At 32.9% G+C, this 144,179-nt stretch overlaps 12 protein-coding genes and 2 long non-coding RNA genes across 16 annotated transcripts in view; 9 read left to right on the plus strand and 5 right to left on the minus strand.

Moving 5' to 3' along the window:
• Nucleotides 1-3,469, plus strand: part of LOC131610826 (uncharacterized protein C57A7.06) — a 5,342-nt gene extending 1,873 nt beyond the window's left edge. Inside the window, exons 4-11 of the mRNA XM_058882876.1 lie at nt 207-428; nt 514-840; nt 1,137-1,493; nt 1,586-1,666; nt 1,785-1,862; nt 1,989-2,375; nt 2,687-2,818; nt 3,047-3,469. Of these exons, the coding sequence (XP_058738859.1) occupies nt 207-428; nt 514-840; nt 1,137-1,493; nt 1,586-1,666; nt 1,785-1,862; nt 1,989-2,375; nt 2,687-2,818; nt 3,047-3,193 (1,731 nt within the window). The 3' untranslated portion in view covers nt 3,194-3,469. The remainder of the gene's footprint in view (nt 1-206; nt 429-513; nt 841-1,136; nt 1,494-1,585; nt 1,667-1,784; nt 1,863-1,988; nt 2,376-2,686; nt 2,819-3,046) is intronic.
• Nucleotides 3,470-9,073: 5,604 nt separating this feature from the next.
• LOC131610827 (caffeoylshikimate esterase-like) lies at nt 9,074-12,593 on the plus strand. The gene is made up of 8 exons (XM_058882877.1): nt 9,074-9,402; nt 9,533-9,623; nt 9,734-9,766; nt 11,101-11,247; nt 11,333-11,463; nt 11,548-11,685; nt 11,883-11,981; nt 12,085-12,593. Exons 1-8 carry the CDS (start codon nt 9,376-9,378, stop codon nt 12,469-12,471), a joined length of 1,053 nt encoding a protein of 350 aa, XP_058738860.1. The 5' UTR covers nt 9,074-9,375; the 3' UTR covers nt 12,472-12,593.
• A 297-nt stretch (nt 12,594-12,890) lies between these two features.
• On the minus strand, nt 12,891-14,048 carry LOC131610828 (pectinesterase inhibitor 6-like). Its single transcript, XM_058882878.1, has one exon. The coding sequence runs from the start codon at nt 13,723-13,725 to the stop codon at nt 13,102-13,104; it is 624 nt and encodes a 207-aa protein (XP_058738861.1). The 5' UTR covers nt 13,726-14,048; the 3' UTR covers nt 12,891-13,101.
• A 6,450-nt stretch (nt 14,049-20,498) lies between these two features.
• LOC131612982 (uncharacterized) lies at nt 20,499-22,986 on the plus strand. The gene is made up of 2 exons (XR_009287523.1): nt 20,499-20,735; nt 21,704-22,986. It is a non-coding gene; the product is annotated as an uncharacterized LOC131612982 (long non-coding RNA).
• A 10,645-nt stretch (nt 22,987-33,631) lies between these two features.
• On the minus strand, nt 33,632-34,924 carry LOC131612983 (uncharacterized). Of its 2 annotated transcripts, XR_009287524.1 has the most exons (5): nt 34,734-34,924; nt 34,462-34,515; nt 34,256-34,367; nt 33,958-34,136; nt 33,632-33,766 (listed from the first exon to the last, which is right to left on the minus strand). It is a non-coding gene; the product is annotated as an uncharacterized LOC131612983 (long non-coding RNA). The 2 variants fall into 2 exon arrangements; XR_009287525.1 differs by lacking the exon at nt 34,462-34,515.
• Nucleotides 34,925-42,108: 7,184 nt separating this feature from the next.
• Nucleotides 42,109-45,813, plus strand: LOC131610831 (NADH dehydrogenase [ubiquinone] iron-sulfur protein 5-B). Its single transcript, XM_058882880.1, has 2 exons — nt 42,109-42,335; nt 45,410-45,813. Exons 1-2 carry the CDS (start codon nt 42,186-42,188, stop codon nt 45,506-45,508), a joined length of 249 nt encoding a protein of 82 aa, XP_058738863.1. The 5' UTR covers nt 42,109-42,185; the 3' UTR covers nt 45,509-45,813.
• Nucleotides 45,814-77,461: 31,648 nt separating this feature from the next.
• Nucleotides 77,462-82,376, plus strand: LOC131610830 (serine/arginine-rich-splicing factor SR34-like). 2 transcript variants are annotated; one of them, XR_009286659.1, is made up of 15 exons: nt 77,462-77,612; nt 77,837-77,932; nt 78,171-78,236; nt 78,325-78,399; nt 78,517-78,631; nt 78,718-78,764; nt 78,868-78,925; nt 79,603-79,652; nt 79,765-79,821; nt 79,911-80,041; nt 80,134-80,235; nt 80,872-80,958; nt 81,048-81,210; nt 81,432-81,465; nt 81,866-81,942. XR_009286659.1 is itself a non-coding variant. In XM_058882879.1 (14 exons), the coding sequence occupies exons 2-14, from the start codon at nt 77,846-77,848 to the stop codon at nt 82,073-82,075; spliced, it is 915 nt and encodes a 304-aa protein (XP_058738862.1). In that variant the 5' UTR covers nt 77,462-77,612; nt 77,837-77,845; the 3' UTR covers nt 82,076-82,376. The 2 variants fall into 2 exon arrangements, 1 of the variants encoding a protein (XP_058738862.1); XM_058882879.1 differs by lacking the exons at nt 80,872-80,958; nt 81,048-81,210 and adding an exon at nt 82,072-82,376 and having other exon boundaries at nt 81,866-81,954.
• A 1,959-nt stretch (nt 82,377-84,335) lies between these two features.
• On the plus strand, nt 84,336-85,469 carry LOC131610832 (phytochrome A-associated F-box protein). Its single transcript, XM_058882881.1, has one exon. The coding sequence runs from the start codon at nt 84,409-84,411 to the stop codon at nt 85,321-85,323; it is 915 nt and encodes a 304-aa protein (XP_058738864.1). The 5' UTR covers nt 84,336-84,408; the 3' UTR covers nt 85,324-85,469.
• An 812-nt stretch (nt 85,470-86,281) lies between these two features.
• LOC131610833 (universal stress protein PHOS34) lies at nt 86,282-87,711 on the minus strand. The gene is made up of 5 exons (XM_058882883.1): nt 87,570-87,711; nt 87,212-87,451; nt 87,019-87,113; nt 86,718-86,839; nt 86,282-86,632 (listed from the first exon to the last, which is right to left on the minus strand). Exons 2-5 carry the CDS (start codon nt 87,390-87,392, stop codon nt 86,545-86,547), a joined length of 486 nt encoding a protein of 161 aa, XP_058738866.1. The 5' UTR covers nt 87,393-87,451; nt 87,570-87,711; the 3' UTR covers nt 86,282-86,544.
• An 11,961-nt stretch (nt 87,712-99,672) lies between these two features.
• On the plus strand, nt 99,673-101,840 carry LOC131612985 (E3 ubiquitin-protein ligase NLA-like). Its single transcript, XM_058884713.1, has 6 exons — nt 99,673-100,046; nt 100,146-100,390; nt 100,482-100,736; nt 100,880-101,017; nt 101,109-101,167; nt 101,256-101,840. Exons 1-6 carry the CDS (start codon nt 99,869-99,871, stop codon nt 101,359-101,361), a joined length of 981 nt encoding a protein of 326 aa, XP_058740696.1. The 5' UTR covers nt 99,673-99,868; the 3' UTR covers nt 101,362-101,840.
• Nucleotides 101,841-108,874: 7,034 nt separating this feature from the next.
• On the plus strand, nt 108,875-111,766 carry LOC131610834 (uncharacterized protein Os08g0359500). The gene is made up of 7 exons (XM_058882884.1): nt 108,875-109,032; nt 109,321-109,507; nt 109,603-109,756; nt 109,857-109,891; nt 110,213-110,371; nt 110,459-110,519; nt 111,470-111,766. Exons 1-7 carry the CDS (start codon nt 109,028-109,030, stop codon nt 111,589-111,591), a joined length of 723 nt encoding a protein of 240 aa, XP_058738867.1. The 5' UTR covers nt 108,875-109,027; the 3' UTR covers nt 111,592-111,766.
• Nucleotides 111,767-115,455: 3,689 nt separating this feature from the next.
• LOC131610835 (WD repeat-containing protein GTS1) lies at nt 115,456-118,649 on the plus strand. The gene is made up of 8 exons (XM_058882885.1): nt 115,456-115,691; nt 115,788-115,995; nt 116,281-116,376; nt 116,482-116,556; nt 117,031-117,141; nt 117,361-117,452; nt 117,775-117,859; nt 118,007-118,649. Exons 1-8 carry the CDS (start codon nt 115,558-115,560, stop codon nt 118,391-118,393), a joined length of 1,188 nt encoding a protein of 395 aa, XP_058738868.1. The 5' UTR covers nt 115,456-115,557; the 3' UTR covers nt 118,394-118,649.
• Nucleotides 118,650-119,073: 424 nt separating this feature from the next.
• Nucleotides 119,074-121,752, minus strand: LOC131610836 (probable U6 snRNA-associated Sm-like protein LSm4). Its single transcript, XM_058882886.1, has 7 exons — nt 121,637-121,752; nt 121,322-121,363; nt 121,118-121,216; nt 120,953-121,030; nt 120,395-120,434; nt 119,734-119,913; nt 119,074-119,333 (listed from the first exon to the last, which is right to left on the minus strand). The coding sequence occupies exons 1-7, from the start codon at nt 121,637-121,639 to the stop codon at nt 119,311-119,313; spliced, it is 465 nt and encodes a 154-aa protein (XP_058738869.1). The 5' UTR covers nt 121,640-121,752; the 3' UTR covers nt 119,074-119,310.
• Nucleotides 121,753-128,627: 6,875 nt separating this feature from the next.
• On the minus strand, nt 128,628-130,497 carry LOC131615158 (magnesium transporter MRS2-F-like). Its single transcript, XM_058886649.1, has 6 exons — nt 130,134-130,497; nt 129,928-130,004; nt 129,573-129,705; nt 129,253-129,394; nt 129,017-129,137; nt 128,628-128,912 (listed from the first exon to the last, which is right to left on the minus strand). The coding sequence occupies exons 1-6, from the start codon at nt 130,495-130,497 to the stop codon at nt 128,628-128,630; spliced, it is 1,122 nt and encodes a 373-aa protein (XP_058742632.1).
• Nucleotides 130,498-144,179: the final 13,682 nt, after the last annotated feature.

The raw sequence follows: 144,179 nt of genomic DNA on the forward strand, positions 1-144,179 counted from the left end.
AAATATATATAAAAATATAGATGTAACTGTCCAAAGCCCATTCCTCCAAAAGTCAACTTGAAAACAGACCTTTAGCAAAGTCCCATGCTCAATTCTTTATGCCAAAAAGTAATTGCTCCAACTGCATGCACTATGTAAGTTTCCTTTTACAAAACTTTATTATTATGACTGAATTTCCATTGTTTTTTGTTTATGATGCTTGATAGGTTTCTGTTGAAGATGAGAAGGAAAGACAAAACCGGAATGCTAAAATGCGGAGCCTTCTTTTTCGTAATGAACTGAAGGCAAAGCATGTTAAGAAGATAAAGTCCAAGACATATCATCGTTTGTTAAAGAAAGATAGACTGAAGGCAGAGTCTTCTCAACCTCAAATGGATCCAGAAGCTGCTAAGGAATATGCCATGAAGCAAGAGCGCCTGAGGGCCGAGGTATACATATACATATATTGTATTATTGAATAAAAGAAGAAAATTGTTCTTATTTACCCTTTTCTCACTTTCCAACTTGTTTTAGGAACGCATGACTTTGAGACACAAACATAAAAGTGCGTGGCTTCAGCGTAACATGCAACGTGGTTTAGATAAGCAGGATGAAGGAACTCGTGCTGCTGTGACTGAACATTTTCAAAGACACGAAGAGCTGACTAGAAAAATGAATACTATGGACAGTAGCAGTAGCAGCAGTGATGATTCCAGTTTTGAAGATGATGATGAAGATGGTGCTGATTCTGATTCGAATAAGGCTAACAAGATTTTGCAAAAAGCTAAACAAAAGACACTAGAAGTGTTGGAGGAAGATGATGAAATTCCCAAGTCGGGATTGCTATCTTTACCTTTTATGGTAATGGTTTATTCTTCCTCTGTTATTTTTATTTTCTTGATAATAGTATTAGTTACCCAACCTCTGATGGCATGTAAATGTTCCTAATGCCCACAAAGACTATGAGTTAAACACTTTTTAAATGATTTGTTATATTGATACGGGAAAGGGGATCTCCAACTATGCGGAAGACATATCATTTACATATTTTGGTTTCTTAAATATTTCTTTGGTATCCAATTTAGAGTTTGAAAATTTATCCTTTAGGGGTTTTCTACAATGAGTTTATGGCCTCCGTCTGACTTATTCTGGTACAGAGGCGTGGATTGGAGAAAAGAAAAGAAGAAACTCTTGAAGAAGTCAACCTTACTGTACAAGAATATGAAGATTCCATGAAGAAGCTGGAGGATTCCGATGGCTCAGAAGATCCAAAAGTAGCATCCACCAGTGGCAGAAGAGTATTTGGAATGGCTAAAAAAGCACAGATAGTTGACACAGGTAATAAAGTGAAATCAGATAAATTTTACGATAACAGTGATAGTGATGATGACTTGGAGGTCAATAGAAGTGGCAACATTGAGAACCAGGAAAGTGATCTTCCGCAGAACGATATCATTGATGATTTAGTCCTGAACCAGAAAGGTTTTGATACTCGCAAAGAATCTGTTTTCAAGGTGATGGAACTTCTATTTTCTTGGTCTTTTTCAGACCTGTTTTGCTTGATGTATATAACACATTTTATGCATTTCTTGAATCTTGATCACAGAACTTTGACGAGATTGTAAAAAATCCTGGGCCAAAAACCACATATGAAGTCTCCATATTTGCCTCAGATAAATGGAATAAGGTATTATATAATGGTTTGTTTTTTAGATCTGTGATCTCTTTCTTTTTCAATGATTTTTTATTGATATTTTTCATATATATGTGGCGATTTGTTGGTCTAATGTGCTGATAATGAGCAGGCAAAAAATAAAAATGATAAAGACACAAGCATCAAGAAGTCTTCAAAGTTGAAAGAACCTGTTAGGCCTAATGTAAAGGTATGAATTCTTTGTATTTATCAAGAATATAAACTGCATTGTTGGTGAAATCTTTGTATTTGTCAAGAGCATAGATTATTGCATTGTTGGTGTAGCCTGACTATATTCTGTCATTTTATGTTCTAGAACACTGAAAATGATCAATTGGCAGAGGATAGCGATACAGATAATGAAGGACAGATGGTGGATGGAATTTTGACTTCTGCATCTAAACTATCTTATGAACTTCCATCTCAAGAGGAGCTCATTCGACAGGCTTTTGCTGGGGATGATGTAGAAGATTCTTTTGAAAAGGATAAACAGGATGTCCTCAATGAAGAAAATCCTGAGCCAGAAAAGCCTCTAATTCTTCCTGGCTGGGGCCAATGGTCTTATGTACAAGAAAAGAAAGGTTTACCATCCTGGGTGATCAAAAAACAGGAAGATGCCCAGAGAAAAAAGGAAGAAGCTATCAAGAGGAGAAGGGATGCTCAGCTAAAAAATGTGATAATCTCCGAGAAGTTAAGCAAGAAGGTTAGTGGCATTAAATACAAGGTTTTGTGTGCACTATCATTCCAACATTTAAGAATATTTTTAGATGCATCTATTCCAAACTCGATTTCAAATAAGATTATAATATTTGAAAGCCTGAGTCAAAGATTGCAGTGGGAGAGGTTATGGTGTTGGACCATGCCATTTGGCCGGGGAAGAGGAACTGAAACTGCATAATAGTTTATATAATTTTGTGGCTTGAATCTTCTTCCAAACCCCCATTGTCTTGTGTACAGGTTATTTTTCTTCTCTAGTAATTGTGCAAGTTTTGATTCTATTCTTTTGGATGACAGGCTGAGAAACTCCATACAAAAACATTGCCTTATCCGTTCACTTCCAAAGAGGTCTATGATCAGAATATGCGTATGCCCATTGGACCTGAATTTAACCCAGCAACTACTATTGGACTTCTTAATCGGCCCGCAGTAAGTTTTTCATAACAGTTCCTTGGCAAATTGGCTCCTTTTATTGTGTGTTTATCATCATGCTATATAATTAAGAATAATATTTGGACCATCCTTCAAAGTAGTAAAGCCATTAATTGGATACTACTAGTCGGTCTTAGAGGGTTCTTGTACCAAATGGAACTACTTTGCACAAATACAGTATGATTTTTACCTGTATTTTTTTTAAATATATTATTGTATGTGCAGGTGGTGAAGAAGCCAGGTGTTATTATAAAACCTATTGAATTCGAAGAAGTGAATCCTCATGATAAATCAGAGCACGGGTTCGCTGAAAACAAGTTTAAGAAAACCAAAAGCAAATCTAGCAAATCCAGTAAAAAGTCAAAGAATTAAGGAGAAAAAGTTGGTGGGACAGTGAGTTTTGATTCTGATACTGTTCTAGAAGTATTCTCCATTTTCAGTTTATTCTTGAAAGAAAAAAGTGAAAAACAGATTTTAGCATACAGAAGCTTTTATGTCATCCAAGAGAAATAATAGAACGAGGGAGGGTAGCTTTCTGTGTATTAATATATTCACAGGTTAAGTTTTTGATTCATTTATTTTTAACAAAAAAATATTATTTTATTTCCCAGTTTGTTATATTTAAGTTGTTAAGGTAGTGTGAAAGAATCTAGCATCTGCCATAGATTATTTTCATCCTGTAGTTGTGTTTCAGGTTTTGTTATATTTAATATATGAAGTTGTGGGATCTAGTGTTAATCAATTTTACACTAACTTCATTGAGAGCAGTTTTTATGTTATTTATTTCATGTTGTAATTTAGATTTTTGATAGATGGTGTAATAATAGTTTATTGCATTTATTGAATGTTTTGAAATGAAATAAAATTACTAATCAGCTTATATTATTGCGTAATTGTTATTATGTTGGGAGCGAAATATTCATATCACTCCGCAAACACTATTCTCTATGCATTCTTCTTATTACCAAGTCAAATTAATGTTGGATTTTAGTTTTCTTACTAAGACATGATCTTAATTAAATTTAGAAAAAATTGCATGTATTTTCTCAGAGAAATTTAAGTTACCCTATGTCTTTTATGATATAATGTCAAAGTAATCAAAATTAGCATGACCGATTCAATCGACTTGTGCGTTTGGTCTGTATTGCAATTGGATTTTGCACTATAAAATGATATAAATATGTAAGAAAAAAATTAATTGCATTTATTGTTTATATCCAAACCATGGGCAATTCATTCCTTACCACAAATCGCGTCATCACTACACAAGACTATGCAATTATCTAAAACTCACATATTTTGTGCTCATTTTCACATAGATTGCAAATGAAAAACATCTCATTTGGTCCACGCGTTTGGGATCGGAATCTCACACGTAATCATTTTGCCTTTATTGCAAGTTTTGAAAGACCCAGAAACTCTGTCTCCATCACTCTCAAAAAGCTCAAAACACTAGAAGTTAGTTCTTCGTTTTAAGTTCATTTAAAGTCAATTTCTTTGGCCATAAAAAAGGCCTTTAGATAAGTATAAATTTATTATTATTATTATATTTTATTTGTACTTTGAAATAAAATACAAAAATAAATCTTAGTTATCTTGAAGAACTTATAAAGATAAGTTGAAAAAAAAGCTTATGACCAATGTCATTAGTTGTTTTCATAATATCTCTTAAACAAATAGTATCGCAAAATTTATATTAATATGTAAACTTGAATAAGTAAATGCATATAAGCATTGAGTCTCATTGATATTTTAATTTGTTATTCGATTTAAATATTAGTTGAGTTGCTTATTTATAAATGTTCAAAAAAATAGGCTTTTATGTAAGCTAATAGCCCAAATTCTTTGCTACCATGACCTATTAAAGCATATGTTTGCGAGCACTAAATAATTGTCCATTTACGAAACGTTAACCAACATCTATCTCGACAAGAACTGATTTACCATCATCCTTCACTTTATCCGGTTTAACGCCATACTTCACTTCATCTGGTTTAACATTATGCTTCACTTCATCCGGTTTATCATCATTCACTACATTCGATTTTAAATTGTTACTTACAGCAGCTTTGAAAAATATATCCGGGTGCACCATATCTAATAAGAACCATAATCAGGGGTGGCCTTGAGCACGAACTAGCAGGGCGGGAGCCAGTGCCCCATAAAAGAAAATTTTCTATCACAAAAAAACTTGTTAAAAATATTTTTTTTTTTAAAAATACTGGTTAACAAAATTATAGGGGCACAACTTAATAAAAGAATGTAATTTCTCATAAATAAAATAGAGTAGAATAAAATCAATTAATTTCCTAATGCACGCATTATAGAGTAATATTGACTATTTCTATTAGGGTTGCATCTGCTGAAAGAAGTTTTTCTAAATTAAAATTATTAAAATCTTATTTGAGGTCTACTATGTCGCAAGAATGATTAAATACTCTTGCGTTGATTTCAATTGAAAATAAATTTTTTGAAGAACCTTGATTATGAACAAATTATTAAGGATTTTGCAATAAAAAATGCTAAGAGGATGATATTTAAATAATTTTAAAGGTTTGGTCAATTTTTTTTATAGGAAAAAAGACGGGATCAAGAAGAAGAATAATAATTAGTCTCTTTATAGTGGTTTATATTTTGATGTAGTATAAACATTGATACAAAGCTATATTTCTATTCTTTTTGAACAATGTCAAATGAAAATGTGTTTTTTATCAAATTATTTCTTTTATCCTTATGTATTTATTGTTAAAAAATTATAGGGGCACCACTCTTTTGATTTATCCAAGGCACCCAAATTCAAAGGACCGACCCTGACCATAACAAGAATGTTTCTGGACAAAATAGTTCTGAAATATACATCCAAAAATATGGTAGGTGAGTTCAAATATGTATATCCGGATAAAACACACATTTTCAGCTAAAAGACAAGATTAATGCAAACCATGAGGGATGAAATAAATAAATTTTACCTTAAATTGCAGCTTCTTATGCTCCCTTTTGATGTGTTGAAATTCAACAATTTTGATTTAGAATGAAAAAGTTTATTGGAATTTTTTTAAGGGTTTTTGGTTACCGAGCGAGGTTTGAAGTTTGAGGAAGATGATCATGCAAGGTGGTTATATACTCATTTTCCTGCTGGAGATTTTCGGAAACATATCTCTGAAAAGAACTATAGGACCAAAGCAAAGCCTGTGAATACTCCATTGGTGAATCATTTTAAGCTCTCTTTGGAACAATGTCCGAAGAAAGACTCAAAGATTAAAGATATGTCTAAGATTCCACTTGCCAATGCAATTGATTGTTTAATGTATGTTATGATTTGTACTAGATCGGATTTGACACAAGCAGTTAGTCAAGTGTGCGAGTTTATGTTCAAGCTAGGAAAGCAGTTAAGTGGATCCTAAGGCACTTGAAGGACACAATAGATCTTGGTATCATGTTCCGCACGGAGCAAGGTATTCCATCAGTTATGGGATGTGGATCCTAACTATGCAGATGATCTGAATGATAGGACGTATACAATAGGATATGTCTTTAATCTTGTGTGTGTGTGTGTGGGGGGGACCTATATGCTGAAAATCATCATCCATAGTAGCTATGTTTACAACTGAGGCATAATACATGAAAGCAGCTGAAGTTGCCAAGGAAGCATTGTGGCTTACAAGATTAGTGAAAGAGTTGGGTGTTGAGCAAGGTGGAGTTCAGTTGCATTGTGATAGTTATAGTGCTATCTATTTGGCGAACAATCAAGTGTATCATGCTAGGATCAATCATATTGATGTGAGGTTCCATAAGATCAAAGAGTTATTGGCGTCCAGAAAGATATTACTTCAAAAGGTTCACACTTTAAAGAATGCAGTTGATATGTTGACCAAGCCAGTCACTAGTGACAAATTCAAACATTGTTTAGATTTGTTACATGTTTCTCACTATTAAGTAGGAGGTGTACCTCCTTAGTTTCCAAGATGAATCGTTATGCAGGAAGTCTTCATAGAGGTTTGATATTCGCCAAGGTGAAGATTATTGAATATGACTCATATTATATTGATGAAATAATTATGGGTTGTAGAGATAACTATGAGTTGTCGAGAGTATAAGTCATATTGTTGAGATAATTATGAGTTATTGAGATAATTATAGGTTGTTGATAGAATAATTCATATTGTTGTGATGATTATGGGTAGAGAGAGTTTTTTTGTTGAGGGAAACTAGGGATTATGGTAATGTAACACTGTGATCAGTATGCAATTCACATGACATAAATAAAGGGAACTATAACTACTCTATAGTCACAGACGTAGGCAATTTGGTCGAACTGCGTGAGCAAAGCTTTTGTGTGTTTCTTTCTATTCTGATTTGTATTCGCGTTATTGTTCTAACACTTTTAGTTCGTTAGGTGGAGAAAATTATGTTTCAGTTTGTTAGGTGGAGAAGAGTGGTGTTTCGTTTGCTAGGGTGTAAAAAGTGAATGAAAGTTAACTTTCTGTTGAGTAAGTAAAATATTGTTTAGAGTTTACATCTTGTTTTTTTGAAAAATCGAGAGAACATAATCGGTGTAAGAACTACGTTCAATTTAATTAAATAAAATATTAATCAACATTTAATTTTGATTTTAAAAAAAAATCGAGGGATAAGATGATTTATAAAATAAAGACAAACTTTTGATTTTAAATAAAGCATAAATTTGTAGGAGTTGTGAATCGAAGCTGAGCTACATATCCTGTCGATTTTCTACAAAATCGAGAGATAATATTAAACTTTTTTTATTTAAAAATGACGCATTTCAGGTAATTTGACTTCAAATTTTTATTGATTAAGGTAAAAAATTTATCTTAAAATATATTATTTATAGTAGTGTATATATACATGTAATCTTTAACTTCTTTTTGATATTGTAAGGGTTGAGCATGTGTAGTGCTCGCTTTAATCCATATATATATATATATATATATATATATATATATATATATATATATATATATATATATATATATATATATATATATATATATATATATATATATATATATATATATATATATATATATATATATATATATATATATATATATATATATATATATGATAAAAAAAACTCACATGATTTTAGTGTAACTCAATTATTATTTTTTTCATCCTAATATTTAATTAAAAATTAATTACTATGGTTAGTGTAAATTTTTTAAAACCATTCAAGATGTTATTTTATAGATTATTAGAATAAAAGTTAAATTAACATTATTAAAATTTAATAGCCACGTTTAAGTAACCTTATAATGCACACCCAGGGGTGGGAATAGGCTGGGCCGAGTTAGGCTTTGCCAAGTCTGAGTCTGGCCTACTAAAAATTCAAAGCCTGAGCCTGGCCTGTAGCCTATCGTAGGCTTATTTTTTTGGTCTGAGTCTGACCTTTTAGAAGGCCTGATTGGCCTGTTAGCCTACTTAAAAGCCTATTTCATTTGAACATTTGTAAATAAGTCATTCAACTCAAATTTATATAGACTAACAAATTAAAAGATCAGTTAGCTTAAATGTTTGTTTGCATTGAATTATTTGAGTTTCCCTAGTAGTATAAATTTTGTGATACTATTTGTTTGAAAAAACTTATGGAAGTAACTTATGACATTGTTCATAAGATTTTTTTTCATCTTATTTTCATAATTTCTTTAAGATAACTAATATTTATTTTTACATTTTAATTCAAAATACAATATAATATTAATAAAATTATTCAAATTTATTTAAATAGGCCGACCTCATAGACTTAAAAGTCTTTTTATATGGCCTGTGACCTAGCCTTTTTAGCTAAATAGGCTTATAAAAAAGCATAGGCCTTTTTCTATTTATGTAAAAAACCTGGCCTGACCTTGGCCTATGTAGGCTGGGCCGTAGGTCCCTGTTAATCGGCCTAGCCTATTCCTACCCCAATGCACACCGATTAAACTCTTCTAATTAATATAAAATTATTTTTTATTTTATATTTATTCTAATAGAAATGTATCAGCACTTTAGTTAAAAAGTTTATTTTACTATGTTTTTTTCTTTAATTTTATTAAATGGTTAATAAGATAACTGTTTTGAAACTAAGAGATCCATTGCCACGACACGAGGCTAAGTTATACTATGTACTACTAGAATAAATAATTTTTATTACAAGTTATACAAACCAGATGATTAAATTCTACATTGACATTTCATATGATTTTCTTGAATTGAATTCAAATCTATTTTAACTCACAAATTAATACAACACCCTCTCCCTCTCTTCTCTATAAAATAACCTTTGTCTTGGTAAACTTGTCTCTACTACTATCAATATTTTCTTCTGTCACATCGCTCTCTTTTACTCCTTACCTCTCTTCTCCACGTACCTAAACTTTTCTTCTTTTCTCCTTTAATTAATAACTCTCACCATCAACTTTCTTACATTAACTACTTAATTATCTTTTAATTAAGAGCTAGATCAAGTTTCTCTTTCACTTCCAGATCCATCACTTGCTCAAAGCTTACTTTATTTTTAATTATTACTCTATCAGATCGATTAATTTCTTGCTATGGATTTAGAGTTTCAATATCAAGAAGTAAGTACTTTATTTCTCTTACACAAATATATTACAATAATTAATCATAATCTTATGCTAATTAATACTATATATTATTATTATTTTTACTATGGAGATTAATTTTGTATATATATGTGACATGCATTAGGAGTTCTGGAGAAACTCAAGAGGAGTGCAACTATTCACCTGCAAATGGTTGCCATTGTCTTCTCCAAAAGCTCTGGTTTTTCTTTGCCATGGTAATAATAAATTTGTTTTTTATTTTTTGAAGTTCTAAATTTCTCTCTCTATCTTAGAAAAGTGTGATTTTATTATATTTTACTTCTGCTTCATTGAATATCTATGGCAGGTTATGGTATGGAATGCAGTCGTTTCATGAGAGGTAATAAATGTTCTTCCATAATAACTTGTTTATTCATTTTCTCTACATTTTTCTATTCTTTTTTTACTATGTTACTATATTTTATTTGAAGTCGGTTTAAAGATAATGAAGAAAAAAATAATATGATAAAAGTTATTTTAAAACAAAATACTTTCTTATTCTAAATAAAAATAAAAGATATTTGAATAAACAAAAATACATATATTTTGTCAATTTTTATTGATACAATTTTTTTTTATAAAAACTGACAAATATATTAAATTTGAAAAATAAAATTTAATTTATAATAATGGTATTTATTTCTAACTTATTTTAACATAAACATAAATATTATTGTGTGATGATTATGTTTTTTCTATTTAGTTACTTGTCACTTTCTAGCAGGTAGTTGAGCCTCCATTGAAAAACAATAAAACACAAAAATTAATTTGATAAAAGTTAACCACCTTTTAGAAGAAAAAATGTTTAACATAAGATACACTAGTTAGGTAACCAATTTGGTGTCTACTAATTAGGTCACCAATTTTGCAATAATACCCTTATTTTTATCATTAATTATTTTACAAGTTATCTTTTTTCCTATTTTACAAAAATGTCCTCCCTCCCTATAATTAAACCGTTCCCACTAAGAGTTGTTGATTAGCACAACCAACAAAACAAAAATATTATTGTTAATAGATGTGTCAACTTCAAACAATAATGCACTATTGACTTGAATTTTCAAATGGTGTGAATTGGAGAAATAGATAAGGACCAAGAATGTAGAGTGTCAGTGTGGCTCTGATGTTGTTGCACTTAGGTTAATCAATTATCAGAAACAACCTGGGAAATTGATATCTACAAGGAATTGGTAGGTAAAATAGTAGTGTACAATTTTGATGAAATAATTAATACTCCTCCCATGCCATATTGCAATGGAAGGGAACATTAAAGGACCATCCTAGTGTTAGTACTTGTGGTGGGGGCATGCCATGTCCTCACATTTTCTTCACCAGAATTCTAGGCTTGGATTAATATCATGCTTGTGATTTTAACCCCTAGGTTGGGTAGATTTGGTTTATTTCTCTCCGGATTGACGTTCGAATTTTGTTAAATGCTAACAATGTTTGTATAAGTTGTATTAGACCAGATAAACTCTGGTTTTAAATGACACCTCACACAAAGTCGGTGTAATTGGTCTCCTTAGACTACTCGGTCATAATTTTGTTTCTCAATAGATTAATTCCTACCAAAGTAATTATCCGTTTATAAAAAAAAGTTAATATAAATAATATAACAATTTTTTTACTTTTGTATGAAAAAATTAAATTTAAGTCTTGTCCTGATCTGCGCAGAATGTGGAGTGAGGCTAGCTTGTGCTAGATATGCTGTGTATGGTATTGATTATGAAGGACATGGACGTTCTGAAGGGGTTCGATGTTACATTAAGAACTTCAATAACCTTGTTAATGACTGCTATGATTTTTTCAAGTCAGTTTCTGGTATGAACTCGAAACATTCAGTTATTTACATTTTAGTTTCTGTCTTTCATTTTCATTTTCATTTGCATTTGCATTTGAGTTTCAGTGCTCCATGAGTATAAGGGAAAGACTAGGTTCTTGTATGGAGAGTCCATGGGTGGAGCAGTTAGCCTTCTCTTGCATCAGAAGGACCCTTCTTTCTGGGATGGCGCAGTTCTTGTTGCGCCCATGTGTAAGGTAGTTTCAACGATTATAATTGATTGACAGTGTAAAAATATGAAATGAAGCTTATCTTATGCAAATGTTGAAACAATAAACTAGATATCAGAGAAGGTGAAGCCACACCAAGTGGTCATCAACATATTGACTAAAGTAGAAGATATCATACCAAAGTGGAAGATTGTTCCAACAAAAGATGTCATCAATTTAGCCTTCAAAGATCCAGCTAAACGAGAAAGGGTGAGATTTTTTCTTGAAATTTAGCGGATATATTGAATTTGTTTGATATGCAGGGCCGTCTTTCAGAGTGTGCAAGGTAGGCTACAGCACACCGGGCTTAAAATTTTCCACAGTTAAATCATAGTTAATCAACACAGAGTCTTCAAAAATTGAAGACACGGTTGCTGATATGCCTCTTTCTTTGGCTGTGATTGCAGATAAGAAAAAACAAGTTGATATATCAGGATAAACCCAGGTTAAAAACCGCATTAGAAATGTTAAGAACCAGCATGAGTCTTGAAGACACATTATACAAGGTTAATCTATTCCCGCATTTATCCTCATTTATTCAACAATAGTACTAGCATTTAAGACCGGTTTGAATTATGACTGATCCAATTTCGGCTGAACTTTGAGCAGGTGACACTGCCTTTTTTTGTAATGCATGGAGAGACAGACACAGTGACAGATCCAGAAGTAAGCAGAGCATTATATGAGAGAGCTAGTAGCAAAGATAAGACCTTTAAATTGTATCCGGGAATGTGGCATGGTTTAACATCCGGCGAGCCTGATGATAACATCGAAAAGGTCTTTGAAGACATTATCACATGGCTAGACAAACATGCTAACAGTAAAAGTGTTGCTCTTGACTCTTCAAATCCAACAATTGAGGCTTATGACTACGACATTGAGAAATCGACACCAGTTGTATCATCAGCAAACACTAGTATGAAGCTTACTCGTCCGCGAAAAAGTTATCTTTGTGGATTGAAAGGAAGTAGTTCGTTACATCACTCGGCAAATTAGACTGTAATAATAAACACACTCTGGTTGGATATGTGACTAAATCTGTGATGTAGCTATGTAATGGTTTACTATGAACATCTTTTCTATTTTATCTAATTTCACTGTGTTATTTAGCTTTTAAACTTTGTTTTTTTTGGCACCTTGCAACAATAAGTCAATAATAGATTGTTAGGCTTGTTTCAGATCTTCATCTATACAGAAATTGTCCTACTGAATCTGTCTAACAAATACCACAAAACTATAATGTGACGAAGAGTTCTCAGGTATTAACTACCCGTCATCAGCTATAAGCTATCAGCTAACTTATCAGTTATCAGTTATTTTTACCAAACAAAGCCTAAAATTATAATGCAATAATCTTCTAATTATATGAAAAATCCAAGCAATCTGAAATTCGATTGAAGGTAAATAAAATCTAGTTCAGTAAAAAACATTTAGGATTGCATGTCATCACAGATACATAGAGCAAACAGCATCAAGTTCCAATCAACATCACTACAACAAAAATCAACATTCATACATATGCCAAACTTGCTTACACATTTTTGGACACATTTTTCATTGCTTATTTCTGCAACCTTAATTTAGACAGAAACATAGTATTTCAGTTATCCATAAATTTAAGAACTTCTATGGATCAATAATAATACTTTCTAAACCTGTAGAAGCAAGTTTGTTAACAAGAGCAAGAGCGTTACTTGTTATACAAGAAACATTCTGAACCTTATTTTGCAGCAATTTAACTTGCTTTTCATTCTTACCTTCGAATCCATCAAGACAAGTATCTTCATCGGTAAGCGCTGAACTAATCCATGTATTAAGATCTCCCATTTGTGTACTAAAAGTCTTTTTGCTTAACCTTCTAAGCACACCAAGTGATTTATGAAGCTCATCAAGTGCATAGCCAAAAGTCTCTATACAATCCAAAAGCGCGACTTTGTTTCTTCCTTTCATGTTCCCGCGAGTCTTTAGCTTCTTAAGATATGCTTGTACATTCTTAACTTCGCCTATTGTAACGGATACGCCCGCACGCGCCCATTTGCTCGGGGTTCTTCCGGCAGTGTTGGAGAATTGTGCTAGTGTGTGGATGCATAGGTTTTTGTACCTTGTGACACTACATGCTTCCTTAACATTATTGTTGTTGTTGTTGATGTTTTCTTTGGGATATACCATTTGGTTTTGGCTAGTATTTGTTGAGAGTGAAAGAAATATTGCAATTATTAATAGTAACATAAGGCGTAATTTTGTGAACATTTTGTAATATGTAGAATGAGTATGAAGAAATTGGAAGAAAATGAAGAGAAATATAGTTTGATGCTAATAGTATTAAGAAGAGAGGGAAGAGTTAGGAATGAATATATAGTAGAATTAGAAAAGTGTGAGAGATTGTGAGGTTAGGTTTTAAGGTAGGCTTTTAAATGGCTACATCATGTAATGTCTAACTTTTTGAAACTTTTTCATTTGGGGAGGGTGTGTTGTGTTGTGTAGGCAAGAGGCTATTGAATGTATTAAAAAAGAGAGAGATGGGGAAAGTGTGTAGTAACATGTGAAAGGAAGATGAGTGAGTTTTCTTACTTCATGATAAGAGTTGCTACTATTTCATAAAATGATTCAATTTAAGTATCGTGGAAGTTTCTTCTTTCTTTGTTGATAAAAGTTACCATTATCAAGCAATGGGGGTTAGTGTGTATCATATGCTAATTTGGAAAGTGGAAGATCCGTTTGCCCATCATGTACTTGTTTTGGAAGCAATTGGTTTTTGTTGAAGGTGTCTTTATATGTTTGGCAGTTTATAAAAAAATAGTCTCTTTGCTAAAGATGATTCGGCTAGGTGAGATTTTAACAATTCAGAAAAAAAATTTGACTAGGTGGGTGTGAGAATGTAAGAAAACTCTAAACACTTATTTTTAAATATCTTGTTTTGTTGTTGGCTATGTATGGTATGGTCTTCTTAACAAGTTTACATTTTTAGGGTTCTTGCTAATAATTGTGTTTCACATGTATAGTTTTGTAAAATAAGATTTTGATATATTGAAAGTTGTATTTGGAAAGGTGAAAATAATAAGAAAAATAAATCTAATAAGTTTTGTTTAATGCACCTCAGGTTAATACTATAAATTATTACATTTAATATTACAATACTCTCGGTGAATGAGTATCAATCATTTTAAGTTTTTAAATAAGTTGATTGAATTGTTTTATTAATAAACTTTTCATTAATACATATGTCGGCAGATACCCAAAAAAAAAATGTAAGTTGTAGATATCAATTCACTATCTAATTTTTCTTTGATAAAATTATGGTCAATCTCAATGTGTTTTGTTTTGTCATACTAAAAATGATTATGTGCGATGTTGGTGATTGATTTATCATCACAAAACAAATTCATAGGTCTTCATATTGTACCTTAAAATCTTCTAACATTTGTTACATTCACAATAATTCACAAATTCTGCTTCTCCACTTGATCGAGCAACTATACTTTATTTGTTACTCCTCCAAGTATTCAGGTTCCCAAACAAAAATGTACAAGAACGTAAAGTAGATCTTCTATCACTCAGTGAACCTGCATAAAACTATGATAATGTGAAGAGAGTTGCTTAAGAGTGACAAATTTAGAAATAAGATATCAATATATAGCCACGTGATCTTTTATCTATTATCAAAGTAATAAGTAAATTATATGTGTCAGTATCTAAGTATAAAAAAAATCAAAGAGTCATCAATATAAGATTTTTTCAGTACTTACCTCAAGTTTTGACGATTTAATTTTTTTCGAGAGCAAATCAAGTTTTTTCTTTTTCTCTGCTACACTAGAGTTTATGCTAGAAGCACTAATTCCTACAAAATAAAAGACATTGAAAGACCAATAATTATTATAGACTCGTGTTCAAGTTCAACCATTGGAGAACCAATAACGCCTATACACTTGGGTCCAGGAGTAAGAACATGGATGTGTGCTCTAAGGAGGATATGACTAGTGGTAAGGAACTTTAATGTTTTCCCCGTGACATTGAGGATAAGTGAAGTATAGCACATTTTCAAGACATGTGACATATTTGGAGACCAAAAAATACGACTAGGAGAATGATAACATACCTTTTTTTTAGGTGCATAATCCAAAAAGATACATACGAAAACACAGGGATCCAACTTGATGCGATATTGTTTATGAACATGAACAAACACAACACAATCAAACACACGAGACTCAAGGTTCTGGAATATGGGAAAAAGAGGGAAACGTAAAAGCAAATGACTAACATTTCATAAGATTTGAGATGGGACTTGATTAATCAGATATGCAATAATAAGAATCATATTTCTACTTTAAGATTTGGAAACATACATTTGAAATAAGAGAGATCGAGCAACTTCAAGTAAATGTCGTTTTTTCTTTCAGCAACACTATTTTGTTGAGGGGTGTAGACACATGTGAATTCATGGATAATGTAATGTTTACTAGTGAAGTTCGAAAAATGCATGATTTGCATATTATTTACCATTGCTAGATCGAATTCTTTTTACACCTTTTTCAAATTGTGTTTGTACCATATTATAAAATTGGAAAATTAATGGTGTTACTTATGATTTAGTATTCATCAAGAATATCCAAGTTACTCGAGTACCAACATCAATAAACAAGATAAACCATTTTGCACAAAATATATTAGAAGTGGAGGTAGACCCCTAAACATCATAATGAACAATATTAAATGGTTCAACACTTCTATAAAACTGGAAGGTGAAGAAACACAATTTTGTTTTTCCAACCAACAAACATCACACTTGAAAGACTCAACAGAATGTTATTAGAACAAGAACATAAATATAGACTTAATTTTAGGGATGGCAAAAAAACCCATACCCGCGGGTACCCACGAATAAAATCTGTCACGGGCACGGGTTGGATAGCTTAACGGGTATTCGCGGGTATTATAAACGGATATTTAATTATATGTTTCCTTACGGGCACAGATACGAATTTGATGGTATCCGTATCCGCGGGTATTCGTATCCGTTAATAATGATTAGAATTACTTAAATATCCTTTTAAAATTAGTATACTTGGATACTTGATAAATTACTTTTCACTAAAACGTAAAAATCCTAGCTGCCACTAAATTAATATTCACTATAAGATGCTTTTGAATTTAATATAGTAAATGCATAACACATACTTTTTTATTAATAAAAAGATAAATTTTCTATTCAATATATTAAAAATTAGTAAATTTCAATTAAAAAAGTATCCATGGGTACCCGTAAATACCCGCAGATATTTAAAATTTCATGGATACCCGCCCGACAGATATCCATATGGGTATGGAGCGGATATGGATATCATTTTTATTAAATGGACGGGTAGCGGGAGACTAGTATCCATATCCATGGGTATCCATTGTCATCCCTACTTAATTCTATAAAATGGATGATGTCCAAGACGCTTTTGTTGAAGTCAAATTTGTGACGCATAAGAGGAAAGCTCAGATTGAAGTCAAGAGCACAATACCTTGGGATCATTTGGCTCCTTAGAAAAATAGTATAACCATTCCTTTTCTTTAACAATTTAGATTGTCTCCCCCGTGGTAAAAATCCTTAAAAAACACAATGAGAAGTATAAAATATTACTTTAATGATCACGGGTATATGCTTATGGATGAAAATCAAATTTTGGAAAGTTTTGGAAGATGAAGTGAAAATTATAACAAATTTTGGACATGGAATCAAATTTCATATGATTAGTAGCACCAAAACAAAAAATCTAAGCATTCTTAGGAATACTACCACAAACAACAAAAGATTGAGAATGCAAACTCTTACAGATAGTTGTTGAAGGTGTACCATAATTTAGAACTTTTTCCTTTTACAAGACAACAAATGTTGAGCAAATAATCGAATAAAATATTATTCGTGCCAAAAATACCTCAAAATTAAGTATGTCGAAATTCATTTTTTAGCACACAAACAAAATGAGGGAGGGCTACACGACTAAACTTAAATTTGGATTGCCGAAAAGAGAGGTGACTACAATGGCTCGTAGTATGGTTCTTTGTGGGGAAAACAGTCTTTGTGTGGGTAAAATTATAATGGATAGTGATAAAGGTTATATAACATCTAAAAATAGAACAAAGAGCGTCAAATAGTAACAATCCAGGAAAGTTTATTGCAAAAAGTAATAGTCATTCACAATAAAAGGAGGGGAAATTATCGACGATACTTAGGGTTTATGCAGAAGTGAGCCCTAAAAATCGGGAGCTTTATGATACCTAGGTGGTTCTCTTAGAGTGTATGGTGTCATGATAGGGTGTGACACCTTATAAAACCATGGCAATTAACCTTTAGCACAAGCCCAGTGTACATGAGTTGTCTCCCAATAAAACTCCTATGACACCAGTTGTCTCTCAAAATCATCAAGTATCACATGTAGTTCTCTGTGTAGGACGGTGGGAGGAGAAGACTCCTGGGGAGGTCTCAGAATAATATGGGAGTAGCCAAAATGGCGTATCACTCGCTCAGGAAGATATGGATACATAAGAGATGACCCTCATATGGGCAGAAGTAAATGCCAGTTGTTACCATACGATCAAGAGAAACTCTAAATGGCTCGACCGCACCATTTCCCCTGTGTAGAACAAATGCGACATCACGGGGTCAATCCTCATCGTAGTCAGGTGCAACTTCAAACCCGGTGATGCGATGGAAGTGAGAGATGATCCATACCTAAAAATGTTTCAGATACAATATTAGTAACAAGTGTAACAAAATAATTATGAGCACATTAGTAACAAGAAATTACCGTAAGAAGCGTGCATCACCCCGTCAACTGCTTTGTCTTCCAAAGATAACCCCCGCCTTCCTTAGAGTACAGGTAGACTAAACAGACCCCCCGGTTGTACTCGTGAATCGCATTCAGATCTATGAAGTACTTGAGGTATACCACATCGACATATGTTTCACTTTTTTCCACAAACATGGATGTTCCAACCAAGAACAAGAGGTAACACCTCAATACGCAATGCCGGTGGTACTCAACTTGCTCATCATCACCATCAGCATCTGTGGCCCCCTTCACATGATCATTATAAAGCTTTTCCAAAAATCTAAACCATGCATGAGCACCTCAAGTGCGAGCTCCCTCCTCCACACCTTACCAGGGTCCACCCTCAATAGGGTGGCCATCAGATCGACCCCTTCCTTTCACCCAATCCTCCCGTGGTCCAGTAATCTCCCCCTGATGGGAAGATGCTGAAGGCATGAGACGTCATCCAAAGTAATGGTCATCTCTCCTATAGGTAGGTGGAAAGATGACGTCTCTAAGTGTCACCTCTCGGCAAAATTCGATTCAATGTTGTGGTTTATGGTCAAGTACGTAAATGAATATGAACCGACAAGACCAAAATAGCAAATAACATCACCAAACCAACGCTCAGGGGTTGTGGCAGCACCAGTATCTTTCTGTCGTGGTTAATAGATTTCAAAAAATCACGCTCTTGAAAAGAGAAAACATAAGCATCAATATGGATTTAATTAGTTGAAACATATGTATAAAACATATGTATATGTATTGCAAAAGAAAATAAATATACCTCTCCATTCCAGACATGCCTAGCAACATACTCTACATAATTATAAAGTAAAGAGGAGTTATATAGTCCTCCAAGATAACTCTCTAATGGGGCATTATGGTCGGCTTCCTTCTAGACTTTAGGGGTTTTAGGGTCAACAAGGGCCTCAAGATCCTTAAGTTCTCCTGCTTCATATGCCTGAGATTCCTAAGAGATTCGGCTATGAGAACCAGACGGTCGGGACTACAAAGTAGATGCAACATCAAACGAGTTATCAATAACATGTGGCCTCGTTGTCCTCGTTGCGGCCCTCACAAGTAGTACCGACGCGGTTTAGGACATGTGCCCGACCCTAATTCGGACTTCATTGGGACACACGTCTGACCCTAATCTGACCTTCGTTTGGGACACATGCTCAACCCATCTCCGTACAAACCTTCGATTGTCTCATCCATAGTAGATACGCCTTTTCTGCTCTAACAGACCCAAAAAACCTCAAAGCATATTGTTCTAACCAACCAAATTCGTTTACACTACTATCTAAAGTTCCTAAAACAACTAATGTATCCTAAAAAAACTAACTACAAATCAAAACATAAAAAGAAATTAAAATTTGAAAAACTTACTAAAATGGAATTGATTGATGAGAAGAGATGTTCAGATGTTATGAGATGATGGAAAGGAGGAGAAAGAGCTCCACTGATGCTTCAATGCAATGGTTCAATGGTTCAACGCAATGGTTGAGAGAGGGAGAGGTGAAAAGTTCTTTGTTTTTTTGGAGCTTTTTAGAAAATGAAGAAGGAGAAAGAGGGAAGGATTCTTGCGCGGGTTGATGAAAAAAAAGCGTCCAGAGATTCATTTCCGGACCACCAACACGTTTTTTGAATAAATGATGTTTACAAAATGTATCTTCTGACGCACTTTTATACGAAGATGCATCTCCAAATTTAATTTTAACGTAAAAAGAACGTCTCTTCAATTTAGTATAAAAAATGATTAAAAATATATATACGTTCGCAAGTGCATCTTAACCTTAGGAATATTATAAACTTTTTACGGTGGTGTGAATACCTAAATAATGGAAAGAACATTTCCTACGTTTTTTTAATCGTGGTGAGCTTCAAAACTCAATTTTCTCACAAAAAGAAAGAGGCATGAATATGAGCCAATTCCACGAGTTTGATTTTAAGAATCAAATGATAGTTTTCAAAATCAGATATGGATGGAAAGCATGGATCAATATCCAATAATATTATTAGACGACACATTTTGACTCTGATGTTGATGGAAACATTTCGTTTCGTGACATAAAACATTTTCCTTGATTCCCTATCAAATAATGTATTTCCATTACTCAACCTGTTAAATATGTTTCATTGCATTTATAGTTAGACTTAATTAATGTCTAATTACCATTTCATGCCAGAAACCAAAAATATACATAGCAAAAAATGAAACGATCACGGCAAGAAGAAGATGAAGAGTGATAGCTTAATTATTTTAACTTGATTACCACAAATATCTCATGTTAGGCTTGGTTACGTGAAGTCTAATGTCATTATTTTTTTTCTTTTGGACAATGGACAATATGACAAGCAGAAGTAAGATAGTTACGTGCCTAACTCAAAACTGAAAACTAGATTCTTCAAATGATTAAGCCATAGGGACATTATGCAAATCCTAGAATGATTTATGTAAGTAGTTTACCTCATGGTTATCTATACGGGTATTTTATATTTTCTTGCAACATTTTCTAGTTGATTGATTGTGGTTTTAACTATTAAGACTTTTACTCAAATCCATATGTTGCATTCATTAGCTATGATTAGTCCATATATCTTACTATTGACTAACGTTGTTTTCATTAGCATAAACAAATTAATGTGTAAGAGTTGATATGGAGGAGGAAACAATTTTTTGGTATGAAAATAAGTTTTCACTTTCTCTTACTTGACATGCCTCACAAAGAATATCTGATTGATATTTCAGATTAGATAAGCCTTTCACGGGTTCAAGTTTGTCGAGCCTTGAGATTAGCATGACCTAATCTTATATGTTATAACCATTACTCTTTGTTCACTTACATAAGAAATTTCACCTCTTGTTTTTTCATGGTTATACTTTCTCCTTCTTCCACTAAAGAGGACAAATAAATCTTTTTTTTATATAATAGACTTGTAGAACCTTTGATTGAAGGCAAAATCACAACCATTGTCGCTTAATTGATTTATACTTAAAGATTATGCATTAGTTCTTCAACTAAGAGAATATTCTTAATTGAGGGAAGAGAGCCATTACCTAATATTTTGAATCATATGATTCTTCCTTTCTTGTTTCGTCCAAAAATAAAGTTGATTCCTTCCTTCATCTTGAGGCTTTGTAAATTGTAATATACATGTTTCTCCTTTCATGTCACGTGGGCATCTAATGTCAAGTATCAAGAATGGTTTTTTTTTAACTTGGTTGCTAAAGATTTCTGCATCATAGAAAAATTTGTTGTTAGGTGTCTTGATCTTCTTGGGTTATATTTTGTTAGTTCTAGAAGGTTTCTTCTTTTTTTCTTCATGTTTTTAACATAGGACAAGTTCTTTTGTTGAAATCTTCTATCAAATAATAAGAACAAAGTATGGAGCAATGTGCTTGTATGTACAATTATTTGCAGATTATTTCAGTGGCAGATGGCCTTGGTGTTTTGATGTTGACAACACCTTATGTCAAGCGGCGTTCGGAGGAGTCCTTGAGGATATCTAATCAAGAAATCATTGATGATGGTGTCTATCAAAGAAGTAATATCAAGTATCATCAAATAAAAGAAGTTAAGTCCCATATGAAGTGATGAGTTAAGCAATGAGACCTTGAAGCTTCAAGGTTATGAAAGAGATGAAGTGTGAAAACTCGTCTAGTCCTATGTTTGAGTGATTAGTGTGTTATAAAAGTATAAGAGTATATCCTAAGATACTAAGGCAAATCTCACACATTAAAATGTTTTTGAAGCTTCTCTTACTTTATTAAATCATCTAAAAATGTTTTATGCACGCATCTAGTTGGTTACTAGCTTGGTTAAACCTTTAGGAGTGTTATTTACACTAGATAATTGATTAACTCACTATAGTTAATTTGTGATCTCTTTTGTAATGCCTTTTAATCGTTTAAGAGAGCTTCTAATCAATTAGTGTTTTTACATGTGATGGGCATAATTTTATAGACAACATGTAATGCAAGATGCCATGACATTATGTTGAAACATCCTATCTCTACGAGCTCAAAACAAGAGGAAAGATGTCCCACACATTGAGGAACATCCTGCCTCAGAAGCTAGCCAACGGAGAAGTGAATCTTGCGCTCAATTTATTTCCTATATTGTTTGGTTGTTTTATGTTCTTTTTGGAATAAGAAAAGAATTCCCAAAAGACCAATTCTCAATATATAAAAAGTCCAACTCAGATGGAGAAAGATTTAATGTATGAAATATAACAAATCAAATTAAAGCAAATTAATGTGTTGCACTATTTGAATTTGATTCAGCCGCAAGTATTGTTCAAAACCTTAACGGGCCATGCAGCTGGATTCTATTTAAGAAGGAGCTCGCCATATAGAAGAATCAGACCTTGAAACTATAAGCAAGACATTTTTTAGTATTCTGAGTCTTTTTGTTTTCATTGTTAAGTTGTGAAACTCTATTCGCTAGTGTCATTCCTATATAGAGGAATATAGTTTGTTTTTAGTTGTAATTGGTTTCATCATTCATACCATATTGTAATTGTTCAAACATTGGGAAAGTGGTTGAGAAAAACTTAGAGGGGTCTCATATTCAGGGGAGTCCTTAATAGAAATTCACGAGTAGTATTAAAAAAATACTTAGAACTCAAAAGTAAATTGTAATTGTACTTTTATTATTAAGAATGAATTTCCTTTCTTGGGTTGACGCCCTTAAGATGTAGATGATATTGCATCTAACTAGGTTACCAATTCCTTGTGTCCTTTTACTTTATCTGCATTTTATTTGTTACTATATTAGTCTTGTCACACACATTGTCTAGCACATTGTGTTTGACATCTTTCCAAAAGAAGAACGTAATTTTAATTGTCATCAGAGCAGGAATCCTATTCTAGTAAGGTGAGCTCAAGGAAATTAATTCTATTCAAAATGGATAAGGGGGGTCTGTAAACCGACCACCTATCTTAGATGGAACAAACTATGATTATTAGAAAGTTCATGCAGTTTCCTTCCTAAAATTTATGGACAATAAAACTTGGAAGGCAGTCATCAATGGATGGACACTCCCAATGATTACTGCACAAGATGGTACTCAATCCCTGAAGCCAAAAGAAGAGTGGTGCAAAGATGAATAATAAGAATCTCATAGAAATTCTCATGCCCTCAACACCATACTCAATGGAGTTGACAAAAATGTCTTTCGTCTCATCAACACGTGCAATGTTTCCAAAGAAGCGTGGGTGACACTTAAAACCGTGCATGAAGGTACCTCAAAAGTTCGTATGTAAAGACTCCAACTTCTCACCACCAAAATTGAGAACATGAGAATGAAAGAAGACGAAACCATTGTTGAATTTTTTGTTCGCCTTCATGACTTAGACAACTGCTCGTTTGCCCTTAGTGAAAATGTCTGAAAAAAGATGGCCATAAAGATTCTCATATCTCTTCCAAAAAAAATTCATATGAAGGCCACAGCTATAAAAGAAACTCAAGACAATTACTCCATCAAGGTGGATGAACTTATTGGTTCACTACTAAATTTTGAAATATTTATCAATGTGTTATCTAGGATTTTTTACAAGCCTCAAAATCCAGCTTAACTCAGAGGAAGATGAGAAAATGTAGGAAGAAGGTTTGGGTGATGTTCAAGAGCATGGTCGACACGCGTGCCAATGGCATTTTGACGTTAAAGAGGAGAAGTGAGGTGTCAAAGTCTAGCCTAGCGAAAATGTTATGGATTTAGTTTTTTTTAGGTAACCAATATAGACATTTCGACCAAGGTAGATGATTTGATTAAATAAATTGAAGGATATAAACATGGTTAAATAACCACTTAGTGGTCTTATCCATATTAAGAGAAAGCCTGGAATCGGTTTTCAAAACAAGAGACAAGCGTTGGAGAACGAGGCGCTCGGTGGAGAAAAGCATGCCCTTAGCAATTATTTGTGGTTGCCTTCCTAAAATTTATGGACAACAAAACTTGGAAGGCAGTCATCAATGGATGGACACCACCAATGATTACTACACAAGATGGTACTCAACCCCTGAAGCCAAAAGAAGAGTGGTGCAAAGATGAAGATTAAGAATCTCATACAAATTCCCATGCCCTCAACACCATATTCAATGGAGTTGACGAAAATTTCTTTCGTCTCATCAACACGTGCAATGTTTCCAAAGAAGCATGGGTGACATTCAAAACCGTGCATGAAGGTACCTCAAAAGTTCGTATGTAAAGACTCTAACTTTTCACCACCAAAATTGAGAACCTGAGAATGAAAGAAGATGAAACCATTGTTGAATTCTTTGTTCGCCTTTATGACTTAGACAACTGCTCATTTGCCTTTAGTGAAAATGTCTGAAAAAAGATGGCCATAAAGATTCTCGTATCTCTTTCAAAAAAAGGTTTGATATGAAGGCCGCAACTATAGAAGAAACTCAGGACAACTACTCCATAAAGGTGGATGAACTTATTGGTTCAATATTAAATTTTGAAATATTTATCAATGTGTTATATAGGATTTTTGACAAGCCTCAAAATCTAGCTTAACTCAGAGGAAGATGAGAAAATGTAGGAAGAAGGTTTGGGTGATGTTCAAGAGCATGGTCGACACGCATGCCAATGGCATTTCGACGTGAAAGGGGAGAAGTGAGGTGTCGGAGTCTAGCCTAGCTAAAATGTTATGGATTTAGTTTCTTTTTTTAGGTATCCAATATAGACATTTTGACCAAGGCGTGTGATTTGATTAAATAAATTGTGTGAAGGCAAGCCTCTACAACACTATGTTTTGATGAAGACAACTATCATAAGTGTACATCAATAAAGAATGAGCAAAAAGATCAAATTAGCTATGGATCAAGATTGCAACCTTCATGGAGAAAAGCTTTGATTAATTAATCGTCATGTCATAATGGTACAAGCTAAATCCTTTTACATTGATATTCCTTAGTTCTCAAAAATCATATAAACTTTCATAAATATGCATGTCCAAACTTATATATGCATGGCATAAATTTCCATATACCAAAAACATGCATTTTCACTCTTTATGTTGAGGTAACCGGTTACCAACATTCATGTAACCGGTTACATTGCTGACAGTAGCTATTTCTGCGCATTTTTGCTTGATGTAACTGGTTACATCATTTAGGTAACTGGTTACATGATTGTGATTTTAAATTTCTGGGCTGTAACGGAACCATGTAACTGGTTACCATAATTCATGTAACTGGTTACCTACTGAACCAGTGCCTTGTTTCACTTTGCTTTATGTTCAAACGTGAATATCTTTTCAAACCTTAAACATTGCATTGTTTGATCACTTTATACTCTTTCTAAAGGGTGTAAATACCTATATAAATACCATAAAATTCTGATTTAAATCTCACCTCTTTCATTATAATTTACCACCTTTTTGTCATATATTTTCATACAAGTGTTTCATACTTGAACTTTCATTGAAACTTTTTCTGCACATTGTTAGAAAAGTTTCTCATTCATACATAAACACTTGAGCACTATTATATCATTGTATATTGCCATGCTTGAAAGAGAAGATCAATCCTAGTGATTGATATATGTTCATCAACATTACTACTCAAATTATACGTAGAATTATTTCTTATTTTTCAGGATTGTTGAAAATAAGATTGTATTGACTTGCTATCCAGGATTGTTGGATGCAAGGGTTATTTGATTAAGGAGAGGATTGTTCTCTTAATCATTTGATTAATCAAGGAGAGGATTGTTCTCTTGATAATTTGTTAGTCAATCACAAGAGGTTTGTTCTTGTGGATTGCATAGGCTATTGTAATTTATTTTTCTGCACTTTACATTATTCATAACATCATCATAACCAGAAAAATAATACCATCATCTCTAAACACCGATAAAATTTTAAAGTACCTAATTCACCCCCCCTCTTAGGCGCACTCTTGAACTTACAAATTGAAGGGTATAAACATTGTTAAATAGCCACTTAGTGGTCTTATCCGTATTAAGAGAAAGCCTGGAAGCGGTTTTCGAAACAAGAGACAAGTGTTAGAGAACGGGGCGCTCAGTGGAGAAAAGCATGCCCTTAGCAATTCTTTGTATTTTTGTATAAATAATAGTTCCAATAAGGGAATCGGGGTGTCAAATTTACTACAAAACTCACTAAAACTCAGAGTACCAAGCGCAGAGAGAAATGAGTTCCAAAAGTGCAATGTATGTTTGACCACCAATTTCCATTTATGTAAAGTTATAATTTCAAGTTTACTTCATGTTTTTTGGTTCTTCATGGTCGAACCCTTTACTCCTTCAGTTACAGTTTTACTTTAATTCACTTTAACTTGCTTTTATTTCCATTATGCCATTTCGATCATTGTCAAAAACGATTTACATTCTTACTATTTTTACATTATTTGGAAACTTCACGCACATTGTATTGAGACTCCCTAGTTGGTATCGCCAGTAACCTTTAACAAGAGACTAGCGTTGTTTAACGATTTTAAAGGTAAACAAATTGGCACACCTGGTGGAACTTTGTGCTAAAATTTTCAAATAAACTATTATAAGTCTCATATATTCTCTGTATGTGTTTTCGTTTTGCATGACACGATACCAATGTTTGTTTATGTATAAACTTGAGAAGTGGGAAACAATTGCCTAAAATGTCACGTTATGGCACAAACACTAACACTTCTAACCCATCACAGAGCAACGCTCAAAATATAGATGTTATACCAATGGGTACGACAACCCAAAATGTGATGGTTTTGTCCGCTGTTAAGACACATGTCGCCACTAGCTCGACAACAACGGTCTCATCTGTGCCAGTGCAATAGTCAGTCCCCACACCACCGCTTAAAGGGTGTGACTTGGAATTCAAACAAGAAATACCAGACAACCGAGTTAAGGCGATGAAAGTGTCTTGGAATCATATGAGAAAGTTTTATTTTTAATAGTTGTAGTTAACACTAATTTTGAACGAATATGTTAAGCTGATGAAAGTGGGTAGAGTATTTGGTTAGAATAAGACAACATGTCGACGAAGGTGGGTGTTGTCCACTATTTTCTAAATTTCAACAAAATGAATTTTTTTTCTCACAATGAATTAGAATCTGAATGAACCCGTTAGAGACACGAATCCCATGGAAATGAAAAATAATCAACCATAACTTCTCACTTTTAAATTATTTTAACATATTTACTTTTAAATTTTCAATTTTTAAATAAGATAAATTTCAAAATATTCTTTAGAATTTTATTCATTCACCAAATATATTGCTAAGAATAAAAGTTTCATCAATGATATACTAAGGAATGATATTCCTAGAAATGATGTTCCATCAAACAAACATACTCTTAGAATTTTGGTAAATATGTGGTATTTCTCTCACCTATGTATTTCTCTTGACTGGGTGTGGATGCCCCTCTCGTGACTCATCACAAGATATATCTTGTCTAATATTAGTGCTTTTAACATATCTTGTCTACATACACCATAAATTTTATTAAGATACGATTTTTAACGGTGCAAGCCCGATGGCAACAAACCTATAATTTTGTTCGATCACTAGTAAAATGTCACACACAATGTTGAGAAAATGTGTGAAACACAGATAATATTGAGAAAATGTCACTAATAAACAAAATAAATAACACAGATAATGGTTAAGCCAATTTGGTGTAGCGCCACCAACATCTTGAGAGCATCATCCCAATAAAAGGCACTATTAAAAAATCCGTTTTTAATTATTGGAAAAGCTTCAAATTCGGTAACTAAAACGTTTTGCGACCGATTTCGAGACCATTAATTTTCGGTTGAAAAAGTGCTAGTCGCTAAGCTTTTGTGATGAATTTATTGACTGAATTTAGTAAAATAAAATTAAAAATTGTGATACCCAAGAATTAAACTTGTGACCTTCGCGTATTTTAATTAGACTTTACCATTACACTACTTAACATCAATTATTATATTTTATATTTAAACATATATACATATATTTTTATATAAATATATTATTTGTTAAACAATAAAAAAGATGAAACTTTTAGTAAAAAATAAAAATTGAAAGAGAATTAAAATCTTTAAAAAATTGGAAAAGAAATAATAAAGAGGATTAAAAATAAAAAAATATTAGTGACCGAATTTTCGTTCTCTAATTTTTATAGATAAATTAAATTGTATATAAAAACAATTTTTCGAGACTGAATAGGCGGTCACAATATTTTGGTCTCTAAATCGGTTGTTGATTTAATTTAGTGACCTTTTAAAATTGGCTCATGAATATCAAATTTTGGTAGCTAATTCGATCACTATAGTGACCAAAATTTTCCGGTCACTAAATCGGCCATTAAAAGTGAATATTTTGTAACCTCTTAAATTTCATAATATTGGGAACAAATTTATGAATTTTCTAATCATTTTCTAAGTAGGCTTGTTTTGTGCCAAGTAATAAAATTTGTAGTAGAAGAGAAAACAAAATGTAGCAGACTAAACATAATAGCTAATGGCTTGAAAACATAGACAACCTGCACACCAATTTACATACACTCAAAAACAATCTAATGCTAAATAATATACCCTCCAGAAATATCCATAAGAAAACATTAGATACAAGTAGATATCTACTTTATCCTTCTGAATGGGTATAGTAATCCAAGACAAGTTCTATGAGCTCCACATTGTCAACCAAATTAGCTGGCAAACTTATGGAATGAAAGCCGTGAACATCAATTATGTGTTTGGAACTCCCTTAATCTCCGAAGCTGCTGCAACCTCAAGTGATTGATTTTCAAAAGATGAATCAAATCTCTTAGCGCAGACAGAGTCAAAACATATCAACATTATTGGAAGAGGAATCAATAATGGTGCATAGTAAAATTTCCCCACCCCAAAGTAACCAAACATAGTTATGTGGTACAATATCTAAGCTGCTATTATATTGTTGTTTATGTGTGGCCACATTCTTCCATAACTTTCATATGCTGGTACATTACGAATTGTGCATATTGAAACCAAAAGATTCAAACATAAGCATGGACATCATAAATCTGGTTTTCATCACATATATGTTAGATCCTCGTTACAAAAGCATGGACAACATAAATCTTAACAAATCTATACAGATAAGACAGTAACCTACTTTATTCTCAACATGCATCAAGTAATAGAAATAACAATAGAAGTAATCAATAAAAGTACCAAAATTTAGGATCCAGATTTAAATTATTAGGTTCCACGCAAATTTCATCATTTTGCATCAATCATTTTATTTTTCCTTTTCCAGACACCGATAAATCTTGCAAATCAACTAACTCCATATATATCTGTAATACGGTGGGAGAACTGACTTTTTGTTTTGTTTTTCGCAAAACATGTTGTGGTTAGCAAGAGTCGCCACCGACTTTTATTTTATCCAATTTTATTAGGAAAGGCACATAAAAGAACAAGAAAGATCTTTAAAAGATTTTGAGTTCGGGGGTAGGTTATACAAATGGAAGGTGTTAGCAACTTTTGTATCCATGGTTATCCATGGGCTCTTAATTTCTTAGCTCACTTTGTTTGACTTGTGTGTGTGTGTGTGTTTGAAAAATATTTTGTAAAAGAGTTAACTTTGTAATGATTCTCGTATGAATGTATACAAAGTGTTTATTTCGAAAATATTTGAAAACGGTGTTTGAAGAAAGCGTGAACTTTGTAATGATTCTTGTATGATTGTATACAAAGTGTTTGCTTAGAAGATGTTTTGAAAGTGTGAGGTGTGAAAATAAATTTGAGAGTGAGCAAGCATTTAGGAGAACCTACCCACTAAGTAATAGTTTTTCCTATTCTATGTCTTTTCTGTTTTAGAGATAGTATTATCCATACCATTAGTTGGTATAAAATTCTATCTGTTGGATGTGAAGGGACAGGCGTAGGGTCGCCGTATGGTCATAGAAGGCAACTTGGAAGGATATCTTAGCGTTCAAAGGGACTATCATCATTTTCGTAGGCAGCTCGAGGGACTAGATCATACTTCTTAGGCAACATCGAAGGATCATCGAGGGACTATGATCTTTATATCGAAGGGACTATGATGATATCAATCGCAAGCGTCTTTGCTAAGATATCCCTATGTTCGAGGGACATGAACATGTAATCGTAAGGCAACAAGGGAGGCTACCCTAAAGGTGAGTGTGTGAGAGGGAGTGTGTTGATTCAGATATTTTATCTTGAGGTTAAGTTAGCTATGTTCAGTTTTATCTTGCCATACAATCCTATTAACATACATCTAACAGTTATAGCGGTTTATACTGTGCGGAAAGTAAATTGCGGAAAAGCAAATCCTAATTAAGTTATTACATCCCATGAGCAGTTACATAATTATGAAAAAACTTGCAGGAAAATAAAGTGCGGAAAATTTAAATGTCCTAATTACTATTACAAACCAGGAGCGGTTGCATAAATTATAAAAAGTTTTGTGGGAAAGTAAATAGCGGATGAATTGAGAAATCGAGAAAATATTTGAAGAAAAGGAGGAAAAAGATTTGATGTTTAGAAAAATATTTTAAGTTAATGTTAATTGAATCCTAAATTAAATTATGAATATCCTAAATCTAATAAATTATTGAAGAAATTATCTAATTATTAAATCAAATCTAATCTAATCTAATTGAATTTTAAATTAAAATGTAGTCTTAATTAAAAAAAATCTAATCAAATCCTAATTATAGTCAATTAAAATAAATGTTAAGACAATTAAATCAAATTAACAATTAAAACTAAATATTTTTGTGATTTTATGATTTTATGGAAATTAAATGAATTAAATAACCTAATTACTAAAATTAAATTAATTAAACAAAAAGGTGAAAGAAAAAATAATTAATAGTCTAAACCATAATCCTAGTCCTAATTAGTTATAGGTTGATTTTAATTATGTGGTTAAATATTAATTGGTTAATTAAATAAGAAAATAGAAGAGACGTTGAAAAAATGCTGGAAAAAAAGCATGGGACACCAGGGTTCGAACCCAGGTTGCCAAAATGATAGGCCAACTCCCCTTGCCAACTAAGTTGCGCGTTTGAATTTTAATGGTATACAAAAAAATATTAAATATAAAAAAACGCATTAAGGGTCAACACAGTCAAAGGAGGGGTCCACGCATTAACTGGCCAATCAGGACGCACGCCTATGCCACACGTTCATCTTCTTCTTCCTTGTACCTGGAAATTTAGCTACGATTTCGCTGCAAATTTGCTACGAGTCTGCTACTTTATTTCGTAGCAAACACCTGCAATTATCAATTTTAAATCTGTAGCTATAAATTAGCTGCGATTTTGCTACCATATTTTTGTAGCGAAACCTACAAATTATAAGCATGCAAAACACGTTCAAAGGTGGCATTTATTTGGACTGAAACGCTATGCATCTATGAAAACGAAAGCTTTCTTCTTTCGTGCCCTAACCATGGCTTCTCATCGTATCTGCACCAAAGCTCCATACCAATGGTATAGCTTCTAAACATCATCATGAACTCAAATATATGGTTAGCTTGCATTGAAACACGATAAAACATGATTTACGAGATTCAAGAACATGAACAAATATGAACAATATGATATAGGTATTCATGCGTTATGAGAGCTTAGTAATGATGCATTCTCACGTTATATTACCTCAGGAAGGGAATAGGATGATTGTTTGATCTTGGAAGTGGCTGGAATGATAAACACGAGTATGCACCTTTCTTTGAGAATTTTTGCAACTTTGAACCCTAGCCTCCTTGTGAATTTTTCCGTCCCCTCATGGTTTGATATTGTTGAGTATTTATAATGGAGTGAATTATGTTAGGTTTTGGACTTTCCTCCTTGTGAATTTTTTCGTCCCCTCATGGTCTGATATTGTTGAGTATTTATAATGGAGTGAATTAGGTTAGGTTTTGGACTTTCCTCAAGTAACTGGTGAGAGAAAAGATTTGATTCAATTATGTGTAAATCTTTCTATTTTTGAATCTAATCTCTCCATAGGCAAGCTTTCATGAATTTGGACTTATTTATGGTGTTATTTGGGCCTTTAGATGATTAAAAATAAAGCCCCATGAATTAATTCATTATTTTTATATTTTACTTAATTTATTTAGTTTTTAAAGGAATTAAATCCTAATAAAATAAATAAATGTTATAAAAAAATAATTAATAGATTTATAGGTCCTTATTTAGGTCATATTCATGTTTGAAGTCCAAAACTTAGGCCCATTAGTCAAAATATCAAAAATTGTCCAAAGTGACTTTCATGCATTTCTTGAATTTTGACCAACTTGTGCAATCCATAACTTCCTCAATTCTTGTCATATGAAGGTGTTCTTGGACTTTTTATAAAGCTTCAGATGTCCTCTAAAAGCTCTCTTTGGTTTCATCTCAAGTAAGTCTTCCATGTTTATGTACACCTCTTTGAGAAAATATGACTTTTGTTGACTTTCAAAATGACTTGTAATGTTTTGGCCTATATCTCCCAAATGAAGCATTTTTGGCCTTGTCTTAGGTGTGACAAAGTTGTAGTGAACTGAATTTCCTTCAAAATTAGCTTTTGTTGGGAAATTTCTGATAAAGTATGTGAAAGTTATGCTTGGTCAAAGTTTAGTTGACTTTTGCTCCAAAAACACTAATTTAGCAACTTGAGTTTTGTTGATCTTTGAGTTTTTTCTTGATGAATCATGATCAACCCTTGATAAAATGAAGAATGTGACCTCAAATCTTTGATGTTGACCAAAAATTTTGAAGTTTGATTGTATGTTAACCATAGTTGACTTTTAAGTCAACATAGTCGACTGTTGATCATTTGAGCAATTGACTGAGCAATCTTGCACTGTGAGGCTTGAAACTTGGCATGGAGATACTTTGAGACATGTGAGATGATATGAATCCCACTTGAGGTCTTAGAAGTTCCATCTTCTTGAGGGGAATCAAAACCCTAATTAGAGACTCGTTGCTTAGGAGGAGGGTGAGTACACTCAAGTCTTGTGTAGTCTTGAGTAACCAGTGATCTCGTGAGCTTGAGGAGATCTCTTGATACAAAATATATTGAATATGGGAGGGAAAATTTGAGGGTGCAACAGTAACCAATAATAGTTATTGTTCTGTTCATCCTGGATAAACATTGGCTTTGGCTTTATCACTTCGATTCACGACTTACAAATTTGGCCACATGAACATTTAACACCACATAATAACAATCATTAAAATGATTTGACCAGCTGAATACCCGCAAGCACAAATATTTTATAGAAATAACTGAAAAGGAATCATAGAGATAAATAGAAAAATATAAATCACTTTACCTTAAACTCACTTAAACCAAAATCAATCTTATAAAATCAATTTAGTCAAAATTAGTTTTGATCAGAGAATGCAACACAAAGTAAGTTATCTGAGCAATGCAAATGTTGTTGGTGGCCTTGTCCATATGGATATGATGTTCCCTTGTTTGCATAGCCATCCTCAACGCGGGTGTTCCAGAAGAATCAACACTAACACCGACGATTCTATGTTATGAACAACATAACCAAAATCAAATTCTATTTTTTCTCCATATCTCTAAAATCCCAAAAACACAATCTATATCCATCCATACCAAAAATTATTTAAAATTAAAACTCCAAATTCCATAGAACAAAAATATTTTTTTCCAGTCACATTTTAAATGTTAATAATGTAGTAAGAGAAAAGGACATACCTCATCTAATGAGCTTATTGTTTGTTCTCCAATTTTCATACATGTGCTAGAGGTTATTGGTCAGCCGTTTTCGCAGCTTGCACATCTCACAAACCGGCTGGAACAACAGGGATTATATGACATGTTATCTCCAAACCATATTGAAGACACTTTGAAGCAATGTTGGGAACTGCACAAACCTGCAAGAATCGGGATTTTAAAAAGGGAAGAAGAAAATCACAACAGAAAGAAACAAAATATGATAAACTTATAATAAAAAACACTAAAAGACTAGACATGGGTATTGTTATCAATTCACCTGCATCAATTTACGGACAATTGTTGGCTGGTATCCTGCGTTGATTAAGAGTGCCATGTAGTTATACTTTTGAAATAAATTGGCTCCATGAGCATATGCAAATTTTCACAAACTGAACCAATGAAAAAACCAAACATTAGAGAATATTACATGGCAAAACCAAAAGAGCATATGTATACCTATGAAATAACATAAACAAAAGGAACCTGAGTGTTCTCGAAAGCTTCAATCAATTCCTCTAGTTCAACAAATAGAAACATCTAAGACATACAACAAAAATACAATTTTAATGAATCCCTAACTAAAACTCAACAAAATATAACTTTATTTTATAGACCTGCATTGAGAGTTATATTGTAAAAACTGGATAGAGTGCTCAATGAAAATAAATTTCACACATCAAAACTTTAAACACGTCAAAATAAGCACTTATGAAATCAAAAAAGTTGAATCACATTAAAATGGAATTTCAACTTACAATTAGTCTTAGTCTCTCCATAGTAGAAAAACATGATGCATCCATGACTCATTTGTTCTTAGGACCGAGTAATATGTTGTAGCCACAAATACCTGTAAATCATATGGATCAGAGTGATAAGAAGGAAAGAGGGAAGAATAATAAAAACAGGAAGAAGGAAAAAGAGGAAAAGTGAGAAGAAGGAAGAAGAAAAGAAATAGGAGTAGTGCGAGACACACACACACAGAGAGAGAGAGAGAGAGAGAGAGAGAGAGAGAGAGAGAGAGAGAGAGAGAGAGAGAGAGAGAGAGAGAGAGAGAGAGAGAGAGAGTGATAGAGAGAGAGAGAGAGAAAGAGAGAGAAAGAGAGAGAGAGAGAGAGAGAGAGAGAGAGAGAGAGAGAGAGAGAGAGAGAGAGAGAGAGAGAGAGAGAGAGAGAGAGAGAGGATAGAAGAAAAATATGATTGAGACAACTGTATTGTTGTGATATATTAGATTTGAAATGAAGATTTAATTGTTCAATGCAAATCCTTAGAAATGGAAGAGGTGTTAGAGGCAAGCATATGAAGTGGAGGGTTGGGGTGTTACCGGGGTAGTTATGTTGTTTCCAGAACATTGTTTGTTCTTATATTATAAATAGAAACCGCAATCTAGCCGAAAAAACCAGCACGGTTTTGATAAAAATATGTTTAATTTAAAAAGCGCAAGATCAATCTTTCTTCATTAAAACTAAATTTGAATCTTGTAAGAAATCAAATTCAATTAAATCTTTATCTGCCATAAATAAGAATTCCAAAATTTTCTTGCGCTATTAAAGAAACTCTTGATTGAATCAAAAAGCAAATAAATCTTGAAACAAAATGCCGAAGCGATAATTAAACAATTAGTGTACACATACTAGAGTCAAGATGAGACAGAATGTTCACACTAAGTCAAAACATCTTGCTTAACAAATTGCCTATAAAAATTTGTGAATCAAATATAATAACAAAACCATTGAATTAATCTAAAATAGATAATTTTATTTCAAATTCATAAATTTAAGCATCACAAATAGTATTAATTAAATAAACTATAAAAAACAATTAACATTTTTCAGTTTTAAATAAATAAAATAATTTTAAATTTTAGATAAATCACATTAAATTAATTTTCTCATATTCTCATAAGTTAAATATGACTCATAAAGTCATGTATTTTAATCACAAAAAACAATACTAACTACATGCACAACCGTTAATTATCTTGCAAAAGAATACATATATCACATGTTTTCATATATTAAATGTGAATATTAAAATCATGCATGTGATGTGATAATGGATGTTATATATGCTAGAAATATTAGGTGAGAATAAGTTTTAACTTTTATTACATTCCTATATTATACAAATTTAAAAAATAACTTTTTTAGAAAATTAATGTATAAATTTTTTGTAGTGTCCCAATATTTATTTGATTTCTTTTTTATTTATTTTTTTATATTTTCTTCTTTTTCTTTATTGCTTCTTACTTAATTTTATATACCAGGGTAAGAGAACGTTAGTATGAAAGAAAAATCCTGTTGAAAGATTGATTAGTTATGTACATTAGAATTTGTTTATAAGCATTAAAATATTTATTAATAATTAAAATATATAAAAATATAGAGAGAGCATTATAATTCATAAATATTTTTGATAAAAATGACTTATATATAATGAGACGTATGTATTTGAGTTTATATTCACTTACAAATATTTATTTAAATATGTTTTTTATCCTTATAAATATTTTAAATTTAATTTTTAGTCTCTATTAAAAAAATAAATATTTTAGTTCTTAAATATTTATTCCATACAGTTTTAAATTTAATTTTTAGTCGCTATTAAAAAAAATAAATATTTTAGTTCTTAAAAAATTTATTCCATACAGTTTTAGTCCTGCTATTTTTTAAAATTTAAAAACTGTTTAATTACTCTTTAATTTTTGAATAATTTTTTAATAATTTTTTCATACATGTTTATAATACCGTAAAATATTTATTTACAAAACTTTAGAATTTTTTAAAAAGAGAAAAATTAAATATAATTTTTTTAAATTTCAAAAAATAGTGATAAAAATAATAAAAATCTCGACTTAAAAATTAAATTTTAAGTTCTCTATGTCATTTATTTTTATAGAGACCAAAAATAAAATTTAGTATTTTTAAAGACCAAATATATATTTAACTTCTTATTTATTCACCATTGACAACACTACCTTGGTTCTCCTTAACACTGCATTGTTTGTGCATCTACCTCCCAACAATAGCAACAATAAAAATTTAATAAAAAAATTACATATAAATTATCATTATTATTAAGTTACGTTGCCTTAACTTCTGAAACAATTCCTACCGATGAAATTGACCTTTTCAAGGTAGTCGCGGAAGAACGAAAGTGAATTATTTGAAAGAGTCGGAGATGAAATGCTTATGTTTTTTGGTGTTTTTTTATTTGCTTTGGGTTTTATGTGGAAGACTTGTAGGGTGGTAAATTAAGATTAAAAAAAATATGATACAGTAATAGCGTAAATTAACTTTAGAGTGTTAATCGATCACAATCATATATAGAATCATTTTAATTAATTTAAATGTGCATATTTTTAAAATCTCAACTAAATTGATTATTTTTAAATAATAATTTGTTCTATATACAATATCTCTTAATAACATTATCAAATAACTTTATATTGTTTATTAAATTATAATATTTTATCAATATATATTTATAATTTTACATCGATTATTAAATTCAAAAAAAAAATCAATGAGTAATTTCAAAAATATGTGACAACAAAATCATAAATCATAACCTCTAATCTAATACATTTATTCCTTATTTATGTTCAAGTCTTGAAATATGTGAATACGTAAGGTTTTGAGGGTGTAAGAATTGAATCATCGAAGAAATTATATTATAAATATGTGTTTTAAAGCTTTTTTTTTAATTTTTACAGTGATTAAAAAAATTATAAAATTAATATTTTTTAAAAAAATTTAAGATTGAAATTAAATTAAAAACTAATTAAAAAACACTATAAAATAATTAATAAAAAATAAATAAGGATTAAAATTTCTGTCAAATTTTATATATGTCAACCATTATGATATCTATAAAAATATGTATTAAATGAGATTAAGAAAAAATGGATGATGCGTCAATATTGTAAATTAATTTTACATTATAAATTAATTTCGTTAATGTGTCTCGTCATGACAGGATGACATATTCCAATCGGATGACAATATAAAACTTTCTTACACTATTAATGCATTTTTCTTAAACTCATGAGATTAATATGTATTAAAATTATCTTTAAAAAATTAAGTATGAAATTTAAAAAAAAATGTAAAATTTAAAGAAAACATATTATTATTATTATAAAATATTTGGATTTATTAAACTTTTTTTTGAAAAAACATATTTTATTTTAAAAGAATTTTTTTTATTTTTTATTTAAAAGAAATAATACAAAACAATCTGCAACAAAATCTGCAGAAAAGTTTCCTGCAAATTTTGTGATGTAGGTTTGTTTTTTATTCAAATTATAATTTTCGCAGCAAAACCCGCAGACTTGCGGAAACGTGTTTGCAAGGAAAATTATTTTTATTTAATGATGTCACAGGAAATTCCACATGTCAACTATGTATTTCTCGTAGTGCCAAAATAATAATTTTATATGTGATCTTGCCTGAGGCGCGACCGACGATAGTCGTGGTCTTGGTGCAATTAGCGGAGAAAGGGGGTGTACCTGCAGGTACTCCGATGCAAAAGCCACAACCGGTTGCTGATACAAAGATTAGGGTTAGAAAATTGTGAATATTCGACCCTCCTTCAGAGAAGGGTATTTATAGTGAGCCCCTAACGCATGGCCGATGGTCTCCATTATGGGCCTGAAAAGTCCATGACCATAATGGATGATTGCCGAGATTTCCACGTGTGTGTGTGTGGGAGTGATCGGCAAGTGCTCACCATCCTGGGTCAACTGCCTCAAAATCTTCGGAGATGTGGACGGAGTTGCCCGTTACAAGGGCGTAATCGTCTCGCTTGTTGAGCAAGATGCGGAAGATAATTGAAGACATGCTCCTCGGGTGAGGAGCACGTGGGAAACATGCTTATTTTTGGTCCTAATGGATTATGCCAATGCATTGGGCCATCCTTAGTGCAGATGTGGATAAGGCCCTGCCCGACGGTGGGCCAGTGATTTACTGTCGCGCACAGATCAAAACGAGTAATTTTAAAAATTGTAGATAGCGACAATGGCTCAAGTCGTATCACAAGGATTCTTGTATAAATTAACCAATCAAAATCGATTTAGGGGGTTGTGGTTTCATGATCGTTTTTAGAACATAGCAAATAAGCGATTAAAATAAGTGATTATTAAAACAACTCAATCTACTATTTTCGGTTTCCAGCTAATCACTAGTTTTTACCTTACCAATTCCCTAAGCGGCTTCAATCTCTATTTGATTTCAATACCAATTGACAAGTGCAACTAGATATCAAACCGATTGAATTCCTATATTTCGAATTAAGCAAACGGATTAATACAATTATGAATTAAGCAAGCACAATATACAACGTGATTTAACGACTAAGCAACGTAAACAACAATTAAAGATTAGAAATACAATCATACGAATTTAATCAATACATTCCATGAAATAAGAGATTAAGTAAATGCAATTACATAAGTTAAAATTGAAAGAGAAACGAAATTGAATTGATAAATTAAAAACCTCAAAGCGTTTGAAATTCGATTACAGTAGACCGACTCTGGATGATTAGTTCTCCATTTGAGCGTACATAAGCAAAAATATATTTTATCTTTAATAGTGAGTAGTGTTACTATAGCTTGGTTCCAATACTTATAAACAAAATAAGGTTTTCACTACTAACTCAAATCGGGTCGAAAACATAAACCATACCTATAAAACGACCCAAAACAGCTTAATTTTTAAAGTCAGAAACTTCAACGAATTAATGGGAATTATACACTCTGAATCAGCTTTTCACTCCAACATGAAAGTTGTAGCTCTATCTCTTATCTTTCCAAATCATCTTAGAACGCGTCAATCTGATTCTCGTAGCTCAAGTTATGATCCGAACAGTGGATAGCTATAAAATAATCGCTAAAGCTGAAAACAACAAACGAAAATAGATTAAAGGCAAACAAAAACTTAATTCTAAAAACATAATAAAACAGTAAAATAAACAAAACAAAATAGGGAATTACCTAAGTACAAACATAAGAGAATGTGTATTCAAATGCACTGATCATATTGCCCCACACTTGAACTTTTGCACTCCGAGCAAACTAGTATCAAAACTCATGAACAACAATAGCATTCAGATACTCACTATAGGCTACAAACACTTCTTCAGTTAAGATTGCATTAATAGGTACTAATCTTGCACACTAAGGATATCGTAAGAACACAAATTCGCAATTGTGCAGTCATAAGTCTCACTCATATACAAACCAATCTGAATCATGTTATTATGCCTAACTTACTCATCCTCCTTTTTATTCTCTTTCATTCTATTTCTAACGCAATCACATTAGGCCCGTTATCTATTCATACACATGGTAAATAAGTCTGTTAGTGACTATGATCCATATCTTGTTAAAATTTCAACATTAACACTTTAGTAACAATAAAACTTAGAAGGTTTCACAATCGTTAGGCTAAGTGACCGGGTGAGGGTCACCTAACTTAGAAGGCAGATTCCTATTCAGATTTCTTATTAAGCACGGGATCATTAACTTATTTACATCAAATTAATTACTTAGTTTGTGATTCTAGATGGTGCTGACTGCTAGATAAACTACTTAAGAGCTATTAAAGGATGCGATATCATACCAAGTATTCAAATCAATTTCCAAACTCGAGAGACTTAAGGTGTTAAAACGATATCAATCTTGTAAAGTTTTCCCAAGTCTCCACAATCTAATCTCAAATTAATTTACATGAAAATTTCAAAAGATGCATTTTTCTAAGTCAAAATGTTTTTCGCTAAAAGAAAACAAAACAAAAACAAAGAAAACAAAACAAAGAAATGATTCCCTCTTTCACACTTAAAACATGTATTGTCCTCAATGAAAGGACATAACTATTAAATAAGAGTGAGAGAAAGGAAAGAACACACCCGAGCAGTCAAGGAGGATAGGTTATCGCATTAGCAGCCATTACTAGTGAAGGCTCTTCTACAATCTCATGGAGCATCCTTGGGTAATGCTCATCAGTCTTAACAATTGGTTTAGTTCCTTTGCCTTTTATTCCAGGATCAAAGAACGATCTCAGATGAGTAAAAGTTTCAAAGTGAAAGGGCTGCCCACATGATGGTGTGGTTGGTGCAGCAGGGATGTTGAGAGCTTCAACTGCATAAACAGTTTCTTCATCGATAATCTTACTTGTAGGAACAATGTCAACCTGCAGGGCATCCTCAATCTCAACAAAAATAGAGGAAGAATCACATGAGTAAGTATCACAGTCAGTTGAAAACAAAGTAGAATAAGTCCCATCAAGCGACTCAGAAACACTCCGATGTGAAAAACATGATGTTCTTCCATGGGATGTTTGATAACATCAAAAATGTTAAATTTAGCAATGATTTCACCAAACTCCATGGACATTGTTCCATCATCAACATCAATTTTTGTTTTTTCCATTTTCATGAATGGTCTGCCTAAAATGATAGGTGATCTGCTTGAATTCGTTTCTCTGGCCAGGTCTAGAATATAAAAATCTGCAGGAAAAAGTAAGTTATTAACTTGGATAAATACATCTTCAAGTTGGATGACTGAAATGAAGGAGTGCTTCAGGGGGTTTATGTGACACAAAGATATCGCTTAAGCTTAAGAGAAAATTTTATCGGACTGCAATAAAACCTACGATGTTGTATGAGATAGATAGAATATTAGGCACTTAAGAATAAACACGAGCATAACGTAAGTGTAGAAGAGATGAAGATGTTGCGTTGAATGTGTGGTAAGACTATAAAGAATACGATTAAAAATAAAAATATTAGAGAAAGTGTTAGAGTATCACCTATAGTAGATAAAATGATGAAAAATAGACTTAGATGGTTTAGACATGTAAAAAGAAGATAAATATATTCAATGGTAATGAAGATATATAGATGAAAGAGAAATCAAACAATTAGACTAAACATATCTAAACAATTTTAATAAAAGTCTCAATTTAGGTGACTCCACTAAGTGGGATAAGACATAGTTATTGTCCTAAAATCACATAGTTAAAAATGTGGAAAATGAGAAAACAATGGGACTAATATTGCAATTAAGAATTAAAAAAAATGACAGTGATGGCATTTTGGTAATTTAGGTTTGTAAGAAGATCAATGACGAGATAGTTTCGAACTTGCAATTCAGAAGCAAAACTCTGCGAGATCGGTGAAAGCGGAAGAAACTTGACGAAGCTCTAGAAATGGCGTCAGGATGGGGAATCACCGGAAACAAAGGTCGTTGCTACGATTTCTGGATCGACTTCAGCGAGTGTATGTCTACCTGCAGAGAACCCAAAGACTGTACTCTCCTCCGTGAAGATTACCTCGAATGCCTCCACCATTCCAAAGAGGTAGTGCTCTTCAATCCGTTCCTTTTTTCATCCTTACTCTTACTTTTTGCAATTTGTTCATCAATTTTGCATCCACTCGATTTCGTTTTTTGAAACCCTAATTTGTAGTTATTCTATTCGCCTCTTTTACAAACCCTATCAATTTCCGTTATTTCACAATTAAATCCGTTATTTATCAATTTCTGTTGTTTGATCTAGATTTGATTAGCACATCCCAGTGGCCGCAATAGAAAATGTAGACAGATGCAGTGTTTAAGAATTAGGACTATTGTGAAAAGGAATCCCTAACCCTAGTTGTAATATTGAATCACTAGACTTTTTTACTTTTAGGAAAATCACGAATGAGTTATGATTGCGTTCCGGCATTTGCTTACTATCTGTTGTGTAATATAATTTTTGGTGCGGGGGAGTGTAGCTAAAAGCCTCACTCGAGTTATGATATATCTGATTTTTAAAAAATTATTATTTTTGCATAAGAAACATATTTGGCTGTGTTCAAAGAAGCACTTATATTCTGTTAGCTGGAAATCAGTTACACTGTAACGCCTTATTGTTATCTGTTTTATGTGCATATTGTCTAGGTGTTTAATTTTGTCTAGTGTGGATTAGCTTCTAGCTTGTGGAAGCTAATCAACTGAGCTAAGAATTTCATTATTAGCTTGCAACATTAAAGCCCTCACAAATTTATGGGTAATAGTTTTGAAAAAGTTGATGAGGGGTTATGCGGGAAGCTATTATTTGAAAGACACATAGTTGTTTTATGATAATTATTACAAGGTTTTGTTTTATGAAAGGGGTATCATGAGACAAATGAATTCAATATGCAAGCGTGATGCTGTTGAAGGGCTAAATATATATACTATATAGAAATATACATAATTTACCAATGCATCGCTGATCTGATCACATCCAGTCACTCTATTCGACCCATGATTGTCATTTGTCACTAACAAACAATGTTGTTAAATAGCTGTTTTTAATGATCCACTATTTTCAACTATCAGCTGTTGACAACACTGTTAACTAATAAAACCATCGTAAGTATAATTTACCCACATATTTGAGGCTATACCAGTCCTCCGTACATTAGCATCTTCTTGTTGCTTCTCTTGGAAAAGTGAAAAAAAGAATAGAGGAAGATGCATGATTGACGTGAAGTTCCCTTTACCTTGATGAGAAAAATTCTAGTGGAGCCCATGTTAGACATGGGAAGTACAATAGTTACATGAGTATAATTAAAAGAGTGGATCCTCTTCTCAAAGTACTTGTTTTCTCTTCTCTTGAAAAGAGTAAAAACATTTTTGAGCCCCATATGTAATTCTTTTTCTCCCTTTGTTTTTTCTTCATAATACGGTGGGACAAAGTTTTATATGCATCTCATTTCTCCCCTCTCAACATCACCCCTCCTATTTTCTATTGAAAGAAACATAGAATAAAGGTGTGTTTGACGACTCTAGCAAATTTTGTCTTTCGCCCTTCAGGGACAAACTTTACCTATGCCCTTTAGGGTTTGTGCTGATTTTTTGGGACTTATTAGTAAACAGATGATGAGGTGGGAAAAGAACAGGCAAGCTTGGAAGAGAGAAGAAAATCTCTATTGAATCATGTTCAAAGATACAGAAAAATAGATACATTGTGGTCAATTTATAAAGCTTATTGGATAAAAACAATCAGAATTAACCAACTAACTTCCAAACCAAGTTACACCCACCAACAAAATTAACATCCTGTAACAGGACTTTTTTAATTCTTACTGGCTTCTTTTCATTCCCATCTAATCTACAGCAACCTTGATTTTGCAGAGAGCACAATTTAGTACTAAACAGAATCAGACTATGGTTTTCAGTGAACATTCAATTACAGCTAGACCTTAAATGTTTGATTTAACAATAGATTTTTTTAAGCTTCTAGAGTTATGTCTTCTCTTGCTTTGACAACAATTTTACTTATATTTCATTTTATAGTCTATGGAGCATCAGGTGTTACTTGTTTCATATTTGGCACACCTGAATGGCTTGATATTATTTATAGATCTCGTATGACTCTCCAATAACATAGAGTCATGACAAAGCTTTAAGGATGTGAAGTCCTGTGGTTGACAATAATATGATGATTAATTTCAGACACTTTATATTGTTTTACAATACTGTTTAATTGTGAGGTTAGAAACTTACATATAGAGGCTTGGACTCCAAATAGCTATTCTATTCTGGTGCATCCAAATATATACTGAAATATAAGTAGTATAAGTAGTACACAATACGTTTTCAAAATAAAATAATAAAAAGATATAAAAATTCAAAAATAACACGGGAGTTTCATAATGCCTGCAAAAAACTCACTAAAGCATCATCTCAAGAATTATTTTTTATGATATAAGTTTATACTAACTCCTTTTTATTTTTTATTTTTTGGTTCCCAGAAGAAAGGGCTTTTGTAATTCATAGTTCGGTCGGAAAGTTAGTAAAATCCAATCAAGAATTGGTCCAGTCAGAATTTGAATTCTTCCAAACAATTCAATCTTATTGAAACTCGTTAGCTACTTGATTTCAATCACTTGATTTATTTATTATTCCTCTTGTTTGGATAAATTTGTCCGATGAGGTATTACTTTAGTGAATTTTTTTGCTGGCATTATGAAACTCAGGTCGAATATGCTATTTCTTAATTGTTATATCTTTCTATTAATTAACTTGTAAAAGTTATGTGTACTTCGTGCTTTTAGGATATAGATACTCCAGTCATCCTTTTCAATCAAACCACACAACACAACATAATGGCTATACTTGACAAAAATATTAATTTGGGAAATTGACAAGAGTGATACAGAAGTTGGTTTTTTTCTTGTTACTTCTATCTGGTTATAGGTCCTTTACCTCCTTTACCTGATTCTGTCAAGCATATATCATTTTGTATGCTAATCTTTTATTCAGATGCTCTACTGTTAGTTATTAAGTGTGAGAAAAAATCATTGTTTTTTATATTACCCAGTGTAATTTCATATTTATCAAATTTTTGTGTCTTTGTTTAATTGCCATATAAACTACTGATGTTGATTTTATTTCATATTTCAGTTCCAACGAAGAAACCGGATTTACAAGGAGGAGCAACGCAAAATAAGAGCTGCTGCCAGGAAAGGTCAGGAAGATGGGGTTGTTAGTGAACATCATTAGCATTCGTAATTAACTGTCAATTTAAGCTTCTCAACAATTATTTCAATAAAACGTTTGTAATTTTGCTTGGATCGATATTGTGTGAGCCCTTGTTTTCATAACTTTGGCGGGTGGGCTTCTTTTCCCTGTGCAATAATTCGGAGTTCAACTTGCGATTGCAAATTAGACACTGAACTTGCTGAGTGAATCTGGTTCTTTTCTTTTGCTAATCTGCTTAAAGGATTGAAATCCACGAAATGGAAAAGAATCAACAGATTGGAATTGCAATATTGCGTATTTATTCGGTAAATTTTGGATTTTTGTGATCTTGAGTTTTCAAATTATTTTCTTATTGGGTCTTGCTACTTTAAAAAATTATCTAGATAGTGAGTGTAATTTGCTTTTACTGTGTAAAGGGTACAGTGAAGTGCTCGGTAGTTTATTCAAAACTAACTTTGAACTAAAATATTGTTAGTTTGGGATGAGAAATAAATGATAAACAACTGATTCACTGTAGTTTTCTTCTCATTGTCATGCATCGAATGTTAGATTTTATTTTTATTACTCCTAATCAGAATTTGAAAATTCAATCACTCAACCTATTAATAGTTGTCTGAAAAGTTGTATACCCTAACGCAAATTATCAGATAACAGCTGAAATTTTGCACACTGTTCTTAAATCTTTTGTTTAAATAGACAAAAGGAGAGAAATGGAATTATGGAAACAATACAAGACACTATCCCAAAACATGGAGCTATCAGCTAGGCATGTCAAGAAGGTGGTTGTATCTTCCTGCTCTTTAAACCTGAATCCAAGTTTAATTAGTAATTAACCTTGAAGTTCATTTCAAACAGGTTCGGGGATCTGGGCCATCTCCAAATTAGAATCAATTTTTTAAAGTTGAAATAATTTATTTTTTCAAATTCATGATTTGTTGTGAACTTTAACAAATATTAACATATATTTTTAAAAAATTAAATAACTTAAAAAAATTCTAAACATATAATTTAAGTATTTTAAATAATAAGATACAACTCAAAATATTAATGTATTAATCAATATATTAATATTTTAAATTATTAAAAATATTTCAACTTATCCATTGGTCGTTCGGTGAGTACTAGTGTCTTCATTATCCATTAAAAAAAACTCATATTCAAATTCGACAAAAGCGGGGTATGAATTTTGTTCGGTGAGTACTAGTGTCTTCATTATCCATTAAAAAAAACTCATATTCAAATTTGGCAAAAGCGGTGTATGAATTTATTAAAAAAAACTCATATTCAAATTTGGCAAAAGCGGGGTATGAATTTTGTTGTCATGCGTATACATTAATTAGACGTTGGATTAAATTTATTTTTATTTTAATAATTTTACTATACATTTATTTTGTTAATCTTAAAATGCAAATTTATTAGAAGAGTGAGTGAAACGAAAACTATAAAACTCAAATAAATCCAAAAAAAAATACTCGATTTAATCTCTTACAAAATTTAATTGACAATAATTAGGAACCTTTAAACTAGTAGGGACCTTTAAACCAGTAGGGATCTTTTACCACTAGGCTAATGTATATATATATATATATATATATATATATATATATATATATATATATATATATATATATATATATATATATATATATATATATATATATATATATATATATTTTTTGGTATTAGGCTAATGTATATTAGTGATAGATAATTCCCATGATTTGTAGTAAAATTAAATAATTTTGAATTTAAAATAAAAAATACGAACTCAAGTCCTTGGCAATCACTTTACAACTAGATCAATCAGTTTCTATTGTTAATATTTCTAACGATGAATACTTAACTTAATATTTCAGAATAAAAATTTATTTATTTACTTATTTTAAATAATACACAAGTTTAAAAATAAAATTGATAAAACATAAATCCTAAATAAAATAAATAAATTAATAAATAAATTAATTAATAATTAAATGAATTACTATTAAATTAATTTATCACAATATTATTTTAATTAATTAAATAATTTTGATAATTAATTGATTATTTAACTTGAATTAATTAAATATTTTAATAATTAATTGAACTAATTTTGAATTATTTAATTATTATTTGTTTTGAATTAATTTTAATAAACAAATATTTATTTGTGTGTTATTTAATTTCAATTTAATATTATTTAGTTTATTTTTATTTGATTAATTATATTTAGGATTTATATTTTATTTATTTCATTTTTAAATTTGTATATTATTTGAAATAGATAAATATTTATTTGGGTGTTATTTCAAATAATACTTTTATTCTATATTATTAAACTAAGTATTCATCATTAAAAATATTTCAACTTATCCATCATTAAAAATATTTATTATGAATTATTAATTTAGGTATTAATCATTAGAAATATTAATAACAATTATTGATGCAACAGTGTATAGATGTTGGGCCAAACCTAAGCTTAGACTACCTATAAGTAATGTCCTCATGCCTTAGGATTGGTGTGTCGGTTTGACTTGGTTATCTGGATTGTTGGATCCTTTGGATCACATGTTTTGTAATGTTTTTTGAATCTATTCAATAAAGTATTTCTTTGATTCAAAAGAAAAATATTAATAACAATTGATTTAGTTGTAGAATGATTATCATTTAACATTAAAAGATTTGGGTTTGAGACTCTTGATAAACATCGGCTTAATAGCAAAGACATAAGATATTGGTTGAAGGTCTTTGGGTTCGATTCCTTCTAAGAACAATTTGATAAAAATATTAAGAGACGAAAATGAAGTCTTCACTCTTATTAAAATAATTATTATTTTAAAAAACATAGATTAAATAAAAATAATAAAATATTATTATTATTATTAAAATAATTAAATATTTAGTTTAATTACTAAATTTTGTTATACAAAAAATACGTTTACAAAATTATAATTTTTAGAGAGATGCGGGGCAGGGCTAAAATACTCATTTCTCGTTGAGAACGAATGTGGATGATTATTTGTTACTCCTGACTGAGGTGGAGACATGGTGGAGTTGGTACAAGGAAGTGGGGGTAGAGTTGATAATACTTAAATCCGCTCTGTCCCGTACGGCCCCATTATCCTGCCTACGTTTGACTCTAAGAGTGTCTCCTATTTTGTTACTCTTTAATTTTGTAGAATATAAATAAAAGTATTTGTATTTAATTATTTTAAACAAAATTAATTTTGTGTAAAAATGAAAGTTTTAACTACTTTTATCATACTTAAATACCCTTAAATTAATATAACATGTATTTTTTCAATAACTATTTCTTTTTAGTTTTTAGTGAAGGATATTTTTTAGAATGTGCACATTTTTTATGAGATTATCGATATAAATTGTAATTGATTAAATTTCTTAACAAGAACAAGGTTAAATTTTTTTGTGATAGTGGTAGTTGAGATCGAAAACTAATTTTACTTTAGTAGTGCATTGATTACTCTTAGGTAGTGTTTGGCATGCTCTAAGATATTTTTGCATCGTCCAAAGCAAAAGATCAAAATTGGTACTCCTTTCTTTTTATATTATAAACAAATTTCACCTTTTTAGATTCATTCAATAGTTAATGTATCTAATATATATACCGATTAAATACCTCTGGAGATCCCTACTCTGAAATTTTTAAAAAATTCAAACGGTTAGTAATAAGCAAGGTCAGAACTGACGCAAATAAAAAATAATTAACAAATAAAATGTACCTCTCCATCCCATATACGCCTAGCTGCATGCTCGTCATACCCTGTCAAAAGGGATGCGTCTACAGAACCCCCAGGGCACCAAATAGGCTCTGGCACCGGCTCATCCTCGTGTCCCTGCGTAGGTGGCACAGCAGATCCTGCATCGCCCATCACTGTCGCAGGCACAGGAGTAAAAGTAGAAGTAGTGCCACGACGACCTCTGCAGGATGGTGTTTACGGTGATTTCCGGTAAACAACCGCTAGTCTTCCAAACTATAATAAATATGATTTGGTTACTCGCAGGATCGACTAGATTGATCCTAGGACACATAGTCAAGAAGATTGTCATCAACGTTCATTCGAACCATATTCATTATTTGTCTTTTTCAATAAGCGTTGTTCGATTAATAGAACAAATAGTCTTGACAATCACTTTGTTACATATAAATGTGACTTCAACGAAAAGATAAGTAACATAACATAGAAAAATTAAAAGGACAATTGAAACGTAAAGAATCTTAAACTGCAGAAATGTAAAAGACTTTGAAAGTAAATAACATGAAAGTAATTCAAAAGTAAATGACATTAAAGTAAAGATGCAGAAATGTAAATGACAAGAAGTAAACGAAATGCAGTAATTCTGGAAGATATTCAAAAATAAAAGATAATACACATGTATTAAAATGGTGGTGTCATACGTACATTTTCTCAGCGAACTCTTTCTCTTAACGCTTGATACTTGAGTAAATATGTGAGTGATTTGTACAAAATGAACACACAGAATCCTAACATTAAGACTCCTATTTATACTAGTTTCGACCTTAACGGTCCTATACTAATCTGCTGCCACGTTTCTCATAAAAACTCCTAGCGATGCCATCTGTTACTTGGACAGTTACGAAACCGTCTTCGAATTTCAAATCTTCCCGCCTGAGTCTGTCTTCGATACGTGGCAGTGTATTAAACAAACACTACTAAAAAACACGCTAAGTAGTAATACTTGAATATATTTACAAATTTGTCTAAGTCCCCGAAGACACATACTTTTCGCTAGCTTTTAGTATTCATTATCTTCATAGTGAACTTAGAAACCTTTACTCTCGAAGCATGACCATCAGTAGTCATTCTTTTATTTTTAAGGGATGGCCATCAGTAACCATCTTTCCTTCGATTTTCTACTCCTTCGAAGGATAAATAATATGAAACGAAATCTTCAGCTAACAAATTGCCCCCAATAAATGCCTGTTTCGAGAGTCAACAGAAATAGGCGTTTCTTGTCATTATAAGATTTCGTTCTTTATTGATCTTTGAGAGTTCCAAGACTGCTGACTAACGTCATAATCATTGATGACCCTGTTTCCGAAACGTCTTGTCATTTTCAAAGATGTCTTCTCATAACTCACATTCCCACGTTTTAACCTTACTTCTTGATCATTACTCCTACATACTAGGAGTGAAGCTAGCTTTATTCGACCGCCGTTGGATTGAATCACCAGCCGCCACGTGTTCTTTGGATTTTACCCAAAAGATTTAAAAAGGGTTTCCGTTAAAACCTTTAAATACTTGGTCTTGCACTTCTACACAACCTTTCATTCCTATTTCTTCATCTTCTTCAAAAAAGACCAAACATCTTCAATCTCTTCAAAATCTCGTTCTCTTAATCGGAAATTTCTCTATGGCTTCATCTTCAAATGTTCTTCAACCTGCTCTAAAGCTCCAATCAACAACACGGTCTGGGGAACAAGAGCACGTTCAAAACCCTAACACCGAAGAAATACGCGTTATTTACGCTTCCCAGGTAATCATTCCCTTTGAACTTTCTGGAAAATCTCTCGCTTTTATGGGTCCATTACCAGGTGAAAATATCCCATCTCTGAATAAATTCTTCCCCGCTTATTACAAGACCAGACCATTAGTTAGCAAAATTAAGATAGATGAAGATGGTTGTTCTCCCTTAGGAAAATCTACTAACATGGAAGAAACTCCCACTGAAACTCCTTTAGCTTTAGCGAAAATTAGGGTAAACTATATGACTAACTCTGTAAAAGTGTTTAGATCAATCCCTTTGGCCAAGGATCCTGATTTGTACTATGCCTGGTTAGAAAAAGTAGAGAAACAGAAAGAATCCTTCTGGAAATCGTTAGGAATATACGATTTGATTCAACTGTCCAAGACAGGTTTAGAATACAACCAACCCATGTTAGTAGCAGCAGTTCACTTTTGGGATGCTTCTCACAACACTTTCCATCTCCCCTGCGGAATGGTTACCCCTACTCTTTTTGATGTGGCTGCGATTACAGGACTTCGACCAACTGGCGAAACCTTCGATCCTAACGAAATGGATAATGATACTATTGGTTTTAATGACTCACAAGTCACTTATACTGCATTCATCCAGAAGCATCATATTACCACCGAAACGGCAGTATCCGATGAAGAACATATTGCTTTTCTAGCGCTATGGCTTTCACGATGTGCCTTCTGTTCAAGATCTATTCAAGTTGCAAAGAGATATCTTTGCATGGCTAATCAGTTGCATGCTGGAAAAAAGCTCAACCTCAGCCAACTACTTTTAGGGTCTCTTTATGAAAACCTCAGCGAAGCTGCATCCCTCACCAAGAATTTTAAATCTGGTAGTTTACTTTATGCTGGCCCTTTCTGGCTATTACAACTGTGGCTTAATGCTACATTCGAAACTCACCTTCCCTTTCGAGGAAATGTCAATGAGGAGGATAGCAAAATCAAGAATCGAACTATAGAAGGGACTAGGTTAGCTTACCTAACTCCAAAAGAAGAAATTGGAAAGCTTCGTGAACACTTCTTGGCGTATTCGATGATGTTTGCCCGGCGTAACCAGTTCGATTCTTCTATGGCTCCCTTTGTACACAGAACAATAGGTCCTGAATGGTTTACTCGAAAATTTCCATCAACATCTCAGGATCAACAAACTGAGTCTATGGAAATTTGGGAAGCCTTTCTGACTCCAAGGTTATTTTCCCATCGCCTTCGACCATCAAAAGGTCAACGCATTCTCATGTGCTACCAACCAAATTTGGTCTCGAGACAGTTTGGGTTGGTTCAAATAAAACCCAAGTGTTTATATGAGAAAAGAAACCATATGTGTTTCCATACCTTGTACTTGACTGAAGAAGAATGTAAAACAAAAATCAACAAATACGTTGGCACCACCAAACTTCCTCCTGTCTCTTTCGAACCTGCTTTTTATTCTACACCAGACTTTCATCAATGGTGGACGGATTATTATAGCTCCCAAATCTTTGATGCTGATAGCCTTGCTCAAGCACTAACTGCAGCTTTTACTGATGTGCAGGAGAATTTTCAAAAAGGTACTTCAACTCATATTAAAGAAATCCAAGCTTTTCAAAAGTTCTTTGAAACTATCTACAGGCCTGATGATCTTAGTCGGACCGTTCGTGAGGCTGCAGCCATTTTGCGCGAAAAGTTTTCCGCCAAACTGGATAAGTTGAAATTGCCCTCGTATGTTCGACCAGAACTACGTTATGAAGTGGCTTTCAAACTTAATCCTCCAAAATTCCCTCCACTACCAAGTGCTGATTTTGGTGTGGCTCTAAGTCCTCCTTTCCCAGACTGGTTCGTGTGTGGGAATGCTCTCAAAATTCTTCAAGAGAGTACCAAAAAACGCGCTGAACGAGTGGTTCCGACTAAGCACACCTTGGATACTTTCAAAGGACATCTTCATATAGATCTTAAACATGTTCGTGTCCTGACCCCAATACCTGAAGGTTTGGATTAAGACAATCTTTTCGACTGACTTTTCTTTTCTTTGCTGATATACTGATTTCAGTTTCAAATACAGCTGTTGCACGAAGGAGGAAGATCAAGGAAGCTTCTGCCCAAAAAGATTCTGGGACATCTCAGAGCAACAAACCAAGTGAAAGTGATTCCATCGTTACTGACAAGAAGCCCACGGTATATACTCATCTCATATTCTTGATTTCGTACAATCTGTGAGTAGTATCCATCTTATTTATCATCTATTTGCTAGAGCTCGAAACCCCCAACAGGTTCGAAGCGGAAAGCTTCCTCGACAGCTGCTTCGGATGGTGAAGATAAATCTCCTCCCCAAACTAGACAAGGACACAAGAAGAGACAAAAAGCTGTTACCCCTTCAAGAAAAGGGAAAAGGATAAGCCCTTCTAAAACTGTTTCTCCTGGTGATAAAGCGTCCTCTGAAGAGTCTCCTTTGAAAGCTGCTAGCAATGCTTTCGTTGTGGAAAGTCATAATTCAAGTCCAGACAATATCCCAACCAAGGTATTTGGGTTCCAACCCACATATTATCTTATGATCTTAACCAAATAATTAAACTGACATTTACCTTGTTATTGCAGGAAGACGCTGGCACTGCCACTTCAGGTTTCAAGGACCATGGCTTTACCATTAATGTTGACAAACTTTACAGTAATTGTCAAACTTTAACTTTCGTTAACTAAACTCTTCAAAAGTTTATTTTTATGACTAACTTTGCTCTGTTTAACATAGGTACCTCTCAAAATCAAACTCATGTTCTTTCGCCAGTCTTTGAAGACGTTAGGCCAATTGCTACCATATTGCCTAATGAACCAGTCGAAGAAAGTCACTCCACTGACGAATCCCCACCTATTCATCAAAACAAAAATTTGGAAGAAGATCACCCATTCTCAGGCAGCGACAATGTGAACCCCCAAACACATGACAGTGAAGATACTGCGTCAGAGCGAGATGCTATGGAGGAAATTTCTCAACCAGAAAAACAAGATCCTCAAGGGACTTCGACTCTTGAGACGAAAACCATTCCTGAGACAACTTCGACGCTTGCCCCTGTGAAGCCTACTCCTTTGGAGCTGGAACAGCTTAAGCAAACTGATCCTCTTAGTTTCTTAAAGGCCATCATGGATGCGAATACTTCTTCGCCTTCGGAGCTTAATGTCTCTCCCGTTGCAACTGTAGAATCTGGTGATAAAGAAGACATTCCTAGCCTCCTCCGACAAATAAAAGAACGATTCTTTGGGGTCAATCTTGTAGACGTCCTCAACCGGGAACCTATTAAGAGTCACAACTTAAATCAACTTCTAAAGAAGGTAGATTTGCTTCAAGTTTCCACAGAAGTTTCAGAGGTAATTGTTCTGTTAGGCTCTCTACTCGAGCAACTCCAAGCCAACATTCTTCAAAGGCAAAATGTCGAAAAAGAGCTATCTGAGACAAAGGCCTCTCATGACTCTTCATGGAACTCTGCTGTAGACGCAACGAAACAAGGTGAGGCCCTCAAGCTCAAACATTCAGAAAATCAGAAAGCCTTTGATGATTATGAGAAGAACATCAACTCCTGGAAACAAGAGATAAAGGCACTCGAGGGCAAGATAAAAGAAGCTGAACGTTGTCAGGCAGCCATACAAAAATCTAACCAACAAGATTTGCTCGAAGTGGTGCAGTCAGGCATTAGATATTTCGAGACTGCACAGAAATTAGTGCCAAAAATCAAAAGTTTGAAGAAACAACGGGCACTAATCGAGCTTCGTATGTCTTCGTGGGAGACTCAATACTTGAAGATCAAAACGGATCTCCCTGAAGATTTTAACTAGATGCTTTCAGTCCTGTTACTTGTTGCACCTTTGTTTTGTAATCGAAACTATTGTAGACTTATAATATTTGTATGCTTGACTCCCATTTATATCGATAATGTTTGCCAGCATTAATTTTAGCGAATCTAAACATTTCTGCCAAAATATATCTTTAGATTCTCTACAGCGCTTTTTATTTAATGCAACGTGTAGAATCCTGAACATCTTTCGCAGCATCCTTGCCTCTAGACTTGACGTTTCCCCTTCTCTAGCCATAATCATTATTAAACAGTGACGTCACTTTCTCCAAAACGTCGGTTTAAGACGTGCGTGCATCCGTTTCATGATTACTTTTCAACTTCCAAGGGCGGGTGTAACACGGTGAACTGACTTTTATTTTAATAAGCAACAATGTTGCGGTGAGCAAGAGTCGCCACCGACTTTTATTTTGTCCAATGTTAGGAAAGGTAAAAAGTACAGAAAAAGACCTTTTAAAAAGAAAACGGGCTCGGGGGGTAGGTTATGAAAAGGGAAGGTGTAAGCACCCTTTTCATCCGTAGTTATCTACGGGCTCTTAGTTTGCTTAGCTCATGTTTGTTTTAGTTCGAAAAGAGTTTTTGAGTAAAAGGACTTTAGCTTAAAAGCGTAGCCTCTATTTTTTAAAGGAGTGTGAAAGTAGTTTTGGATTTGAGCAAGCAATCTAAGAGCACTACCCTAATAGTTGGTCTTTTTCTATGCTTTTTTAAAGTTCCTAGGACTATCTGTACTATATAGAAGTAGGTAGTCCTTGTTTATATTGGACGTGTTCGGGACAATCGAAGGGTCATCGGAGGTCGTTGAAGGCAACAAGCAGAGGTACCTTTAGCAATTTCGAAGGGACAAATCATCTCAATCGAGGGACTAGATCACGCATTCGTAGGCAGCAATTCGAGGGTCATCGAGGGACCATGATCTTTGATGATTTTTATCGAGGGACGTTTGCTAATGGGTACCTCTATATTTCGAGGGACACGACCATTAAATCAAAGGCAACAGAGAGGGGCGTACCCTAGAGGTGAGTGTGTGAACAAGTAAAAAGAGTGTGTTATTTTCAGTTATTTTAATCTTGATGTTAGTGAGCTAACGTTCAGTTATTAGTCTTTCCATACAATCCTATTAGCATACATCTAAGCAGTTAAGTGGTGCGGAAAGTAAAAGCAGAAAGTAAAGTCCTACGCTATTACATGGCTTTGGGAGAGATACATAATAAGGAGATGCGGAAAGTAAAGCCCTAATTAAAAAAAACTATTACATCCCATACACAATTACATAATTAAAAAATATGCGAGGAAATTGAAATAAATGAAGATGTGCAAAAGTGGTCCAGAGTCTCAAGTGTGGTACCTCGCAAAATGCAAAAGTGTTAGTAACAATGCATAAAAATAATAGGTGATAAATGACAAAGATATGAACGATCAAAAGAAACAAAATGTCTAATTAAAGTATTTTTTGTATTTTTATAAGTCAATTATAATAAAAGACAAACAAGAAAACTATTAAAGAAAAATTAGTTAATTTAACAATAGAAAAAATAGATGGAGGTTTTTTAGAAAGAAGAAGAAAAAAAAAAAAGTTGGGCTATAAGAAACTGGCCCACAATCAAATATGTTAAAAATTGAAAGCAAACCCTAAACAAAAGAAGGGATCCGCCCCATTCTTCAGCAACTCTGTTCATCATTTCAAAACAAACTCTCCTCACTTTTCTCAATTCTGTGAATCGAAACCGCAACAACAACACAAACTCCTCCTCTTTTTCACTTAACTCAATATTCTCAATCTCACAAGCAACCACAATGATCTAAACAAAATTACAACTACAAATTTCAAGCAATCATGAAAGTAAATGAAGCTGGAAAACTCACCTGTCGATTGAGGTACCGGTGACGTGATTTGGAGCTGAGCAGCGGCGGTGGCTTTTGTCGGAGAGGGATCGGTGGTTGATCGCGGCTACGAAGATGGTGTGCGTCATGGCTGGATCCGCAAGTCGCAGCGGCTGTTACGGTGGCTTACGGTGATGAATGGAGTTGCCGGATCTAAAGTGTGGTGGCTGCATCATGGTGATTCTTTGGCTTGATTCTCGGTGACATTATTTCCTGTAAAGAAGCCGTGTTAACAGAAGCAAACAGTTTAGATTATTATTCCATAGGTTTTGTTGAATTTCTGTGTACAAAAAGATAGTTGCAGATGATAAAAAAGAGTTAGTTATACATGTTATTTTATGGAAAAGCCGTGAGTTTATTTTGATATGATGGTGAAAATTGACATTGATTTGAGATACAAATATATTGTAGAAATGGAAATTTTGTATAAATGTTGAAAATGATTTATTTATGTTAGTATGAATATGTACAGTGAGAGACAAATTGGAATAGTGTTAGAAGTTGGTTAGTATTTGTGTGTGGATGTCCGTGTATTCCATAAAAGTAAGGCTTTGATAATGAGAAAAATTTGAGTATTAAGAGATATGTGCAACATGGGTAGAAATAGTATATGAATCGAAAATTGGTCCTCATGAACAAAATTGTTAGCGAGAAAATGATTTTTTTTTTTAAAAATAACCATCAGAATAAGATCATCACGTGGTTAAAAACAAAACGTTGAAAAAAATAATAAATTGAGGGCCTCATATGGGAATCATCGGCCAAAAAGATTGTAAAATCATTTTAAGAAAAAGGAGGAGGCCTCAGGTATCATCATTGACCAAATAAGGTTTAAAAAAAACTTTAAAAAAAAGTGAATGGAATTGTGGGAACTGGTTAGAAAACTGTTGTTGTTTAGAAAATTGTTGGTTAGAAAACTGTTGATGAAAATGAGAGGGTGGAGAGCCACTATTTATAGAATAGAATTAGGTTAAAACCACTCCTAAAAAGGAAATGATCCAACCCAAAGGCCCATGGACCTTTCTTGATGACCAAGATTGAGAACCTGGACGTACTTGTGTCCAGGTGCGTCCAGGTGTAAAAAAGATTAAAAAAAAGTTAAAAAACATAGGAATGCACCAAGCGGGAGTTGAACCCGTGGCCTTCTGTTTGCAAGCCTTTCATTCTTACCAATCGTGCTATGTTATTTATTTGAAATAAAAAGCCAATTGAAAGTATATGAAGCATCGGCCAACATTTTCTATTTATTAAAATATAAGCAATTTAAGAGTAAACTACTATACTTTTAAAATAGACTTTAAATCGAATATTTATGAAATTCTGGATGTCAACGTAAATGAATCCAAGATTTAATAAAAATCCAATTTTAAAATAATTTCGAAAATATTTGTCACTAAAAAGTGTGGGCAAATTTTGGGGTATAACAGCTGCCCCTGTTCAATCTTCTTAAACCTGAGGATGTAGATTGGCCTGTATGCTTATTGGAATCTGAAGGTAGAAGATGATTGAACACTTGATTACCACAAAATTTGCACTCGCAGGTGCAAGTTGAAGTGTTTTTTGGAGATGGGCTTAAAGATGTCACCCGGGTGTTTGTCTAAAGCATATGCTTTTCAAACTACATTGATTGTATCTGAAGGAGAGATTCCTCAAAATGATGTAATGTCTTATGGAAGACTACCTGAAGAGGTTCCTGAATACGGTAGATCATTGATTGATGTAAAGAAGATTAGGCTTTGGACAAAGCTCGGGAAGAATTGTCTTAGAGAAGACTGGATAAAAACTTCATGAAAGGGCAAGAGATGTATTAGAAAATATTGGATAAATGTATTAAAGAAGATTACCTAAAAAGGTGGAGATATGTCTTAGAGAAGACTACCTAGCAAGGCTCCTATAAAGGATGAGGAATGTCTTAAAAAAGACTACCTAGAGAGGTTCCTATAAAGGATGATAAACGTCTTAGATAAGACTACCTAGAGAGGTTGGTAAACATCTTAGAAAAGACTACCTAGAGCGGTTGGTGAATGTCTTAGAAAAGACTACCTAGAAAGGTTGATAACCGTCTTAGAAAAGACTACCTAGAAAGGTTGGTGAACGTCTTAGAAAAGACTACCTAGAAAGGTTGATAAATGTCTTAGAAAAGACTACCTAGAAAGGTTGGTGAACGTCTTAGAAAAGACTACCTAGAAAGGTTGATAAATGTCTTAGAAAAGACTACCTAGAAAGGTTGGTAAACGTCTTAGAAAAGACTACCTAGAAAGGTTGATAAACGTCTTAGAAAAGACTACCTAGAAAGGTTGATAAATGTCTTAGAAAAGACTACCTAGAAAGGTTGATAAACGTCTTAGAAAAGACTACCTAGAAAGGTTTGATAAACGTCTTAGAAAAGACTACCTAGAAAGGTTGATAAACGTCTTAGAAAAGACTACCTAGAAAGGTTTGATAAAGGATGAGAAGTTCTTTAATTGTTTCTGAGTTATCTTTGGGGAAAGACTTGGAATGAAGCATTAGAATTGTATTTGTCTTGAATGAGTGTTAGGATTGAATCGTTGATACGATCGTCTTTGCACTGTACTTGGATGATAATGTTCTTTTGATTGTGAAATGACCTGAAAAGGCGAAATTAGTTTTATGCAATGTCATGATGCATGTATTGTGTAATGAGGTTCTCAAAATAAACAAGAATGTTGTATGTTATGCATGTATTGTGTAATGATGCATGGCTTGACTATATAGTCGAAGAATATTGGTAACTTTGTAAGGTAATTGCTGGTTGAGAAAATAAATCTCTGTATACTGCTGGAGATAATGACAGGGTGGTTGAGAATTCCTATCTTTTGTTTGAGGATATCCAGCTGGGGATTTTTATTACCGCTTGGGGATGAAAGTAGCTTGAGTGATTTGATCCTGATGTGCCCTAACTAGGGATAAGAGAGATGGATAACTGACCAAGTTTCCACTGTGAGTGCCAACTTTACTGGGAATAATGAGTTTAAATAAACCCTGTTGGAGAAGAAGATTGTATCGGAGAGCCTGTAGTGTTGGGGAGCCAAGTCTCTGTTGGGAAGAGATTATTTGAAGGTAACTCCTCGAGGATTACTTTGTGGGGATATTGTTGTCAAAACAACTTTGTGGGTAAGATCCCTTGAGATTTCAATTTTCATTGCCCCCATGTCACTTGATGTTGGAAAACATTTTCTTAACCATATGTGGCCCTTTGCATGGGGAAGTCTATTTGCCTCTAGAGTCGGTAACCTGGTATACTTGATTCTTGAGATTACTGGAATTAGAACTTCGAAGAAGATACTGATCCTGCTGCTTAGTAGCTAAATAGCTTTTGCTGAGATTTGTGACTAATGCAACATGCCCCAAGTGGTAAACTTGCCCCTCTGGCTTTTCAGCGTCTTTAAGAGATTCTCTGGATCTTGACTTGATTGACTCAGATGAATGGAATAATACCATGCCATGCCCCTTGTGTATATTGGCCATTAGCTAACTGAGTTAAGCGTAAAAAATATTTTTGCCTTTTGATGCATTTCTGAAGCAACTTTGTCTGTTGGGAGGACTTTCTAGGATTTGTGTTATCATGAGCAACCTGCCCCCGTATCATGAACTTAAGAATAATATCCCTGATTGATCAAGGTTGGAGGTAGTTTCAACTATGCTTGAATGAATGTTCTTGGTTGCTCAGTGCTTCTGAGAGATTCTTCGAATCATGACCTGATTGCCCCAGATATCTGAGCGCTTACTCAACGGAGTATTTCGACTGCTTTTGTGCCCCTGAGGGTGATTATAATTTGAGATGTTCATGCTCGAACTCAATGGATTTCTGAAGACAACTTATCCCTTGAGAGAATTAAACTTTTCATCTGCAGCTCATGATGGAAGCTTTCATGGTGTCAAGTACTTGTTCATATGCAAAGAATGTTTAGTATGAGAAATATAATTCTAATGCAAAGTTCATGTTTGCCTTGAAGGATTTAAAAAAGTTTTTTTTTGAAAGGATGTCAAAACATCGATTTTTGTGAAAAGTGGTGTGATACCAACTCAAACGTTTTAGCAAAACTCCTAGGAGTCGGTTTACCGTATTCTCGTTTACAGTATGCTTTCGAATTAACCCTGCTTCAATTAGGACTTTTGAGGGTTGTAACGTGGCCAGGTTCATGGTTTTAGAAAAAAAGACATATAGGCTCAAAATTTTATTGGTGCCCACCCCCTTCGTGATGTTCTCCAACCTAAGTTCAGTTAACTCGATGCGAGCATTCATCCTTCAAGAGGAGCTTGAGACGATTGAGGAATCAATGAAATGTTTGGACATGTTAATCATTTACCTTTTATTCTTGGTGTTTGATCACACGATCTTGTTCTTTGAATTTATCGTCACACGACCTCGTCCTTTTGCTAAGGATCTTTTTTGTTTCATGTTCCTTAACTTTTGCCTGGATAAATTCTTTTGAATTTTGATGTCCAGCGGGATGCCCTAATTTTTGCCTAAGTCACTTGTTTTCAAGTTGTTGACTTAGCGGGTCTTTTTTCTTCTTCTTTTTTTTTTTGATTCATTTTTTTCCATTTTTTGAACAAGTTGTATGATCCTGGGACGTCTTCGATTTTCGTTGGAAAGATCGTGACTACCTCATTTCTTGGTCGACGAGGGATAACCGTTGTTGTATCGTCATATTTTGACCTTCTATTGCGAGGGATAACCATTTCGTTTTTTTACTGTCCTCATCCTTTTGAAGGATAACCATTGTTGTATCCTTAGATGTGCACTTCTGATGAATTTTGAACGCTCAATCATATTAACTGAACACTACCCTGCCCTTAGGTTAAATGTGAGGGTTTTTTCGTATCGAAAAGAAACTCCTACTTCAAGGCTCAAAGGGGTTGACAAGGGATTAACTTCCTTATATCTCCAGTGTTTGGGGATTTGAAACAATGCCTGTACATCATCAACAGGGTTTTACTCGAAAGCACACCAACTGAGGTTATCGGTATTATGTATTCGTCATTCTCCCTTCGGAGTTGTCATGCTTTATCGCCGAGAGTTTGCCATCACAAGCAAAGAAAAACATGTTAGAGCGAGAGCGAATGAATTTTTTAAAGACAAACATATCCAATGCATCATTATTATAGTTCAAAAACAAACAAGTATGACATATAAGCAGTATTGAATCAAAACAAGAAAGATTACACATGAACATGCATGATGATATAGAGATTGTCAATGTTGAGGAGATTTTCTCTGTATGGACTTATTGCTTCAAAAGATCTATTGAGTCGAAGGAGAACTTCAAATATGGCTTTCAGGTACAAATGATGATAACCTTTGCGTCGACCAGGCTTTGAACCGTGTTTCTGAATGACTGGCAATCATCGATCGAATAGCCAAGTGCCCCAGAGTGGAAAAGAAACCGAGCATTAGTGTCTGAACCTGCTGGACACTTTAAATTACTTCTAGGAAGAAAATTCTGATGAAGTCACACAAGAGTTGTAAGTGTAGAGTTTTAGGGATAATAGGAATAAAGTAGTAAGAAAATGAGAAGTTTGTCCTTTGGAAACTTTGGTTGCAACTTCGTCTGAATTTGGACGTCCTTCTATAAGAATCAAGCTCACCATATCCAGTGGGTCATAGCCTCTGATTCGGGGTACGGTACTGTTGAGCTTAAAGGCATGTGGCTAAAGGAAAATAAATCCTCTTGCCCCTTGTTAGGAATCTGGCCTTTGATGATAGCACCTGGAATTGTGCGCCCTAAATACTTGAGATCTTTGAAAAAGATTAGTCAGGTGATGAGGACGAGTAAGTCCTACAAAAAGTTCAAGTTGTTAGTGTACACACAAACCCTGCAAGGAAACCAAACGGTTAGGGTATAAACAAACCCTGCGAGGAAACCAAATGGTTAGGATATAAACAAATCCTGCGAGGAAACCAAACGGTTAGGGGATAAATATATCCTGCAAGGAAACCAAAGGGTTAGTAGCACATACAAATAACTCACACAAATGTCCTTAGGTTTAGAGGCTCGCATGAAGTTTATAGGTAAATACCCTCCCACTGAAGTTTAGTTGGTTCAACCTGTCCTAAAAGAGTAACTGGGTTTTATGGTGCTCATATCCCTGATCTTTCTCGCGGGCATTATCTCAACATGGCACTCAATCGGCCAGCCAAAAACATCCCTAGAGTCCAATCTCAATGAGTGTAGCATCGAGTATCAACCGGCTTCAGTCAGGAATCCAAAGCCAGCCATCTCACTACTTCCTATAGGCCAAAGTCAAGTTCACTAAGGTTCTAAGGGCGAATTAGTGCTTGTGACACCACGCGGTAGCCAAATGTCTCCTCGATCATATTCAAGGGCCATCAGGACAAACCAAAGCGTCGCACTAACGGTGGCCACCAGTTCAACCATAACGATACATGTCGTACAGCCTCCCTGGTCTCATGCCACATACCTAAGGTACACTAGATCCGGGTGTAGGATCTTTCACACAGTAATATACCCAAGCAATACCCTTAAAAGTAAAGCAAACAAAACAAACAAATATTAATGATCTAAGCTTTAAGGTAACCCCTCTTTTTATTTAATCCCCAGCAGAGTCGCCAGTTCTGTAACACGGTGAACTGACTTTTATTTTAATAAGCAACAATGTTGCGGTGAGCAAGAGTCGCCACCGACTTTTATTTTGTCCAATGTTAGGAAAGGTAAAAAGTACAGAAAAAGACCTTTTAAAAAGAAAACGGGCTCGGGGGGTAGGTTATGAAAAGGGAAGGTGTAAGCACCCTTTTCATCCGTAGTTATCTACGGGCTCTTAGTTTGCTTAGCTCATGTTTGTTTTAGTTCGAAAAGAGTTTTTGAGTAAAAGGACTTTAGCTTAAAAGCGTAGCCTCTATTTTTTAAAGGAGTGTGAAAGTAGTTTTGGATTTGAGCAAGCAATCTAAGAGCACTACCCTAATAGTTGGTCTTTTTCTATGCTTTTTTAAAGTTCCTAGGACTATCTGTACTATATAGAAGTAGGTAGTCCTTGTTTATATTGGACGTGTTCGGGACAATCGAAGGGTCATCGGAGGTCGTTGAAGGCAACAAGCAGAGGTACCTTTAGCAATTTCGAAGGGACAAATCATCTCAATCGAGGGACTAGATCACGCATTCGTAGGCAGCAATTCGAGGGTCATCGAGGGACCATGATCTTTGATGATTTTTATCGAGGGACGTTTGCTAATGGGTACCTCTATATTTCGAGGGACACGACCATTAAATCAAAGGCAACAGAGAGGGGCGTACCCTAGAGGTGAGTGTGTGAACAAGTAAAAAGAGTGTGTTATTTTCAGTTATTTTAATCTTGATGTTAGTGAGCTAACGTTCAGTTATTAGTCTTTCCATACAATCCTATTAGCATACATCTAAGCAGTTAAGTGGTGCGGAAAGTAAAAGCAGAAAGTAAAGTCCTACGCTATTACATGGCTTTGGGAGAGATACATAATAAGGAGATGCGGAAAGTAAAGCCCTAATTAAAAAAAACTATTACATCCCATACACAATTACATAATTAAAAAATATGCGAGGAAATTGAAATAAATGAAGATGTGCAAAAGTGGTCCAGAGTCTCAAGTGTGGTACCTCGCAAAATGCAAAAGTGTTAGTAACAATGCATAAAAATAATAGGTGATAAATGACAAAGATATGAACGATCAAAAGAAACAAAATGTCTAATTAAAGTATTTTTTGTATTTTTATAAGTCAATTATAATAAAAGACAAACAAGAAAACTATTAAAGAAAAATTAGTTAATTTAACAATAGAAAAAATAGATGGAGGTTTTTTAGAAAGAAGAAGAAAAAAAAAAAAGTTGGGCTATAAGAAACTGGCCCACAATCAAATATGTTAAAAATTGAAAGCAAACCCTAAACAAAAGAAGGGATCCGCCCCATTCTTCAGCAACTCTGTTCATCATTTCAAAACAAACTCTCCTCACTTTTCTCAATTCTGTGAATCGAAACCGCAACAACAACACAAACTCCTCCTCTTTTTCACTTAACTCAATATTCTCAATCTCACAAGCAACCACAATGATCTAAACAAAATTACAACTACAAATTTCAAGCAATCATGAAAGTAAATGAAGCTGGAAAACTCACCTGTCGATTGAGGTACCGGTGACGTGATTTGGAGCTGAGCAGCGGCGGTGGCTTTTGTCGGAGAGGGATCGGTGGTTGATCGCGGCTACGAAGATGGTGTGCGTCATGGCTGGATCCGCAAGTCGCAGCGGCTGTTACGGTGGCTTACGGTGATGAATGGAGTTGCCGGATCTAAAGTGTGGTGGCTGCATCATGGTGATTCTTTGGCTTGATTCTCGGTGACATTATTTCCTGTAAAGAAGCCGTGTTAACAGAAGCAAACAGTTTAGATTATTATTCCATAGGTTTTGTTGAATTTCTGTGTACAAAAAGATAGTTGCAGATGATAAAAAAGAGTTAGTTATACATGTTATTTTATGGAAAAGCCGTGAGTTTATTTTGATATGATGGTGAAAATTGACATTGATTTGAGATACAAATATATTGTAGAAATGGAAATTTTGTATAAATGTTGAAAATGATTTATTTATGTTAGTATGAATATGTACAGTGAGAGACAAATTGGAATAGTGTTAGAAGTTGGTTAGTATTTGTGTGTGGATGTCCGTGTATTCCATAAAAGTAAGGCTTTGATAATGAGAAAAATTTGAGTATTAAGAGATATGTGCAACATGGGTAGAAATAGTATATGAATCGAAAATTGGTCCTCATGAACAAAATTGTTAGCGAGAAAATGATTTTTTTTTTAAAAAATAACCATCAGAATAAGATCATCACGTGGTTAAAAACAAAACGTTGAAAAAAATAATAAATTGAGGGCCTCATATGGGAATCATCGGCCAAAAAGATTGTAAAATCATTTTAGGAAAAAGGAGGAGGCCTCAGGTATCATCATTGACCAAATAAGGTTTAAAAAAAACTTTAAAAAAAAGTGAATGGAATTGTGGGAACTGGTTAGAAAACTGTTGTTGTTTAGAAAATTGTTGGTTAGAAAACTGTTGATGAAAATGAGAGGGTGGAGAGCCACTATTTATAGAATAGAATTAGGTTAAAACCACTCCTAAAAAGGAAATGATCCAACCCAAAGGCCCATGGACCTTTCTTGATGACCAAGATTGAGAACCTGGACGTACTTGTGTCCAGGTGCGTCCAGGTGTAAAAAAGATTAAAAAAAAGTTAAAAAACATAGGAATGCACCAAGCGGGAGTTGAACCCGTGGCCTTCTGTTTGCAAGCCTTTCATTCTTACCAATCGTGCTATGTTATTTATTTGAAATAAAAAGCCAATTGAAAGTATATGAAGCATCGGCCAACATTTTCTATTTATTAAAATATAAGCAATTTAAGAGTAAACTACTATACTTTTAAAATAGACTTTAAATCGAATATTTATGAAATTCTGGATGTCAACGTAAATGAATCCAAGATTTAATAAAAATCCAATTTTAAAATAATTTCGAAAATATTTGTCACTAAAAAGTGTGGGCAAATTTTGGGGTATAACAGCGGGAAACGGCGGAAGCCATAACTTCTTTCTTTGGAAAACCAACCGCAGTCCAATCACTCATTAAAAATTAAAAACCACCTTTCAGAATTCCCAGTCTATATAAAGGGTCAAATATTGTCTTCATTTCTTCATTCATGCGTTTTCTCTCCAAACCAAACACAGAAAAAGAAAACACACAACTTCTCTTTCAGAACAACTTTCTTGTCTTGCAATGGCTGAACCTCTCTTCTTTAACGACATCAAAGCCCTCATCAGAGGCGAGTTCAGACTCTCTGAGGATGAACTTACTCGCCATTTCATCAACATCGAAACCCTGTTTGTCAACCAAGAACTGGACTTCTATTTTGAAGAAGTCTTGGAGGGTGCTATTTACCCCAACATGGTGGCAGAATTCTGGATGAATGCGTCTTTACGCATAGATCCTGAAGGTAGGACCACCATTGATTCTGAAATTCGACATGCTCGTCTCAGCATTACTCCCACCACTATTGCCAACCTGATAAAATGCAATAACTCTGGTGAAACTTTTGATGACAACAGTTTCAGCATGACTACTCATCTCATGTTGAGAACTCTTATGGACAATGATCGCTTCAGTGCCAAAGTCATCAGGATCTGGCACCAGATGCTCGTGGGGAACTTCCAACCTCGGCGGATTGACGAAAACAACATCATGGTTGAAGACTTGGAGTTCATCCTCTGTGGTCTTCGAGGGAGGAAAATTAACATTCCTTTAATGATCTTCAAAGGACTTGTTAAAGCTGTCTCTGCCGGTGTTGACCGTCGAGGGAGTGTGACTTGTCTTCCCTACGGGAGACTCCTTAGTTACATTTTTCTTAGGAAAGGCGTAGTGAGAAGGATGCGTGATTCTGGAGCCAGGGATATGTTCGAGGCCGAACCTTCTCCTGTGTTGTCTTTGGACAATTTAGACCAAAGGATTAACTAGCAAGTTTTTACCTTAGGTTTAATCTTTTTATATATATATGCCTTCCTTTCTTTTTGTAACCTCAGATCCTATTCTTTGGATCTTTTTGTAATGAATGTACTTCTATGCTTGAAATGAAAAGAATATTTTGGTGTCTTCTTTGATTTTTCTTTCCATAATTCTTTCTGATTGTGAAGCCATTTTGATCAATGTGAAGTATATAGTTTTTTTGACACATGCCTGACCATTTTGGCTTTTCGTAGTACCCTGAGTATCTACGTCTTTGCAATCCTTACTTCGTACATACTTGGTTTATATCTCTTCAAATATTTCCCGTTTACTCTCAAGATCCTATGATCTTCTGCTAATTCTTCAATTTCGTAAGCATTGTTCGAGAATACTTTCAAGATTCGAAAGGGTCCTTCCCAATGTGGGGACCATTTACCAAGTGCCTGATTCTTTCGATCTATAGGTAAAATAACTTTCCAGACTAAATCATTATTAACAAAAGTTTTACCTTTCACCTTTTTATTATAAGCTCTGGACACTCTTTCCTTTTGCCTTTTTATCATTTCCAGTGCTCGAAGTCTGTCTTCGTCCAAATCTACTAACTCATTCATCATTAACTCCCAGTATACGTTGGGAGGAATGTCTGCTTGTCTTTGTATTCTTACTGATTGCAAACATATCTCAATTGGGAGTACTGCATCATGTCCAAACGTCAACTGGAAAGGAGTTGTATTTGTGGCTTCTTTTGGAGATGTTCGACAAGCCCAGAGCGCTTGATCTAAAGTCTTATGCCAATTCTTAGGTTTCTTTCCCACATGTTTCTTAATAAGGCCAATTATTATTTTGTTTGCTGCTTCAACCTGTCCATTTGCTTGGGCGTAATAAGGTGTAGAAGTAAATAACTTGAAACCTATTTCTCTGGCAAAATCTTGCATTTTTCGTCCAGTAAAGACTGATCCCTGATCAGTTGTTATACTTTCTGGGATTCAAAACCTATATATAATGTGTTTCTGAATAAACTCAATCACAGCCTCTTGATCCACATTTACCAGTGGTATTGCTTCGACCCATTTTGTGAAATAGTCTATTCCTACCAAAATGTACCTTTGACCTTTAGATGACTTGGGGTGAATTTCTCCAATCAAATCTAATGCCCATCCCCTGAAAGGCCATGGTTTTACTATCGTACTTAATTCGTTCGCTGGAGCGTGTTGGATACCTGCATGTTCTTGGCACTCTTGGCACCCTTTCGCAAACTCTATGCAATCCTTTAACATCGAAGGCCAATACATCCCATAACGAAACAATAGTCATTTCATTTTGTGCCCTGCTTGATGTGCACCACATGCCCCACTATGTACGTTCGACAGAGCCAAATATGCTTCTGCTTCACCCAAGCATTTCAACAATACCCCTTCAGGAGTTTTCTTGAATAATTCATTTCCCATCAAAAAATATGACAATGCTCTATACTTGATTCTCCTATCTGTATCCGTCGAAGGGTCTTTTAGGTAGCTAATAATGGGACTCCTCCAATCTGTGTCTGCCAATGAGTCTATATTTAGTACTTCGAATTGTTCTTTGTTGGCATAACCCAATCGTGAGTTCTCTAGATCACTTGGCGAAAGTTTAGTAAACATTGCTCTTCCTCTTACTTCAATCAATTCTTCCAACTTTTCTTTTGATACTTTATATCCTGAAGCTAATTGTGCCAAGTCGTTCGCTTCCTGATTATTCACCCTTGATACATGTTTTAATTCCACATATTCGAATTTCTTGAGTAACCTATTTGCGATGACAAAATACATGATCAAATTCTCTTTGATACACTTGTACTCCTTTGTCAATTGTTTGATGACCAATTCAGAGTCTCCTTTAATTTCGACTCTGGTTGCCCCCAATTCTAACAAAGCCTCAAGTCCAGCAATTAATGCTTCGTATTCAGCTTCATTGTTGGAGCATAATGGACCTTCGATTTTAAACTTGAGCTTTGTTGGAATTCCATCAGGAGAAATTATCAATATTCCAACCCCAGTACCCTCTTTATATGTTGAACCATCGAAGTATAACTTCCAAGGTTTTAAGTCCACATAATGCTGACGACTCTCAACCACTGCATGGTCGACAATGAAGTCTGACACAATCTGACCTTTCATTGCCTTGAGAGGCTGAAATATTAATGAATATTCAGTAAGGGCCAAAGCCCATTTGCCAATTCGACTATGTAGTATTGGCTTTGATAACATATGTTTAATAACATCACAATGAGATGAAACGTAAACATCAACTGGCTTTATATAATACTTAAGTTTGATACAGGAGAAATACAAACAAAGGCAGAGTTTTTCTATATCAGTATATCTAGTCTCTGCATCATTGAGTACTCTACTTAAGTAATAAATGGCTCTCTCGATGCCATTCTCATCCTCCTGGGCAAGCATGCTGCCTATTGTTTTATCTGATGCTGAAATGTATAGGCGCATGTGCTTCTTCCCATTTGGGGGAGATAGAATTGGTGGACAAGTCAAGTATTACTTTATCTGATCGAAAGCTTCTTGATGTTCAGCACGCCATTCGAATTTTCCTTGTTTAAGTCGAAGTAGAGGTGAGAAAGCTTGCGTGCGTCCACTCAAGTTAGAGATAAATCTCCTTAAGAAATTTATTTTGCCCAATAATGATTGTAGTTCTTTCTTCGTGGATGGGGATTTGGTTTCCCTAATGGCTTTCGTCTTGTTCTGGTTAATTTCTATGCCTTTTTTGTGGACTACGAATCCCAAGAAATCACCTGCCTGCACAAAGAAAGCACATTTAAGGGGATTCATCTTCAAGCCATATTTCCTCATTCTTTCGAATGATTGGCTCAGATGATCGAGATGACTCATACCCGAGGTAGATTTTACCACAATGTCATCTATATACACTTGCATGAATGTTTCTATAAAGTCATGAAATATAGAATTCATTGCTCTTTGATAAGTTGCCCCAGCGTTTTTCAAACCAAAAGGCATCACAACCCATTCGTAAGTGCCTATTGCCCCTGGGCAACGAAATGCTGTCTTGGATACATCATCTTCTGCTATAAAAATTTGATTGTATCCCGAATATCCATCCAACATGCTCAAATACTCAAAACCTGCGGCTGAGTCTACTAGCATTTCTGCTATAGGCATGGGATACTCGTCTTTAGGAGTAGCTGCATTAAGGTCACGAAAGTCTATGCATACTCTTAATGAGCCATTCTTTTTAATTACAGGTACTATATTAGCAATCCACTCAACATACCTTGTAGTTTGGATAAATTTGCACCGTAAGAGTCTTTCGACCTCTGCTTTAATCTTCGAGTGAATCTCTGGCGCGAATCTTCTGGGAGTTTGCTTTACGGGCTTCTTCCCTTCTTTAATTGGTAATTTTAGTTCGACTAAATCCCTTCCTAGACCAGGCATCTCATCATAGTCCCAAGCAAAACAATCTCTGTTTTCTTTTAGCATTTTGATGACCGTTGCCTTCAATTCTGGTTCTAGTTTTGCGCTGATATATGTTATCCTTTTTTGACCACTGTCTCCAAGATTTACTTCTTCAAGTGGATCTTGGGCCAACATCTTTATATTCGGCGCCATTGGGTCTTTTTCGAACCCCAAAGGTTCTTCATCGTATATTGCATCTAACCTTTGGTTTGGTTCTTCTCTTATGATCTCTTCGTCTGGAGTCGTGTGTTCAGGGAGTTCGAAACTCGCACGTATCTCCAATTCTGTTATTCCTTCTTTGGTTGAAACTACATCTATCTTTGTATCTGATAGTTCGGCTTCGAGAGCCGCCTTCCTTTTGTTCTCGGCCACATAGGCCGAAATCTTTTCGAAGAACGAAGACTCAGGCATGATTAATGTCATCGTCCCAGCCTGTTGGCCGTACTGTCGGATAATTCTCCAATGGTGTTGTATCTGGTGGACCATCCATGATCTCTCTATCCCATTGGAATCCATTTGGGTGTAAAGTTAAATAGTACAATGCATTCTTATTTGGGGTATACATCTCTTCTGCAGCATGACAAGGGCCTATGTTTGCCAGGTTCCTATCGAAGTTGGTTTTGTTCACCTGGTTGACCTCAGCCATGTAGTAACTCTGATCACCTTCGATATTCTCCACTATACCATCTTCTCTCCAAATTGTCACCCTCTGATGCATTGTTGAGGGCACAGCTGCTACCCCATGAATCCATTCCCTACCAAGCAAAAGGTTATAGTTTGCCTTTGCTGGTATAACCATAAACATGGTTGGCCTGGTAACTGAGCCTACTGTCAAATTGACTTGAACAACTCCCAGTGTTTGTCCTATTTTGCCTTCATAGTTAGATAAAACCATGTTATGTGGCCTTATATCCGTATCGAACATACCAATTCTTTTTAGCATGTATTGAGGCATTAGGTTCACTGCTGCTCCCCCATCAACTAAGACTTTATTAATGCCAACGTTCTCAATCTTAGCCCTGATATAGAGTGGCTTCAAATGATTTCGCATACCCTCATCAGGCCTTTCGAAGAAAGCATTCTGTTCTTCTACTGCACCATTATTCAGCACATAGTAACACACAGGTTTGTGTTTTGTCATTTCTTCGATATCAGCATCTTCACAGTCTTCTACTTCAGTTTCCTGATTAAACTCGTAAGGGAGTACGGAAACAACATTGCAATTCAAGTTTATAGATGACACTCCATCAGAATCAAAATCATTTGTCATTCTATCTTCCTCTTTCCAGGAATTTGAACGCAACTTTTCTTCTTCATCCAAGAGTTTTTCAGCTTCAAATAATCTGCGTTCTACCGGAGGTTTGTTTGACTTTGTCCCCTGGTATGGGACTTGGTTGCTACTAGATTCTCCAGCTTCTCTTGGCCTGTATTCCTTCTGAGCCTTTTTTATTCTCTGATGCCTTCTCCACTGGGACCGAGACATAGGATTTTTCCCTTTATAATTCTCCAATCGATACGCCTCTCGATTTGGTCTTTGAAATTGTTTCCTATATGCCATTGCAGTTCTTCCACCTTGGTCCCAACTTCGCCATTTGTTGGTTCTTGCATCAGCTTGAACCCACCTATCCCTTGGCGCATCTGCAGGGATTCTGAAAGTTACCCTTCGAGTTCTGGGGTATGGGCTATCAGGCCTCTTTGTTGGAGTCCGTATGTCGAAACCGTACAGGTTGGGACGCAACCCCTGAGTTTCTTGACTCATGTAGCAATACACACGTTCGAATGATCGTGCTAGCATTTCGTCATAGACTGCCCCACATCTTGGGCAGAGAGCAACTTCAGTGTTTTCTTTGTGGCATCTGACCAAAAATCCTACCAAGCTTTCCTCCATCTTTGGGTACAGTTGTAGTAGGGTATTTGGCTCTCTTCCTGGGTGTTCCCACCTTTCGCGTCGAACTCTTTCAAAGTTGGCTTCGACCCTTCGGTTCAGCATGATCGAACACCTTGGACACATCCATTGCTTACCACCATTTCTCTCGTGGCAATTCCAGGGATATTCTTTGAGGCTTTCGGTTCTTGGAGGAACTTCGATGCCCCCATTTTGCCTCGTCAGCCATGTCTCTAGTTCGCCAAATTCAGACACCGGTCGTCTGGCGCTGACCATGTTAACCGCTGCTGGAGGAACTTCAGAGATCTGGATTTTCTGGAGTTTCATCCTGAGGTCTTCAGTGGCCTCACGGTTTTCTTCCTTCGATGCTTTAGTTATTTCTGACTTGGAAGATTCTTCAACGACAGTGTTGAAGACTATTTCACCTTTTAGGCTTTCAGTAGCCTGCTTTCCATTGAACATTGCTTTAGTCTCCACAACTTCAACTTCAGAAGCTTCCACCATGTTGATATCTTCTACCTCGCAGAGGCTAGCGTCAGCAATGTTTAGGGGATTGGTATCGACCCTCATATGACTCTTGGCCTTGTCAGCAAACTTCAACCTTCCATCATTGAGAGCATTTTGAATTAGATCCCTGAAAAGAAAACATTGAGAAGTTTTATGGCCTAAAAACCCATGATATTTACAAAAACCTCTTTTCTTCCGTTGTTCCAACGGAGGAATTTTTGAATTTGGAGGTAGTATCATTTGACCATCTTTTACCAATAAATCAAATATTTCATCACACTTGGTAATGTCGAATGTATAAGTTTTCTTAGGGAACCTATCATTCTTATCGTTTTCTACTGGGTTTTTTCCATTGGCAGGATTTAGCAATTTGCAGGCGTAAGGTGGCGCTTCTTTCAATTCAGCTAAGTCTATTTCGACCTCTTCAGGGCTATACGAGTCATTGAAAGACTCATCATCAGCATCCCCGGCTTCGACGTACGCTACTCTCTCTTTCTTATAACTTTTATTCGCCCTAACTTTTTCTGCCTTCAGTCGTTCGACTTGCCGAACCCTGTCTGCTAACTGGGCCATGTCCCTAAGGTATTGGGTATCTAGTTTCTTCCTTATTGAATAATCTAGACCACCTGCGGCCACTTCAACAAGTTCATGCTCTGGGACTGTTGTAAAACACCTTGATTTCAACAGACGGAACCTATTTAAATAATCATCAATTGTTTCTGTGAATTTTCTTTTAACACTGGCCAATTCTTTCAAACTTATCTTAGTTTGACCCATGTAGAATTGCTCATGAAAAAGTCTTTCCAAGTATGCCCATGCATCTATCGAATTTGGTGGCAAAGTAGTAAACCAAATGAAGGCATTTTTTGTCAGCGAGCTAGGGAAATACTTGATCCTTAAATCCTCGTTTCCCGCTAAGTCTCCTGCTTCTGTCAAATATCTAGCAATATGTTCCACCGTTGACTCATTAGTTTCGCCTGAAAATTTTGTAAATTTGGGTACCTTAGTGCCCCTAGGCAATTCTGTCTGCATGATATAATCTGATATAGGGGATGTATAGTTTGGACGCCTAAGTCCAGTACTAAGGCCATTATTGGCCATAACCCTTTCTATCATGGCAGTTAAATTATTTTCTGTAGCCAGATTTTCTCTTCTGACTCTTTGAACAACCTCATCTGGGTGTTCGTTCCTACCCACAATCCTTAATCTGGGTCGCTCCTCCTCCGTTTCTTGTCGAACGGGGACGGTTCTTTGATTTGAAGCTTCTAAGTTAATTATTGGAGTTCCTTCGAACATCTCTGTTCTTCGTGAGGGGCCTACATCCCTAGTGGCTGTCCTAGATGACGGAACTATGTCTTGTACACGTTCTAAAATGGGCCTCTCTTCTTGATTCGAAGGCTGTTTGTCTTTCCTTTTAGGTGGTGTTATTCCCATGAATTCTGCCATTCGATTCATTTGAGATGATATCTTTTGGAAAGTCTCCATGTTTTCTCTATTTGTAGTAGTAACATTTGCCATTAGTGGGCTTAAAACTGAAGTCAATTCTCTGGCCAAAACCCCTACCATATCATGATTGCTTGCATCCATTTCTTGTCGAAATGCTGCTTGGTTATTTGTGGTAAAGTGAGGCATCTGGGTAGAGAAACCAGTGTTATGTGCACTTCGACCCACTGAACTAACATTCGGTGAAAATGTCGCATTGTTAGTTGGGGCATGTATAGATGCTGCCCCTCGTACGCCTATTCCATATGGGTATGGCATCCCATATGAACTATTTGGCCTCCATTCGAAAGCAGAATTCGTGCCTTGACCATGCAAATTATTTGTAGCATTTGTCGAGGCAAACAATACGTCTTCTGCGCTTGTGGATGAGGGTGCGGTTGTCGACACTGAAACTGGAATAGTCCCTGAAGGCCCTGTATTATTTTCAGGCAAAGCCTGGGAATTATCTGCAGGTCTCGATCCATTTGGACCCGTTGCATCTCGTGTTCCTTGAGTAGAAGTCGAATTTGCCGCTCCTGATCCTGAACCTTGTGGGGGATCTTGATCACCCCCTGCACTGGCCGTAACGACCATTTTCTTGTTGTACCTTCGTTTGGGAATCGGTTGTGCACTGTTCTTTAATTTACCGTTCCTAAGGTTCATACAAGATCTTGATATTATCTAGACAAAAATAAAGCACTTGATTAAAACAATCTGCTCGACACTGTCCCACCAGGTGTGCCAATTTGTTTACGGTGATTTCCGGTAAACAACCGCTAGTCTTCCAAACTATAATAAATATGATTTGGTTACTCGCAGGATCGACTAGATTGATCCTAGGACACATAGTCAAGAAGATTGTCATCAACGTTCATTCGAACCATATTCATTATTTGTCTTTTTAAATAAGCGTTGTTCGATTAATAGAACAAATAGTCTTGACAATCACTTTGTTACATATAAATGTGACTTCAACGAAAAGATAAGTAACATAACATAGAAAAATTAAAAGGACAATTGAAACGTAAAGAATCTTAAACTGCAGAAATGTAAAAGACTTTGAAAGTAAATAACATGAAAGTAATTCAAAAGTAAATGACATTAAAGTAAAGATGCAGAAATGTAAATGACAAGAAGTAAACGAAATGCAGTAATTCTGGAAGATATTCAAAAATAAAAGATAATACACATGTATTAAAATGGTGGTGTCATACGTACATTTTCTCAGCGAACTCTTTCTCTTAACGCTTGATACTTGAGTAAATATGTGAGTGATTTGTACAAAATGAACACACAGAATCCTAACATTAAGACTCCTATTTATACTAGTTTCGACCTTAACGGTCCTATACTAATCTGCTGCCACGTTTCTCATAAAAACTCCTAGCGATGCCATCTGTTACTTGGACAGTTACGAAACCGTCTTCGAATTTCAAATCTTCCCGCTTGAGTCTGTCTTCGATACGTGGCAGTGTATTAAACAAACACTACTAAAAAACACGCTAAGTAGTAATACTTGAATATATTTACAAATTTGTCTAAGTCCCCGAAGACACATACTTTTCGCTAGCTTTTAGTATTCATTATCTTCATAGTGAACTTAGAAACCTTTACTCTCGAAGCATGACCATCAGTAGTCATTCTTTTATTTTTAAGGGATGGCCATCAGTAACCATCTTTCCTTCGATTTTCTACTCCTTCGAAGGATAAATAATATGAAACGAAATCTTCAGCTAACAGATGGTGGCATATGTGAAGAACCCTCTGTATTGTCCCGGGGCCTCAGTGAAGTAGTAGTAGACGGGGAAGGCCCCTCAACTAGGACAACTGTAGAATGCCCCGCTGTAGCGGGTGTATGAACTGGAACAGCAGCTAAGACCCCCCTCAACTGGGACAGATGTAGAAGTCCCGGTTGGAGCGGGTGTATCAGGTGAAACAACTGCTCCATCAGTCACCTGAGATATAACACGCGCTCGTTCGCGATGCACAAATGCGTGTTGCGCAGTCCTCCCATGTATATCTCTATCTGGCCCGTGAGCCATAATGTCTGCATAGGTAACCCTACATGAACATTGAAATATTAAAAAATAAGAAATTAAAAAAAAATACTTTTTCCGTAGATGTACTTACAGAAGTATGTTAGTTTAAAAACATTGGGTACTTCCGTAGATGGACCTACGGAAGCATGTTACTTGTCAATACATTGGGTGCTTCCGTAGATGGACATACGGAAAGCCCCAACGTCCATCTCTTCCGTAGGATCTACCGAAGCAACTGAAATTCAGAAATGCAACAATGGCGTCTGAATACAGTTCCAGCCACTACAAACTCAATTTTTGTGGCTTGATCGTCCTTTTAAAACCTCAAACAACCCTAACATTGTCTCTAAACACTATTGCTAAACCTACCAATTCATTTCTACACCTAAATAACACATTCTAATTCAATAAACTACTCTAAAATAACTAAAAATTTCAAAAATTTACCGATTAAAATATCGCTTTGAACTTGATAGATAGTTGAAGTTGATGTTGACAATGTAGCCGAACTTGATATCGATTTTGAGGTAGGGGAAAGAGAGTTTGGGGTTGAGAGAGTCGAGTTTGAAAATGTGAAGAATGAGGAAGAGGAAAGGTCTGGCGCGAGATATAACACCAAAATCTTTCCGTAGATGCACATGCAAAAGACTTCCGTAGGTGCATCTACGGAACAAAACAACGCTTAACAAGAAAAGTGCTTCCGGAGATGCATCTACGAAAGCACGAGGGAAAAATAGACAATTCAGTGGTGCGTGAGAAGGACATGAAATTGGTTGAGAAATTTTTTTATATTTAAATACATTTATATAAAAGCGAGTTGAACAATAGATTTCAATTTTAAAAAACAAATAAATAATAGTATAGTCCTGTTGTGAAAGTTGGAAGGCAAAATATTTATAAATCACTATTTTCTCAAACCAATATATATTATATCAGAAAAATAAATACCCTCTTCTCTCCCCCCAAAATCAAAACCCTAACAACATTCGAAGCTCTCACGGCAACGCCATCGATCCCCATTTCCCCTCCAATCAGAGGTAATTCACCCCTTATCCCTAATCATCTATTCCTTCCATCTTTCTTCAATTTCGATTTTCACCAATCTCCCGTATCCTACTTCGAATTTCATTCCCTACGAACAATTCAATTTCGTCGCTGAATTCGATTCACCGTTCTTGAATTATCCACTAGTGCATAAAAATTATTTATTTTTAATCGCTGCTTCTTGTTACTTAACTTTTTGCTATTGGATTTTCTGTAGAAGAACAGAATGAGCAGACGTTCGAGCAGAACCGTCTATGTTGGGAATCTTCCCGGCGATATCCGTGAAAGAGAAGTTGAAGATTTGTTTATGAAGGTTATTTCTGATTTATTTATTCAATTTGTTTTTTCCCTTTTGATCTGGAATATATCTCACTAGTTAGGGTTTTGAAGTGTTTGGGGATTTGCTGTAATTAATTTTACCTTAATCTTCAACTTGAAAGCCCTCAACTTGCTATGATCTATACCTACATTGGCTTTATTCCACTATATTCATTATTTAAAAGATTGCTTCTTGTTTACCTACTGGTATCTTATAAATTTTGCTTTTGTAGTATGGACACATAACTCACATTGACCTAAAGGTTCCGCCAAGGCCCCCTGGCTATGCATTTGTAGAGGTGAGTTGGGAGATATGTAGGTTATTGAAAATTGAAAATCCCCTTTTCTCTTTCTTTTTAGTTTCTAACAGAGAACTGATTTTTGCAGTTTGATGATGCTCAAGATGCTGAGGATGCAATTCGCGGGCGTGATGGTTATGATTTTGACGGGCACCGATTACGGGTTTGTTATGTTTTACATTTATATGGTTTAATGATATGATAACCTTAATTACTTCTGTCAGAAGAGGGGGCATGATAGACGCAATACCTAATATTGTTTAAACCTGGATCTTTACAGGTGGAGGCTGCTCATGGTGGCCGTGGTACTGGTAATTCATCTTCAAGAGATCGACATAGTAGTCAAAGCAATGGCAGGGGTGGACGTGGAGTATCCAGGCGCTCTGAATATCGGGGTGTGTAGGATTTTTAGAGCATTGATTATGTTTTATTTGAGAATTCTTTTGGTATGCTTCTGAAATTTTGAGGTCCTCTTTTGCAGTTCTAGTCAGTGGATTGCCATCTTCTGCATCCTGGCAGGATCTCAAGGTGAGATGTTGTGTTCATTACAGTTCTATCAGTCTATCTTCATTACCATTCTATCAGATTATTTATTTGGGTGCTTATCAATTAATGGTTTTCTTTAATGTAGGATCACATGCGAAAAGCAGGGGATGTTTGCTTTTCCCAAGTTTTTCATGATGGAAGGGGTACAGGACCTTCAAATGACTTTTTTCCGTCTAGTTTTTCCCTTCGTATTATATATTAGTATTAGTAATTAAGAAGTTTTGAAATTGCTGGTTTATTATTCCCCCTCCCGCCAGCTTGTCTTAGAGCACCCACATCCATCACATTCATTTGAGTTCTTTAAATGAGCCCCACTTTATTTTTAATATTATTTTACACTTACCAATTATTTAAACAACTCAACTACATTATTAAATTCCATACAATCAATTAAAAACTCTAAAATGGGTCCCACCTGATCCCATAATATATCCCACATTTACTTTTAATTCTATATATTTTTAATTCAACTCAGTGGAATAAGATCACGGTCTTGGATTGAACATTATGGCAGAATTTTATCCATGTAGCCAACCCCACTTAGTGAGACAAGGCTTGATTGTTGTATATTTTTTTAATCCAACTGAAATGAAAAGTACTGTTGTTTAATATGGCAACATTGGCAAGTTAGATAATGGTTTTATAAATGAAGTATCCCTAAAACTCAGACATAGTTTTGTTGGTATTGGTGAAAACACAGTATGCACTAACCAATATGTATGCTATTTGTTCCATCTATGTTATGGTAGCCTGTTAGAAAAGTTAGATTTTTTTTGTTATGATTCAAAGAGCTCTTTAATGTAGTGTGATTGATTTTCAGGTACTACTGGAATTGTGGATTACACAAACTACGATGACATGAAATATGCTGTGAGTCACTTCTTCAGTTATATGGTTATATTTATTTCAAAGGAAATAATGAACAGCCTAAGCCTTTTGTGAGCTTTGCATTGTTGTGATTTTATACTTCTTTTTGCTGCAGATCAAAAAGCTTGATGACTCTGAGTTCCGGAATGCATTTTCCAAGTCTTATGTTCGCGTATGACCTGAATTGGATTTTTTAAAGTATTTTTTTCCCAATGCATGTCACTTCTATTGATATTTCTTTCCCTCTTTTTGCTCATACAGGTGAGGGAATATGATTCAAGACGGGACTCTAGAAGTCCTAGTCGTGGCCCATCTCATTCTAGAGGAAGAAGCTACAGCCGTAGCCGCAGCCGTAGCCGCAGTCGCAGTGACAGTCCTGTGCGGAGCCCAAGGTTTGTTCAACACATGTATTGGATTCTAAGATTCCTTCTGTAAAGATTTCTTCTTGTTTTTTTCCTAAATAAAACTTTTGTCTGTCATGCAGCAAATCTCCAAAGGGTAAATCCTCCCAACGATCACCTGCTAAATCTCCCGCCAGATCGGTTTCTCGTTCTCGCTCAAGATCTAGGTCCCGTTCTTTATCAGGGTATGAAATGTTTGAATGTGTACACACATAGCTATTAATATTTGACTGATGGCAAATCTTTTGAAGTATATTTTGATTGTTGTTTGGGTTTGATGCCCAACTTGGGCATTTAGTAATCTATTTGGAGTTTCTTAGTCTCTTAGATATTGTGCTGGGACTAAAAGTGTCCTCCTAAAAGAGGCATGTTAATAGGTTTCATGGAGGGACATTCTCTAATTATGGGTATTGATAATGAATGAAATAGAAGCAATCAGAGTTTCATTCATGAAACATATAATTTCAAGCATATATTGCCTCGGCAAAGTTTTAGCATAAACAATGTAGCTTGTACGGTTTTGTCTTACTGAAGTCAGTTGTCTTTGCCATCTGTTGTTTTGTGTTGATACTCATCCTAGTGAACTTAGTTTTGTTAAACACCCTTCTTTTATAAAAAGTGAAAGTCACAGAGCAATACCTCATTATGCGAATAAGTTTTTTTTTAAAACTCAACTCTTGCTCTCTTCACATCGCCCTCTCGCGTCAATTTTTTTCATTCATGCATTGGTCGCGCTGTATCCGGAGAAACATGCCTCCCTGCCGGAATGTTCTCTTTCAGTTTCCTTTTGTTTTTGTGAAAATTACTTTGTTTTTTCTTAGATATGGAAATTGCGGCATACTGGAAATTGGAAATTAGGGACTTGGTGGGATTTGGTTCAATTGCCTGCAACTCAATTTGTTGTGGAGGTATGATATTTTTTAGATGGGTGCCTTTGGATACCCTCATAGTACATTTGTTCTAATACTTTTAGCATGTAAATGTCCATGGGTGCTAGATTGGGAAACAACGAGATCATGGATTGCCATTTTAGCATGTAAAGGAAATTGGATTTGGAAATCTCCACCAATGAAGCACTAGGGTGCACTGTCTGGATTTTATGGTGCAATGGAAGATTTCTTTTCTCCAGTTCACTGGTGTCTTAGTTGAACCCCATGATGGTTTATTTTTCATTCATTTTTCATCAAATTACTATGCATTTGTTGCCCATAACTTTGCGTTCTTTTGCTTTCTCTGTTGTGTTTTTTTATATTTTATGATATTTGTTTTTTTACCTCTCTTGGGTTTGCAATCTGACATTGGAGAGACATCAAGGCTGTTGGATCAAATTTGATAACGGGACTTGTGGATTTAAATTCTGTTGTTTGTGGAACTTTTGCAGATCACGGTCAAGGTCAAGGTCTCCATTACCTCTGGTGAGTGAATTTTCTCTAACTACCATTGAACATTAATTTTCTTCTTCTCCCTTGTATTGGCTGAATTAGTGTTTTTAAAATCAACTCATGTTGTAACACGGCCAATCATGAGAGGGACTAGGAGTTCAAAACATACTTTTAGCTGTTGTCATTTGCATCGTAAAATGGAAATCTTAGCTTTTATATCATGTCATGCATTGCCACAAGAACACATGGGTGAAGTAGATGGTTCTCATTTTTCCTGTTATCGTTGTAAAACTTTCAAGAAAGCATTTGGTGTTTGGTACTCTAAGGTGGGAAAGTCGATGTATAGTGTGTTGAAATTTAGAAAGCGTATTTGCAGTTTTAAAGTTATGTGTATGGTATTTTGGGCATTCCCACTAATGATTTTATTTATCAGCGTAACAAAAGCCCCATAAAGCGCAGTGCTAGCAGGAGTCCAAGTAGGAGCAAGAGTCCAAGTAGGAGCAGAAGCAAAAGTTTATCCAGGTCACTATCTTGAGATCTTTCATCCTTGATGTCGTAGTTGCATTTGTTTTAATTAATTTTGTTTGATACTACTGGCTTTATGCTCATTCCTATTTTGTTTGGGACTTGATCTGACAGGTAAGCTCTAATTGTTACAATTGAAGAAGTGGATGAGGGCGAGTGTTACAAAGTTTTTTCTAGTTAAATTTGACGTTGGCTGGGTTGAAGTTGTGGAACTTTAAATTCCTATGAACTGTACTCGAGACCTGTGCCTTTTGGCACCTTAGGCTATTGAGGAAATTGATGGAACTTAATTTTATATGGTAGTATAGTAAACTGCTGAATGTCAAACTTACTATTTAGTTCCTTGTTTGGATTTATTTTGTAATTTGTATTGGCTATATTAACATTATTTATAAATGTGTGGCGATACATTTGCCCAATCCTCTGTGTGCCTGATGGATCTAGTGCCTGTGTGGTTGAAGAAAAGTGGAGGGAAGGGAAACCAAATTTTGCTCTCCTTCATAATTGGTGGATTTAGAAGGGAACATACTTCATATAATTTTTTAACTTAAATTTCATTTTATTTGACATATTCTCCAATATAATTTTATACTTATGTTAAAATTCCTCCCTTCACCTTATCAGTCAAACTCAACATATAATTCCTTCTCTTGGATGAACCGATCTAAAAAAGGATTATAACTTGTCAAATAACTTGAACCTATCCTAAAAAGGATTGAAACTTGTCAAATAGCTTTATTTGAAGCTTTTATTATGCTATACTTTTGCAAGTTGAAATTAAAGTGATACTTGTTTGTTAGAGAAAAGAGAAGGATTAATTAAAATGATGTTTTTTTGTTGCAAATGACCCATTTTGGAACAGTGTCATTTTTATTTCAAGAATTACAACAATTACAAGAATTAGAAAGCACGTGAAAAAAAAGGTGTGGGCATCATTGTCATCCCTTTACTTGAGATAAGAAATGTGTGATTATGGTCTGAATTTATCTAACGGTAGGTGCCATACAGAAACAAGTTGATTGTCAAGTCGCAACAACAACTGTGGATCGTGCTATGTCTGTCCTTTTTCTTCTCTTGTGGTTGTGTTTTATTTTATTTTCTATCAACTCTTTTCATTTTAAAGTACTGTTGCTTTCAAGGGATAGACTCTTTCATCATTGAACTCTTCATTTATTACTCATGTTGTGGTTCATTTATTTATTTTGTTGAGCGTTCATTTAACCCTTCCTTTTTCTATGTTGTGAATTTGTGGTATACCACTGGGCAACAAAATAAAATAGGTAAATCGGTTTTATAAATTAATAGTTGCAATCACTTACTACCTCTTTTACACTTCTCATCACAATGAATGCTCAATTTTTCTTTAAAAGTATACTAGTACTTTTTAAATTAATGATATTTTAATTGTATTTTTAATTAACATTATTTATTATTTCATTTCTACATTTTAAAAATATATTCAAATAGTCAATTATTAAACATGTAACATGTTACACTGAAAAGGTTCCTTAAAAAACATTAGTATTCGAGAAGATAAAAGTAGACACCGTTGTTATTTGTAGTGGCAGAGTCATAAATTTTAGGGAGGTTTGGGCAAAAAATTTACACATTATTTTTATTAATTTTACACCCTATTTCTATTAATTTTGCCCTTAATTTTGTCTAAAAAATTTGTCATCGATATTATTTAAAAATTTCACACCATATTTTTACTAATTTTGTCTTAATTTTGTCTAAAAGTTACTAATTTTTTTTACTGGTGTTGTCTAAAAATCGACTATTAAGTGGGGAACATATGAAAGGAGAGGTTGAGCGCTCGGGTGCCTGGGCTCGCTGGGCTGTAGCTCCGTACCTGGTTATTTGTTTGTACTGATATTTAATTTATAAAATTAATTTTTAAAAATAATTAAATATAAAAAATAATGTGATTTTAAATGATTAAATGATAAGTATACATTACAAAAAACTCTCCTCTACAGAAACATTCACCAAAATAATTTTCACCGAAAAGAGAGAAAAAAAATTCTATATAAATTCTAGAATGATTTATAGAATAGATTCATTGAACCTTAAAACAAAAAATTAAAAAATTTATTGAACCAACCATATTTAAACAGACAGTTGAACTATTACATTTACATTAAAGTAGGTGAAATTTGAGTACAGATTCATTCTTAGACAAAATTTTAAATAAAAGCCTAAAAATAAATACTTTAGTAACATTATATATTTTTTTCTTTTACTTCTTTTATCTACGTAAATTCAACGTGTCCGATAGTATGTGAGGAGAACGCAGTTATTGAAAACTGTGTCGGTAATTATTACTAACCATTTTCATTAAAATTAAAATATTAATGTATATATATATACACCAACCCAACACCGCAAACACAACACATTTCCAACACCACTTCTTGTGGTTCAGAAACAACAATCTCAAACTCAAAAAAAATGTTGTCAGAATTAACCGACGACATAATTCTCAACATCCTATGGAAGGTTGAAGAAGACCCTCGTGACTGGGCTCGTCTCTCTTGCGTCTCTTCCAAGCTCAACTCCCTCATCCATGCTTTCTGCTGGAAGAACAAAACCTCTCTCACCATCCCCTCCGAGCTTCTCTCTTCTTCGCAAGGTCACTCTCTTCTCAAACTCTCCTTCTGTTGCCCCGGTCCTCTTCACGCCGGTATCCTCTTCAACAACACCGCCGATTTCCCCGACGAACACCACCACCAACTACAACAACAACAACAACCCACCACCACCTCAGCAACAGCTTCATCCTCTCTTCCTCTTCAACCTACTCAACCGAATGAATGTTCTTCCATTTGGTCACTTTACGATGATCTTTACCATGACACCCTCTATGCAGATTCAGAGTCCCATCAACAACAAGAACTCCACGAAGAAGAGATTCGAGCTGGTGTTGTTGATGTTCCGGTTGAATCCAAGAAAAGAAAGGTTAGTGGTTCATTGAGTTCGCACTTAGCGACGGGAAAATGGACGCTGAGTAGAGAACAAGGGAGTAAACTGCTTGCGAGACAGTACCGTGATGATTGTTTGTATGTTTGTGATTGGCCTGGGTGTGTTCATTTGGAGGAGAAGAGAAAGTATAGGCTATTCAGAGGGGTGTTTATGAATTTCAAGAGGACGCGAGTTTGGAAGACGGTGAATGATTGTAGTAACAGGAAGAAAGTTGATATGCCTTGTGCTTTTTGTTCGTGTAATCATACTTGGGATCTTCACTCTGCTTTTTGTTTGAAGAGAGGGTTTGGGTATCATGAAGATGGGGAGCCTGTTGTTAGGGCTTATGTTTGTGATAATGGTCATGTTTCTGGTGCTTGGACTGATGTTCCTATGTACGCTTGATTGTTGTTTTGTAGTTTTTGTTTTCATGTTCTGTCTTTGTCTTTTGTTTGTTGGATTTGATAATTGTCATTGTTTGGTTCTCTAGTATATGAGAGAAGAAAGATCTCATATGAGACTAGGATTTATTTTCATTTCTATTTTGTATTTCTTCATTTTGTTATTTTATTATTATTATTCTATCAAGTTTGTGTGATTTCAAGAGTTTGTCTTAGGATCCCATTTTGCAAATCCTACTTGTGAAATTATGATGCACATTCTTATATCCTTATGTTTGCACTTCTCAAATATGTTTTTCAAGTGATTATGCTAAATCCACTCATGACTGATTTTTTGTTTGTTTGGATAAGCCAACTCATGAGTCATGACAGATTACTAAGATTTAGCATTTTTGTGGTCTTTTTATCATAAATTCCTTACTGATTTATTCTGCAATCTTTGGAAGATTTTGTAATTAGGAATCAGTGCTTTTAAGTTTCAACTTGGTTTTGGGGAATGTGGTGCCAAAAGAGTTGGTGACCCTAATAGTATTATTAGTATGTGATTTTGCTGATCACCAAACTCAACTTTTGTAACAATCTGTTCAGCTGTTAGTTCCAATCATATTTTTGTATGTAGTCTTTCATAGAGTAACGAAACCGAAGTTTAGGTGGAGATAGGCAACCACGTTCAGGACTGTTTTTGAGCGCGTGTAAGGCAAATTGTCGCACAAATTCAAAATTTAAGGCTGTTTTTGAGCGCGTGTAAGGCAAATTGTCGCACAGATTCAAAATTTGTCACGGTTAAAGAGGGGCTAAAAATAGCCTCATAACATATTTGTCATGGTTAAACCATGGAAAAGTAAGGCTCAATTTATTTTTCGTAGTTAAAACATGATAAACCTATATCAAACATCCAAAAACTTAAAACGGCCTTGACAGGTAAAATGTCACTTAAAACAACTTTTCCAGATAAAAAGCCCTGACAAGTAAAAGAGAAAGTATTGAATATGGTAGAATCACCTTACACACATTATTCATTTAAGCACACATAAGTGACAGAACAATCACATTTACAAACTATTAGTGTTTTGATTATATTAAAAAAGTGAAATAAACCTTAGTCTAGAGTCAACATGACATGGAATAAACAAGCATAATGATTTTTTTAAAGGAATTCATGTTTTCTTTTGATGAAAAGATTAATTCTTATTGCTTTAGTATAATGTAGATGCAGCCAATGAGATCAATGTTTGTGTTTTGGCTTCTTCACAATCATCACAGTGCAATGAGCATGATGAGCACAATAGTCACTTACACTCCCTAAAACCGCCCTGCAAATAATAACAGATTTGAGAAACAAACACTTTGAGATTATTTTGATTCATTTGAGAATACTAGAACTGAATGAATCTGTACCTTTTTATAGCTCCATAACCATGACTACCAACAACCAATGTTGAAGCATGGTGCTTTTCCACAGCATCACAAAGAACATTTCTAGGATCACCTTCCACCGTTTCGACTACTATGTCTTTTACCTGATATTAATTAAACTAGTTATCAGATCATAATCTAAACATATGCATCCGTGGTGAACAACGACTCAGACACCAGACACACCTTCGTATCTTTTCTATAACAATATTAGGAACGCATATAACTATCAAAATCCAAATTCTAAAACAGAAAATGACAAGCCGATTAATTAATTAATTACCGATCTTTTCGTGCAGATTTCTTTAGCTCGTTCGATAACCAACACAGCAGTTCTTTTCAAATCGGCGTCCACAATAGGCAACACCTCAGAAGCTCCTGCAAAAACATTGTCACAAAATCAATATCATCAACAATAAAAAATTAACAACACATTTTCAAAATCAAATATCATCAACAATCATAAATATTTATACCAGGTCCAACAAATCCAACACTAGCACTAACAGAAGGTTTGGCATAAACAAGAACAAGTTTGAAGATTGGATTTGGTATTGGTGCAACCAAATGATCCAAAGTCCATTCAAGAGCGTAGGTACTATAATCGCTGTCGTCGATGCCAACCACCATCACTTGCTTCTCCTGAGTTTGAGCCATTGATCTTCTTTTTCTCTATGCAACTTCTTCAATCTTCAATGTAATGTTATCTTGCTTACCTATGCAAAAACCAGTGGTTTTGTTGAATTTATTCAAATATTCGGAGTATGCATGTATAGATATATATACACCACAATAATAACAATAATGATGAAGCATTTGAATCGGGTTCCTTACTTAGCACGCAGATTTAGGGATTCTGTTCTATCTAATTCTAGAATTTAGTAGCTGGAAAATGAATGGACAGAACTATATAATCGTCACCAAACCTTAACAAAAAGCATCATTAGAGAATCAATGGTAGATATGTATATGTTCGTTTTAGATTTTTTCGTATAAAAATAGTAATGGTAGATACAATTTTATCTATAATTAGGTTTAAATAAAACAAAATTTAGTTGAATTCAAATACAAGTTAAATATAGGTTAAATTCATCCCTTATCTCTCCAAATCCCGCCAATTAGTCTGGTTGTTCTCTTATATCTGTTAGTCAAAGTTAAAAAAAATGACACTTAACATATATTGTGGTGTTTAGGTATTCTAATGTTAGAAATAGGACATATATGATAACTCTTTACCGCATATTCATATTTTAATGTTGGACTGAAAGCTATTATCATATAGATAATGTATAAAATTTAACTTGAATCGAAAATTATTTGACATGTCAACAAGATCCTTAAAGACTAACGTCTTACAAAATTTCATTAAAATCGTTAATTTTTATAATTCTCTTTTACATATTAAGTAATTTTTAATTGATGTGAAATTTTATAAACGTGATTTATATGATAATACATTTTAATTCAATGGTAAAGTTTGTTATACGGACATGGAGGGAGAGAGAGGGAGGGAGGGAGGGAGACAGAGAGCCACAACCACCTCATTGCTTTTTTAAAAGTAATATCCTGATGCAATGCAATGCATTTGCCATAAGAATGAATATTAAAAATCAATGTTTTTTCAAATAGAAGTTGAAAAATATCTTGTATTATTTTTGTTTTTCACTACGCCATGGTCACTATAGTTCTTCACTACACCGCGGTGACATCTCTAAAATAAGGTGCTACCATATTATTTTTGTTTATTGATTAAAAATTAATTGTATATAACAACGGTTGAACATCCAACCGTGGTAAAATCATAAAGCTTTAATGGGTTCGAACGTCAACGTCATCATATATATTATTCATTTAATGTTAAGGCGTATCTTTTCTTTTTTTAATTATTTATTATATTTAAAATTTAAAGGGATATGACTACGGTTGGTACGTTCCACCGTCGTGATATATTTATAATAAATAAATACTTATCAATATGGTTGGTAGATAACCGTTGTGAAATAATTTACCCATATATAAGCGAATTAACTCTCACTTATTGACAGTGGCGTCGTTTCCTTCACAGTGAAACACTAGCATCCATTTTTTTTCTTCTTCTTCGCCATTAGGTGTGAATCTTGTGCTTCATACGTTAAGGTATTCTTCTTCGTACATCTTATTGTTAGATATTTCCCCATTATCTCATTTGTGGCATGTTTTTTTTGTTGATTAATTGTTCTCACTTTTTCAGATTCGTCTTCACTACCTTAACAAAGACCATATTTTGGCTATGATACATATTGTTTGTGGAGCTATGAAAAAAAGTACAAGAAGCATTAAGCTATGATGAAAACTTCATCCACCTTGTACTTCTTCTTCATAGCTTCACAAACAAGATGTTTTTCATTCTCTGTTGACAAATAAGTTTGCGTTTTCACATGTTGATAATTTTCATAGTTATTGCAGGACCCAACAAGAACAACACATATTAGTTAATGAAGAAACAATAACGGCAACAAACTTCATCTAGTTTGAGATACAATGAAAAGAAATATAGGAAGTACGAAGATGTTGTGTAAGCTTCTTCCTCCTTATATTTCTTTTTCATTGCTTCACAAACTAAATGAATTTCAGAATTGATTCCTGTTCCATAATTAGTTTCAATAAAAGAAGCGTCATCGAAATTTATAATATATCTTTTTCATTGCTCACAAATTTATAAAATCTGGTTATGTTGTATGATGTTGTTTGAGTTTATTATATTCTATGTAGATTGTTTGTTTCTATAAAAGGTGCGTCCTAAAATGTATATTTTTTTATGTTGTTGCATGTATTTGTTGTGTTGTTGTATGTTGTTATTATTGACAAATGTTCTGATCAAAACAAGAATAAGACTATTGTATATTCTTGAAATTCCTAAGTCTTAGAGTCTGTTTGTGTTGTATTTTGTTTACACCTCTGATGGTATATCAGATATAAGTTTCAAACAATTTTTTATCTCTTATATAGATTATAGGAAGTATCATGCTTTTTGCTTAAGCATTTGAAGTCTCTTGCTTGTGTGCTTGAGCATTGAAGTTTTTTTCTTGCATGCTTGAGCATTTGGAAGTCTCTTGCTTTGTGTTTGAGCATTTGTAATCAAATTTAGTTACAGTGGAAATCCCTTGTAAGTGCAAGGGGGCTGAATTGTTCTTAATTTATGGGAGGACTAGGACAATTAATCGCGTCTTTCTTTCTATCTTCCTTTAAATCCGAATTATTATTCCGCCGCTATCATCAGACTCTGACTCAGATTCTAAATCCGGTGTTCAGTATATGATAAGAGAATTTAAGAGAAAAAGAAGAAAAGTTTAAAACAATTCAAGCCCCATTCTTGTATTTTTTTTCTCACCTTCAGGTGTGAAGATTGAATGAGTGGAAACACGTTGATACAATAATACTTTCCTTTTCCGCGATTTCAAGGTAGTGGAAAGGATATCAACATATTTGTCATTTTAGGGAACATTTGATTTTTTTGCTTTCAATGTTGTATTATTTTTTAGAATATTCTTTGAATCATAATTTTGTCATTGGCTTAATATATAAGGAGATTTAAAACCCAATCAGAGTTCAGAGTATGTCTTCAAAATTTAGAGAGAGTGAGACTCCAAAGTCTATAAATATTAGAGTCCCGAGGCTTCAAAGAGAATCCATAATGAGTATTAGAACTATGAATGTGATTGTCTAGATGCGAAAACTTAAGAGTCTCTTGTACATAGTTTAGAGACGGTCTTTATCTAGAGCCCAAAGTCGTCTTGATCAAAGTCATTTTTCATCATTGTACGTCTAGAGTTTGGAATCCGCGTTGATTAGAGTCTCCATCTTCAGGTGTTGATTATCTTTAGAATTTAATTTTCTGCAGATCTTGACTTACTTCAGAAGTGATTCTTTAGAATCAACTTTGCTCAGAATCCATTTTGTTTAGATTTTGCATTCAGATCCTGCATACTTAATGAAACGATTAGTGTAGAAAATTTTTCTTTATCTTTTGTTATCATCAAAACTTAAGGATTGTAAAAGTAGAACTAAACTTGTTCTAGCAACATCTTCTGACATAAATTTTAACAAAATAAGGGTTTCTCATCCATTATCACTGAGGAGTGTGTAAAAAAGGTGTGTTTGGAAATGCATCTCTGGATGCTAGAGGAAGACGAGCGGTGGTGAGACCTAACGATGGGAGGAACATTTCCCTTTTATCTGAGATTTTATTGGCACCTTCCTGTTTGACCCGAAATCCCCATAGACCCTATGTATTTACCATTTTAACCTTGTAAAATTTTAAAACTCATTTCACAAAAGCATTAGAGCATTTCAAATATTTTCAAAATCTATGGCGATTATAAGATTTTTCAAACAGACTATAAGACATTTCAAATTTATGAGAAGTAAGTATCAAGTTTTACCACGTGTTTTAGTTTATATCGGTTTTTCATGCATTGTTTTTAGAAATCCGAAAAAATACAAATTCCGTATCCTTTTTTACCAGATTTTTCAAAAAAATTGATAAAAATGCATACATTATACCAATTTTTTTGAAATAACCGGTAAAAATGCATGCATTTTAACTGTATTTTTTGAAAAATCTGTAAACAAGTAAGGTTTGTACCGGATTTTTAAAAAAAAATTGGAAACAGGTATGCATTTTTACCGTTTATTTAAAATCTGAAAATAGTCATAGTGCTACCGGATTTTTCAAAAAAACCGGCAGGTTAAATAATTGTGTTTTTTTTCAGTGAGGACCAAAGGATTAGATGGCATGATTGCTTCTCGACAATGTGATAGAGCTAAAGTTGTGGCAGCTAGGACTCGAGCGAGGCAAGGTGACTTAGAGGATTCACATCTCCGTGCAGGGAGAATATGTTGATAATGCCGACCATGTGACATTCATATTTTGGCATGTAGAGGCATGTATACAATATGCTAATCACGTGGCATTCATATTATGGCAAGGAGAGGTATGTATATGATATCTCGATAACGTGACTTAATTTATTATTCATACATTGAAAATAACTGATTCTTTTGACTTTGTTTATTACAGGACTGACCGCCGCTGAAGGTGCCCAACCACGGGGGAAAAATAAAGAAGTTATTAGATGTCAATATGCCACAAGAGGTCAAGGCGATTGTTGATGATTGCAGTCTTCTTCCATTGATGGACTGTTTGTTAACCATGCTTGACAGTTAGTTATTGGCGAACTTTATTGAACGATGACATAAGGAAACATCTTCCTTCCATCTTTCATTTGGTGAGATGACGATTACCTTGGATGATGTCTTATCTCCGTTCCATCTTCCCTTGGCAGGTAGTTTCTTCATCGCTCATCTCATTAGCCAGGAGGTTGCACATATTCCTACTGTCAAGACTTGAGGGGTTACTGAGGAGCTGGTGATAGAGCGATTTAGGACTAAGAAAGGTGCTCACTTTCGCCTATCTTATCTCTAAGGTAGGTATAAAGATCTTGTGCATAAAGGTATGTATGAGGCATTCGCCAGGATATACACACTACACCTTATAGGAAGTACTATCTTAACATATAAGTCTCATGTATATATCGACGTGTAGTTCATATGTTTGTTTAACAACCTTGAGCATTTCAATGAGGCATGAAGACGTGTTGCACTAACTGTTCTATATCCTGCAAGTGGAGACACAATTATTTTTAGACGGGGCAACTTGCTGGTTATAAGAGTCTATTTCAGATATACAATTTATTTATTTATTATTATTTTAGGTATTTTTATGAAATTTCTTGCTGGTTATATGAGTTTGTGTCATTGTGCAGTTCTGGATATTTGAGCATTTCTCATCTATTCGTGAGAGGCGGGTTATTCCAACCACTGTTGATTCCACACGAGCTATATAGAGGGGCATACATGCACACCTGGAAGGTGTTACGAAGTACATGAGGAGGATTGATGCGCTTAATGAAGACGATGTGACATGGACACCCTACGCAAACCATATATTGCACTAGGAGTTTGATGACACTTCACTTTTTTTGTGGTTATCTACGATGAGAGACGTTTGTGGCTAAAAACTTACTTGAGAGGTGTGTGCGCCAGTTTGAATATATCCAGTACATCCTACGACCACTCCATGCTATTTCATATGAGGACATTAATAGGTGGTTTGTTGGTCAAGTTTTGGGGCCTGCCCGTGCCATTTGAGATGGTGTCGTGGATGTTTAGTTCCCAATGAAGCGTGTGGATGGGATTTTGATCCTTGATTTTTTTATGATGAAATGGCACGATAAAATGTCGATTTTTAGAGAACCAAATTTATTACGCTAAGTCGACGCGTAAAGGCCATTAACGCAAGAGAGCAAGGGCTAGAACGCGATGATACAATTCTTATGACTATAATATTTGGTAAAACGATAGCGAGTCCCCGACAATGACGCTAATTTCAATGAAAAACATGTAGTAAATGAGGTCATATGTGTTTTCGGAAATGTATTTTTAAATTCACCCTAAAAAATTTCAGAAATGCATCTTCAAACTAATTTTTAATAAACGCGAGATAAAGGTCGTTTGAAGACGCAACTCCAAAAAATTTCTTTAAAAAATTACGGATTCTTAGATATGTTACAGAAAAAAAACCGCCAACCTATTTTCATTGTATCTTTTATTTAATAAACAAATACGTATCTTTTTATAAAGTCAAGTCATCCTGTTCGTTTAGTATGGAATCAAATCTTTGTGTTCATTTAACATCATTTACTTCTTCAATAAAGCTTAATTTAATTCTTCCGGTAATGAAGCTTTAGAAGAAGATAAAAGAATCATGTCAGACAAACAAATCAACTATTATAGTCTTTTATATTGGGCACTTTTACTTCTTCAAAATTTCCTATTAGTAATGAAGGTGACAAAATTGCAGTTGACACAATCTATGGGTTTAAACTTTATTCACTACCTTTTTTGAATTGAATTGGCCCACAATTAGTGGTGATCATGCCACGTACTATTTATATGTCAAAAACCATGGACATTCATCTCTACAAAAATTCATAACACATAATAAGATTAAGAGTGATTTGATAGCTTTAAGTATCTAATAGTAGTGTTTTGATAAAGATATAGTATACCACTTTTGGGACCCATTAAAATTACAAGAGTTCATTCGAAAACCATGAGCAACATTTTTCTGTGTGCAATCACTTTTTCTCTATTTTATTGGTCGATCCAATCCCACTTTCTAAATTTTGTCATTTCAAGTACAATTTCTTACCAGAGGGTTAATACCTAATTCATCAACTAATCAACACATGTTAGAATAAATATATTGTTTTATTTATACATTTTCTTTTAGTAGTGATTTTCATATGATTTTTGGACCAATTTGAAATTGATATGCTTAATTCTTAAAAGAGATATTCTTTTTTATGATAGATATGAAATAATATTGTGTGTGGGATTGAAAGAGTGACATGTTTGGTTTGCATGTGAAGATACAACTATAAAAACGAGATAAACATGAAGTGAGATGAGAACAATAAATGTCAATGATGCTCCTATTAAAGTTGGCAACCATTATAAAAAAGATAAAAATCTTTGAGATTTCGTGGACGCAAAGTAATAGAGGAGATTAGGGTAATTGTTATGCCAAAAAGTGCACCGAAGGATAAAAACTAAAAATATTTGCAAGGATGATTAGAAGATTTTAGCCCATATCCTATTCCTCTATCCCCTGCATTAAAAATATTCTAAGCAAAATATTCAATTATAAAATTTTTAATCATCTTATTTTTTTTATTTTTAAATTCTTTTTTTTCCAAATTTTGATATAGAAGAAAATTTGCATGTCAAAATATTTTTTTAAAGCATTACAGTTAAATATAAGGGTTATTACCATTCTATTTTTGATTTATTTTTTGTATTTTTTTTTTAAAAAATAATCTTGTCATTTCAAAATACTAATAATTTAATTTTTAAATTTAAAATTCGTAGGTTTCCTGTGGATTTTTCGGCAAATTTTGAGTTTATGGACTAAATTGTTAGTACTTTGAAATGATAAGGTTATTTTTCAAAAAAAAAAATTTACATGAAATAAATCTATATGATAAGGAAGTAAAATGGTAATAACCCTAAATATAATTTATATTTCAAATTTTTTTAAATTTTTTTTCATAATAGAACTTTCAAAAAATATTTTGATTGAATGCATTATTAAGACACTCCGTGCACGGGTCTAGAATTTTGATTGGGGTATCCTTTAGAGAAGCCCATTAAGTCTTAATCAGGCCCGTTTCTTAAAATGAAATTCCTTTCCTTAAAAAAATAACACTGTGGTTGAATTTTCTTTCCTAATGAATTTACTTTGGGGATAAGTCTTGTCCCAAAATCTTTCCTTTACATAATTCACTCCTCTTGTGTATGAGGTCTCAAGTCCAATAATTCTTAGTACTGAAGTCAAAATAGCCTAAATGAATAACATTTTATATGTTAGTATAGTAGGTTCTTTGATGTATGTCATGGTCTGTACTAGACCAAACATAGGATATGCGACAAGCCTTGTAAGTAGGTATATGGCCAATCTTGGAAAGGCGCACTGACACACATTGAGGTGAATTCTAAGGTACATAAATGAGTCTCTAAATAGAGTTATGATTTATGGTGGAGCTTGTGGTGATGATAAGAAAGTAGAAATCAAAGGATTTGTCAACTCTAATTTTGCAGGTTGTAAGGATTCTAGAAAATCTATTTTCGGATGTGTTTCACTATTTTTGGTACACCAATCAGTTGGAAAGCTACATTTCATAAGGTTGTTGCCTTATCAACCTCTGAAGAGGAATATATTTTTCTTACTGAAGTTGTGAAAGAAGCATTGTGGCTTGAAGTATATGTTAAGGAACTGAAACTTCAAGGTTGAGCAATCACTATTAAATGTGACAGCCAAAGTGCAATACATTTGTCGAAGAATTTAGCCTATCATGAGCAAACCATGCACATCAATGTGAGGTTGCATTTCATCGGAGAGATAATTGGGCGTAGAGAAGTCCAAGTGCTGAAGGTTTCGACTGAAGATAATGTTGCTAATATGATCACTAAGACATTGTTAAGTTGCAAGTTTTTCCACTCCATGCAGTTGATAAAGCCACATGAAGAAAGCTTGTTTGTTCCCTTGGTTCGACAGAGGATAAACATGCAGTCGAAGTTAGTTCATATGCTGATGTCGAAATATGCTATGTTGTTAGCATGTCGAATTAGGCCAGTATGTTAGCTCAATTATTTAAGTTAGCTTGTTACTTAAGTTACCTTAGTAGTCTATAACTAGAATGGTTCTCTCATGTTGTAAAGATAACATTGGTTGTTGTTATTCACTTGTAATCTTTGAGCCCTAATTGAGAGAGTGAGTAGTAAAACAGTTATAACCAATCATGATTTTCTTCTTCTTCTTTTTCTCCCTTCTCTCCCTTTCGTAAAAATTAAAGGGTTTCTTGTGTTTTTTCAAGAAACTCAATCATTCTCATAGTTTAATTTGTTCTTGACAGTGCTCGTTACAACAATACTTATAGCCCAAGTTTTGATTTTCACATCGAACATGCATAAAAATGCAGTTTATTCATAAAATAAATAAACTAAAACTTATTTATGATTCAAATCTAAAATATATTAAAACACATAATTTAAACTTAAGACACCTTCAAAATGTCGAAGTATAAAGTTGGAAAAGAAGTGTCAAAACACATTGATCATTGTACAGTTTGTTGTACCTTTTGTCATGCAAATCTTGTACTAGTTTAAGTACGAGTTTGAGTAGTATAAAATCCACACCTAACCTTACGCATTTTCATCCCTAATTGTGATTTGTGAACTTGTACTAACAAATATTAGAGCGTGTCTTATTATCACATGTTTTAAACAAAATCTTCTAAATTCATCTATTATATCAGAAGACCTAACTTCCTTACTTATTTAATAAATATTAGACGATAAAATTCTTTTTTTATATTATGTTATCATCAAAATTAAAATAGAAAGTATTGTGCTTCAAATAAATATTTGTTCAACAATTCTAACACAGATTATATGAAGAATAAGAAAGCATAAAGTTCAAATACAAAAATTAAAGTACTTCCAAATGAAACTTCTTGTAAAGAAAAATTATAAACCATATATAATTTTGGTCTTCTTATTTCTTTTCGATATTAAATAATTTATAGTTTTTTAACACCTATCATTTCAACTTATATTAACAAAAAAAATTATTTTAAAATTAATTTTTCAAAATAAAAAATTATATCATTATAACAACGTGGTATCACACGAAAAATGAACATATGTCTAAGTACATCTTTTGTTTGACAAATATGTCTAAATACATCGAATGTGGGACAAATGATATAAAAAGATAAAGAAATATGTTGTACAAACAACAATTGCTACATACGATAAAAAAAATATTTCTCAGCTATATAAGGTAATCTTTTAAAATTTTAGTATATTACCATGAAAGTTCTTCTAAAGAATTATTTCAATGCAAATTAAAAACATTGAATGACCTATACAAAAATGTTAAGGGTATATTTGGATAGATGCTTCTAAAAGACTAAATATATATAAAGTCAACATCCATTTTCATCCCTTGTAAAAATTACAGAGAACCTAAATTTAATTAATTTAATTTTTTTATAAAATTTAATTGACTTATATTGATTCATTTAATATTTTTTTAAACAAAATTTGTAATTATGATTCACAAACCCAAATCCCGATAAACTAAATGGTCGTTACTTTACAACAATACGGGTTATTATTAATATTTTAATAAACAAATATTTAAATTAATAATTCAAAATTAATATTTACTTATACATACAAACAAATATTTACTTATTTCAAATAAAATATATATTTATAAATAAAGTTAATAAAATGTAAATTTTAAATATAATTTAATAATATATAATTGAAATTAAATAATACATAAATAAATATTTATTTATTTCAAATAAATTCATATTAAATAATAATTAATTAATTTAATAATAATATAATTAATTATAAAAATAGTTAATTAATTCAAACAAAATAATTAATTTGTTTTTAAAATAATTTATTTAATTAAAATAAAATAAAATAATGATAAATTAATTTAATAGTAATTTTATTAAATATTTATTTATTTCAATTTGATTAATTATATTTAAGAATTACATATTAATTCTATTTTTAAATTTTTATATTATTTGAAATAAGTAAATAAGTAAATATATATTGTTAGTTATTAAATTAAGTATTTACCATTAAAAATATCAACAATAAAAATTGATTGGTCTAAATTTACTACCATTTAACGTGAAAGTACTCATATTTATTTTTTTATTTTAAATTCAAAATTATTTAATAATACTACAAATCATAAAAATATGCATCAATAATTTACATTGACATAGTGTATTGGTATAGACATAAGATGTAACTCAAAGATCTCTAGATCAATTTCTTATAATTTATAAGGGATTAAATCAATTTTTTTATAGGAAGTTAATTTGAATTCTTTAATTTTTTGTGAAGAATCAAAATGAATCTTTTTATATATATATATATATATATATATATATATATATATATATATATATATATATATATATATATATATATATATATATATATATATTATGTTATACTTTGTATTTGGTTTTTTTAAATGAGATTATATAACATCAAAAATAAATTGATTCAAAAAGGAGTGGGAGACTACATCAAAACTCATTCAGAAAAAACTAAACCTAAAAAATGATAAATCTAGTATTTTTTTTTATAAAATCGGCTCTCAAAAAATAGAAATCAAATTATAGTTAGTGTAATAAAAAACCGTTAGTTATATATTAGTCAAAGAGTCCGCACAGCTGATCCCTTTTCTGAAAATATGAGTTTCTACAAATGTGCAGCAACATCAAACTACTTGGAACAATTTTAAATCCGCAATTTTTCGATTATTAGATTATCAAATTTTAAAAAAAAATTGCTTATATAATATTTTGTACAATTTATTAATAGTTAGTACATAAGGTTTAAACAATAACATATATATCATATGTAATCTAATAATCGAATATATGCTATTGTTCATAAGGTTTAAATTATAATTTTATATAAGCATATGCAGTCACTTGCATTCAAAAAAATTATAATTTATATGTTATTGTTCGTAAGGTTTAAACAATAACATATGTAATAAATTTTAATTTCTTTTAGAAATTCAAGTTGGTACATATGTTTTTTTTTTAAAAAAAATTTGGAGAAAAAAATTACATTTTCATTAATAGTTTGATTTATTTTGCTATTTTCTGCAATACTAGAAGATAAACACGCTTTCTATAAAGTTAGCCAGCACTTCAACAAACTGTATAAAATTAGCACTATCACTTCACTTTCTTCTTTTGACCGAATCAATTAATAAAATAAAAAGAAAAGTAGATGGCATTACAATTACATCATATTCATACCACTTTAATTTTATCTTTTTTTTTTGGCCGGTACTTTTATTCCTTTAGGTTGAATGATTAATATTTTAATAGGAGTTCTAAATAAAAAAATTATATATTTAATGTATTGAGTACATATCATATTTTTATAAAAAATTAATAATTTATGTTTTTAATACACTGAATATATACATATTCTAAAAAATTTATTTTTTTAATCTCTCAAACAATACTCATCTTATCTTCTTAATCTTTTAATTAGTGTTTTGAAAACACTAATTAGCATATATTTTAAATTAATTAATTATCGTAAATTGTGATTGATTGACTCTATAAAAAAATTTCTTTATATATATTTCAGTTAAATTTAAAAATAAATATTAGTATTTTATTAAAATTGCATAGTAGTAATTTATAATTAAAAAAAATTGACTATATTCCACAAGATAAAAAGTGGTAACGTGTCTGTTGTTGGAGTTTATCTTTTTCACACAATCAAAATGTTTTTGCTACAATTAACGTGAGCAACAATAAAAACTTGAGAACCAAAGTACTAAAAATTCGCTATATAGACCCAACACAAACAAACAGAATCACATTTTTGTTGTGACAGAGATTCATCGTTTTCAAGAACACAAAAAAAAGTATAGGATCATTAATTAATGTTTGTTGAAAAACATGAAGTTCTGCAAAAAATACCAGCAATACATGCAAGGCCAGGAGAAGAAGAAGCTTCCTGAAGTTGGATTCAAGAAGCTCAAGAAGATCTTGAAGAAGTGCCGTAGAGATCATTCTCACTCTCATCCTCAATCTCAATCCCATATAGCTTCTCAAACCTGTCCCAACCAGTGCTCAGGTTATCAAATAGTTTGATTTTTTCCTTCTGAATGTGATGAATGATTAATCTGTTTTCAAATATTGGATCTAACTTGGTGTGATTGTTTGTTTTTTTTAGTGTGTGATGGAACGTTTTTCCCTTCACTTCTGAGTGAAATGTCTGAGATAGTTGGTTGCTTTAATCAACGTGCACAGAAATTGCTTGAGCTTCATCTTGCTTCTGGTTTCAAAAAGTACCTTTTATGGTTCAAAGGCAAGTCTAATAAAAATCACACTGCTCTTATTCAAGAAGGTGAAGATCTTGTTACTTATGCACTCATCAACGCTACCGCAATCCGAAAAATTCTAAAGAAATATGATAAGGTATGATGATCAGGACCGCCTTTGAGGGCGTGCAAACAACACAGTGGCTTTGTTTATGCGTTCTTCTTAATTTCTTCTAATGTTATTGCAGGTTCATTATTCGAAACAAGGGCAATTGTTTAAGTCACAGGTCCAAAGTATGCACAAGGAAATTCTTCAAAGTCCATGGCTTTGTGAGCTTATGGCTTTCCACATCAATTTAAGAGAAACTAAGATCAGTTCAAGGAAGGAAACAGCTTTGTTTGATGAATGTTCTCTAACATTTAAGGATGGAAAACCATCACTTACTTGTGAGCTTTTTGATTCTGTCAAAATTGATATTGACTTGACTTGTTCTATATGCTTGGTAAGTTATTTTTTTATGCATTACGAGTAATCTTATTTTTCATTTGACTTAGATTGCAACTTGTAGGCAGATGAAGATCTAGTCAAGTTAAGAGATTATGATGACATTATGTTGACATTGTTCATTTGGCTCTTTTATGTCAGGACACAGTGTTTGATCCAGTTTCTCTGACTTGTGGTCATATATTCTGTTACATTTGTGCTTGCTCGGCTGCATCGGTATCTATTGTCGATGGGCTTAAGACCGCAGATCCTAAAGAAAAATGTCCTCTATGCCGCGAGGTAATATTAATTATACATTATATGATATGAATCAATTGAACTCAATTAATTTGAATCGTATACTAACAAGTTATACTTTTGTTGATCGCAGCGTGCGGCTTATGAAGGCGCGGTGCATTTGGAAGAACTAAATATTCTGTTAGGTCGGAGGTACGATCAATCACATTTAAATGTTGTATAATCATATTGTTTATGATATATGCATTGTTTGAACTTGATAATTTTGATGGTTTTACAGCTGCCAGGAATATTGGGAACAAAGGCTTCAATCTGAGAGAGTAGAAAGGATTAAGCAAATAAAGGAACATTGGGATTCACAGTGTAGAGCTTTCATGGGAGTTTAAGAAGATCATCAGTTTTATTAGTTTCTTTATTATGGGCTGAAAATATGAATACACATTTGTTTGAGATTGTATGTGTTATGCATTTAATGATTAGTCTGTTTTCAAACTATATATATGGCTGTTAATGGTAGTGTCTTTGTTCAATATGAGAAACAAAACTTGATATCTATGACCTATTTTCAATGGTAGATTTTTAAAGAGAGGAAAATGAATTACTGGATTGAATCTGATGAAGGGTCAGAGACTTTGCAACCTTACTATTTGGAGAAATGGGTGGAAACATATAGGTTAGCCGGCTAAGAATATTAAATGGGACTGATGTCAAGGAGGCAGAAGCATGAGTATTCCTATGTTCTCAATCAATGTAATATGAATTGCCTCTGTATTTGTTTCTCACTATTTGCAGTTCTTACTTTGTTTCTGTTCTTGCATAGACTTGATCAACATAAAAATATACAATTTTTACTATTTTTTGTTTATGTATGATTTTACAAGAAGGATTACCTATGTCATTGGTGGTATTGTTGCAATCTCCTCTTCTATTACTAGCTTTGTTGCTTCTTTAGATGTGGATGTTCATCAAGTGATTTCTAACAAAAGCGGGTGGATTGTGTTATTTAATTTTTGATTTTTTTTAAACAATTGATTTTCAAGTTGATTGATTTTGAGAAAAGAGAAGAAGAGGAAATTAAGCAGCGGAAATAAAATATTGAAAAAATAAAGGATAAAGATATAAAGACTCCCTTAGAAATATCTCTCATGACATTCTAAATTAAATAATTTTTTATTGTCCTCCCTTTCATTTCTTGGTAGCTCTTGATTGTCTTTACTTACTTCTTTGACTTGATCCTAATTTTTATCTTTAGTTTGATTTTTGTCTTTATTTTATTTATTTTTGTCTTGGTCTTGGTTTTGCTCTTTGACTTGATCCTAATTTTTATCTTTATTTTAAGTTTTTTTTTTGTTTTGGTCTTGGTTTTGCTTTTTGTCTTGATCTTGGTCTTCTAAAAGAGTCTTTCTCAAAGAATATGCACAATCGAACACTTCTATCTCTACCTACTAAGGGTTGGTTTCATTAAAGATAGCATCGACTAATTCTTCTATAGTCAGAATTTGTTTATTAAAGATTTTAAAAGTATTACTAGAAGTGGAATATCCAAATAATAAGTCTTCATTGACTTTAACATCGGATTTGCCAATGTTATCATTCATGTTATTAAGGACAAAGCACTTGCATCAAAAAACGTGAAGGTGAGAAACATTATACTTCTTTCCTTTGTATAATTCATAGGGAGTAAACTTTAGAATTGGACTTAAAAGATAAGATTCATCACATAACAAGTCGTGTTTACCACATCTACTCCAAAATACTTAGGAAGGTTGGTCTCATTGAGCATCGACCTCGATAGCTCTTGAAGAGACCTATTTTTTGCGTTTTATAGCCCTGTTTTATTTAGGAGTTCGTGGAGCTGAAATAATATGTGCTAGGTCATTATCATTAGAAAAAGATCAATGTTTCACAAATTTAAACCATATCTCCCTTCCCAAACCTTGTTTCTTGGCGAGAAATCGAGGCCTCCCTAAGAGAACATCTCGTTCAAATCAATATTAGAAATTATAACGACCCCTTAGGGCTAAGTCTCACAAGATATATTTGCCAACTCAAAGAACAATAATAAAAGGAAATCAATAAACATACCACCTAAAGCGAGAGTATCATCATTAAAGAAATCCTTGAGGGAAATGTTACAAAGCTCTTCTAGCGGGGAAATGACACAAATTCAATGGCCTATGAGATGGACATATCCACCTTTACTAAGTCTCACCAGAGGAATCCGAATATCTAATTATCGCTCTAGGGACTTGACTATCTAAGCCTTGGCCGAGGGACTCGCCTTTTAAGTCTCACCCCGAAATAAATTATTTATGTCTCTATTAAATCATTTCGTTATTTTCAAGGCCTCATACTTGAGGGACTTTGAATTAAGATAATTTTATTGATCCCATTAGTGGTTACCCTATGATGAAGTAGGCCAAATGAAGTTTTGCAATAGATTTGAAGGTTGAAAGGTAAATCTGTAAAAAAGCTTGGTGTAAGTTTATTAGGTTTAACCTGTGTAAAAACTCAAGTTGTTAGTGTAAGGTTGTTAAGTTGAACATGTGTAAAAACTCAAGTTGTTATTAGTGGGAATCTGAAGAGGAAACTCTTGAGGACTAGTGTAAGACACATGTCTTAAAGTCGAAGGGTAATCTATGGGGTGATCTTTCTTACCCCGTCTCTTTAATTTGCCGCTATTTATCTTTTCCACTGCTTAATCTTCGCTTCTACCTTCTTCTTAAAATTAATCTTTTTTAAAATTAATTATTTTTCTAAATTTTTTGAAAACCAAATATCAAAATTTAATCCCTCTTGTGTTTGGTGTCACTTATTTAACAAAGATGAGCTTGGAATTGAAATTGTTGTGATGAGGATGCGTATCGACCTATGATTGAGACTTAGGTTGTGAGTACTGCCCTTTTTTGTCTTCTGTTTTCCCACACACTCATTAAGTGAAATACTGTCTGATTTATCTTACTCAGTTAAATACCTACAAGAAATTTGACCTTCTAAAAATATCTTTCGAATAAGCCTACAATTTTTAAAGTAATACATTACGAAATGATCTTTTTGAAATGAACAAGAGCACAAATGAGGAAATCACAAACATAAAAAGAAAAATAGATTACATCGTAAAACTACACATACATGTTATATTGAAATGTATTTTGACACGAAATATGGTCATTTGGTGTTTGAAAATTAAGAGTTTAGAATATGGAGAAACTTAGATACAATTCCTTATGTATGATTTATACTATTTTTCAATAAAAATATGACAAATGTATAATTTTCTCCTACACATAAATAATTTTCTTCTATTTTCACTCCTTAAACGATATTTAAGAACATATGTCACATTTTCATTAGAAAATAATAAAAATCAAACCTAAAAAATTGTAGGTAAGTTTTCTCCTTAAAACATTTAAAAATTAGAAAAAAAATCTAAAATAAAGAAGAAGAAAGCTCATGTTTACCATATATACAAAGATACCAAAAAAAAAAAAAACTCGTAAAAAAAGAAGTCCGAAAATCATTTCACATAAGATCAAAATGAAATTTTGGAGATTCTCTGAAACTATATATTCCAATAATAAAAGGTAAACATTAGTATCTAAAAATTATTTAGGGTGAAGTCAGGGCCGATTTTGACATTTTAGAGGCCACGGTCCAGAAATAAAAATGGACCCCTATAAAATACTAGGCAATTAATTTTGAAATTTGAATTTTATTTTTTTGGTTTTATTTTTAATGATTAGAAAATGGTTATATATAAATATAATAACGCATACGGACAAAAAATTTAATACCTTTGGTCGGTCATGATAGAATTTGCATTTTCCAATTGCATGAGTTCAATTCTATTTAACATTATTTTCCAAATGCATTTTCAATTATTTTTTATAAATTAAAAGAATAATAATAACATATAATTATTTAAATATTAATTATTAAATTTTTTAATATAATAAAATCATATAATTTTTCTAAAATGATATATTTAAAATATAATCTTTTACAAAAAATTAATTTAAAATAACATTAAATTTAAATGATATTTTAAGTTTTAAAAAATATAAAGATCATTTTAAGTAATTTATAAAAACCTTAAATGGCAAGCTTGAAACTTTTAAAGGGCCACTTAAAACAATTAAATTGCCAAAATAATTGAGATGGGAACCGAACTGTGGAGTTTGCAGTCTAACTTGAGATTACCGAAATCTGCAACACAGCCACTACACCATTTGTTCTTATTGACATGTAAATGTAATATATAATATTTAATATATTTTGCATTAATTATCAGAACTCATAAACTTAAATTTTAAGGCTCCATCTTTTTTGAGGCCCTGGGCTATGGGCCTGCTTGCCCTGACCCAGGGCCGGTCCTGGGTGAAGTTGCGAATGAGTCATCGCCAAATATTTCGAAACCTCTATCTCAAAAATAGTGAGGGGAGATGAAGGCCCGTGATAGAAATACACATTCATAAAAAGGAATGACACAGACACCATACTTATCAAATATTCTTTTATCCTTAAAAGGACTTGAGTATCCCCAATCAAAAGACGGACCAACTTCCGTAAAAGCATAGTAAAGACCAACTACTTTAGCAAAAATATAAAAAATTGAAAAGTAAATAGGATTCATCCAAGAAGATGGAGTACCCGACTTATGTATACTCTTCTATGATGTCTTACTCATATTGTACTAACTTTACAATTGCAGGGAAATGAAATGATAAAGAAGAAGTTAACTTTCGGGCTTGAAAAGAAAGACTCGAAAGAAAATGGCATTTATCCTTCTAAAGGTGATTATATTCTAGCATGCAAATAGGCTTCATTAAACATGTATAATCACTAGAAGCACTCAAGAATTTTGGTTCCCAAGAGCCATAATGATGATACCTCTGAAAATACATTTGAAGTATGGTGCATTAAATGTAAAATTCCCTAAAGAAACTAAAACACTCCTCATTCATTTGACTTAAAAATGATCAGGGGGTGGTCGGCTTTTGAGGCTGCAATATCAAGCCCCCGCCTACTTGTACCTCTATTAGGACTTGGGGAAATTGTTTTGGGCCGACCATATAAACCCTGACCAACCACTAGGAAAGGGTTCCACTTTTTTATCTTCCTAGCACATGAAGCTATGATCGATCAGTTATCTCTCGTTAAATGATGACACCATGCCATGATCAATGTTTATATAACCTTTTTGTGTTACATATTTCAGACTTGATGTAACAAGGACATCTTGAAACCAAGCATCAGATGTTTGTGATAAAGCTTATATAATCATATCTTAGTTGACACACTTATGTGTATCATGATACTACATAAACAAATGCATTGATGTTAAGCAATAATTATACATACTATATAGTAGTGTTAAACCAAAACTTAGTTCAAGTTTTACCTCTCCATGTCGTATTTGAACAGTAATAAGCTCATAAAATAAAGGCAACAACGACATGTCATAGCCCCCATGTATTGATATTAGAGGATTTTGGTTCTCTGTATTGTGCATGTAAATGTCTTCTAAAATATTTTGAAGATGACAAATAAACAAGGAAGAATAAATCACAAGTATCATCAATCAAGAAGCAAACACAAGATAAAGTGTTCAAAGTTCCAATTGGAAGAGCTAAACCAAGTTAAATCAAGTAATCAAAAGGAATTGAAGTTGTGAAAGCTCTCCTGATCATAAGCTTAGTGATTTATCTTGTAGCTTGATCAGTTGAATGTAATTTAAGCAAGAGTAAGTCTTGAAAAATTAAGGTGACACACATACGCACCAAAACAATTTCAAACTCTTCATCTTTTTTCTTAAAACATCTTAAAACAAATTTAGGGAAGTACTTAAATGATTAAGAATCCTTTTTTTATCAATAAGAAAAGCAAAACTCATTGTCTAATCTATTTGGCCTTTAATAGAACAGATCAAAGTAAAAGTAACACTTCATAATCAATTAGGTAGCCTTCTAATTGATTAAGCCAAGTTGCAAATTAGAGTTTCCTTTTGTAGCTTAACCTGATTAGTTAGGTTGATGATCTAATCAATTAGGAAGCGACATGCCCACGGATTGTTATCTTTTTATCCAAATTTTGTCCCATATAAAGGAGTGTTTTACTCACTTTTTAACACACAATTTTTCTGAACAATTAACTCTTCTATCTCGGTCATTCTTCTTCCTTAATAAGTTTTATTCACTATAAATTGCATTAATATTGAGAGAGTGAAAAACTTCATCTAAAAGTTATGTTTTTTTCTCCGTGTTGAATTTGTATATTCAGATTAATCCTCTTGTATTGTTGTAATAGATTTGAAGGTTGAAAGGTAAATATCTAAAAAGCTTGGTGTAAGTTTATTAGGTTTAACATGTGTAAAAACTCAAGTTGTTAGTGTAATGTTGTTAAGTTGAACACGTGTTAAAATTCATGTTGTTAGTGTAAGGTTGTTAAGTTGAACATGTGTAAAAACTCAAGTAGTTATTAGTGGGAATCTCAAGAGGAAAATCTTGAGGACTAGTGTAAGACACATGGCTTAAAGTCGGATGGTAATCTATGTTGTGATCTCTCTTACCCCCATCTCTTTAATTTGTCGCTATTTATCTTTTCCACTACTCAATCTTCGCGTTTACCTTCTTCTTAAAATTAATCTATTTTAAAATCAATTATTTTTCTAAAGTTTTTGAAAACCAAATATCAATATTTACCCCCTCTCGTGTTTGGAGTCACTTATTTAACAAAGAGGAGTTTGGAGTTGAAATTGTTGTGATGAGGATGCATATCGACCTATGACTAAGATTTATGTTGTGAATACTGTCCATTTTTTTATGTTGACCCACACACTCATTAAGTGAAGTGAGGCGAAACCATCCCAATGCATGTAAGGCGGTCTGATTTATCTTACTCAGTTAAAAACCTACAAGAAATTTGACCTTCTAGAAAGATCCTTCCAATTAGCCTAAAATTTAAAAAAGTAATACACTATAGAATGATCTTTTTGAAATTAACAAGAGCACATATGAGGAAATCAGGAACATAAAAAGAAGAGAAAAATAGATTACATTGTAAAACTACACATACATGTTGTATTAAAATGCATTTTGACACAAAATGTGGTCATCTGGTGTTTGAAAATTAAGAGTTTAGAATATGGAAAAAAACTTAGATACAATTCTTTAGGTATAATTTATACTATTTTTCAATAAAAATATGATAAGTATATAATATTCTCCTACACATATGCATTTTTCATTTATTTTCACTCCTTAATTGATATTTAAGTACATTTTTCATAGTTTAATTAGAAAATAGTAAAAAATAGACTTAAAAAATTATAGGTAAGTTTTCTCCTTGAAATATTTAAAAGTTAGAAAAAAAAAATCTAAAATGAAAAAGAAAGATCATATTTTCTACATATACAAAGATACCAAAAGAAAACTCGTAAAAAAAGACGTTGGCAAATCATTTCACATAAGATCAAAATGAAATTTTGAAGATTCTCTGAAATTATATAAGGTAGATTGAAAATATTCCAATAATAAAAGCTAAATATTAGTATCTAAAAATTATACTATTTAACATGCCTTTAAAGATTAGACATGTGCACATGCCTGGCAGAAATAAAGCTTGGCCAATGCACATGCCTCCGTAGCACGAGCCGGATTAGTCGATCTACTATGTAGTTCGGAAATCGGTGCGAAAGAAAAAAAAAGATTAGACATGTGACTATTGTAAAAAAAAGTAGTGACTATATTACAAAAAACATGGGTGCAAATAGCAAGAACCCCCAAAAAAACATTTGGGCCAAGTTACTCACACCACAAAATCTAGTCCACGATTCCAATCCACGACGAGTTCAGCAGCATATTCTGTGCAGGAAAATACTTGAAGTGTCATCCAATCAACGTTTTATTGATAAATATAAATACCACTCTTCCAAAGTGATAGCTCAATAAGTGTCATTTTTTGGGGTTTTCTCTGTAGCCAACGAAAGAAGAAACTAGGGTTTTACGGTATACCTACCTTTTTCCTCTTCGCTACTCTTCAATCAAATCCAATATGAGGTACGAACCCCAAATCCCGCATCTCCGATCCTCATCCTCACTTCTCCTTATTCTGAATCGTTTCCTTTCCCCCATTTCTCTTTAATTACCGTCTCGATTTTTTGTCTGAATCTTTCAATCGTGTTTTCATGGATTAATTTGTTTTTTTCTTATCTGTTATATTTACTTCTGAAAATGATTCTGAATAACCGATTAATTTGTTGCTATTTTTGTTGTTGGAGTTGATTTTGAAATGGATCTGTTGATTGTGATTTTTGTTTGTTGTGGTTTGTGATTTTTATGATGCAGTCGTCATCCAGAGGTTAAGTGGGCTCAGAGAGCTGACAAGGTCTACCTCACAGTTCAATTGGCTGATTCCAAAGATGCTAAAGTTGATCTTACCCCTGAGGGTGAGTTTATCTTTTCTGGTAGTGCTGGGGCTGGAGATAACAAGTATGAGCTGAAATTGGAGCTTTTTGACAAGGTTAATGTAGAGGTGAGATGCATTTACATGATAATTGTGTTTATGATTCGATTGCAAAAAATGTTGTTGCGTTTAATGTGTGTTGTTTGACAATTATTTGGTTGCAGGAGAGCAAAATCAGTGTAGGAGTGCGAAGCATATTCACTGTAGTGCAGAAGGCTGAGAGTGGATGGTGGAAGAGGTTGCTACGTGGAGAAGGCAAGGCTCCACATTATGTGAAAGTAGATTGGGATAAATGGGTTGATGAAGATGAGGATGAAGGTGTGTATTTCTGTTATGTGATTTTTTTACTGTATAGAGGAAGGCAATATAATTAGTTTATTGGAAATTTGATTGAATTGCCTTGTTTTTTTTTGGTCAGGTGGTGATGTGGACTTGGGAGGAATGGATTTCTCGGTATGCAATATGTTGTCTTTTTTCTTAATTGTGTCATTTTGTTATTATTGTCTAGGGTCTTGCTTACTTTGCCTTAAGGGAACATGGTAGGAATCAACAAATAGAAATTATGTCTTTGAAAACCAATTTTTAACTTATCAAGAAATTGAATTCACAATTTACAATATAATGTTTCTATCTTTAGTACACTTGTTAGCATTGCCTATATTTTATTCATCATTTAATGGGAGGTGTCATTATCAATGGAATGAATGAAATTCTCCGCATGTGATGTATTCAATTGGTTAATTGTTCTTCTATTGATGTTATTTTGTGCTGCAGAAATTTGGCGGTGAAGACGGAATGGGAGGATTGGGCGGCATGGGAGGAATGGGAGGTATGGGAGGATTGGGCGGCATGGGAGGAATGGGAGGATTGGGAGGAATGGGGGGACTAGAAGGATTGGGAGGAATGGGAGGACTGGGAGGAATGGACTTCTCTGTATGTGATGTTTTCAGTTGATTTGCTGTTCTTCTATTGATTTATATATGTTGTATGTAAATACTTAATTACTTGCTTGTGCTGCAGAAATTTGGTGGAATGGGTGGTGCCGATGCAATGGATGATATTGACGAGAGTGATGATGAAGGTATGCATACATAATTACATTTTTATGGTTGTTGTTCTCTCTCCTCTCTGTTCACTGCACAGGAAATACTTGATTATGAAGTATGCATGATTTTTGGAATTAGGGGTGGCTATTAAGCTAGTTGTTGTTAGAGTTTTTTGTGGTTTGTTATGTTAATATATTATGCTTGTATGTAGAAGCAGTGCAGCTTACTGTTTTAATAAAAAAGAAGTTTATGGTAACATAGAAGTAGGATATGTTAAATATTGGTTAATTATTAAGGATTTTTGTGTTTATAAGTGTATCTCCTCATTAATTGTTATTAATGAGGAGCTCTTGAGTTGTGGAACTAAATTGAATTGATTGATTAAGTAACTCTTCAGCTTGTATCATGATTCATGCGTACTGTATGGAGCAGAGCTTTTCTAAACATATAAAAAAACTTCTTACATAGGTTTTTCAATTTATACCAATTAGGGTCTGTTTGGGAGTTGGTTTTTGAAGGCTTTAGAGGGTTGCGTCTATATCTTGAAATGTGTTTGGTATTTTTAAGAAGTTTAAAAAACAATATGATTTTATATACCAATGTAGTATACTTTTTAAATATTTAAAAAAACTTCTTACATATAGGTTTGTCTATTTATACCAATTAGATATTAAATTTGAATTTTATATGTAATATTGTGGGTTATCAATTTCAATTTGAGGAGACACTACTCGGATAAGGGATATATTGAAAAGAAAATTTATTTTGAATACAGTTTATATCACCAATTTGTTGCATTTTACCCACCCTTAGTTTCCTTTTTCTTGCGGTTTGTCATTGGTATTGGCTCTTCTGTGTGTTTATAATCCTTTTTATGAACATAAAGCACATTATTAATACATGGAATAGAAAGAAATTTGCAGTTGTAAAACATGATCAAGATATTTGTAATTTTGTGCACTAACTTGTGGTTGCTAATTTATAGGTCAAGAAGTGTCTAAGCCTGGTGAACAAGATGCTGGAAAGATAGGTAGTGAGCAAGATGTTGCTGGCAAGAGCGCTGGCGAGGCAGCTACAGTGAGTAAAGAAGCTACTCCAAGCACTTAGAAACCTTTGAAAATTGCTTATAAAGGTTGTCAAATGAATTTTTCCTCCTGTGTACCATTCAGTGGTAGTTTAAGTGGGAGACGTTTGTTTCCTCTTTGCTGTGTTGACTTTTAACGTTAGGGATATTGTATAATTGAGATTTATTTAATGCATGAATGGCGGTGATTTGTTTCTAGCCAGGTTTGTCTCAATTTGGAAAAATGGACTTCTTATAATATTTCAGTTTCATGTTACTTTACACATCAAATTTTAGAGATTTTTCTAAATTTTGTCAGAGGTTTGGCAGAGGTTCTAGCCGTATTTCACTAACTTTGACTAAATACCAAACTTGGATTGTTATTTGCAAATTTTCTGCGCTATAGATATCGACAGTTCGACACATTTCATTTCTAGAGGATTTTGCACTTACCATCTATATATTTATAGTATATCATATCGAACTTTAAGGTAATGTTAGATCATAGTATCGAATCTGAGCTCTTACCATTTATATCTAATATATCTTTAGAATTTATACACTTTTTATATTTTAATCAGTACAGTGCTGATTTGAGCCGAATACGGAAGGTAATGTTGAGTTATTAAAAAATATTTCATCATCAGTTTGTTGGCGCTTTTTATTGTTTTTTTTTGTTGTTGAGAGAGTTACATGGATACATATTTATTAATAAGATAGTTACAACAATTTTATAATTACATGGATCAACAAGGTTGCAAGCACTCCCCAATTTAAGCATTTTGCTTAGTTTATCTTACAATTACATGGATCAACAAGGTTGCAAGCACTCCCAATTTAAGCATTTTGCTTAGTTTATCTTACAATATGCAGATATGATGGAAAAGGTACAAAATACTAAAAAAAAAACTCAGAAGATAGAGACTTGTTTGCAAAGTGGTGGTAGGCACATCTATTGGTTTTACACAAAATCAATTACAATTTTTTATTAATTAAAAAAATAAATAAATAATTTTCTCTCATTTTTTATCAATGAATCCAATTAAAATTCTTTTAAATAAATTTAAAATTCTCTCTTCATATTGAAAGTTTCTAAGAATATAAATTTCTCGTTTATAGAGTTAACACAAGCATCGACTAATGAATTGAAAAATGTAGTTACAATATGGGCCTTAGAAGCCCACAACGTTTCATTAAAATTTTAATCAATTATTTAAATATATTTAAAAATACATATTATTTATTAAAATTTGTAATAAATAATTTCCAAATATACTTAAATAGATTAATAATTAATTCAAATAAAAATATTAATTAATAAAATATTCTAATCATTATTGGTACCTCATTAAAAATAATTTTTTATCTTAATTATCATTGCCACATGCAAAATTAGAGGGGACCAACAAAATTCAAAGAAAAATAAAGTTAAGGGAAAAAAAAAGATTTTTAAAATGGAATACTAAAAGTTAAAAATTATTAAAATGGAGGGACCAAAAGCACATTTAAGTCTTAAAAATACTAGAGAAATGATGAAAAACCTCTTGCCTAATATTAGACACTCCTTCTATACAATCTTCTCCTCCACTCTTTAGCCTAGATAACATTTTGTCTACCTCTATTAATCATGAAAATAGATAGAGTTAGTGTCGCCTTTCCTAAGCCACTTAGATCTAGACCTTTGAAACAATTAAAAATATTTAATCTTTAAGAGGGATCATATATCCGCCAATCGTTTCATATCTAGTTCAAATCTCTTCAACATGTTAGAGCCTAAGAACAGCTAGAGAATTCACATTACCTCAAGATTACCAAACACATATTTTTTTAATGTTATCTGTTAGATTTCCTTAGTATATAGTTAAATGAAAATTGTTACAACACATAGACTACCCTCAACCACCCCAAAGCCTCAATACATCCGCACTCTCCAAATCAAATATTTATATATCCCTCACAACACTCTAAAACAAGAGTATAGGAAAAAATATAAAAATTCAAATACAGTCTTAAAGGGCTTTTGACTGATTCTTTTTATAAAGAAAAACTTGAATCATACATATAGCCTTAGATTCCCTCTTCATTGACTAAACTAAACGATGTGAGATTTAGAAAAACTTTAATCTTATATACAGCCTTGGACTCCCTCTTCATTCACAAAACTAAGCGATGTGAGACTTCTTCAACATGAATATTTTCAACCAACCCCAACAATCTTCACCTTGATTGAAAGTAATACATTAACTTTCTTTGTTTCACCGACAATCATACTCCACCATAAAGAGTATAGTCACTTAAAGTTACACCACTCCAAGAATTTTCACATTGTCTTCACCGACAATTATAGTTTTAAAAACTATCATACTCCACCTAAAGAAGAGTATACTTCACTTGAAGCTAAACCACATCAAGAATTTTCACATGTCAAAAAATCAGGTTGAAAACTTATAGTGCAACTTTCATGTTGGTAGGAAGCTATTCAACCATCTACATAATCTCACAACACATTTGCATTAATGCCCATGTTTTAATCAGCTAGCAATCACTTGTCCTTTTCCTTGACAGCGAAAAATATCATGAAAATACATTTCTCAATTTTCAGATAAGATCATCCTCTCTCACAGTGAGAGAGACATTACTAGCATTTGACTCAGAACCTTTCTCAGACGCTGCACCATCATGACACTTATACTTTATATGTCCAATCTTTCCACTTTTCAAAATATTCACACTTATTTCATTATTTTTCTTCATAGAAAGCCTTCCTCTAGCAACCGACATCGAGTTTGATGAAGTATTATTCTCACCCTACAATCTTTTTTCTTCAGAAATAATTTTACTAACAACTTCTTCAAAACTCAAAGTTTCCTTCCCATATATCTAAACAAGTTTAATATGCTCATAGGAAGATGGAAGAGACCATATGAGTCTCAAAGCTTTTATCTTCATCACCAAACTTTACTCCAATAGTTTCTAATTCAGAAACAACACCATTGAGAACACTTAGATGATCAGATACTTTTGTATGTTCATCCATACGCAGACTATGAAACTGTTCCTTCAACAACAACCGATTTGATATGCCCTTGCCTTGATATAGCCCTTCAAGTTTCTCTAAAAAATCTTTGGCTAACGACATACCAAGAACATTCGCAAGAAAATTCTTAGCCAAAGACATGCAAATTGTTCTAGAAGCTCTTAAATCTAGTTCCTCCCACTTCTTGTTTTCCATATTGGAAATTTTTCTTTTCAACGCCTTGAGTAATCCTAATTGTATCAAAGCATCTTTGACTTGAATTTTCCACAAGAAAAAATTGATTTTTAAATCAAATTTCCCTAAGTGTGCACTTGAAAAAATTGACATTGCAACCAAAACCTTTCCTAGAGCAAAACAAAATTTTCCCAATCAAATTCTTTTGTGATGTGGAAGATTAGATAAAACTGCAACCACATAACATATAAAATTTTATACCACACGAAACTAAGGGTCTGATACTAATTGGAAAAAAAAAATAAAATATAGAGAAAAAAAGAACAAAATAACAACACAAGAGATTAATGTGGAAACTACAAAATCAGAGAAAAAATCACGACTGTTGTCAAATGACAATTAGAGAATAACACTATGTAAAATTATTACAACATATAGACTACCCTTAACCACCTCAAGGTCCCACTACACTCGCACTCTCCAAAACAAATATTTAACTATCACTCACAACACTAAAAAATAAGAGTATAATATTAAGTATAAAAGTCAAATACAAACTTAAAGTGTTTTTGACTGATACATCTTATGATGTATTTTATTTAAAATCTTTTTAACTAAAAATATATAAAAATAAAGGACCAAAAATTGAAGTCAAGTGAAGTGATTGGGCTTTAGTTGTGGCTCAGCTGGACCGCGTTGTAGCTGATCAAAGCCCTAAAACCCTCATCGATATTGAGAACACAATGCTCTTCTTCTTCCTCCTCTCTGCAATTGCACCCTATAGCAACAAAAACAAAAAATGCAAACAATTACATCCATGGATGTCGAGGAACAACAACCTTCGCCAACACCCAGCAACGTTAAACACTTCGGTCTTAAAAACTCCATTCAAACCAATTTCGGCGACGACTATGTTTTCCAAATCATCCCTAAGTAAGTTCCTTTTCACTCAAAAACTCGATGAAAAATTGAAAAATCGTTGCTTTTTTTATATGGGGTTCTAATTTGTGGTTCTTTTCTTAATGGAAGGGATGATTGGAGTTCAATGGCGGTTTCACTGTCAACGAATACAGTGAAACTGTATTCGCCAGTAATGGGTCAATATTATGGGGAGTGCAAGGGTCACTCTGCAACTATCAATCAGATTTTGTTTTCGGGTCCTTCTAATCCGCATGTTCTTAGCTCTTGTTCCTCAGATGGCACTATCAGAGCTTGGGACACAAGATCATTTCAGCAGGTCTATTTTGTTTGTTGTATTTGTTACTATAAGCTGTAAGCTGTTTTTCATAAGCTATTGTCTTCATATAATTTATAAGCTGTTTTCTTTTCATAAGCTATGACTGATGATGACTTATGAAAATATGCTGTAAACAATTTATAGATATGTCATAAGCTGTTTTCGTGAGCTCTTCCGAATAGTCTAGCAAGTGTATATGTGCCAGTAGATAAACTCGAATAAGTCAATCCAAATAGACTGGTGACTTTTGTTGCTTGAGTGGTGAATGGAATGTTAAAACTGCAGGTTTCTATTCTCAATGCCGGTCCTTCTCAAGAAGTCTTTAGTTTCTCTACTGGAGGGCCTAATGGAAGTTTAGTTGCTGCCGGCTGTGATTCGCAGGTTTGCGTTTAGTTTCTGTTACCTTGGTGATTGATACTGTGTGAAATGATTTGAAGTTTAAACTGGTATGCAAGTTTTATTACCCTGGTGTTTGATTATACTCAGGTACTGTTATGGGATTGGAGAAATAACAAGCAAATTGCATGTCTAGAAGATTCTCATATGGATGATGTAACTCAGGTTTGTTCTGTTTGAATTACTTGTGATGGAAATTTATATCTTAATCTAGAAGTTGATCTGATGGAATTGTAACTCTGGTGAAAAGATGTTTTGCTTGGCGATGCCCTCCTAGAAAACCACGTATGTCATAAGAATACCAAATCTAATGTAATATCTTTCAACCACTTACCCCCTTTCTCCTTTGTTGTATGGCATACTAAATGCAATCAAATTCCTAATCGGCCTTTATCTCGCATGCTCAGAAACTGCTATAAATATTTGAGTAAGATGGAAATGTTTGTTACCTTGGTATATATACATAAGATGAAGATATCCACGGGAGTCATTTTAATTATCCAAAATAAAGGTTTAGGGAGTTCTTATACCAGCTCTGGTTCTTTTGCGAGACAATGATTTTCATTTTTTAGTATTTGATTATTGAATGTGGTGCATAAATTCATGTCTGATTTGTTGAAAATGTGTGATTGATTATAGGTTCATTTTGTCCCTGATGAACCAGGCAGGCTCATTTCGGCTTCGGTAGATGGGTTGATCTGCATATTTGATACCAGTGGAGATATCAATGACGAGGATCATCTAGATTCAGTATGTTTGAGACTCATTCAATTTCCTTCAAATGATAATTTTTGCAATTTACTACCTTCTTGAATGACCAAATATATTAAAATTCGATAAGTAATCATTAGAATAGGATTGTATAGTTTGCTTCCACATCCATAATGTGAAAATTAACAGTGAGATTGATACTAATAACCTTAGTCCTTTGTATTTTTGAGCTGATGAAAGTTTCTCATACTAATGTAGGTGATTAACGTGGGAACTTCAATTGCAAAGGTGGGTTTTTTTGGAGAGAGTTATCAGAAGCTTTGGTGTTTAACACATATTGAAACCGCGAGGTACAGTTTATCGCCATTACGGGTTTTTCTTTCATTAACGGTTAGATATAGTTCACTCATTTGCAGTGCCACATAATTATGTTGCTGTACTTTGTCATGCATTTAGTGTCATCATAGTTTCTAATGAAAGGTAAATTGATGCAAAATCAAAACAGCTATTATACAGATTAATAACGTATCTGTAGATAGTACTTTCTGCTTAAAAAATCAGACTCTATTGCTCCTTATGTGAGCTATATGGATTTGCATGTGCAGATTTACTCTTAATTTTTGCAATCTTTGATTCTTATATTTCTTTGATTTGTTCTATTCTTCTGTGTAGTATCTGGGATTGGAAAGATGGTAGAAATGAAGCAAACTTCTCAGACGCTCGTACTTTAGCTTCTGAAAGTTGGAATTTGGATCATGTGAGTTCCTATCATCTTGTTTGACTGAATATGCTTATTTGTTTGAACTTGAAAGACATTACAATTCATACATTAGAAATATAGTAATAAGGGCAAACGGTATTATAAAGCTATTGCCGCAAACTGAGATTCACTTTATTTTGGCAGGTTGACTATTTTGTTGACTGTCACTACTCGAAAGAAGCTGAAAAACTATGGTTAATCGGTGGCACAAATGCGGGTACTTTAGGTTACTTTCCTGTAAATTCCAGTGGAACGGCAACAATTGGAGCTGCAGAAGCAATTCTTGAAGGTGGCCATACAAGTGTTGTTAGAAGTGTTCTACCTATGTCCAGAATTCATAGCGAACTTGGTAGTAGTAGTAGTAGTCATGATCATAGCTCAGGCATTTTTGGATGGACAGGTGGGGAAGACGGAAGGCTATGTTGTTGGCTGTCCGATGATTCGCCTCAAAAAAATCAATCTTGGATTTCAAGTACATTGGTTATGAAACCAGAAAGAACTTGCAAGAAAAATCGTCATCAACCCTACTAATACCAGTAGCCCAATGCCATTAACTAAAACAGTTTGATGCCAAAGAAGCATTTTTTTTTTGTCCATTTAGTTAGTTTTTTTCTCTTTCACTGAATTTGGGTTGGGATTTGATAGATTTTGATTTGAAATTTATGTATTTTTATGTATTTGCTGCGTGTAATATTTTGTAATGGGGGGTGTTTTACATTACCCCCTTATATTTATCATGTAATATAGTGATTCATATTTTATCCAAACTACCAAAACTTTCATCGTATTTCTTGTTTTCTGGTTTCATTTTTATCCTTTTTCCAAAAAAAAAAAAACATGATAATTTCTTCAGAGGTTGATTGCATCACCATACATCATGCACCCATATCATTCATATTTTGATTGGACTTCTAATATCTCAATACATAAAACTCAGTTCATTTGATTTTCCTCTTTCTTTTAAAACAATTAAACAGATGAGTAGTTTCTAAGTGATTTTCAACATAGATCAACGGCGGCGCGGAGGGCAGATGTTCAGTGGCAGGTCAACTACAGAAACATGGAGGTGCAGAGGACAGCGGGACTTAATATGGTTCGTACAATTGATCAAATGGACACAATTTTCTCATAGGTATGGTGACTTTCCCACGCTAAAGTCACTGAATCCTTATCTTTCAAAATTTGATCACACATTGGGATGATATTAGAAATTGATGCAATGATAGAATCCTTCCTCAAATATTAATATACTATATAATAAGCACAACATTTTTGAGATTACAAATATTAGAACGGTACTGGAAAGCTAAAATCCAAGGATGCACATGAAACACTGGCAGTAGAGTCTGCTGTTGACACGCATAAAGACAAGCACAGATGCCTCCAAAAGAAGCAAGCTTGCCCATTGGAAGTAGTTCACAGTTCACACTTCATATAACTTGCTTAGATCAACCTCTACCTCGCCCAGCACCTACCAAAAGAAGCAAAGGTTCCAACAATAAAGTTTAGAATTAGAACCAACAATTTGTAATATTAGTACATAGGCTTTTCAATAATAATAAGCTTATAAGCTGAATAATTTACTTATTTATCAAGAGCCTGGTAAACTATGAAAGTAAAAGATAATGTAGGAACTTGGAATTCTGACATGGTGTATGAGGTATTAGTATATATGATAAGCATATTCTCAAAGTACCTTAAATGATTTCTTAAAATTAGCTTCTGTGTTATTTTTTTATATTTTGTAATTTGTTTCCTTATTTGATAAGAATCATAAATCTAAGTTAATAAATATGACTAAAGGTTGATATTTTGTTTGTATCATAACAAAAACATAATTTAAGAGAACACATAGTGCATTTAGGATTTACCTCTGCTTCCTCCAGGCTTTCCACTTGGGCCACCCCTACCTCGGCCTCCGGCTCCTCTAGCACCACCATCATCAAAACCACGTCCCATGCCTTTTGTTTGGCGTCCACCAGCACCGGCACCAGCACCACCATCCTCCCTACCTCTTCCCCTACCACGTCCAACACCAGGCGGCTTGCGGTCTAAAAAGGGTGAGATAGATTAGATAAATTTATTTTTTATATTAATTGGAAGGCTGCACGAATGGCATTTTAAATAATATGTAACTGAAAAAATGTCAGAAGAAAATCATATGCATATTTATTATAACAAGCATACCAAATATGAAATACCAGTATTCCTTTTCCCCTTAATAAACCACCTAATCAATTTATATATGAAGATAAAGACCAACTGTTAGATCTAACAGGGGAAGTTTGTTTGGTTTGTTATGGGGAATCCAAAACACTAAAGAGATGTTGTTTTATTGGATATGACACCATATCTCAACCCAAAATCTCAACTCAAAGCATCAGATTCATAGGTCCTTTATACTTTATATCCCCTTACTTTATATCCCCCTCAACACGCCCATTCCATGTCAATGTAGGATTTATCACTCACACCCATATGACATACTTGGAACTCTGGAAACAAACTAGATATCAAAACAGTACTTCATACCTGTACGACTCTTGGTTTCTTCCTGAACTTTGTCAATAACCTAAATCAAAAAGCAATAAAAGAAAATTAGTTGACAAAAGTATGTACAACTCAAACATCATTTATCAAATTATCAACTGATTAACTAAACGGGTAGCCAATGCAGAAGCTCCTCCCACAGTGCTGTTGACTGATGAGCACAGTCTTAGGGCCTAAGCCTTCAAGCACAAGGCTTTTCACAACTGAACCCATGATCAATCAATCACAAAGGTAGAAATTCTACTATTGTTCCAAGGCTCACCTTCTTAACAACCTATTCACCAATGATTTTTTTAAAACGAGTTTAAAGGGAGTGTACTGTCAGTGTAAACTAACTTCACAGACGCATCCAATAAGAATCCGCTATTCGGACATATCAATTTACTCTTGTAACTGACTCTTAAAACTAATTATATGAAGTGGCAAACAAACTAACGGTTTCTCATTAGATGTCACTGTAAAGCTGATTTACGCTGATAGTACATATCCCTCAATCTCTTTTAAAATAATTAAAAGCTTACTGATCACACCACTACATACCTCATCAGGAACTCGAAGATACTTAATCGTATTTCCCCGTATGTAGCATTCAGGCATCCTCCAAAACCTATCTCCATCCTACATTACCAATTTCAATAAAAAAAATTCAACAAACCTTTCAATGATCACAAACACAACAATCAAGGGTTTCGAAAAAAACATTACTTTTGAGGTACAAATAACTTCTCTGAGATGAATATTCATCCATGTATCACAATTAACCAAATGGCCATTATAAGTCTCACCATTTTTCAGCTCCACCAACTGTTTCAATTACAACAAGTTCAAAAAAAAAAAAAAAATCAACAAACCTTCAAAACCAAAAACTAGAAATCAAACATCAACATCACAAAGGTATTGGTTACTTACCATAGGGTGTCCTTGTGCAGTCTTAAGAAGGGAAAGAGGAAGCTGCAAAAGTGAAAAAGGGTGAAAAATGAACATAACTGCAATCATAAGTTCAATAACATAACAATAACTAACAGTAACAGTGACAGTAACATTAACATTAACCCTAATGCTTCAATTTTGACAAAACATGTTAGGTTACAGACACGAAAACCTATGATCAGTTGGGGAATTTGAATGCAGCTAGGTTTTCCGCTAAAAAGATTGTTTTTTTAGAAGATCTAGGTATAGCTTTTGAAAAGAATGAGGTTGGAAAAAGAGAGGTGAAGTAGTTACCATGGTGGTTTCTTGAACGCCGCCGATGAAAAGAGCGGAGTGTAAAAGAAGACGGAGGAGGAGGAGGAGGGAAACTATACGCTCTGATTGATTTCTTATTTTTTTTCTTGATTCTCGGTTATTCTCATCTATAAATAGGAAAAAAATAACTTAAAATTTGAATTTTTTTTTAAAGTCTTAAATGCATTTTTGATCTGTCATTTTAAAAATTAATCTTTTGTTCCTTCAACTTTTGTCTTCTTTTATATAATTTAATAGTACAGGTTTTTAAAAGAATAGGGATGGCAATTCGGCCAATACCTTATAGGTACTTCAAAAAAATGTTGTAAGATAAAAACCCTCCAAAATGGATACGGGTATGAGTAAGGGTAATTGTCCATTAAAATAAAAGGGTATAAGTGTGGACACAGATACCTTACTACCCACCCGTTCCATATTCGCGCTACATGTTTATTTAATATCATTTGTATTATTATATAAAAATACATGTTTATCAATTTTTAAAAAATATTTAGCTATTAAACTATTACACATTTTAATAAAAGTGTTTATTTATTTATTAACTCAACAATAACATTCATAATTTTTTTAATATTGTTTAAAAAAACTTACATTATATGCTATTTTGTAATTAATTGATTTAATTTTACAACAAACGCGAGTAAACAAGTATTGGTATGGGTATTGAGGTACCCATATGATACGAGTACGAATATGAACATTGGTGTGCCCACACGAGTTTGGGCTCGGGTATGTGGATTTTTTCTAACAGCAGGTATGGGGACGGGTACTATAGTATCCTGCCTAAATGGCTAAATCCTGCTCATTGTCATGCCTATAAAAGAATTTTAAGGGCAAAAGACCTATGTAGGTTCATCTCTCTAACCCACAAATCAACAATTATTGTAACTAATACGTGGTGTATAAACATTTAAACTTAATGCAACCCAATTGCCCTGACGATTTTTGACAAGGATATTACGTTTCCGGCGCGATTTCACCAGTAAATTTTTGGGTGAAACTTCTCCTTTATTGGTTCAAACTCCTAGCTTTATGGCTGGGGACCACGAGGGAGGAGAGAAGGTTGAAGGAGACGTTGGTTCTTGGAGATTACGATTACTCGAGGGAGGGGACGACTTAAGAAGAAGGTGTCTTCTCTAGCAACTCGCCCAATTGTAAGTGTAGTTAATGGGAGAGCAAATATTAAAAATAAGGGTAGCAAAGGCAACAAAGGTGGTGTGGAAAATATCACAGAGAAAAGGGACTGTGAATCCCTAGATGGTGAATCAATGAAAGAGAAGCTTGAGGCTAAAGAGGATAACAAAGGGAAAAAGCTTTGGGTGGATATTATTAGTGGTAACAAACTTCCTACTAATGGATTAACGATAGCATACTCGACTCCAAAAATCGTAAAAGGAGACATTGAAGTGGAAATTGAAGCCTCAGATGTGGAATCAGAGGTTCGCTTTTTGGAGGACATTATCATCATGTATGTTCTTGGCAAGGATATGGTCATAAATGTTGTAAAGCAATTCATGATAAGGTTTTGGAATTTTTTTCAATTTCCATAATTATACTACCATGATGAACGGTACTTTTGATGAAGCTTCACTCGACTCTTGGTAAGGAAATGTTGCTTCTAAGAGGGTTATATTCAATACATACCATGTTGATGGTTTTGAAGAACTGGAGCCTTGAATTAAACTTCAAAAGGGAGTTGATAAGGATAATGCCTGTGTGGGTAAAGCTTCCTAATTTTCCCCTCCCTCTATGGGGTGCTTCAAGCCTTTGGATGAGTGCACCGCTAATAAGCTGAGGATTTCATTTTCAAGAATTCTTATGGAGATTGACATTACTAAGAAACAAAAGGAAAGTAACTCTATTAAAGACAATGAGGAGAATAGTTTTGAGCAATTGGTGGAGTTTGAATGGAAGATGAAGTTTTGTGACATCTGTCATGAGGCAGTCCACCAATGCGAGAAGGAAAAGTCAAAGATGAACAAGCAATGGAAACCAGTGCAAGTGGAGGGGAAGAATAAACCAGTTGATGTATGTACTCCTTGCAACCCTATTGAGACAACTTCTAATCCTTGGATTCAAGTTATCACTAGGAAAATGAATGGAAATGAGGTGCTTCAAGATGTTATAACCAGGGTAGATATAGCATGTAGAAATGGATTTGAACCATTTAGGATTAGAGATGATCCTAAAGTGGGAACAGAGAATGTGCCATGATTATTTCATGGAATGTGATATGGTTGAATAGGCCAGGGAAATTTAAAGAGATTGCAACCCATCTCAAGAAGCTAAACTCTAACATTGGAATTTTGATCGAAACTCGAGTTAGACAGAATAAAGCCAATGGTATTAGAAGTAAGTTGGGGAACCATTGGTAGTTTATAGATAATTACAATAATCATGAGAACGGGAAACTTTGGATTCTTTGGGATAATAATAAAGTTAACATTAGAGCTACATGTAGCACTGAGCAATTGGTGCATTTTGGGATCTATAATGCTAATGGTGATTTTCGTATTTGGTGCACTACAATTTATGCCCACAACACTTTGGAGAAAAGGAAAATTTTGTGGCAGGATATTGAAGCTATCTCAAGTAACACTAGAGGGCCCTATTTTTTATGGGAGATTTTAACAAGGTTATGATAGTTCATGATAGGATTGGGGGAAATCTAGTCCAGAAAAAAGAATGTACATTGATTTAAGAGATATGATGGATATAATAGGATTGTTTGAAAAAAATAGAACTGGAAACCATTTTATATGGTCCAATAATCATAGTAGTGGTACAATCTACTCAAAGAATAGATAGACTTATATGAAATGTTAATTGGCAACAGATGCATTTTAACACAATCTTGAGGATTATAGAACCAGGGCTATTTGACCATGCTCTTCTGTGCTTGCAAAGTACTAAGCAGAGACAGAAGTTTAACAAGAGCTTCAAATTCCCTAATGTCATGGTTCAAAGTGAATGGTTTATGGCACTTGTGGAGGCTAATTGGAAAGAAGGTGTGGAGGGCAAGCCTATGTTCAAAGTGTGGAAAAAACTTCAAAGACTGCAGAGGGTTATCAAATAGAGGAGCATACCTTTCTGTGGTATTGGGAAACAATTGGAAAAGGATAGATAAAATCTATATAAATGTCAACAAGACCTGTTAATTGATAGAATAGATTTTGGTAGGATCAACATAGTTAAAATCTATACTCATGAGGTGATTAATCTTGCTAACATTGAAGAGAATTTGTTGAGACAAAGGGCCAAGATTGATTGGATCAAGCTTGGGGATAGCAATAATTTGTTCTTGTATGCCACTTCGAAGAGTAAGTATAAGTAGACTAATATTAGTTTGCTCAAAGATAAGAATGGCAATCAACTTGTAACCCATGATAAGATAGAGATGGAGGTCCTCAACTTCTATAGGGACCTAATTAGTACATCAGCCTCCATGATAAAGAAAATTGACATTAAGGTTATGAGAGGTGGGAAGCAAGTTAATGTTGATCAGTTTAGAATGCTAACTGCCCCTGTAACTGAAAAGGAGATTTATGATGCTTTAAAGAAGATAACTGATCTATCTACTCCTGGGGTGCATGGTTGTGATGCTAAATTCTACAAAGCTACTTGACACATAATCAAAGAGGATATTATTGAAGCTATTCAAGACTTGTTTGTTAGAGGAAGAATGTAGAAAGCTGTGAACAATACCTGGGTTACTATCATTCCTAAGCATTCCAATGCTTGTATGGTGAAAGACTTTAGACTTATCTCATGTTGTACCATCTTATATAAAGTGATCTCCAAAATCATGGCTAATAGGATGGGGAAAGTTCTAGGGAGTATTGTTGATCTCAGTCAAGTTGCCTTTGTCCCAGGTCAACACATTCAAGACCATATTCTCTTAGCATATGAGTTAATTAGGGGTTACAACACTAGAGGATGAGCCCTCAGATGTATGATCCAAATGGATATCCAGAAGACTTATGATGGTGTGGAATGACAATTCATGGAAGATATTGAGCCCGTTTGTCTCGGCTTTAAAAAAATGGATTTTTTCTTTGTATTTTTTAAAATAGATTTTTCAAAACCGTTTTTCAAAATATTACAAGTTTTTTTATATTCTTTTTTTCTAAAATGAAACACTCATTTTGACATCCTAATACATAAACATACATTATTAAGAACAAAACTTAGTCAAAATCTCAGTTTTTTCAAAAAGTTGTATTTCAAAAATGACTTTTATGAAAATCTATTTGAAATAGCTTCAAAATTAAGTGATTTTTTGAAATTTTGATATCCAAATTTTTTCCCCATAAATAGATGAAATACCTAAAATCACACTTTAAGAATAACTATTCAAACCAAAATTTCATTTGAAGCTTTTATAAAAAGTTTCTTTGTAAAAATTTTTTAGACAAAACTTTGTAACACTATAAAAATCATTTTTAAAAAAAGACAAAACAAACGGGCCCAATGGGCTATGACCATGGTGAGAACTATTTCTTACAGGTATAAGATTAACAATGTGACTTTTGATAATGTGCATGCCTAAAGGGGATTGAGACAAGGTGATCCTATGTCTTCCCTTCTCTTTGTTATAGTTATGGAGTACTTGTAAAGGGTACTACAAAAACTTGGTAAGATTCCTAATTTTAATTTTCACTATAAATGTGAAAAGTTAAAAACTATAAATTTGAGTTTTGCAGATGATCTATTGGTGTTTACTAGAGGAGACATTGGCTTTGTAAATCTTGCTTTGCAAGATTTAAAAAGCTTTTAAGAGTCCACAGGTTTGTCTGTTAACCCCAACAATTGTAGAGCTTACTTTGGTAATGTAAAGTATGAGGTTAAACACGAAATCCTTAGACCCACTATCTTTGTTGAGGGTCCCCTTCCTTTTAGATATTTAGGGATTCCCCTCACTAGTAAGAAACTAATTGTTAATAATTGCATTGGTTTGGTTGACAAAATAGTGAGAAGAGTTAGGCATTTGAGCTCTAGGTTGTTAAGTTTGGCTGGTGGGACTCAACTGATTAAAAGTGTCATTTTTGCCATTAGTAATTTCTGGCTGCAATGCTTACTTGTGCCTGAGAAAATTATCAAGAGGGTCGAAACTATTTTGCATATCCTTATTGTGGTCAGACATTGAGATTATTACTAGAAAATACCATGTGTCTTGGAAGAAGGTGTGCTCTCCAAGAAATAAGGGTGGCCTCAACATTATTGCCCTGCAAGTTTGGAACAAGGCAAGCATGTTGAAAAACATGTGGAAGATGTAACCAAGAACAACATGAAATCATCTTTAAGATGATTGGAAGATGTAACCAGGAACAACTTATTAGAAGAAAAAGAGATATCATTTTTATTTATGTATATTCACCTCTTATAAAAGTTTATGTGAGTTGTTATATGTGTGTGTGTGTGTGTGTGAGAGAGAGAGAGAGAGAGAGAGAGAGAGAGAGAGAGAGAGAGAGAGAGAGAGAGATGAGTCAAGGATGACTAAGTCAAGTCAAATGGTTACAGATAATAAATAAAATGAATAATAATTGTTAATAATAATAAATATTAAATAAAATATTTTCTCATATTTATTGAAACTATTTAAACTTTTGAAATATAATCACACTTTGCAACACATACAAAATAATAGTAGCGGACGGACCAAGAGAGCTCCAATGACTAAACTAGAATAATAAATACCCATAACCAACCATACAAACAAAATCATCTTTGATTAAATTTTTATCTTTAATTATGGAGTTCCGTATGTAGGAATATGCATGAACAATGTGAAATAGAATACGAGCATACATATTAGCGAGAATATTATTCTAGAACTTATAGGTTGTTTGGAGCATATCTTATACTAGTTCAACTTTTATTTGCTTATATCTATATAATTGATTGTGTATTAAAATTTCTTTACCGTTTGAAAAAGAAAGTTAAAATACGTTATTCTAAAAGTTTTTTATTTGATTATTTTTTATGTGAAAAAATCAATTTTTTTCATATTACAAATATCTTTTAAAAAAAATAGCATATTTTATAGAGTTAATTTAACATTATTTTAGTTTTTCCCTCTTTTTACTATTATTTTATTCATGATTTTTTTTATATAAAAAAATCTTTAATATGTTAAATGTTGAAGAGACAAACCAAATATGCTATAAAATGTTCAACAAATTCATTCCTATTTTCACTTCCATGAATTTTTTTAACATCCATCAATAAGTAAATTTCACTTCTCTCTATTATATATATTAAAAATGTTTCTATAATATGATTTGATATTTGACATTTATAGTGGAAATTTTATGAAATGGTATTTCAATGTAAACTTGACAGCACTATTCTATATTCATGTAATGTGTAAGGGAATAATATGCAAAATAATTTTGTAGTGATTCTTTAAAGGATGAAGTAGCGTGTACATCTAAATGTCATTGTAGTATACAATCATACAAAATATATTTTATTTAAAAGTTTAGAAACTATTAGAAAAAACAATATCCTTTGAATTCGACTATATTCAAATACATTTTAAATAAAAAAATCAAAAAATCAAATAATTATAATCATGATATACCCCCATGCTATATATTAAAAATACAATTTTATCTTTAAAATTTAAAGAATAACTGATCTATCAGATTTTTGTATAGATCAAATACATTAGTTATTTAATGTTTGATACTCAATTAAATTCAATTATACGTAGTTATTTTAAAAGAATTTGATTTATTTTCTCAATTCAAAATTTATATGATTTTTATCATAAATTTATTCATTATTCAACCCACAATATTTTTTTCAAATAACATGTAATAATTAAAATAATTCACATATTCAAAATGAGTTTACCAAACAATGTGAAAAACACAATAATTTATAGTAAAAAATCAAAACTATTATCTTTAATCATTTACACATGAATTAGTACTAGTCTATATGATCATATATTACTGACTTGTCTTTATTGAGACAAAATATATCTTTTTTTACCCCACCAAATAGAAACAATAAATAACAATACACAACCTGAGAATGTTCCACCAACTGTAGCCCAAAATTGATGATCAGGTTGGCCGTCAAAGAGATCAATATGAACATTCATGCCAAACAATCCAACAACCACAATACCTGCATTGACTATCACACTCATTGTGCTGAATATTATTGATACTTGTAGTAGCTGATTTCTCTTATCATCCAACATTATGTTGATGTGGTCCTCTGTATCATCTACATACTCACTTAACTTAACAAAATAACAAAAACATGTATCATTTATATTTTGAATAAATCATAATTATTAAATCAACAAAAATATTTGACTTTAATTATGTCTAATGAAATACATACACTGGACAATCTTTGCAAAATTCCATTTATCTGTGCAAAATACGCTTCTAAAAGCATCTCTAATTCCTCAACATCAGGCTTAGATTCATAGAATCTGTATTGAAACGTATTTGATTCATCACTACAAATTAAGAAACAAGTTATGAGTATGAGTATGACTCCCATAATTAATATATTCTATCTATGTTTCAAGATAGAGAATTTATCAATAATAGACTAGTGTTAATAATTTGCACCTGTCATAGAGATCTTCATCAATAGCTAAACTGTATCCTTTTCTTAATGATGTTTGGTCTATTAAAGAATCATCAAATTTTCTTGTCAAGTACATTTCAGCCATGTCATAATCATCATCCAACAAGTTTTCTAGTTGATGTGCTATCTGTTAAATTCAAGAATACTATTAGTTTTTTTTAAGAGCGGCATGGTTTTATTAAACAATTAAAGAATTCCAGAAATATATACACTATACTATTATATCCTATATTTCTCTAATGCATCATTATTCATTAGTTAGTAAGTTAATATCTAATGAAAATATTAGAATACTATTTACTTACCTTATGCGCACGACCAGAAAGTGCAACCAAACGATTCTTGATATGCCTTACACGTTCAAGATTTAGAGTACTAATTTGAGAGGCCAATTCATCTAAAGCTGGGTAAGCCTCCTCTTCCAATCGTTGATTCTAATATAAACACACAATATGAGTTATAAACCACATAAAATATGTATAATTCTATATTGTTACTAGGACCGTCACAAGATTTTGGAGGCCCTGTATAAACTCTTATGTTCATCTGCTATGAATAGTAGATGAGCACAATAATTTATAAATCATAGTTATATTTTGATGCATTTCTCTGTGTGCATATATTGCACATGCTTTCAATACTATAAAGATGCAAACCTCATATTCAAGGCATGCACATGCCGATTCAATACAAGTCTCGAGAGCTTTAAACTCAAAAGGTAATTGCTTATGATCTGACGTTTCCGCTACATCAATTAGTGTACCATCCACAAAACTCTTATTGGATGCATTATTCAGAGAATCAACACAACTTCGTAATGACGGTAACCCTTCCTCCATTAAAATTTTTAATTCACGATCACCATCATTGTCGTTATCATTTGATGTAAGCTTTTCGACATTATTAGAGCGAGGAATACGCGCTTGAAGATCTTGAAGGAACAAAATAAAGAAAGGGCTAGAAGAATTAATTATAAGCATTTGGTTTGAAGTGATGATGGCTTTAATGTGTTCTAAGTTAACAACAATTGATTTTTCTCGTCTTATAATAGAAGAAGGGTACAAAAGTGTTGGATCAAGAACTCTAAGATCTCGCGCCGGTAAACCTGTTCGTCGCATAATGGAGTGTTTGTCGAGATCCTCAATCACAAATTCACCTGTTTCTGAAACTATCATCCAACTTCTTAGATCCATTGCAATAGCCTTTCGTCTACCTCTTATCGCCATAGTTGATGCTTTCCCTGTTTTTTCCTTCAGAATGTTTCTCTACTTACCCACCATGCACATTAATGTATTCAATTCAATACATAATAATTTAATATTTTTTTGTTAAAATAAAATAATGTAATTTGATTATAATGAATAACTCTATTTATAATTAGTTATTTTATGTATAATTAGTTTTTTTTTCTTTTTCTTTGTTGTAACAAACTGAGGAAGATCTTCACATTTATTTAAAGAATGTATTTTGATTATGAATAAATTAATATTTAAAATATATAAGCATTAGAACAAATTGTATATGAATATTAAAGATCAAATAATAAACACAAAATATAAAGCTCATGTAAAATAAATAAATAAATAAACTTAGATTTGTCTTTAAAAACCTAAAAATCTAACAAAGTATAAAAAACGACCCTAACAATAATTAAATTATTTATATTATAATTTGCGTTATGTGTTTTATTTAATATTAATCAATAAAACATAAGACAGATCAAATGACACTAATGTGTCAAACTTAATAACATGACACATGTGATAATTCTTCATCACATGTCTGTATAATAAAACTCACCGTTGGATTGAAAACTATTATCATATAGATCATGTCTATTAAATTTAACATCAATAAGAAATCTTCTAACATGTTAACGAGGTATATAAAAACGAACGTTTTATAAAACTTCTTGAAAACCATCAATTTTGATCATTCTCTTTAACATATCAAATGATTTTTGATTATTGTGAAATTTTACAGACGTAATCTATACGATAATATCTTTCAATCTAACGGTGGAGTTCAGGGCCGGTGAAAAACATGTGCAAGTTGTGCAATGGCACATGGCCTCTTAATTAATGGGGCCTATTTTTTACTATTTTCTATTATTTTCAACCAAAAAAAAACTAGGGAATATAGTAATACATATTAGAAATTATATTGTATATTCTTAATATGGTTTGTTATCTAAATTTTTTTTATCCATTTCTCGTTATGACAACTCTCTAAATGATATTAGATTGTATATTATTCTCTGACAACAAGTAATAATAAATAGTAACTTAGAACAGTAAGAGGACGTGTGACAAAATTGTTGATGATAATCATTCATCAATGAACAATTACACTTTATAGGAAAACTATTAAACATGTATTACTTAATTACACTTTGTACCGTAAAATTAAGATAGGAGTTAAACAAATTAAACTCAATAAATTAAGAAAAGTTAAACAAATTTAGACAATAACAAATTTGTTGGTCAATCTTAAATTTTGAGAGACCCCAAATTTAAAAGGCCTAATTTTTTTCATTAATAATAATAACCATAAAAAAAATGTTACACTAAAAGCTCAATAAATAAAAAATATTTTTTGAAAAAAATTCAATATATCGAAAATGAAATTGATTAAAAATCAAAATAATTATAATTAAATTTATTTTTATTCATATATAATTATATTTTTGATGTGTCATTTTTAATTATTATAATTATATTTTTTGTTTACAATTTAGACCCATTTTAAAAATAGAACGGGGCCTCCGAATTGATTAGGCCGGCCCTGGTGGAGTTTATCATACGGATATGGGTGAAGAGTTATCGGAGGTATCATGTTTGACACCTTTGTGTCCATTTGATTTTGTCTCATAAATATATTTATTTTATATTTTATATTTACGAGTGACTAATGTTTGTCTCGTCTTTTATATTTATTGATGATAAATATTTATTTCATTTTTTTAATACTTATAAATGATTATAATTTTAAATTTTAAATGTATCAACATTAAATATGTGTCCTATATTTTATTTTGTTTTATACGGCTGGTACTTTTTTGTTTATTTTTATATTTATGAATGAAAAACATTTAAATTGTCTCTTTTTATGTATCAATGACTACATTTGAAAAGTATTTTTATATTTTCAATGCTATAAATGTTTTAATTTTTTATATTATTTATTTATTACAAATATGTGTATGGTGTTTTTTTATGTATTAAAGATACATATTTGATATAAAAAATCTGCATTTTTATAATTAAAATTAAAATAATAATAATTATAAATAATTTTTTAGTCAAAAATTTATTGTTAAAACAATTTAATTTATTTTTCATCTATTCCCAACACGGGTGCAGTTACCGCCGTACATAGATAAAAATCTATGCACCATGAATAGATTATTATGGATCCTTGGATCAAATTCTAGACATCAATTGTTATTACCCAATACTCAATACTTACCCAGGGTCGGCCCAAGGGCCAAGCTACTCAAGCTAGGGCTTTAGGCCTCAAAAGTTTGGGCATAAAAAAGGCCTCAAATTTTTTTCATTTTAAAAATATATAATGACACTTGATTTATATATATTATTGTAGTTGAGCTGGTAAAATATAAGTTTTTTTCCTTTTGGTCATCCTTATGCATATTAGCCAAAGCCTCCCAACACCTCATTAAAAACTAAAAGTTTTTTATTTTTTATTTTTATATATTAAAGAGATTATGAAAATTTATTCTGTTTTTTATTTTAACAACCAATATGTTTGATATTTATCAATGATAAATATTTGTTTCGTCTATATATATTTATAATTTAAAATTAGTGACAAAAATTTGTGAATATTTTTATATTTATCGATATAACTTTTGTATGAAAATTATTTTTAAAGTTTTATCAAGAAGACTTGTCCCTGGTATTAGGGGTGGAAATTGTTAAATTGTTAAAACAATATAATTTATTTTTCACCTATTCCCTACACCTCATTAAAAACTCAAAGTTTTTAATTTTCATTTTTATATATTAAAGAGATTATGAATATTTATTCTGTTTTTTATTTTAACAACTAATATGTTTAATATTTATCAATGATAAATATTTGTTTCGTGTTGTCTATATATTTATAATTTAAAATTAGTGACAAACATTTGTGAATTATTTTTATATTTATCGATATAATTTTTTGTATGAAAATTATTTTTAAAGTTTTATACTTGTCCTTGGTATTAGGGGTGGAAATAGGCTAGGCTTTATAAGGCATGAGTCTGACCTACGATAAACTTGAAAGGCCTGAGTCTGGTCTGTGGCCTATAATAGGCTCTCTTTTTTGGCCTGACCTGACCTTTTTAAAAGTCTGGCCTGGCCTGAAAGCCTGTTTAAAAGCCTATTTTTCATTATGGTTTTCAATTAATTCATATTATTTAAGAAACTTTATAAATCGTCATATATATGCATATATAGGCCAACCTATTTAGTCTTTGTTCTAATATATATGCATATATAGGCTTGCCTATTTAGCCTTTTTTCTAATATACATGCAAATATAGGTCGATCTATTTAGTCTATTTTTAATATACATACAAATATATACCGACCTATAAGACTTCATAGGCTTTTTTAATAGCTTAAACCTGACCTATTTTATTAAATAGGCTTTTAAAAAAGCCTAAGCCTAACATTTTTGTTAAATAAATCTAGTTTAGTCTTGCCTTATATAGACTAGACTATAGGCCCTTGTAAGCCGGCCTGACCTATTCTCACTCCTACCTAATATGCCGTCAATAAGGAGGATGCAAATGAAGAAGCCCCTTAGAATTAGATCTCAAAATACTAAGGTCCTCAAATTTTATATTAAACTTAATTAATTATATTTAGTTTATAATATTAATTATTTTATGTCTATAAGTATATATACTTTAATAGAAATCTAAAAAAAATTATAATAACAATTTAATTAAACTAATAAATAAAATAACGTAGTATGATTTGAAATGAAAAATATTTTAAAGAAATATACAAGCTAATAAATTAATGCATATCTCCAAATTAAAGAACATAATTATGAAAAAAATGATCCAACTATAAACTTAAATATACGACTAGGTAATATGTCGTCTAATTTTTCTTAAGACAATTCACTTGTTTTAGAATTTCTTGTTGTCGTATTGTTTTCTAATTTTTGAGTTAAATTCAAATATGATGTCACTTAGTGAAGGTAGTTCCAATTACACGGGCCACGCCTATCCGCGCGGCTTAGTTTTATTAAATTATTATTAATAAACATAAAATATATTTGTATGAGTTTATATAATGTATAAAAAATTTATTCGAGAACATGAGAATGAATCTGAATCATTAGACTTTAAAATTTGTATGACTTTAAAATAAATGGCGGACATTAGGAAAAAAAAATTATCTCTCCTCTATTATTAAAATAAATGATTGATGAGAGGGAAAAAATATTCATATATAATCTCTACCATTTATTTTAAAATCTAATGGTTCAGATTCATTCTTATGTTCTCATATAAAAGACATATTATTTTTTCACATGATATATTGTATTTTATTTTTTATTTGAGAGATGTTTTTTGATGAGGTATATAGAAATATAAATTTTATATTATAATATTTAAATTTAAATATAAAAATTATAATATAAAAGTATTATAAGTTTATAAGAGTATTTTTTTATAATATCAATTTTTTCTTATTTTTATTGAGGAAAGAGAAGAAAATTGCTAATATGTTTTATGTTAAAAGACCTTAAAACATTGACCTATTTAAATGAAAATTGAAAGTGAGAATTTGAGACAAATGAAAATATAAAAAGTGAGAATAATTTAAAGCCTAAGATTAAAATTTAAAATCAAGTAAATAAATGAAAGTACAAATTTTTATATATCAAAATAAGAACTATAGAAATCATGTTGAATACCTTAGCAGTCATTAAGGTTTTTGGTTGTTAGTTGTATGGCTATTAGCTTGTTTTGTTTAGTTGGCTTGTAAGCTCTTTTGGATTGTCTGGATCCTTTAGATCGATTGTTTTGTTTGTTTTTGTGGAATAAAAGTTCTTCTATTCTCCAAAAAAATAAAATAAGAACTATTAAGGTGAGTGTCATACTCCAATTTTTGACCCTAAGATCATACATCATTTGCACCTCAATCATTAATCAAGAGCTTCATTTTGGAGTTCTATTTTTGGTGTTGTACTCACTTCATCTGTAAGGGGGATCATCATGCATCATTGTTTTTTTACTTGTACATATTATACTAACCAAAATACCAAAAATATTGCTTTGTTCTTTTGTTTGTTTGTGTATTGTAGGTACTAATCTAAAGCATCTACCGAACAAGGTATTTTTCAGCAAGCAATCGATTGCATCATTAAAGCAATCGATTGCATCCATTTGTTTTGTACTAGATTTGTCTTCTGTCTAATGTGCAATCGATTGCACCATTAGAGCAATCGATTGCACCCACTGTTTTTTCGCCAGATTTGAGCAGTGCAATCGATTGCACCATTAGAGCAATCGATTGCACCAGTACGAAATGGGAAAAATGAAGGCAATTTTCAGCTTTTGAGGAGTGTGTCACCATTTTCATATGTGGGGTGAATGTTCTAGATTGCACAATCAATTCTCTACATCATCTTGATCAATTCATAGCATGTACCCTCACTTGATGACATGTGCACCCTTGGATCATAATTTTGGCTCCAAATTCATTTGCCAAGCCTAATTTCATTTATCAAGCCTAACTCCAAACCACCATTAATCCCAAGCCTAAATCCTATAAATAGAGGCCTCTACCTCTTCATTCAACAAGTTTTCATAGCAAACTTACCTTGCTATAATTTCTCTTGAATCTTCTTTCTCTCCAACTCTCTCCAAAAACCACCTCACTCAAAGTTCATTTTCATAAAAGTTAGTAAGATTCACATTGAATCTTACTAATTTTTGAACAAAACCTTCATCCATTCACTCTTTTATTTCATTTGTTCATCATCAATTTTAGAAGATCAAATCATTGTTGTTTGTTCTTGAAGTGGATTTGAAGTTTAGAGCAAGAAAGTGGTAAATCTCTAGATCCATTCCATTCTTCAAGATGTGATCTATTATGGATTATGTTTGCTACACCTTTGGTGTTATATTGGTTTGAATTGCTTGTTATTTGATGAATTTTCGTGCACAAATTGATCCAAGATCACAAGGTCTTTGGTATAATGTTTAAACAAGTTTTCTCCCTTTGATTGTTGTTTTTTTCAAAAAAAAAAATGCATAGTGCAATCGATTGCTCTCTTTGTGCAATCGATTTCACAGTTGTTAAAATGCACAGATTTTGAAAATTTGAAGAGGTGCAATCGAATGCACCATTAAAACAATCGATTGCATGCTGACAGAATGCTGTTTTTTTGCCTTTTTTAACTTGTTTTTGGTATCTCTTCTTCCTCTACTTCATTAATATCATTGGATCTAGGATGTTGATGTGTTTGAAAGAACCAAATCCATAATATTAGATGAATAATATTAATGATAATTTGAGTGATTTTATTTTAATGTAATTCCATCTTTCATTTCTTTTTATTTTGGTCGATGAAAATCTTCAACATCATTGAAATTCTTTTGGATTCTAGATGAAGATGAGACCACTACCTATTTTCTTTTCGTGCGGTATTGCTTTCGGAGAACGATCTATATATCGTTTCTCTCGCATGCATTAGCACAAAAATTATTGACCGGTCTCGTTGTAGGGTGACTTCTACATAAGTCACTTGGCGATATGCTTAACATAGCGCAATATTTCGTGTCCCGAATAAAAAGATCCAATATGGCAGAGATTGTATGCGGTTGGTTTAAGACTTACGGAAGTTTATCGCGTAGTCCCTATGATTTTATCAAGCTTATGATAAACTTTCATCGAATTTAAACCCGAGATCATCATTCACTCACCATTGATCTTCATTACTAACATTTCGATGATATATTTGACAAGTTTCAAGATGGTCATCTTGCTAACAATTAACAATTGACATTAATTTCCGCACTTTATTATATTGTTCTTTATATTTCTCGCTTTATGCTTTATTTTATCATTCATCATGTTTATGTTTCCGCTATTTTCCCTTTGTCCATTTGGACGTATGTTTATGTTTCCGCTATTTTCCTTTTGTCCATTTGGACCATACTCTATTTTTGTGCTAAAACATTAATAAACAACTTAGAATGATAAAAAAGACACTTAAGGCTCTATGGACTATTAGTTACTATCCCGAGCATTTTGGAGACCTGGACCTTTTGAACTTAGCACCTCTGGACCTTGTTATTCTGTTGTGGTTTTGTCTGGCATTGGGTTATTGTCTGTTTGTGTGTGCAAATATTTCCTCGAAAGTCCTTAATGGTTAATTCCAAGGCATTGTGATAAGGAATTCATCCCTAAAAAAACTTAGGGTAAGAGGTTATCCAAACATATTTTAAATAACAATTTAACAAGGGTATATAAATATACATTTTTATTGATCATAACTGTAGTGAAACTATTATTCTTTAAATAACTTTAGTACATATACCTCTAGAGTAGCAATGACGCAACATAATGTCAAATGGAAATAAATGCATTTTTTTAATAGTTGCATGAATTTTTTCATAGTATTCATAGTTAAAAGAAAAAGTATATATATATATATATATATATATATATATATATATATATATATATATATATATATATATATATATATATATATAGAGAGAGAGAGAGAGAGAGAGAGAGAGAAAGAGAGAGAGAGAGAGAGGGCATATCATATGAGAATGTTTCTTTTATATGAGAATGTGAGAATGAATCTGAACCATTAGATATTAAAATAAAATGGTGGAGATTATGTGTGAATCTTTTTCTCTCTCTCTCTTCCATTATTAAAATAAATGATCTAGGAGAGAAATAAAAAGATTCACACATAATCTCCACCATTTATTTTAAAATCCAATGGTTCAGATCCATTCTCACATTCTCATATAAAGATGACATTTTCATATGATATGCCCCTCTCTCTCTCTCTCTCTCTCTCTCTCTCTCTCTCTCTCTCTCTCTCTCTCTCTCTCTCTCTCTCTCTCTCTCTCTCTCTCTCTCTCTCTCTCTCTCTATATATATATATATATATATATATATATATATATATAATGAAAACCATAAAATTTTAAATCATTTACACTAATAAAAATAAATAAAACATTTTCATCAAGCAACAACATATAGAGACTTCCATTCTCTATTAAATTTGTGCGACTCTAACCACCTAAAAATTAATTTCAACCCACTCTAAATCTCAAATAATCTGGAGTTATCATGGAAGAGATACCTACAAATAACAAAACAAGACCATATCATAAATTTAATCCTAAAAATACAAAATATTGTATATTGATATGTTTTCAATTCTAACTATTGAAAGGCAATTGTTTGTAAAATAATCGTGTGTGATGAGATGACAGAATATTAATAATGAAGAAGATATTTATAAAGAATAACAAAAATATTAATATAAATAAGAATTAATATATATGGGAGTTACAATATATTAATTAATATAAATATGAGAATTAATATAAATAACACTTACTTTTGATGTTTTTAAACCTTTAATGCGTTAGAATTAATTGTGTATTTTAAAGTTTAATGCATTAAAATTATCGAAAGCGTAATTATTACATGATGTTTTTAAAATTTTAAAAAAATTAATATAAAGAATATCTAACAAAAACTCAAATATGTATTTATAGTCAAACGTGATATATATTGTAAAGTAAATTAGAAAATGCATTAGAATTTGAACTACTTAATTTTGAAGTTAATTATATTTTTATTTATATTTCTATGAGTATATATTTTTATTAGAATTAATTAAAAATTTCGAAGTTATATTTTTATTAGAATTAATTAAAAAATTTAAAGTTATATTTTTATTTCTAGTTCAAAAATATTTTGGACGATTTTTTTGAGTTTTGAATTTTTCAATATCTTATTTTTTTAAAAAAATTGAAGGATTATTAATAAATCATAATCATTCAAAGATTATTAATAAAATAATAATTTTTTATTAATTTTATTTATACTAAAATAAATAGAAATAATAATCTAATTAATATAAACAATGTATCTATTTTGAATTTTAAAAATAAAAAATTTATCCATAAAATATATAACATTATAAAAGTCATTTTAAAAACTTAATTTTGAAGTTAATTATATTTTTATTTATATTTCTGTGAGTATATATTTTCATTATAAGTCATATTTTTATTTCTAGTTTAAAAACAATTTTAACTATTTTTTCGAGTTTTGAATATTTCAATAACTTATTTTATTTAAAATTTAAGGATTATTAATAAATCATAATCATTCAAGTATTATTAATAAAATAATAATTTTCTATTAATTTTATTTATACTGACATAAATAGAAATAATAATCTAATTAATATAAACATTGAATCTATTTTGAATTTTAAAAATAAAAAAAATTATCCATAAAATATATAACATTATAAAAGTTATTTTATAAAACATAACAAACAAATCATAAATCTAACCATAAAATATTTATAAAAAAACTAATATTAATTATAGTATATTAATAATGTATAATTAAATTAAAATGGTATGTGGAAATTAATATCCTTTACATTGAAAAATTAATCATATTTATATTTTTGAAAAGTTTTCATTTTTGATTACTTTATTATAATAATTTAATATATTTATATTTTTACATAATGAAATTAAAATAATATGTGGAAATAATATATTTTGAAATTTAAAACTAAAAAAATTTAACCATAAAACATATAACATTATAAAAGTCATTTTAAAAAACATAATAAACAAATCAATTCTTTTTATTAAGTTGTAATATATAACTAAATTAAAATGATATGTGAAAATTAATATTCTTTACTTTGAAGAATTAATTATTATTTTATTATTATAATAAAATTAGGGTATTAGATTAGATAAATATAATGATTTGGTATGACGAATAAAAAAATTATAAAAGTCATTTTAAAACGTAATAAATAAAATTTGAAGAATCAGTTATTATTATTTTATTATTATAATAAAATGTAATGATTTGGTGTGATGTGAAGAATAAAAAAAATGATAAAAAATCAAAATTTTAATAGGTTTTTAATATGACGCCACATTTGAATTAAAATTTCTAATATGATTCCATATTGGATTTAGAATTAGAGTTGTGTCCAAAATTATCATTCTGACAACCTTAAATTTATATTAAGTAGATATATTTATCTTTTATGTATTTGATTTAAGTATGATTTTATAAAATATTCAGCTGTTACTTGTCACTGAGTCTCATTGAATCTTTTCATTACTTATGATTGTTCATAGGGATGTCAATGGGGCGGGGCGGGGCGGGGGATACATTCCCATCATAATCCCCGCCATCGAATCTATTCCCCATCCCCGCTTCGGGTCCCCGCTACGGGGGGAGTTTGTCTCCCATCCCCGTCCTCGCGGATCCCCGCGGGTCCCCACGGATCCCCATGCGGAGATCCATAGACATGATTATTATTATTTTTAAACCAAATTAACAGTAAAAGCTTCAAAAAGTAACCACGAGAAATTTATAAATTATTCCTTTACGATAAATATATTGTTTTAACAATATTTAATCTATAATATTGAGTGTCATGACCACCAAAATTTAAAACTTAAAATAAACTTGAAATAATCATTTCGATCTCACTCTTTTACTAACAATGCATATATATTTTAAATTTGTGTATAAGATTAATTATATGAAATGACAAATAGACTTACATAATAATTTAAAATTATATATATAATAAATTAAGGATATTTGGCTATTTTATGCGGGGCGGGGATTCCACGGGGCGGGGGATATTTACGCCATCCTGAAGGATAGAAAAACACTTAGAAAGGGGGGGATTGAATAAGTGTGACTTTAAATCTTGGACGATAAAAATAAATTGCACAATTATTTTTATCCTGGTTCGCTGTTAACGAAGCTACTCCAGTCCACCCCCGCAGAGATGATTTACCTCAACTGAGGATTTAATCCACTAATCGCACGGATTACAATGGTTTTCCACTTAGTCCGCAACTAAGTCTTCCAGAGTCTTCTGATCACACACTGATCACTCCAGGAACAACTGCTTAGTTCACTCCTAAGACTTTCTCTAGAGTCTACTGATCAACCTGATCACTCTAGTTACAAACTGCTCAGCCAACTGCTAAGACTTCCTAGAGTATACTGATCAACACGATCACTCTAGTTCCTTACAACTTAATGTAATTCTAAGAGTATTACAAATGCTTCTTAAAAGCGATAATCACAACTGTGATATTTCTCTTAATCGTTTAAGCTTAATCTCACTAATATATTACAACAGCAATGTAGTGAGTTTTGATGAAGATGAAGATTCTGAGTTTTGATTTGAACAGCGTTTCAGCAAGTTAATTTGAATTGTCTTGGAGCAGAATCGTTAACCTTGCTTCTCATCAGAACTTCATATTTATAGGCGTTGAGAAGATGACCGTTGAGTGCATTTAATGCTTTGCGTGTTCCGTACAGCATTGCATTTAATGTTATACGCTTTTGTCAACTACCTCGAGCCTTGTTCACGCTGTGTCTACTGACGTTGCCTTTAGTAGCTTTAACGTTCCTTTTGTCAGTCAGCGTAGTCTGCCACGTGTACTTCCTTCTGATCTGATGTTTGTGAATACGACGTTTGAATATCATCAGAGTCAAACAGCTTGGTGCATAGCATCTTCTGATCTTCTGATCTTGAAGTGCTTCTGAGCGTGATACCATCTTCTGATCTTCAGTGCTTCTGATCTCTTGTTCTTCTGATGCTTTCATAGACCCATGTTCTGATTCTGCTTCGACCATCTTCTGATGTCTTGCCAGACCATGTTTTGATGTTGCATGCTGAACCATTTGAGACACAACTTCTGAGCGCTGAATTATGCGTACTCTTTATATATTTCCTGAAAGGGAAATTGCATTGGATTAGAGTACCATATTATCTTAAGCAAAATTCATATTATTGTTATCATCAAAACTAAGATAATTGATAAGAACAAATCTTGTTCTAACAATCTCCCCCTTTTTGATGATGACAAAAACATATATAAATGATATGAATTTGCGATCAGAAAGAGTAGACGGCAAAAGACAAATTACACAGCTATAGCATAAGCATATGAATATGTCTCCCCCTGAGATTAACAATCTCCCCCTGAGATAAATAATCTCCCCCTGAAATAAATACTCGAAGAACTTTGATAAAAGACTTCCCTGATTATTTCGGTAGAGACGATCATATAAGCTTCTGCCTTCAGAGAATTCATAGCTTCTGACTTCTGCTTCCATTGGACAGCTTCAGAACTTGAATTTCTTTAGATCCTTAGAACACTCACAGCTTCTGATTCCTGCTTCCATCGTGGACAGCTTCAGAACTTGAATTTCTTTGATCTTCAGAACATTCACAGCTTCTGACTTCTGCTTCCATTCAGGACAGCTTCAGAACTTGAATTTCTTTGATCTTCAGAACATTCACAGCTTCTGATTTCTGCTTCCATTCAGGACAGCTTCAGAACTTGAGTTTTCTGGATCTTCTAGAACATTCACATCTTCTGATTTCTGCTTCCCTCGGATAGCTTCAGAACTTTGAATGTCTACCAATCATCACTTCATGCTAGATTTGTATCAGAACATTGTTGAATGTACCAGAGCATCATCAGAGCATCTCTACATCCTGAAATGTTACAGAACAAAAACTAAACGACAAAAGTCAGCATGAGCGAGTTAGAACATAAAATGTATGTTTGAACACATTATATGTATCAGAGCCATATAGGCTGATATAATGTATCAGAGCAAATAATGTATCAGAGCCATAACATTATATGTATCAGAGCAAATAGAATTTTGTCAGAACAGGATAGACAATGATATTCAAATTCTATTATCAGTGCTTCTGATTCATTCTTCTTTCTTGCTTCTGATCTCTGAAGCTTGACAGCACTCAGCTTGCTTCAGTTTCCAAGAGCTTATTCCTTTTACAGAATAACGCTTCTTATGGTTTTGCTTCTGAAGATTCACTTCACTTCTCTGTACCTGCAAAACACTTAAACCATATAGAACTTGCAGTTCTTGTTAGAGAATGTGTGGGAGCCTTTACCCAGCAACTGATAGATTTAATCAAATCATTTATCATTTATCTTCTCCCCCTTTTTGTCATAACATCAAAAAGAATATTAAAAAAAGATTCAGATGTATAAAACGACAAAAGAAAACATTTACTGGAATGTAAAACACAGAAACTTTTTCATTGATAATCAAAAAGGTTTACAAGACCGGAATGCAGGAAAACAGATGCAACAAGGAAGGGAAACAACAAAGACCAAAAGACTAAGATCCTAGCCTACGCAAAATCCGCGCCAGAACATCATGAATCCCGTCAGTGCTTGTAGCTTGCCTTGTCATGAAGGAACGAAACTCAGCATTGGCTGCTTCTTGCGCGTCCAAACGAGAAGCCAGCATAGCTTGATTCTGATGAAGAGTTTCCAAGGTCTCCATCAGAGCTGAGGTTTCACCAGAAGAAGAAGCACCAGTATTTCTGCCCAGAGGGACAGCAATCTCAGCAGGGTGATCTTCTGGAAGATCTTCAGCTTGTGCATATTCCATTTCCTCATCTGAGTCTGACTCAGAAGGAGCCTTGGCATATTCTGGTTCAGGCAGCTCAGAAGTTCCATCTTCCAATGCTTGAAGAATAGCTGCTAGGTTTGTTGGAGGAGTAGGACCAGCAACTTCAGCACGATAAACCACTACTGGAAAGATCATGAGAGGTGCTTTTTCAGAAGGGT

This window comes from Vicia villosa, linkage group LG6 (assembly GCF_029867415.1).
Source record: "Vicia villosa cultivar HV-30 ecotype Madison, WI linkage group LG6, Vvil1.0, whole genome shotgun sequence".
NCBI classification, from domain to species: domain Eukaryota; kingdom Viridiplantae; phylum Streptophyta; class Magnoliopsida; order Fabales; family Fabaceae; genus Vicia; species Vicia villosa.

What these genes read in the sequence shown, in the direction of transcription:
- LOC131610833 (XM_058882883.1), bottom strand. Translation starts at nt 87,392, where the DNA reads ATGGCTCAAACTCAGGAGAAGCAAGTGATGGTGGTTGGCATCGACGAC. An exon ending in TGTTGGATTTGTTGGACCTG is followed by an intron (nt 87,114 to 87,211) that starts GTATAAATATTT and finishes ATGTTTTTGCAG; the next exon opens with GAGCTTCTGAGGTGTTGCCT. An exon ending in GGTTATGGAGCTATAAAAAG is followed by an intron (nt 86,633 to 86,717) that starts GTACAGATTCAT and finishes TATTATTTGCAG; the next exon opens with GGCGGTTTTAGGGAGTGTAA.
- LOC131610831 (XM_058882880.1), top strand. Translation starts at nt 42,186, where the DNA reads ATGGCGTCAGGATGGGGAATCACCGGAAACAAAGGTCGTTGCTACGAT. An exon ending in GCCTCCACCATTCCAAAGAG is followed by an intron (nt 42,336 to 45,409) that starts GTAGTGCTCTTC and finishes TTCATATTTCAG; the next exon opens with TTCCAACGAAGAAACCGGAT.
- LOC131612985 (XM_058884713.1), top strand. Translation starts at nt 99,869, where the DNA reads ATGAAGTTCTGCAAAAAATACCAGCAATACATGCAAGGCCAGGAGAAG. An exon ending in TTCTAAAGAAATATGATAAG is followed by an intron (nt 100,391 to 100,481) that starts GTATGATGATCA and finishes ATGTTATTGCAG; the next exon opens with GTTCATTATTCGAAACAAGG. An exon ending in AATATTCTGTTAGGTCGGAG is followed by an intron (nt 101,168 to 101,255) that starts GTACGATCAATC and finishes ATGGTTTTACAG; the next exon opens with CTGCCAGGAATATTGGGAAC.
- LOC131610830 (XM_058882879.1), top strand. Translation starts at nt 77,846, where the DNA reads ATGAGCAGACGTTCGAGCAGAACCGTCTATGTTGGGAATCTTCCCGGC. An exon ending in CTGGCTATGCATTTGTAGAG is followed by an intron (nt 78,237 to 78,324) that starts GTGAGTTGGGAG and finishes TGATTTTTGCAG; the next exon opens with TTTGATGATGCTCAAGATGC. An exon ending in ACGATGACATGAAATATGCT is followed by an intron (nt 79,653 to 79,764) that starts GTGAGTCACTTC and finishes TTTTTGCTGCAG; the next exon opens with ATCAAAAAGCTTGATGACTC.
- LOC131610832 (XM_058882881.1), top strand. Translation starts at nt 84,409, where the DNA reads ATGTTGTCAGAATTAACCGACGACATAATTCTCAACATCCTATGGAAG.
- LOC131610835 (XM_058882885.1), top strand. Translation starts at nt 115,558, where the DNA reads ATGCAAACAATTACATCCATGGATGTCGAGGAACAACAACCTTCGCCA. An exon ending in ACGAGGATCATCTAGATTCA is followed by an intron (nt 117,142 to 117,360) that starts GTATGTTTGAGA and finishes ATACTAATGTAG; the next exon opens with GTGATTAACGTGGGAACTTC. An exon ending in ACACATATTGAAACCGCGAG is followed by an intron (nt 117,453 to 117,774) that starts GTACAGTTTATC and finishes TCTTCTGTGTAG; the next exon opens with TATCTGGGATTGGAAAGATG.
- LOC131610827 (XM_058882877.1), top strand. Translation starts at nt 9,376, where the DNA reads ATGGATTTAGAGTTTCAATATCAAGAA. An exon ending in ATGCAGTCGTTTCATGAGAG is followed by an intron (nt 9,767 to 11,100) that starts GTAATAAATGTT and finishes TGATCTGCGCAG; the next exon opens with AATGTGGAGTGAGGCTAGCT. An exon ending in TTGAAGACACATTATACAAG is followed by an intron (nt 11,982 to 12,084) that starts GTTAATCTATTC and finishes AACTTTGAGCAG; the next exon opens with GTGACACTGCCTTTTTTTGT.
- LOC131615158 (XM_058886649.1), bottom strand. Translation starts at nt 130,497, where the DNA reads ATGGCGATAAGAGGTAGACGAAAGGCTATTGCAATGGATCTAAGAAGT. An exon ending in AAATGATAACGACAATGATG is followed by an intron (nt 130,005 to 130,133) that starts GTGATCGTGAAT and finishes CGGAAACGTCAG; the next exon opens with ATCATAAGCAATTACCTTTT. An exon ending in GATGAAGATCTCTATGACAG is followed by an intron (nt 129,138 to 129,252) that starts GTGCAAATTATT and finishes CTTAATTTGTAG; the next exon opens with TGATGAATCAAATACGTTTC.
- LOC131610834 (XM_058882884.1), top strand. An exon ending in TTGACAAGGTTAATGTAGAG is followed by an intron (nt 109,508 to 109,602) that starts GTGAGATGCATT and finishes ATTTGGTTGCAG; the next exon opens with GAGAGCAAAATCAGTGTAGG. An exon ending in TGGGAGGAATGGACTTCTCT is followed by an intron (nt 110,372 to 110,458) that starts GTATGTGATGTT and finishes CTTGTGCTGCAG; the next exon opens with AAATTTGGTGGAATGGGTGG.
- LOC131610836 (XM_058882886.1), bottom strand. An exon ending in AAGTTATTTGTACCTCAAAA is followed by an intron (nt 121,031 to 121,117) that starts GTAATGTTTTTT and finishes TTGGTAATGTAG; the next exon opens with GATGGAGATAGGTTTTGGAG. An exon ending in AGAAACCAAGAGTCGTACAG is followed by an intron (nt 119,914 to 120,394) that starts GTATGAAGTACT and finishes CACCCTTTTTAG; the next exon opens with ACCGCAAGCCGCCTGGTGTT.
- LOC131610828 (XM_058882878.1), bottom strand. Translation starts at nt 13,725, where the DNA reads ATGTTCACAAAATTACGCCTTATGTTACTATTAATAATTGCAATATTT.